Here is a 144,179-nt window from a genome sequence, read left to right on the forward strand (position 1 = left end):
CATTAAACTGTTACATTCTGTGATTTGACTGGAAGGTTAAACTAATTGCTTGCAAAAAGTTGTAGAGTGTTTAATATAACATCCATAATGAATAATGTTTGAATCACCAAATAGCATGTATCAAAGAATTACCATTCACATCATCACTGTTTGATCAATAGATAGTTAAAGTTCAGATGATTCAGTTGTTCAATATACATAGGGATCAGGAAAATTCTTGTACTAAAATGAATTATCTGTGCTGTTTACCAAAGGCAGTAATTCAGCAGTGATCGGTCTATGTATTGCTGTGCAACATGGATGTTAATACTTCTTGTCCTTGTCTTTCTATTTCATTGCTCCTATCTGTTACTGCTGCCGTATGGGCCCCATGGGTACATTAGCAGTCAACCCAGGAAGTGTGTTTAAGTAATGGACATAATGTTCACATTTGCTAGACTAGCCTTGTCCCTAATCATAAATTATTCTTCCCCAAGGCTCAAGCAGAACATTACCTGGAAGCTGAAGATTTAATCCTTTTCAGCTGACTGAAGGAAATGATTACAGCCTTATTTTCTTGAGCACACTGTCTGCTGAAGGTGCCTTTCTGTCCCCAACTTTAATAGACAGTGAATTTTATTTCCTTTGAGGCAATTGATTCTGAATTTCAAATAAGATAAATCTTTAGAATGCGGTTGAGAGCCAGTTGTTGATTGGTCAGGCAATTGTATCTCTAATAAATGTACTGTGTACAGAAATGTCATTGCTTATGTGATCAAGACATTATGAAGTATGTCCAGAGATAACAGTGAAAACAGACAAAATTAGTGTGTAAAGGAAAGAATCTTCAACTGGAGCAGTGGCTTTGTTAACAGCTGGAAAGACACTTTGGAGTAAATTTATACCAGGGTTCACCTCCTTATCTGCTGTAACTTTGGAAAATACATTTTACCCAGGTCTTCTGCTAAAGCTAAAATGGGAAAACATCATAACAAACAATGTAACTAACTGTGCTTGCAAACAAGGTAATGGGCATCAAAGATATCGGCTGCTCAGGGCTATTAAATGGTACTATGTATAAACATATGAGCAAGTTGCAGAAATAGACCATTCAACCCTTTATTGCTGATTTCAGTGTAACCTCAATAACACACTTTCATTTACCTGATAACCTTTCAACAACTTTCTTAAGACAAATCTATCCACCTCTGCTTTAAAAATATTTGAGGACCCTGCACCACCTATTCCAAATTTCCAAAAACTTATGACCCACTGTAAAATAAAAACTTTGCTTCACCTCTGCTTTAAATGGTGACTCTTTAATTTTCAGTAGTGAGCCCTGGTTTTGATTCTCCCATAACAGGAAGCATCCTCTCCACATTCAAACTGTCAAGGCCCCTCAGGATGTCTCAATCAAGTTGTGCATGCCTCATATTCTTCTAAATGCTAGCAGATAGAGCCTGTACTAACTTCCTTCATTAGACAATCTGCCCATTCTGGATTTTTTTTTAAACGCACTTGTGTCTTTTCTTAAATAAACTGATGAATATGTACAGTACTCCACATGTAATCTCACAAATATCCCGTGTAACTGAAGCATAATCTTTGTACTTCTGTATCAATTCTATTCACAATAAATGATAATATTCCATTAACTTTCCTAATTATTTGCTATGCTTACCAACTAGCCTTTTGTCATCCATGCACTCACTCACCCGGATCCCTCTTCATCTTAGAGTTCTTCAATCTCTCACCATTAACAATATATGCTTCTTTATTATTTCTCCTGCCAAAATAAACAATTTTACATTTTTTTTCCATATTATAATTGATTTATCAGATCTTTGTTCACTCACATAAGTTATCTATAATGTCTTGTAGCCTCCTTATAACATCTTCACAATTTACTTTCCTATACCTACAAATGTAAGGGCAGCACGTGGCACAGTGGTTAGCACTGCTGCCGCACAGCGCGAGATACCCAGGATCAATTCCCGCCTCAGGCAACTGTCTGTGTGGAGTTTGCACATTCTCCCAGTGTTTGCATGGGTTTCCTCTGGGGGAGGGGGGCTCCGGTTTCCTCCCACAGTCACAAAGATGTGTACGTTAGGTGAATTGGCCATGCTAAATTGCCTGGAGTGTTAGGTGAAGGGGTAAATGTAGGAGAATAGGTTGGTGTGGATTTGATGAGCCAAATGGTCTGCTTCCACACTGTAGGGATTCGATAATTTAGAACAATATCTAATTGCCTGCTCCAATTGTGCAGACTGATACGGTACCCGCCATCCAGACTATACTAACTTGCATCTAGAGAGTCAGAAGCGATGGCAAGGAACTCACCACTCAATGGACATCATCAGCACCAAGCTCTGTCTGATTGCCAGGTGGAGCCTCCATGTCCTCTTTCACTTCACATGACCCCCAACAGCTCATTTCAATCCAATTCCCATACCCCATATGGCAATCGATCACTGAACTTTGCCTCCAGCTGTTGTTCTTGTCCCCTAAGCCCTGACATTACACCTGAATGATGCCTACTCCGGTTCTCCACACTCCTGCTTTGGATGCCACAGTGGTGGTCATTGCCAGTAATCTATTCCCCGTAGCAAACTGTGCCCTCTGATTCTGCCTTAAACCTTGAGTATCCTCCCATCATTGACCTTACTGCACCTCAATACAAGCCTCTGCATTTGCCCGTAGCTTTGACTCCCTCACCCCTATTTGTAATGATGCCCCCTGACCTACAATGCTACAGAGACCCCTTACTCCCTCATCAAGAACAACAAATGAACCCCACCCCCCCCAGACTATATTAATCCCAGGTCTCTGACCAACTTAAATAGCACTGAGACCTGCCAGCTGAAATTCCTGACCTCTGTTTTTACACCTAATTGACCAATAACACATTTTTTTGACCAATTATGCTGGCCCTATGAGAGTTGCACACTCTCCAGCCTACAGATGGACATATCCCCTGACAGTGACTGACTTGTGGTAAGTAATCATGGCCAAACTTTGTGCTCATGACTGATGGTGCTGGTACTTCCTGACCAACAGCAGCCCTGCCTTGACTGGTTACAGAATTAGCTCCCAGTTAGTTTCTGACATGGCTATTTGATTGAATGAATATGCAATGTATTTCCAAACAAACAGTTGACAAATGCTCTAAGTGTTAGATTGACACCTCAGTGTTCTGTGTAGCAAGATTCCCACCCTCCACACAGATTCCTAATGACAAGTATGACAAGCAACCAATCTGTGTATCTGTCAAAGCAGCAGTAGTGATAGCCTTTAGGCTCTGGCTGAAGTAACAAAGACCAACAGGCAATGCAAGGCAAGGCCTGAATGTTGTGAGTATGCAGATGTGCACGAAGTGAGCGATAAGATAGCAACTAAGTGGCCCCGAGATGCAATGAGGTCCAAAAGGGGAGCTGGGTGCCTCTCCTTTTGTGCAAAGTGTCCTTGCTGCAGGCTATCAATGCTAGTTAGTGCAATATAGGCCTGTATTTCCTACGCATCCTGTAAGTGGATCTGAGAGATATCATGATAATCACAAATTGGTAAATGTCAGATGACAATGTCTGAGGGTGAGGGTTGCTGTGGATGTACCCCTGAGATGCTCTTTCACACTGAGCAACATAAGGGTTCCTAACAGCCAGTGGAAGTCATCAAGTACCTGCTCTGCAGTCCTTGTTGAGAATTCCCGAATATGCAACTTTTAGGTTGATTTGTGAGTTTGGTTAAATTGTAAGCTGCATGTTAATGAAGCAAGATGTGCAGTTCATAAGATGTTTTGCAAATAATAATCTCCATTACTTGGCAACTTGCCACTGACTAGTGAGAAACTTACCTTGGTGTCCAACAGACGCACAAAAGATAAAGTGAGTTGCTCCCCAAGTCAAGATTGGCCTTACCAGACTAATCCTATGATCCAACCACAAATTTCACCACAGCCCATATTGTCAGACCCATGTGAAATTCTACCCAGTAAATGCATTGTAAGTTTTGAAGTAGATATTGCCGCAACATAATTAATTTCTGTGTGTGTATATTGATATGACAAAGGATAAAAATATTCAGGCAGAGTCATATCATTGTATCACAGAGAATGTGGAGTTCTTAAAGGGAAGCTTTCATAAAACTAAGGTAAACTTGCAACATCTCCTTCCATCCCAAAACAAAGTTTAAGTATTTATAGCAACAAGTAAGCCAATGAATCTCTGTTAACTATAGATTTCTTCGAGTGCAGGTGTGGGTTCTTACAAAAACACAGCTGAGGGGTTATAATCAAATTACTGGGGTATTTATGAAGACACTAGACTGGGTGAGTTGTTATAAAATTAATAAGGGTTATATGAAAACTGGAATGGAGGAGTTGTTATAAAATTATTGAAGGTTATATGAACACTGGATTGGGGAATTGTTATAAAAGTATTGAGGGTTATATGAACACTGAACTGGGGAATTGTTACAAAAGTATTGAGGGTTATATGAACACTGGACTAGAAAAAAATGTTATAAAATTATTGAGGGTTATATGAACACTGGACTGGAAGAAATTGTCATAAAATTATTGAGGGTTATATGAACACGGAACTGGGGAATTGTTATAAAAGTGTTGAGGGTTATATGAACACTAGATTGGGAGAAATTGTTATAAAGTTATTGAGGGTTATATGAATACTGGACTGGAAACAATTGTTATAAAATTATTGAGGGTTATACGAACACTAGACTGGGGGAAATTGTTATCAAATTATTGAGGGTTATATGAGCACTAGACTGGGGGAGTTGTTATAAAAGTATTGAGGGTTATATGAACACTGGACTGGAAGAAATTGTTATAAAATTATTGCGGTTTATATGAACACTGAAATGGGGGCAGGGTGGCGCTGTACTTGCAGCAAAAGGAGCTCCATCCAATGGACTGGTGGGTGGGTGGGCAATTGTAGACTGTGTAGCTATAACTTTATAACAACTTTATAACTTTAAAGCCCTAATTATATAACACCCTCCCAGCATGGTGTCTCAGTAGTTAGCCCTGCTGCCTCACAGCATCAGGAATCTGGGTTCAATTCCAGCTTCGGGCAAATGTCTGCATGGAGTTTGCACCCATGTCTGCGTGGGTTTCCTGCCACAATCCAAAGATGTGCAGGTTAGGTGAATTGGCCATGCTAAATTGCCCGTAGTGTTCAGGGGTGTGGACTATAGATGCATTAGTCAGGGGTAAAAATAGGGTAATAGAATTGGTCTGGGTGGGTTATTCTTCATAGGGTCAGTGTGGACTTATTGGGCCGAAGGGCCTGTTTCCACAGTGTAGGGAAGCTAATTCTAATTCAGCCCAGTGTTCATCATTGTTTTGTTCTTTGAAGTCCACTTGCTGCTTCAGTGACTTTTTGCTTTCCTCTATGTGTTGCTTGAATTCATTTACTAATTGCTGGTATTTATTTATGAAAATGTTGCCTCCTGAGTGACTTGGAGCTCCTTGTTGTGTACATCTCCATCTGCAGGTAACTCCCTTTAGCATTGCTTTGAGCTCAAACTGACATTTCTGTATGTGCATGTTCCTCCAGAGATTCTTAAAAAATAGCAATCTTTTAATCAGATCGAGGATAAAGAGCTTGTATTCATCTTTCTTCCTGTAGCAGCTCTTCTTTCACCTTTGTTAGCTGATCAGATGTCTTCTCTAAAGATTTGATTCTTATCTCAAATATGTTATTTGCCTGGGTTAGTGTGAGTTAAAAGCATTGTATTATTTGATCAGCCATGATCGTATTGAATAGTGGCACAGGTACCATGGGTTGAATAGTTTAGTCCTGTTCCTATGTTCCTCTCATGTTATTTTGGGAAAAAGGTTTACTGAACTCAGAGTGATTTTTCTTATATTAGGTTGTGATCGTGTTTCCTCAAAGCTAGTAAGTGCTTTCAATTCTTGACTGACATGCAATCCTTTCTTGGGGTGTTTCTATGAATCCCATTTTGCGTTGGGGTGAGATTGGACCAGAAAGAAAATCAAATAGCACAATGTACTCCTTGCTTTCTCCGTGCAGTTTATTGACTCACGAAATCTTAATTTTTCCAAGTCCTGCAACCAAGTTAGTAAGAATAGCCTATTACAGTCACGGGCACTGCATCCCTTAACTTCTTCGCCTCTGACTTCTTGAAATCTGCCACAGTAAATATCAGGAACCTTTATTAGTCTTCAGTACACTAGTGGTATGCTTGCTAGATTCATCATTTACCTTTTGAACAGCCTTGAAGCAGTAGGACAAAGTTCTGTGGTCATCCTTTTGTAGGATTCTCTCAAGTACAGAGTATTATTCACTGCATTCGTATCTCTCTGCAGTCTTAAGCAACACTGCCACTTCATGAATTTTAAAAGTTCTATTTCATTGTTAAATTTCAATGTTTGTCCAGCAACACATCATATTGATCTGTTACATCTCTCCTGGCATATTCCCAAAGTTTTCATGTTGTCAGTTAACCATTTTCCCAATGATTGCAATGGACTCCTCCTGCTCGCTTGTTTGACATTTAGTTTGACCCTGCTGTCAATACTGATGAGGTCTACAGCTATACCAAGCCGTCCCAACTTGTGTACTCAATGTTCGAACTGATGTAGGCAAGAATGCCAAACGTCATCTTCACCACCTTACCTACTGTGACACCACTTTCAAGCAACTATGGACCTGCACCCCTATGTCTTTCTGTTCCACAACATTCCCCAGGAACCTACCATTAACTGCACAAGTCCTGCCCTAATTTGTCTTAGCAAAATGCAACATCTCTCATTTATCTGCATTAAACTCCATCTGTCATTCCTTAGCCCACTGGCTCAGTTGATCCACAAACCATTGTAATCTTAGAAAACCTTCTTCACTGTCCACAATACCACCAAGTTTGGAGTCATCTGCAAACTTACTAAACATGCTTCTGTATTCTCATTCAAGTAGTTTATAGAAATAACAAATATAAGTGGGCTCAGCACTGATCCTTGCAGCACACCACTGGTCATAGTTCTTCAATCTGAACATCAACCCTCTACCACCACCCTCGGTTTCCGATCATCAAGCCAATTTTGTATCTAATTAGCTAGCTCTCCCGGGATCCTTTGTGATCTAACCTTACTAACCAGGCTACCATGCAAAACCTTGTCGAAGGCCTTCACCCATATAGATTCTGTCTCTTTTAAGCCAAGATTATTTCTTGATATCATATTCATGCCATCCCATACCAATAATATTACCCTACAACCCTTTTCTTCCTGTCATTCTTTCAAAAATACAAATATCTCTAAATATTTAGTTCCCAGCTTTGATCTCTTTTTAATCACATCTTTGTAATGGTGAAAAGATCATACCCAATAATCGCCTATGATGTCATTAATTCATTTACTTTGTTCTGAATACTACATAAATTTAAATAAAGAGCCACTATTTTGCCTTTTTCCATTTTTTTCCTCTTAGACCCTATTTACTGCTGTATTTCTATGTTTGCATACTCTGTCCCAGTCTGTTCCCCCTCTGAGTGTTGTTATCCAAACAGTTGTCCTGTAATGCTGCCATACCCTCTTGCATTGCTGGCTCATATTTTCTGTCTTCAAAACTCCATTCCTCAACTTATTGAGTTTAAAGTCTGTCGACAGCCTTAGTGATTTGACTAGCTAAGACACTAGTCCCAGCACAATTCAAATGAAGCCCATCCCAATGGAATAGCTCCCTTTAACTTCAGTCATAGAGTCTGTGTCCATTCCACTCACACTAATCTGAGCCACACAGATACCTCATTGCTTTTAATTACTTTACGCCAATTTGCCCACAGTTTAGGTAGTAATCCAGAGATTATTACCTTGGATGTTCTTTATTTTAATTATTATTTTTGATTAATTATTTTTAAATTTAGCTCCTAAGTGTTCAAAGTCTTCAAACAAAACATTCTTTCATATCAATGATACCAATGTGAATGATAACTATTGGATCCCTCCTATCCCTCTCAAAATTCTTCTCTATCCTCGAGCAGATGTCCTTAACCCTTGTACCTGACATACAACACTACCTTCGAGACTCCCACTCACAGCTGATCAAGACTCATGAGCCCCCATCGAGATGTAGCTCAAAGAAGAGTACCTGAATACTAAACATCTCATCATATACATGTAACAGTCCTTTCATACTGTTTTGAGAATGCCAATCTCAAATAAGTTTATATTTCCATTCTAATAGATGCGTGAAAAAACTACAAGTAGGCAAATAGACAAGAAATTTAAAATATTACTTTCAACACACTGTAAGGTATTACAAAGATCCTTAGTTTCATGAGAAACTTTGTAAATGTACAGAACATATGGAATCTTGAGATCTTCTTCATATGTGGAACTGTTCATCAAATATCTTTGTGCACGTCCCCTTGTCCATAACATCCCACTGTTATAAAAGAGATCCCATAATGAATCAGTCATCATGATATATGATGAATATTTTACTCAATCTCAGCAGTGACAAGATTGTCAGTGACAATGAGAAAAGGGTGAATTAAATTCACAGCAGCAAGAATATTTTAAAAACAGAGCGAACACAACAGGCCATCAATCTTATCAAGCCTGTGAATTAGCAAAGGTTTGTCCTTTCCCGAAAATGCTTGGGAAAAAAATATTCATTTTTGACAAAGAAATTCTTAACTGAATAGTTTCATGCTCTTTTTTTCATGCTAATAAAGATCTCTGAAGTGAAGGAATGTGAAATTGGTCTTCAAGGAAATTGCAAAATGGCAGAAAGCAAAACAGCAAGCCATTTTATACTATGCTGAATTGTCCTTTTCATTTTCACCCACAAGAAATCTTTATATAGGCCATAAGATTCGAAGGTTGTGCAATTCATGCAGCAAATCACCCTGTGAGGTCAGAGTGGTATTTGCACATTGGAATTTTTTTTCAACAATGCATATTTATTTTCAAGGCAGTTTTATTACAGAAAGAAATTTGACAATGGCAAACAGATATAAAATAATAGTCTACTGTGACAGGTACCACATCCAATTCAAATAAACCATATTACTTTGAATAAATTTAAACTTGTGGATTTTAACATTTGAAGTTGGGCCAATTAAGGTTCTAAAACATAATTTTCATACAGAAGGGCAGCATGGTGGCTCAGTGGTTTGCACTGCTGCCTCACAAGTCCAGGGACCTGGGTTCAATTCCGACCTTGGGAGGCCATCTGCGTGGAGCTTGCACATTCTCCCTATCTCTGCTTGAGTTTCCTCTGGGTTTTCTAGTTTCCTCCCACAGTCCGAAGATGTGCAGGCTCGGTGGATTGACCATGCTAAATTCCTCGTGGTGTTCGGGGATGTGTAAGTTAAGTGGATTAATCATGGCAAATGCAGGATTACAGGGATAGGGTGAGATGCTGTTTGGAGAGTCGGTATGGACTGGTTGGACCGAACAGTTTGTTTCTACACTGTAGGGATTCCATGAAAAGAAACAGAGGATGTGACAAAAACAGTGACTGAGCAACAGGAAGTGTTGTAGAGCACTAGTAGTGTCCTTGCCTGCAGGCTAGTACCTCAAACATCAGAAATTGATAACTATGGAAGGTGTGTCATCTGCCAACCCAGTAGTTTAGCAATTTGTTCATCCTTCCGATACGTCTAAGGCAGGTGGTACAAGTGAGACAGTTTCTTGTTAGAGAGGGCCATGTGATAGCTGCAGTGCAAGAGCATCCCCATGTAGGATGACTCTATGAACAAGGGTCATCCTTGTTCTGAGGGACTGTCACACATTAATGAGTAACATTTGTTTGGCCTCACAAAAGTAGTAAGAAGAAAACAAGAGGGAAGAAGTTCAGTGATAATTATTGGAAGCTTGTGAATTGCCCACTCCCAATAGAATACATCCTAAAAATGATGATGAAAGAAGAAATATAAGAAAAACTCATCGCAATTGCTCATTGGATTCAAGAGTGGTACCAGAAAACTGGAGACTTTTTGATGACTAAGTTAGGGTTGAGGAATAGATTAGGCAACCGCAGACAAAACAGTCTAACTTACCCACACCCCCATCCTTCTCACACTCCAACCCAACCACCTCTGTTATAGAAAGGTGCTGAAGAGTCTGAAAGAATTAATACGGAGGAGCGCTTCAAGCACAACCCCTACAATGATGTCATCGGTGCTTGGTGGAAGAACAGTTTAAGATCTCAAAGGCACTTAACATCCAAGTCCTCCTCAGTCTTTGTAACAATGTCCATAATATCAGGGTAACATCTACACAGAACATGTGATAAAGTACATCTTCTTTAAAACAAGAGCCTCTTCTCATTAGAATAGTAATTGGTTTTCTTCTTCAACTCCAGACTAAGCTGACCTTAGACATCCCCATCTAGGAGAAGATAATGACCCCAGATTGAAAAGTGGTGCAGAGAGCCCCACACAACAAGGTGGCCAATGACGAGGATTCCTCACTGAACACCCCTGACCATCTGACAACCTCTCTGACCTACATACTCATCTGACAATCACTACCATTCACTCAGTCAAAAATTGCACCTTTTAAATTTACCAGACAGAATATGGCAGCTAGTGCCGTATTAAAAAGGGCTGTATCCCATCTTGTGTGACTCTATTCTACTCTGACAGATAACCTGACAAATTCTGGCCTGACAATTCTTCCTTTACTGGGATTATATAATCTCTGAAGAAGTAGACTACAGCATCAGTTTGGAAGAATCCTTATGTACAGGAAGTAGCCCCTCAGCCTTCTTTGGCCATGGGTTGCAGTGGTGACTCGTTTACTGGGCTGTACCTTGCATCTGTTGGTGAGATAACTGCAGAGGTGAAAAGAAAACTCATTCCAGGTGAAGCCTGACCCCTATTGATGGCATTAGCTGAAGACTTTCAGCTCTTTCAGATGTCAATTAATTCAGAGACAGTCATTGAGCAAAAGATAATAGAACCATAGACACTTCGTAAAGTTACAAAGAAAAGCAAAAAAAGAAGCTGTTCCGTCCATTGTATCTGCATTGTCTGAATGAACTAGCACTCCATTCTAATTCCACTTCCCAGTGCCTGGCCCGTAATTTTGCAGTTTCGTGCTTCAGGTACAGAGACAGGTTCTTTTTTTTTAAATTAATTGAGGCTGTCGACCTTCATCACCAAACTGGACAGTAAACTCCAGGCACTCATCAACTTCTGGGAGAAAATCTTTTTACTTATGTCCCCCTCTAATCTTTTTACCCATCATCTTAAATTGTGAACCCCGGTAATTGACTGCTCTGCTCAGGAACTAGGACTTTCTATCCAACTGACTCATTACTTTGTATACCCTAATTGAGTCACCTCTCAGCCTGCTTGTTTAATCAAAAACAGCACTCGTGTATTCCGCTGTAATTTCCAGTCCCTAGCAACATTTCTGTAAATCGCTTCCTTATTCTCTAGACTTTATTCCTGATTGATGCATGCTTTTCCAAGTAACAATTAATCTTCTTTCCCAATATTGATTCCAGAACCTAGATCAGACTGACAAACTTAATTATTTGGCCTATCCCTTGGAATGTTTTTTTAATAATGCATAGACCTCCAAGCCTCTGGTATATAAAGTGAAGATTGGAACATGATCCTCAGATTATTTCTTCCCTGGCTTACAATGGAGTTCATCCAGCTCTGATGATTTATCTATCTTTACAGAGAACAGTTCCTCAAGCACTTCTCCTAATTCTTATTTCAACTAACACTTCACTTTCTTCCTCTTTACCTAGAAAAATCTGCATCACCCCTTTGTGAACACAATGTAATCATTAAGATTCCCGTCCAGATACTCTACATCAGGACAGATGTTTCCATGTACATACTCATAGTTATCCTCTTGCTCTTCATGAACAAATAACATCTTTGGAGTTTCTTGAATTTTACTGGCCAATTTATTTCTGTATTTTGTCTTTGTTTTCGTAATTTCTTTTTTAACTTCACTCCTGCCCTTTCTCCAAAATTCCTCTGAGCTTCCTGAAGTAGTACTTTTGAGTTTGCTATAAACTCTACATTTCTGCTTTATCCTACCGCGTATGCTTCTGGATAACCTGACAGCTCTAGATTTGGCAAATCACCCTTTGTTTTTTGTGGGGGCATGTCTACACTATGTGTAGAATCTCATTCTTAAACAGCTCCCACTGATTTCGCAGATTTTCCTTTCGGTAGCTTTGTCCATCTTTACCAAGTCATTACTTAGTTGAGTAAAGATTGCCCAGTTTTGTAGAGTTTGCCATTCTCTAACTTTTATTCGTGTCTTATGTTTGCCCTATTCCATAATGGTGCTAAATTTGACTGTATTGTGATAATGTTACGACACAGGGTAAACCCTCCTGCTTACTTACTTTAAACCAACAACACAGAAAAGATTTTTCCCCTTGCAGTACTCTGTGAAAAGTTGAGAGGCCAAGAACTAGTTAAAGTAAAAGTAACAACTTTATTTCTTAAAATATAACAGAGAATAATTATTTACAACCCCTTCCTCTGATCTATCTTTTACTTTCCTCTCTATAATACCAGTCTGATAAAACCCCTGACCAAGATTTACCAAAATTCAAATTTCAAAACTAGCCAGCCATCCAATCTTCTCTTTATATCGTCTTCTGTCTTCTTTTCTTCTTCTTCTTCTTAGGGATTTCTGTTTCACAGGTTACTGACCGATAAACATACCTTTAAGAGAGCTATTCTCCGGGCAGTCTGCATGGCTTGGCAGTTCTCCCTCAACAGTTCAATTTTTCCCAGTCTTATACCCCAAAGCATCGGATCGTGTCATTGGCTTTTAATATTGTCAATATATACTAAATTCAAACTTGATTGGAGTTTGGTATTTTTTCTGGGTATAATTTAAACTGATTGGCAAATTTGATTTTGTCTCCAGGCAACCAACTACTCGAGTTGCTGGACCAAAAGTTTACATTATATCTTGATTAGAACACTTAGTGCTGTCAGGTAGTTCTGCTAGCTTTTAACTTTCTTAAAGGTACAGTACACCCGCTTCTTCATAATAATAACTACCTTCAAAATGATCACTGAGTGCTACTTCATTCAATTGCTCAGTTCCATTTCTTAAGACATAAGTATAGAATTGCACCATCTCACTTGTTAGGTACTGGCTAATAGTGCTATTTCAGAATTTTCTGCCTTCTATGCTGTTCATACTATTTGCAACCCAATTGATATTTAGGTTTAATCCTCAACTATTATTGGCCTATTGTCTTTATACTCAGAAATGTGCTGAAAATGTGTTGCTGGAAAAGCGCAGCAGGTCAGGCAGCATCCATGGAACAGGAAATTCGACATTTCGGGCATAAGCCCTTCATCAGGAATGCTTATGCCCGAAACGTTGAATTTCCTGTTCCTTGGATGCTGCCTGACCTGCTGCGCTTTTCCAGCAACACATTTTCAGCTCTGATCTCCAGTATCTGCAGACCTCACTTCCTCCATACTCAGAAATGTGCCTACATAGTTGGTCTGTTAATTCTTTTTTGGTATGGGGGTGGTGTGAAAGTAGAGGGAGGGGTGATTCTACATGGCCAGCATTGTTGTATGTTTTTTGGTTTCTGAGCTCAACCCATTTAAGATTTCATTTAATTTATCATCTCTCTTCACAGCTATAATTGATTCTTAATCAATAATTTTATGTCACCACATTCTGCAAATCCCCAAACCTATCCTGCCTGAAAGCTCTATATCTAGGGATGCTACATTTTTGCCCCTCTTCAAACCAATTTTCTGTTAGCACAATGTCATGTGTCTGCCTGTGCTCAGTTCATCAGCTTTATTTGTTACACTTCTTGCAGTTACATTTCTGTCTTCTAATTTCATCAAATTCCTGTGTTTTACACTTTTTAAACCTTAATTGCTTTCTCTTTCAAAGAAAATCACTAAGTTTCTGTCTCCTGTTTCCTGATCTGAATTTTCATTCATGCTCACATCACCATACATATCTAGTTTCTTCCAGCAGGACGAGCAAATCTTCCTGCAAGGATACTCATGCTAGTTCTGTTCAAATATAATCCACTAGGCAAAAATGAGGACTCCAAATGCTGGAAACCAGAGTTTAGATCAGAGTGGTGCTGGAAAAGCACAGCAGGTCAGGCAGCATCTGAAGGGCAGGAAAATCGATGTTTCAGGCAAAAGCCCTTCATCAGGAATAGAAGCAGGAAGCCTCCAGGGTGGAGAGATAAATGGAGGAGGGGGTGGGCGGGGGGGGGGGGGGTGGGTGGTGCTGGAGAGAAGGTAGCAAACAGTACAATAGGTGAATGGGGGTGGGGATGAAGGTGATAGGTCAGAGGGGAGGGTAGAGTGGACAGGTGGGAAGGGAGATTGGCAGGTAGGACAGGTAGGATTATGAGGACATAATCCATCCAACTTTTATTGGTCACACTTTCCCAAGAACTAGTGGGCGGCACAGTGGCACAGTGGCTAGCACTGCTGCATCACAGCGCCAGAGACCCGGGTTCAATTCCCGCCTCAGGCGATTGACTGTGTGGAGTTTGCACGTTCTCCCTGTGTCTGCGTGGGTTTCCTTCGGGTGCTCCGATTTCCTCCCACAGTCCAAAGATGTGTGGGTCAGGTGAATTGGCTATGTTAAATTGCCCGTAATGTTAGGTAAGGGGCAAATGTAGGGGTATGAGTGGATTGCGCTTCGGTGGGTTGGTGTGGACTTGTTGGGCCGAAGGGCCTGTTTCCACACTGTACGTAATCTAATCTAATCTAATCCAGTTTCATTGCCCCAGAAATCTGACACCCACCCTCATATACTAGCTTTCCAGCCACACATTCAATGACTCAATTCTGTCATTTCTATTGGCATAAGAGGGTGGGACTGAAAGACATCCTGAGGCTATTGTTTTAGAGTTCTGCCTTTTAATTTCTTACCTAGTTCCCTGAAATCTTCCTTCAGAACTTCATCCCTATCCCTGCCTAAGCCATTGATGCTAATAGTAACTACAATCTCTGGATGACTATCATTCCTAATAGAATGACTTGAGGCCATTGTAGAATATTCTTTGCAATGTACCACCCTGGAGTCATGAAATACCTTTCTGACCCCCGATTATGAAGTCCACAATCACCATTGCTCTTCCATTCGTTTTCCTCATTGCAACCCTCCCCCACCATTCCATTTAGTTGAGTCAACAAAAACAGAATACAATTGAGTCAACAAATACAGAATACAAAAGCAAGATAAACTCCGGGATTTCTGTACTGCATGTCTTGTTTCCTCAAGACTGGCTGGCTCATTCCCTTGATACCTATACATTTCTAACCTATGGAATGATCAGCTGAGTTAATATGCTATCCACATGCTGTGTCTTTGCTTTGTGGATGCACAATAGTGACTCCAAAACGCAGAGCTCAAGTAACTTCATGCATACTGCGGGATGTACATTCTACTTTGCCAAGCTGACCTGCCATCCTGAAAGTTTAAAAACTCTTTATTATAATTAAAATAGTGGAAAAGTCAGAGTACTCACCAATTGGTCTATACCCGAAGTAAGAGCCAACTCTTTATGGAGGCTGAAAATATCTAAGATGAAAGGAATACCTCCTCCCTCCCTCCCCCCCCCAGCTATATAAACTCATCAAACTCCTACTTAACTTTAATTCTGCATAAGCAAACAATGCAGCACCGAGTATGGCCTCTATTTATACTTCGCAAAAGGAACAGACTCAAATTTTCAAACACAAGATTAAACCAGCTACTAATTAACTCACTACTGCTTCTCTAAGAGCTTGTATGTCTCCAATTTAAGGCTGTAATAAAACTTACTTCTCTTAACCTAAAGAGTAATGTGTAGTTAATTGATAAATTGAAAGATAAACCAGACTTTAGTTAAAAAATTATCCCTGAAGAGGCTCACACCTCACAGCTCTGAGTGCAGAGATCTGTTGAGAAAGGTAATTCTGAAGTCAGTCTATTTATTTGGGGTATGTATGAACACTTGGATGCAGATTCTCAGAATTGATACACATTGAAGGAAGCTGAAAATGTGTTGCTGGTTAAAGCACAGCAGGTCAGGCAGCATTCAAGGAACAGGAAATTCGACGTTTCGGGCCGGAGCAACACATTTTCAGCTCTGATCTCCAGCATCTGCAGACCTCACTTTTTACACATTGAAGGAAGCCTTTTTGACCATTATGTTTGCATGAGTTCTCCAAGTGAGCAGTGTCCTTTTGCCATTCCCTGCCTTCATATGTTTTTCTTTTCAGAAAATAATGCATTTCTTCTTGAATACCTCTATTGCACCAACATTTTGTGCAGCACATCAGACACCCTAATCATTTGCTGCATGAAAAGTTTCTCATGTCTCCATTGCTGCATTTGCTATTAACCTGAATTCTATGTACTCTCACTCCCAATCCTTTCACCAACAGGAGCAGCTTTTCCTTATCTACCGTACCCACTTTCCTCTTGGTCTTGATACTTTCAATTGTTTACAAACACATTACAAGGTTGGATTGTATCCAAAAGCTTGCAACTCTCTCAAATAAACTGTACAACTATTATCTGTAGCTGTATAAACATTCTTGTTATGGTCATGATGAAAATAGAGCGCCAATAGTTTACTTTCATTCTTTGACTTTAATACCTAAGACTTTTATCAAGTATAAATAGTATTAAAAAGGACACCGTGAGTCTAAAATTACTGCAGTGTTCACTTGACAAGCCAAGGCAACCCCATGGAAAATGTGAAACCAGCTGCTGCAGAAGGAACCATCAAGACACACTGAAACTCAGGGAGAAGTCACATCTTATTTTACTAACACTTGCCTGATGACTGCACGTATGGTGAAGTGAAAGCCTGCAACTATCCAGCCTAAAATGAAACAGTGACGTACACCAGAGCAACAGTATATCAATAACAGCCTTTGAGCAAAGAAAGATAGCAACTTGAACTGATAACAGCAAGGATACTAAATGTTCTTACCTCTCTCCCTCTTTCTAACTCTCTTAATCATCCTTACACTCAATCGCAGAAACCAGTGCAAATCCAAAAGCAACTTAGAGAATATATCATCACTGAGAACTCAAGACCTGCAAACTTCACCGCTGCTAAAGGAGCAGACAACAGCTCAGCGCTAGATTCAGATCTTTTTATCCTTGCAGCCCAAGGACCTTAGCATCTTTAACTGCCTCTGCCTTTAGTATCCTATCTGTACCATATAGCTCTTCCAACCCCATTTTGTGAGCTCATTATCAGCAAGATCGTGTGCCTGCTTGAAGGCATGATTTATAAATTTTCAGGATAATGGGCAATAAAATTCAACTCAGAAAAAAATTGGATTGGCTCTCCATCAGTTTCTTTCTGTGTAACTAAGTTTTAATGATATGTGATAACGATGTGCTAAAATATAAAGGTAAAAACTCTTTTTTTGCAACTGATGAGGGTTGGTTTAAAAAAAGAGCTGTCGTCCCTCTTCACCCGTCCATAACATTATCAAGATTCAAATCATTTATGCCAGTGATTAATGGATTCTTGTGTGCATTCCAGCTTTCTATTTTGTGCATAAAATCTTAGCTAAGTATTTTAGGGTTGCAGGATTTGGGGAACTTGTGGACTTTTGTTTGTGACTGGATAAAGGGGATGTAAGGTGAAATTGATTGTGGGATGAAATATAGGTTGGGTGAGGAGGTGAGTTGTCGAGGGATATGGGATTCATGGGTGAGAAATACACCTAAGTGATACTGACTTTTGTGATACTACTAAAATCTTTAAAATTAACATAAATAGAGTTTGAGGCCTTCAAGATATGACACAACCTTAACAGCACGTGTGTTTGAAAGTCCTTACTAAGGTATTTGTGAATGTGAATAGACAAGAGTGGAGATGGACCTTTTAACCTGCTCTGTCCAGCGAGCTCCTTTCAACTCCTGCCTTAGATCTGTCAAAGTGAAGAGCAAACCTATCTTGAGACCAGTTAAGGCCCCGGGGTTGCCACAGTCATGCTCCCGGCAGCCTTGTAAAAAGCAGGAACCTAACAGTCATGGTAAAATTGGTCAGAAGTCAGATGACACCAGGTTACAGTCCAACAGGTGTATTTGAAAGCACGAGCTTTCAGAGCATTGCCCCGTCATCAGGTGAAGTGAGAGAGAAACACACAGGCAGAATTTATAGGCAGAGATCAATGGGCAGAGAGGTCAAAAGATCATACAAATGATGTGAGTGGAGTGTCGACAGGTCGAATATTAGGTTTCTGCAGTGATCAAAAGTATCAGACAGTGTGAGTAAAGTGTCAACAGCTGAATAATAAGTGAAGAGATGACCGATTAAATAAGGTAGAGTGATAATTACAAAAAAACTAAAAATAAGGTTGTGCTGGAGACAAAACAGGTTTTGACACCATCACCTTGATAAATTGTTCTGATCTCTCTACCTTAATTAATTTGTACAGTTTGGGATTATTTATTACTTTGGTTAGACCCTTGGCAGGCGACTGTTGTACCTTCAGTAGGTTCTGCTATAATCTATGTTTCTTCAATGCAAATTGGCTTTAATGCGATTGAAGAATTTAGACTGTTATTTGTCAACCGCAAACGTTCCTTACCTATAATGCAATTCCAACTCCATCAGTTTAAATGGTACAGCTACTACATGATTTTCTTATAACGCGAGATCGCACAAGAACAAAACTATCAAATCATATGAGAAGTGATTGTATTATGCTATTCCAGTCAGTTGGTTTGTCTCTAGCACCACTTTATTTTTACTTTATTATAATTATCTCTCTGCCTCATTTAAGTGGATTATAGGACATCTCTTTGCTTGTTTTTTAGCTGTTGACTGTTGACTTACAATGTCTAATACCCATGGTCACCTGCAGAGACTTACTTTCCGACACTCCACTCACACCAATTGTATGATTTATTTATCTGTCTGCCCTTGATCTCTCCGCATATAAATTCTGTGTCTTTCTGCTCTTCTCTCACTGCACCTGATGAAGGGGCTGCGCTCCAAAAATCCATGACTTCAAATAAACCTGTTGGACTATAATTGGGTTTCATGTGACTTTTGACTTTGTCCACCCCCAGTCCAACACTGGCACCTCCACATCAAGTGTGTTAGTAACTCAGGTGCATTGTGTTTTTAAGATGTGACTGTGAGGTGGGCTTTGTGTATAGTCTGTGAAATGTGAATATGAAGCTGACAGCCATTCTAAACATGTGAGGATGGGGCTGACAAATGACTGCTAGGCACAGAATGTATAAGATATGTTGGTAGTTGAGTAATGGATGATTTGGGCAATGACGTACTGGTGCATTTGATAGGATATGGACTTTGCAGATGTATTCCCTGACTTTAACAACTGATGTGACATTATTAGACTTATTGCTGGACTGCATCCAAATTCTCAAGTCTTGTTCTCCCAGTAGCATCTCCCAGAGGTTTCAACTTCTGATCCCACTGCCTTTTGTTCAATGTCGCTGTAGACCCTCTTTTCTTCCATAGACAAGTAATCTTCCCGCCTCATTTCCACCTCCTCCATCAAGACCTCCAATTGTTCATAAATTCATTCATGGGATATTGACATCACTGGCTGAACCAGCACTTATTGATTGTCCCTTAATGCCCTTGAACTGAATCACATGTTAGGCCAGGTAAGGATGGTAAATTATCTTCCCTAAAGGACATTTGTGAACCAAGTGCATATTTATAGAAATCGACAATGGGTTGCAACTTCAATGCGATTGAAGAATTTAGACCGCTATTTAAAATGTTGTTAAATTCAAATTTCATCATCTGCCGTGCTGAAATTCAAACACATGGTTTAAGAACATTAATCTAGGACTTGGCATGATTTATCCAGTTACATTAACACCATTTCATTACCTCCTCAATGTGAAACATTTGAAGTCCTTGGAACACACTCTCCCTTGTTTTACCAATATTTACTTTCCACCTGCCACACTCTTTTCAACGGTGGCTCCCAGCTCCTGTTGTTTCCAAAGGGACAAGCTTGCTTTAGGTGATAATTGCCATGCTCGTGTTTATGCCTCTGCTCGTGCATCTGGAAAGTGAGCAGCATGGTTAGCTCTGGCTGGATGTGATGTGTCAATATAAGCAAGTGGCACAAAATTGGCATGTTGCCCACGTTGCAATCATGGGGCACAAGTCAATCATGCATCATAATCCCCACACCTCGGCACAGGTTCTATCGAATGTAGTTCCCAGCATATTTATCTAAACACAATTCATTGCACAATCAGTATACCAATTGACTTTGCAATTTTTACAAGATTCTACTGTCTCAGAGGATCATTTCCTTAGGTCCAGTCCTTGCGAAGTGCAAGTTCTAAATATTGTTGTTAATGCACACAATGCAAAGCAACATTACATAGTTCCTCATATTGTTGCTGTTTGTCTCAGCCTCTATCAGGGTCTACTTCATTATAAAATATTTATGTTAGTTGAAAGTCTTCCCAGGAGCAATCAAAGTGCAATATGAAGTTCTTAAATGGTTCATGATTTTACACAATGCAATACAGCATAGCAACATGTCCTTTGGCCCACCAAACTTGCACTAATTCCTAGTCCTTATTTTGACCCACTATTCATTGCCCATGCACAGTATCTGTCTTATTCGCCTCACGTTTCTGTATCTATCAAGATAGGTCTTAAACGCTGCTAATGTGCCTGCTTCCATCACCTCCACTGGCAGTTCATTCCAAACACCGACCAGTCTCTGCGTGAAACATTTTCCCTGTACTTTTCGCTATTCACCCTGAACTTGTGCCCTGTTACAGGTGACCTTTCCACCCTGGAAAAGCCTCTGACTATCCACACTACTGATGCCTCTCATAATTTTGTAAACTTCCATCAGGTCGCGTCTTTCCAGTGAAAGCAATCCGAGTTTATCCAACCTCTCCTCATAACTAAAACCCTCCAGACTAGACAACGTCCTGGTAAACCTTCTCTGCACCCTCTCCAAAGCACCCACATCCATCTGGCAGTGTATGGCAACCAGAACTGCACACAATATTCCAATTTTGGCTGAACTAAAGTTTTGTACAGCTGTGGCATAACTTGTTAACTTTTATATTTGACGCCCTAGCCAGTAAAGGCAAGCCTGCTGTATGCTTTCTTATCAACCTTATCCACCTGTGTTGCCACTTTCAGGGGTCTATGAACTTCTATACCCAGATCCCTCTGTTTTTCTGGGATCTAGATCCTTATCAGTCTGCAACTTCCATACTGGCTTTCAATTATTCTATTTGGAGACACATACTAAATAAATAAATATATTGGCAAGGATAAGATCAACCTCCCTCCAAATATCAATCAGTATTACACCAACTAGCCTTCTGTACTGTTTATATTGACATTTCAAAGAAGTTGCAGCCAGAAGCTTCTTCAAGCATTGTTGTTCACTTGATATCAAGAAATTATACTCAATAATTTTATCTTATTCCCGTTTTCCCTTTCAGATATATCATAATAATGGGAGTGCAAAGATAAGATGAAGGAAGGAGAATAGCTATTTTGATAGAATCTAAAAATAACATTGATAGTTAAGGTAATTTTGAAAATGAGCACAAGGTTAGACCAAAAAAAATCCTGAAATAAGACAACATTCCTCATTCCACTATCCAAGCTCTCTACAAGTTAGCCCTGTAAGGCTTTCTTGTTTGATTTTATTCACCAACTCAGAAACTTCCACCCGGGCAAAATAAAATAGTGTGAATGGGACACTGGGGGAATCATGGGGCACAAAGGAACTAAAGAAGTAGGAAATTGGTGAAGATGAGCAAGATCACCAGTGAATATGGTGGAAAATGATGTCATTGAGTTTGGAATTTTAAGATCCTGACTTTTTTTGATAGAACATTTAAAGGAAGATTATCAATTAACACTATTTCTATGTACAACTCTGAGATCAGTTGAGAACATCAGTAGAGCATGTGACAACTTTCTGGATATGCTCATTCTGCATAGAACATAGAACATAGAACATAGAACAGTACAGCACAGAACAGGCCCTTCAGCCCATGATGTTGTGCTGACCACTGATCCTCATGTATGCACCCTCAAATTTCTGTGACCATATGCATGTCCAGGAGTCTCTTAAATGTCCCCAATGACCCTGCCTCCACAACTGCTGCTGGCAACGCATTCCATGCTCCCACAACTCTCTGTGTAAAGAACCCACCTCTGATATCCCCTTTATACTTTCCTCCAACCAGCTTAAAACTATGACCCCTCGTGTTAGTCATTTCTGCCCTGGGAAATCGTCTCTGGCTCTCGACTCTATGTATGCCTCTCATTACCTTGTGTACCTCAATTAGGTCCCCTCTTATCCTCCTTTTCTCCAATGAAAAAAGTCCGAGCTCAGTCAACCTCTCTTCATAAGATAAGCCTTCCAGTCCAGGCAGCATCCTGGTAAACCTCCTCTGAACCCTCTCCAAAGCATCCACATCTTTCTTATAATAGGGCGACCAGAACTGGACGCAGTATTTCAAGTGCGGTCTAACCAAAGTTTGATAGAGCTGCAACAAGATCTCACAACTCTTAAACTCAATACCCCTGCTAATGAAAGCCAAAACATCATATGCTTTCTTAACAACCCTGTCTACTTGGGTGGCTATTTTAAGGGATCTATGTACCTGCACACCAAGATCCCTCTGTTCCTTCACACTGCCAAGAATCCTATCTTTAATCCTGTACTCAGCTTTCAAATTCGACCTTCCAAAATGCATCACCTCGCATTTATCCAGCTTGAACTCCATCTGCTACCTCTCAGCCCATCTCTGCATCCTGTCAATGTCCTGCTGCAGCCTACAACTGCCCTCTATACTGTCAACGATGCCTCCAACCTTTGTGTCATCTGCAAAATTGCTGACCCATCCTTCAATCCCCCCATCCAAGTCATTAATAAAAATTACAAACAATAGAGGCCCAAGGACAGAGCCCTGTGGAACACCACTCACCACAGACTTCCAGGCAGAATATTTTCCTTCTACTACCACTCGCTGTCTTCTATTGGCCAGCCAATTCTGTATCCAGACAGCTATGTGCCCCTGAATCCCATTCGTCCTGACCTTCTGAATGAGCCTACCATGGGGAACCTTATCAAATGCCTTACTGAAGTCCATATACACCACATCCACAGCCCGACCCTCATCAACTTTTCTAGTCACATCCTCAAAGAACTCGATAAGGTTTGTGAGGCATGACCTGCCCCTCACAAAGCCGTGTTGACTGCATTTAATCAAGCCATGCTCTTCCAGATGGTCATAAATCCTATCCCTCAGAATCCTTTCTAACACCTTGCAGATGACAGACATGAGATTTACTGGTCTGTAATTGCCAGGGATTTCCCTATTTCCTTTCTTGAAGAGAGGAATTACATTTGCCTCTCTCCAGTCCTCAGGTACGACTCCAGTGGAGAGCAAGGATGAAAAGATCTTCGCAAATGGCGAAGCAATTGCATTTCTCATTTCCCAAAGCAGCCGAGGACAAATCTGGTCCGGGCCTGGCGACTTGTCAATCTTAATGTTTGACAAAATTTTCAGCACATCAGCTTCCTCTATCTCTATCCATTTCAGCATGCACATCTGCTCTTCAAAGGTTTCATTCACGACAAAGTTCATTTCTTTCGTAAAGACAGAAGCAAAAAACTCATTTAGGGCTTCCCCTACCTCCTCAGACTCCACACACAAATTCCCTATGCTATCCCTGATCGGCCCTACTCTTTCTTTGACCATTCTCTTATTCCTCACGTAAGTGTAAAATGCCTTTGTGTTCTCCCTAATCCGTTCTACCAAGCCTTTATCATGCCCCCTCCTGGCTCTCCTCAGACCATTTTTAAGCTCCTTCCTCGCCTGCCTGTAATCCTGTAGAGCTGAGCTTGACCCTAGCTTCCTCTACCTTATGTAAGCTACCTTTTTCCTTTTGACGAGAAGCTCCACTGCTCTCGTCATCCAAGGTTCCTTTATCTTACCACTTCTTGCCTGTCTCAGAGGAACATATTTATTCATCACTTGCAACAACTGTTCCTTAAACAGTTTGAGACAATAAGATACAGGAGCAGAAGTAGGTCATTCAGCTCATCAGGTCTGCCCTGACATTCAATGAATTCACAACTGATCACAATACACTAAGTGTGCCTTCTATGTTATTAGTAAGTTTTAATTATTTTTAGATTCTGTTCCCTTTTGAAATAAAGACCAATATTCCAATTGCATTCCCTTTATCTGCTGAACTTAGAGTCATAAAGCACAGAAACAGCCCCTTCAGTTCAACTCAACCAGACATCCCAATGTATTCTAGTCCCATTTGCCAGCATCTGGCCCATAACACTCTAAATCCTTCCTTTTCATAAGCACATACAGATGCCTTTTAAATGTTGTAATTGCACTTGAATCCAACATTTCTTCTGGCAGCTCGTTCCACACACGTATCACTCTCTGCCTGAAAAAGTTACCTCTCAGATCCTTTTCAAATCTTTCCTCTTTCGCCTTAAACCTATGTTTTCTCGTTTTGGACTTCCCCACCCAAGGAAAATTATCTTGACTATTCACTCTATCCATGTCCTTCATGATGTTACAAACCTCTATAAGATCATTCCTTAGCCTCCGACACTCCACAGAAATAAGTCCCAGCCTATTCAGCCTCTCAAACCTCCTCGTCTGGCAACATCCGTGTAAGTCGTTTCTTTACCCTTTCAAGTTTAACAACGTCCTCCCCATAGAAGAGCAACCAGAATTGTATGCAGTATTCTAGAAGTGACCTCACTAATGTCCTGTACAGCTGCAAGACGACATCCTAAATCCTGATTTGGATTTCAATGTTCTGACCAATGAAGACAAACCTGCCTTCTTCATCTACCTGTGACTCCACTTTCAAGGAACTATGTATCTACACTCCTAGGTCTCTTTGTTCAACGATTCTCCCAGGGCCCTATCATTAATTGTATAAGTCCTGCCCTGGTTTGCCTTACCAAAATGCAACACTTCACATTTATCTAAAGTAATCCCCATCTGCCACTCCTCAGCTCATTGACCATCTGATCAAGGTACTGTCGTACACTGAAGTAATCTTCCACTACAGCACCTAGTTTAGTGTCATCTGCAAACTTATGAACCATGTCTCCTGTATTCTCATCCAAATTATTCATAGAATTGATAAAAAGTGGTGAATCAAGCATTGACCATTGTAGCAACACTGGCCTCCAGTCCAAAGAGCAACCCTTTATCACCACCCTCGATCTCTTATCTTCAAGCCAACCTTTTATCCAACTGGCTAACTCCCACTAGATCCCATGTGATCTAACCTTACTATCCAGTGTACCATGCAAAGCCTTGTTGGACATTTTACTGTGGATGTTAGCTTTTTGTGATTTATGCACGTGGACTCCAAAATCATTCTGTGCTGCAACCTTTCTCCATTTCAATCATATTCAGCTCCTCCTTCCTTCCAGCCAAAATCCATTACCTTGTATTTTCACATTTATTATTTTTTATTACTTTAAATGTTAGAAATTCTAATTCTACTCTCAAATTAACTGCTTTCCACATACTCACATCACATTCTGGTTCACAGGGATGGGTATATGAATAGGAAGGGTTTGGAGGGATATGGGCCGGGTGGTGGCAGGTGGGACTAGATTGGGTTGGAATATCTGGTCAGTATGGACGGGTTGGACCGAAGGGTCTGTTTCCATGTTGTACATCTCTATGACTCTATGACTCTATGACGACATCACTCTACTGATGCCCTCACTGTAGCTGGGTCTCTTGATCGACATTTTGTTCTCAACCACTCTTTTCTTGCTCAAACCTTAGGAATAGAATAAACTTTAATCAACTTCCAGATATTCACCAAATAACCAGCTGCTTCCCCTGTGTCAGAGCAAGAATAAGTTCTTGGAGGCTGAAAAATGTTTGAATAATAGCAGCCAAATACCTGTTTCCCTTTCTGTGGTTGAATCCCTGAAGTACTCAACTCTGGCATTCTCCTGGAATTTGCACTCAGGCACTACATTATACTTAGCTGGCTACTACTAACACAAAAGACCTCTCCAAGACACTTAGTGAGGATTCATATTTAATTAAGTGTCAGTTCATATTTAATTAAGCTGACCTTTCATTATTGAAAAGAAGTGCTTACGACTGGCAATTACCATTTAATTCTAACCACAAACAAAATTAAAGCAAAGAAGTACAGGTTCTGGAGATCTGAAATAAAAACTGAAAGTGCTGGAGAAGCTCAGCAGGTCTGGCAGTGTATGTGGAGAGAAAAACAGAGTTAATGTCCCAAGTCCAGACTGACTCTTATAATACTGCAGACTTTCTGATATCTCCACACAGAGAGAGAGAGAAACAGAGAGCGAGTTTTTTTTCAATGGTTTCTCTTTGCAAGTTGGGTATTTCTGCTGTGCTTGCCAACCCACATGCCATGGTCACCTGGTCAGGAGACAATCAGAACATTGTTTTCAGAACATTGTTCCCCTTAGTTCAGAATCTGTGTGTGTCCTTGAACTCTCAAAGCTCTAGAGCAAAGGCAAAACTATATACAACTCAATGTACTCCAGTTAATATGATTTTTTAAATTGCCGCTGTCTCTATGTCCAGTCTCCTAGCTTGTGTTTAATCTGTAATTCAAGTTTAAAGGAAACAAAACATAGAACATAGACCATAGAACATTACAGCGCAGTACAGGCCCTTCGGCCCTCGATGTTCCACCGACCTGTGGAACCAATCTGAAGCCATCTAACCTATTCCATTCTCAGCCATATTCCTATCCAATGACCATTTAAATGCCCTTAAAGTTAGAAAGTCTATTACTGTTGCAGGCAGTGTGTTCCATGCCCCTACTATTCTCAGTAAAGAAACTTCTTCTGACATCTGTTCTATATCAATCACCCCTCAATTTAAAGCTATGTTGCCTTGTGCTAGCCATCACCATCTGAGGAAAAAGGCTCCCACTGTCCAACCTACCAACCAAGATAACCGTCTGGATATCTTATATGTCTCAACTAAGTCACCTCTCAACTTTCTTCTCTCTAAAGAAAGCAGCTTTAAGTCCCTCAGCCTTACCACATGAGACATTCCTTCCATACCAGGCAACATCACAGTAAATCTCCCTTGAACCCTTTCCAAAGCTTCCACATCCTTCCTATAATGTGGTGACCATAACTGTATGCATTACTCCAAATGTGGCCGCACCAGAGCTTTGTACAGTTACAGCATGATCTCATAGTTCCGAAACTCAATCCATCTCCCAATAAAAGCTAACTCATCGTATGCCTTCTTAATAACCCTATCAACCTGGGTGGCAACTTTCAGGGATTCATGTACCTGGACACCGAGATCTCTCTGCTCATCTGCACTACCAAGAATCTTACCATTAGCCCAGTACTCTGCATTCCTGTTACTCTTTCCAATGTGAATCATCTCACACTTTTCCACATTAAACTCCATTTGCCACCTCTCAGCCCAACTCTGCAGCTTATCTATGTCTCTCTGTAACTTACAACATCCTTTGGTATTATTCACAACTCGACCGACCTTAGTGTCATCTGAAAATTCATTAACCTAACCTTCTATGCCCTCATCCAGGTCATTTATAAAAATGACAAACAACGGTAGACCTAAAACAGATCCTTCAGTACCCCACTAGTAACTGAACTCCAGGATGAATATTTCCCATCATCCCCCACCCTCTGTCATCTTTCAACTAGCCAATTTCTGATCCATACGGCTAATTCACCCTCAATCCCATGCCTCTGTATTTTGTACAATAGCCTACCATGGGGAACAATATCAAATGCCTTACTGAAATTCATATATACCACATCAACTGCTTTACCCTCATCCATCTTTCATCACCTTCTCAAAGAACTCTATAAGGTTTATGAGGTAGAACCTACCCTTCACAGAACAGTGTTGATTATCCCTAATCAACTAATTCCTTTCGCGATGATTATAAATCCTAACTCTTATAACCCTTTCCAACACTTTACCCACAATAGAAGTAAGGCTCACAGATCTATAATTTCCAGGGTTGTCCCTACACCCCTTCTTGAACAAGGGAGCAACATTTGCTACTCTCCAGTTTTCTGGCACTATTCCTGTAGACAATGACAATATAAAGATCAAAGCCAAAGACTCGGCAATCTCCTCCCTGGCATCCCAGAGAATCCTAGGATAAATCCCATCCAGCCTAGGGGATTAATCTATTTTTACAGTTTCCAAATTTGCTAACACCTCCTCCTTGTGACCTCAATCCCATATAGTCTAGTAGCCTGTATCTCAGTATTTTCCTCAACGCATTGTCTTTTTCTAGTGTAAATACTGACAGAAAGTATTCATTTAGTGCTTTGCCTATCTCCTCTGACTCCACGCACAACTTCCCACTACTATGCTTGACTGGCCCTAATCTTACTTTCGTCATTCTTTTATTCCTGATATATCCGTAGAAAGCTTTAGATTTTTCCCTGATCCTATCTGCCAATGACTTCTCATGTCCCCTCCTGGCTCTTCTTAGCTCTCTCTTTGAGTCTTTCCTGGCTAACGTGTAAGCCTCAAGCGCCCTAACATCACATCTCTTCTTCTTCCTCTTCACAAGAGATTCAACTTCCTTCGTAAATCACAGCTCCCTCACTTGACAACTTCCTCCCTGTCTGACAGGTACATATTTATCAAGGGCCCGCAGTAGCTGGTCCTTGAATAAGCTCCACATTTCAATTGTGCCATCCCCTGGAGTTTCCTTCCCCATCCTATGCATCCTAAATCTTGCCTAATTGCATTGTAATTGCCTTTCTCCCAGTTATAACTCTTGTCCTGCAGTATATACCTATCCCTTTCCATCACTAAAGGAAACATAACCGAATTGTGGTCACTATCACCATAGTGCTCACTTACCTCCAAATTTATCAGCTAACCAGGTTCATTACCCAGTACTAAATCTGATGTGGCCTTGCCCCTTGTTAGCCTGTCTACATAGGATTCTGGATCAGTGGTGCTGGAAGAGCACAGTAGTTCAGGCAGCATCCAACAAGCAGCGAAATTTTACCTCTGTCTACATTGGAGCTTGCCAGTTAGATACAATTTAGGTTGCACGGTGGCTCAGTAGTTAGCACTGTTGCCTCACAACTCCAGGAACCCAGGTTTAATTCCAGCTTCAAGCGACTGCCTGTGTGGAGTTTGCACATTCTTCCCGTGTCTGCGTGGGTTTCCCCTAGGTGCTCCAGTTTGCTTCCACCAGCCGAAAGATGTGCAGTTTAGGTGGATTAACAATGCCAAATTGCCCTTAGTATCCAGAGATGTATAGGCTATGTGGATTAACCCTGAAAAATGTAGGGTTACAGGAATAGATCATTGTGCACTTTATGGGCCAAATGGTCTGCGTCCACTCTGTAGGGATTCTATTAAATTGGCTTGACAGTAGGAACCAGAGAGAGTGATGGAGCATTATTTTTCAGATTTGAGATCTGTGACCAACAGTGTTCCATAGAGTTTGGTGCTGGGTCCACAACTATTTGTCATTTATATAAGCAATTTGGATGAGAATTTAGAAGGCACGATTGGTAGGTTTGTGGATGACACCAAAGTTGGTGGTATCGTGAACCGTGAAGAAGATTATCTCAGATTACAGAAGGTTTTGATCTATTGAGCTAATAGGCTAAGGAATAGCAGCTGGAGTTTAAGGCAGCTACATGTGAGTTAAATGTATGATGAACAAGGGAATAATGTATGGAGTTAATGAAGGATTAAAAAGAAGGACTTTGATAGATTGGACAAGGAAAATTATTTTTAATGATTGAATGGCCAGTCACAGTGACATCACTAATTTGAAATAGTAATTAACAGAGTGACGAGAGTGGTTAGAGTATATTTTTTTACATTGAAAATGTTTGGAACATGGAATCCTCTGTCTCGGGATATAGGTCTGAGGCTAAGAACGTGTGTTTAAGGAAAAGTTAAATAAATATGTGAAGCAAGGGAAGATACAAAACCAAAGGGAACAAATGGAGTAAAAGTTGTAGATTTAGATTTCTCTCAACTACGTTGTAAGTGATGACTCATTATGATCTTTTCCTCCATTGCAGATATGTATGGTTTGATGGTCACTCAGCCATTTTCTTGGTGAAGCTCAGAGGTGGCAGACTGTATTCTTGAGGATGAATGCATCATTACTGGAAAAATAGCATTACAGATTGAATCAGGTTGCACACAATCTGAACATCCAGTAAGTATGATCTTTTTCAAAAAAAAAATACAAAATGTTAATGGCAGGATCTCATCATCCAACGTAAGTTCTGACCATTGCATCATGCACTTGAGAAATTCAATCAAATGAGAAAACAATAATTGCAACATACCGCTGTCATGGAATGGGATAAGTGCAATTACACAAACAGTCATCAGCTCTCTGAGGCAAAAACAAGTGCATCCAATATCTTGTCAACCAAATATTTTGTTTTCAAACCTTACTTGGGACATAACTATGACATAAAGTATTGAAAATAGTACAAAAGTATGGCACTTGTTTGAAGTCTTTTGTTTGAACTGATGTGAGATCAATGAAGAAAAGTTTACTTGTTGATGAATAGATATTGGACTAATAACACAATTTTACTGTTGCATGAGAGATTAGCATTATTGGTGTTTGATGCTATTGGTTTCAGCTGTCTTTATTGTAATATAGTACTTGCTATCAGTCGGCTAACTTGGCATTTAATTTCCTTTAAAGATGCAGATGGCAACTAGTGTAATCACTATACCAAACTGGAAGTGTATTAATTTATGTTTTCTCTTCAATATGTACAGAGAAATAGAAAAATTAAAACAAAGGGACCTGATAAGCATTTTTTATCTTACTTGTTCTCAAATATGTCACTCATTTCAATTACAAATTTACAAAGTTCAAGCTTTGGGGCCACATCATATAAACATTTGGGCTGAATGTCTTGAGCAATGGAGCACATCTCTGTTGTGGTGAACAAAAAGGATTTGAGAATTCCAAGTCCCACCTCCCAAACTCTTTGAGACACTTAGCTGTGGAGAAGCGTTATGTGTCATACGTGCAGGAAGTCCTTGGAATAGTGAAACTTGTCAAGAGTTGATGAGAAGTCTCCATAGGTATCAAAATATGCTTTTGATGAATTAGGGTCCTTTTCTTGACAGAGTATAGTCTGCTATATAGAATTGTAAGTAATTGAACTAAATTTATTCTCCTGTGTGCAGCATTACTCATGGATACTCAAGGAGTTGGTATGGTAGCGACTGGGAAAGGATGGTGTGTAGAAATAGCCGCTGAGTTTTTTTAGGGGGCCTGAAGAACATCAGGTGACATCAGGGGCATAAGGAATCTGGAGGATAGATAGAGAGCATTAGTTACAGAGTTTAGGTTGAGTGGATAGATGTGGCATGGAGAGTGACTGAGGTGAGGGGAAGTGAGAGCGTTGAGGGCTGGAGAAAGATTCGATAAATCTCCCTTTTTGAAGAGGTAAGGTATGCACTCAGATCTGATCTGAGGATAACTTTGACAGCTTTAAGGCACACTTTGGGATTGAAAAAGGATAAAAAGTGTACAAACTAGTTGATACTGCTGAGGTATCACTGGATATTTAGAGTTTTTTTTAATCAATGCTAGATATTTCAGAGAACCAGGTCATGTAATGCCGTTACAGGAGTAGGTCAAAATTCACATGACACCAGGTAATAGTCCAAGGGGTTTATTTGAAAACACTAGCTTCTGGAGCACTGCTCCTTCATTATGTGCTAGCCTGATGAAGGAGCAGCACTCCAGAAGCTTGTGTTTCCAAATAAACCCTTTGGACTATAACCTGGTGTCATATGAATTTTGACCTCGTCCAGCCCAGTCTAACACCAGCACCTCCACATCATTATAGGAGTATGCTGCCTCACGATGTATGTCAGAACTATGCTGCAAACTTAAAGATGAAATGAATCTAGTATTAGTGTAGGTTGCCAGTTAAAATTGTGAATTATTGAATTATATTTGTTCTCTTGTGTGTGCAATTATTTGTGGATACTCAATGAATTGGTGGGGGACTCATTACAGAAATCAATCACGGTGTTGTAAAAAGAATATAATACTGTGGACATTTAGTTTATTTAACACCAGAAAACAGTAGTGGATGTTATTTGAACTAATATGGCAAACTTTTTGTTTTAACCTTATGAACTGGCACTCTCAATAAACTCATTAAAATTATGTATGACAAATATCACGAAAGTTACTTCAATGGTTGATTCAATTTTGAGTCAATTTCTCCTCAAATACTGTGATTTACCGCGATGTCCGAGTACTCAGTTGAGCATGGAGTTTTATTTCAGGCAAACTTTCGTTATTACTTAAGTGATTCATGCTGTAAACCAAGTATAACAGTGATGTGTATAACTTAGCACCACATTTTTATTTCTGAGAGTTATTTTTACACTGTTTATGTGAACCTCTTCCCACACAGTCCAGGTCCTTTAGATGCTAGTTCATAAAATGTTTGCTGTTTAAACAGTGATATTCCACAAGAAGGTGTATTGAAACCATTGTTCCTTTCATGACATAGATATCATTTGGATTTGGGAATGGCAATGCATAACAATTTGCGGACAATACTAATAGAGGAATTATAAACAATTTCAAAAGAACATATCAAGGTTATTGGATTAGGCAAAAAACTACATGAAAATTAATATAGAGAAATATGAACTGATATATTTAGAAGAGAAATAAGAAATATTATATGTGAAAACTTTGAAAATGAGAAGGAGTGGAGTGACTTAGAAGCTGTTACAACTTGATGAGAAGGGGTGAATGGGCCACAATAAAGACCTTTTTAGCTTGCAGATGTATTAGTTGTATTAACATTGTATTAATCGAAACTAAGAAGCCAACTGCAATGTTATTTGAGTGAAAGAAAGAGGAATTGTATTAATTACTAACCCTGAGAAAAATAATAAAGTACAATGTCAAACACACACACACACAAACACAAGTATAACGTTTATTAATGGGGGTCTATTTAGTACAATAGCAGGATAAAGAACACGCAGTTTAAGAATTTCTTAGAATCCTCAATTCAGAAATAATTCACTTCAAGTGATAGCAAGGACAAAATGCTTTACTTAGGCAAAGACACTTCAGTAGAGGAATATTTATAAATGATTTGGATGTGAGCACAAGAGGTATAGTTAGTAAGTCTGTGAATGACACCAAAATTGGAGGTGCAGTGGACAGCGAAGAACGTTACCTCAGATTACAATAGGATCTTAGATGGGCCAATGGGCTGAGAAGTGGCAGATGGAGTTTAATTTAGATAAATGTGAGGTGCTGCATTTTGGGTAAGCAAATCTTAGCAGGACTTCTGCACTTAATGCGAAGGTCCTGGGGAGTGTTGCTGAACAAAGAACCTTGGAGTGCAGGTTCATAGTTCCTTGAAAGTGGAGTCACAGGTAAATAGGATAGCGAGAAAGGCGTTTGGTATGCTTTCCTTTATTGGTCAGAGTATTGAATACAGGAGTTGGGACATGATGTTGTGGCTGTACAAGATATTGGTTAGGCCACTTTTGGAATGTTGTGTGCAATTCTGGTCTCATTTCTATTGGAAGGATGTTGTAAAATTTGAAAGAGTTCAGAAAACATTGACAAGGATGTTGCCAGGGTTGAAGGATTTGAGCTCTCGGGAGAGATTCAATATGCTGGAGCTCTTTTACCTAGAGGGTGACCTGACAGAGGTTTCTAAAATCATGAGGGGCATGGAAAGAATAAATAGACAAAGTCTCTTCCCTAGAGTGGGGGAGTCCAGAACTAGAGGGCATAGGTTTAGGATGAGAGAGGAAAGATATGAAAGAGACCTAAGGGTGGCAGAGGGTGGTACATGTATGGAATGAGCTGCCAGAGGAAGTGGTGGAGGTAAGTACGATTTAAAAAGCATCTGGATGGGTATATGAATGGGAAGAGTTTGGAGGGAGATGGGCTGATTGCTGGCAGGTGGAACTAGATTGGGTTGGGATATCTGGCCAGCATGGACGAGTTGGACTGAACGGTCTGTTTCCATGCTGTACATCTCTATGACTCTGTGACTCTAAACAGAGATAGAAAAGCAGTATTAAGAAAGACAAGGCTTTGATCAGGTAGATAAGCAAAAACTATTTCCACTGTTTGGTAATGATTGGCAACATAAATTTAAAAGCATCACCAAAAAAAGGAAAATTTAGGTTTTTTTAGGGTATTAATACATGGTATGCCCCATCAGAAGCTTCAATAGAAAAGGGTTTAACTAATAAATTTTATAACATCTGTAAAATACTGACTAAGATAAGGTAAATGGGACTAAGTGAATATCTTTCGAAGAGCCAACACAATGAACTCAAATGCCATCTGCTGTGTTGTAAAGTTCTTTGACTCTATTTATTGCTTGGCAGAACTATATATGTTCTCTGCTGGGTGCTTCACCAGAAATGGCTGAAAGATAAACCACAGCCTGGAGCGTCCAATATGTCTGCATCAATTTTGCAGATTCTTTGAATCCTGAAATTCTGTGAGGTCCCTCTGGTGAGTTTGTGAGAATTATGGCAGAAAACTGGGAGAGCTCATGTGGAATTCTGGGATTTGTTTGGAAATAAGATTAATTGAGTAGAACTGCCTTGTTTGGCATGAAAAGATAATTGTCCAGTATGATAACAGCGTGACTTGCATCATTGGCAAGTTACAGGAATAATGTTGTGGAAAGAACTTAACTCCCATTGGCAGTAAAAAATCCCTTCAGTTAAAGGTAGCTGCATTTTTCTAAATGATGGCTTAGATTTGAACCAACTCCAAACTGACCAAGAGCCCATGAAGCCAATTCCTGAAGCTTATTTCCAAGGACCTGCAGCAGTGTTTGGAATGCAGAATGTGGACTGCAAACAGGACAAAAGATAACTTCTATTTTTCATGGTGAGTGTTCATTTGGCCTGTGCCATTCTAATGAAACACTGTGGGCTGAATCTTACTTTTTTTTTACTAAGTGCCAGTTATGTTGATTTTTTGGAAGGTTTTTGACTGTGAGGCTTAGCTACATTTCTCATTGTATCTTAACAAACAACCCTATCCCAAAGGTGTTATTAACATCCACTTCCATCCCTATCTTATCTCATACCATCCCTGGAAAGGCTCGCCACACGCTGCCGGCTGCTACACGTTCCCGCTCTTGCTGTTGTTCGTGATGACTGCCAATGATGCCACGTACCTTTCTTGCCACCATGTTGAGTTCGTCCTGCCCACCTGATCTTCTCTGCACTGTACAAACCCACACCTCACGTAAGGTAAATAGATTAAAGTAAGAAAATAAAATAGTGAAAGAAGAAAAGAAAATCAAAAGAAAGGAAGGTAAAAATTAGATTAGATTACTTACAGTGTGGAAACAGGCCCTTCGGCCCAACAAGTCCACACCGACCCGCCGAAGCGCAACCCACGCATACTCCTACATTTACCCCTTACCTAACACTACGGGCAATTTAGCATGGCCAATTCACCTGACCCCACACATCTTTGGACTGTGGGAGGAAACCGGAGCACCCGGAGGAAACCCACGCAGACACGGGGAGAACGTGCAATGGATAGAGCAGACAAGCCTCAAGCAGAGGCATGCATGCTGTGCTGTAAGGTGCATGCTAAAGGGTGCAGGGGACTGAGTGGCAGGGAGCTTTAACTCCCCCTTCACTAGCGCTCTGGAAATTTATAGGTGGGGTACAGCATTGTACTGAGGTTTCAGAGCAATCATTAGCAAGGCTGCTTTATATACTCCCACACCCCAGATACTGACACCTCAGTGTAAACATAAGCCATTGCAAGTCTGGGAGCACAAGCTGGTGAGGCCCTCACTGCAACAGCACTGCAGCTGGGCCCAGGAGAAAATATGGCAGGCCAGTGGTACTTGGTGGATGCCAGAGATTACACACCTGCTCTGGCCCAGGCAGCAGAGGAGCCTGTGCTGTTGGAAATCTGGAACTTTGCTTGAATGCACAGGGAGGAAGAAGAGCAGCAGAGAGGTATGTGAGATGCATGGCCCTCAAATGCTACAGGTGTGCACCTCTCAATTAATATTGCTCACACCTTGACTGGAAGGAGTTCTCCCTCTCACACCCTCACTCAATTTCACCCTATTCTTTTCTAGTTCTGTTCTGGTCCTGCCTGAGGTCACAACTTCTCCTGAAGGAATGCCATGAGTTCTAAGCTTTAAGCAATGGTGGTACATGGATGTTAGTAGGTTCTCCAGCTCTCTCACCACCAAACAACCCCATTGCCCCGTGGTCGACCATTTGAACTCCCCTTCCCTTTCCACCAAGGACATGCAAGTCCTGGGCCTCCTCTACTGCCAAATTAAAGCCACCTGTGCCCAGAAGAAGAACACCTCATCTTCTGCCTTAGGACCCTCCAACCACACGGCATCAACATCAACTTCACCAGTTTCCTCATATCCCCTTGCACACCTCATCCCAGATCCAACCCTCCAACTCAGCACTGCCCTCTTGACCTTCCTACCTGTTCATTTTTCTTCCCACCTATCCGCTCTACCCTCCCCTCCGATCCACCATCACCCCCACATCTCCACCTACTTATCACCTTTCCAGCTACTTACTCCCCACACTGACACCACCCTCCTATTTATCTCTCAACCCCCTTTCCCACCCCCCACATATTCCTGATGAAGGGCTTATGCCTGAAACATCGATTCTCCAGCTCCTCGGATGTTGCCTAACCTGCTGTGCTTTTCCAACACTACACTTTTCTCTCTCTTCACCCCTGTCCAATGTTTGGATTATTCCTATTCAGTCTTATCTCTCCCAATATCTCACTTTAACTGTCCCAATGCAAATTTGTCATCCCTTTTATAATAATCTTCCTCAATTGTTTAAAGTCAGTTTCTCTTTGGAGTATATGCCACTGTGTTGATGATGTCACTCACTGTCTCATTCACCTGGCCACATTAATCATCTCATGTCCAGCTGTTTCTCAAAGAGCTGCAAATGTTTGGAACCCACTCTTCAGTTCAGGATCATCATGGACTTCCCCATATGCTTTCATATGTAACACACCTGCCCACTCAAACCGGTGTCACAATTTCAGGTCATCTTTATCAAAATATCACAAAGGATCTGTCTGGAAAATTTGCCAATCTCCCTCTGTGTGACCATGGTATCTCAGGTAGAGGCCAGACTATCAAATGTGGTTTTCTTTATGGAACTAGTCTGTGTTCTTTATTTCAGATGTCAGACTGGAGTTCTTCGCTTTGAAGTGAAGGAGATGGCGTAGAGAGTGAGTGAAGATACAATATTAGGATAATTGAACCAAAGAGGAACAATTTACAGACTGGGAGACAGCTTTGCAGATCGGAGCAATGCAGCTAGGTGATGGGATGGGCGAGTCAGTGGCTGTCGTGGTGAGGTTGAAGGCCTCTGGCAAAAAAGACCTTTGATATGTCTAGCCTATCCAGGCACAAACATCACTCCACAGCAGCTATCAGTTACACCGTGTCTTATACTAGAGCCCCTTTATTATGGCCTCTGGTCGTATCAACATTTTCCCTGTCAAGCCCCTTAAGAATCCTATATGTTTCAATAAGATCACCTCTTAAGCTTCTAAATTCCAGTGAGTTGAGTCCCAACTGTTTAGCCTTAGCTCATAAGACAGTCCCTCCATACCAGAGATCAACATTGTGAACCGTCTCTGAACTGCCTAAAATGAAAAGAATACCATTTCTTAAATAAGGGGACTAAAAATGCTCACAGTACCCCAGATATAGTCTCACCAGCATCTTATACAGTTGCAGGAAGACTTTCCTACTCTTATACACCAATTCCCTTGAAATAAGAACCAACATTCCCCAAGCCTTCCTGATTACCTGCTGTGTGTAAGCTTTCCATGTTTCATGCACAGGTACCTCAAGTCACTCTGTGTTGTAGCTTTCTAAAGTGTTTTCCAATTCTATAATATTCCATTTGTTGGTTCTTCTTTCTAAAATGTACAATTACACATTTTCCCATATTATACTCCATTTGCCAACTTTATGCCCATTTACTTAACCTTATCAATGTCTATCTGTAAACTGCCTTTCCTCCTATTTTTGTCTCATTGACAAATCTGTACATATTCTTCCTTCCTCCATTTCATTAATATGTATTGTAGACAATTATGTTCCCAACACTGATCCCTGTGGAACACCACTAGTCATGGGTAGCCAACATGGGAAAGAACGCCTTATCCTCATTCGCTGTTTCCTGCCCATGAGCCAATTCTCTATCCATGTTATTATACCATCTCCAACATCACGGGCTCTTCTGGTTTAACCTTCTATAAGTCCAAATACAAACATCTACTGGTTTCTTTCTATTCATTCTGGTTGGTACATCCTTGAAAAACTCTAATAACTTTGACAGACACAATTTCCCCTTAAGGAAGTCATGTTAGCTCTGTTTGGTGACATAATGGTTTTCCAAATATTCTGCTATTATTTACTTAATAATTGATTCCAAGACTTTTCCAACAAAAATGTTAGGCCAATCAGCCTATGTTGATGTTTGTCTATACCCCCACCATATTTTGAATAGAGTGGTCACATTTGCAGTTTTTCAAACCTCAAGTACTTCTCCAGAATGTGGGAGTTTTCTTTTAAAATTACAACCAATGCACCCAGTAACTCTGTAAGTACCTTATTTAGGATCCTAGGATGCAAGCCATTGGGGCCAAGGGTCTTATCTGCCTTTAGTCCCATTAGTTTGACTAACACAATTTTTTTAGTAATGGTAATTCCTCCCCTATATTCTTAAGTATTATTAGAATGTTGAAAGTACCTTCCACTGTAAAGGCTGATACAAGATCTGTTTAACTCCTCTCCCATTTCTTGTTCCCCAACACCATCTTCCCAGGTTCTTCTGATAAGGGGCTATATTCACTTTGCCTTCTCTGTTCCCTTTTATATATTTGAAGAATCACTTTATATACCTTGTTAGTTTGCCCTCACAGTTTATTTTCTCTCTCTTTATTATCATTTAAGTCCTTCCTTGCTGGATTCTGAATTCATCCCAATTTGCAGGGCTATCATTGTCTCCTTGTATGCTTTTTCTTTAAACTTCATATTCTTAATTTCCTTGTATACCTATGGTTGGTTTATCCATCTCTTAGAATCTTTCTTTCTTACTGGGATGTATTTTTGATAAGAGTCATGAATTACCTCCATGAAAGTCTGCCTCAACTGCTTTCTAGACAAGCAGGAGGCTGGAAGAGTACAGGAAAGCAGCAAAAGGAGGTGGAGAAATCTGCGTTTCAGGTATAAACTTCTCCACCTCCTGATGCTGCCTGGCTTGCTGTGCTCTTCCAGCCTCCTGCTTGTCTACTTTGGATTCCAGCATTTGCATTCCTGTTAGTGTATCTGCCTATTTCACTTTAATGAACTATTCTCGTTTCATTATAATGCCTTTATTTAAGGTAAATAGAGTTATTGCCAAGCCCAGTTTCTCATTCTCGAATTGAATATTAAATTCTATCATGTTTTGATCACTACTCCTAGAAATCTTCTATCTGAACATCATTTATTAAACCAGTCTCATAACATTTTCCTAGATCCAAGATAACCTACTCCCTGGTTGGCTCCATGGCATATTACTGGAGGAAATTATCTTTAATACGTGCTATGACTTCATTCTGATAACTACTCTCCCCAATTTGATTAACGCATTCAACATGAAGATTAAAGTTACCCATAATTATTGCTGTATTTTTGTTACATGCAGCTATTATTGTTTTGATTTATAGCCTTTCCTGTGGAGCAGCTGCTATCTGCGAGTCTGTACACTACTCTAACCAATCTCTTCTTTCTTTTGCTGCTTTTTACCTCCACCCAAATGGATTCAAGATCATGAGAGCCTGGGTCACCTCTCACAACTGTCCTCATTTCATTGCTTATTAATAGTGCTACTCCACTAACTCTTCCATTCCTCTTGTGTCTCTGACAAGTCAAATAACCCTGCATGTTAAGTTCTCAGTTTTAATCTTCTTGTGACAATGCTCCCATAATGGCTATGAAATCATATTCTTGACCTTGATTTGTTCCATCAGTTCATCTACCATATTCCAAATGCTTTAGGCAGACAGAATGATTGTCGCACACTCCTTTGGGTGACCTAACTCAACAGCACCACAGAAAACGTACCCAAATCCGGACTAACAAATTTACATCTCCCTGACTGGATTAACCCCATCCCCAGATTGGCCGTCTGGAGCCACAGGACACGTGACACACTTCCTAGACTGCAGAGACACCAGTCACCAGATTGAAAAGACTCCAACAGGATACATGACCACGGTCAATCCCCTGGACTGCTGTCAGTGGGTGGCTTTGAGCTACTGGGCTGGGTAGCACCAAATGACTTTAGCACGAACATAAACCTGACCATATCACAGGTGCCTCCATGAACTTGAGGAGATTAGGTAGAATAGCTATGGAAAATTGCCCATGGTGTTTCAGGACATGCAGGCTTAGGGGATCAACTGTGGAAAATGTTGGTTATGGGGATAGGGTGGGATGATCTTCAATGGATCAGTGTAGACTGAATGGACCAAATGACCTAGGGATTCTATAAATTTCTATAAACAAGGTAACAAAGTGAAAGGAGACCATTCAGTCCATTATGCCTATACAAGTTTATTAAATGTGTCTTATTACTTAAAGCCAATTTGCTCCTTATTTCCTACCCTTGTACATTATTTGTATCTAAATGATTATCCAATGCCCTCCTGAATACTTCATAACACTAATTGTAAATAGTTCATCCAAAAATTGACTCTTTTAAAATGTATTTTACTATTGGCAGTTTTAACTGAAGGGGTGTTAACTACATGTTGGGATGAAATAACACAATTGAATGACTATTAAGAACATAAAATGGATGCATTTTTGGAATAATTTATAGGGAATATGAACAATAGTGGTGCTGTCAGTGTGGTCTTATAATTGACGAGTTCTGATATTAATAAGATTCCAATCATAACATTACACTTGTCTTTACGTAACTGGAAGAATCAATGTAAAACGTAATGTAAATTAAGCTTTTAAGGACCCAATACCAATATTCATTCGTGTTCTGAAAACCTCAAAGACAATCAGGTATAAATTACGTCTCATTGTGGCAATAGATTAAAAGTGAGTCAATATTTGTGATTCACTGCACATACAGTGCAGAATCTTACAGGGGCCTGGGGGATGTGGGCTCTGATGAGATTTATGGCAGAATAGTGTGAGATGTCCGGCCAGCCCAACTGCGATGTCAGGAGTAATTTGCATAATATTTTAATGTATTTGCCCTAAGGGAAGGGGAGTTGCCAATTGTTGGAGATTATAACCTAGCAAATGCCTTAAAAATACTGCAAATCACATCATTAATATTCAATTTCTTATCTTGCCCAATTGGTCAATCAAGGTGTAACAACAAGAATTTTCAACATGGATGTCAGTTTGGGTACCTGGTGGTTTCAGTTTCCATGCTGCTCAGCACTGAACAGCATCTCTGGGCACAATCAATGGGCACCTGCCACACACACTCTTTGTCCATGGACATTGGCATCTGACATTTGCCAAACCCCATGACTGTCGTGGCAGTCAGATCCATATTCAGGTCACTTAGCAAGCACAGACATGTAGTGCAGTGTGTACAGACAACTGGCTGCTTCAAGGACACTGTGTTCAAGGTAAGCCACACAGCTCATGGACTTATTTTATTGATTTACTTTTTGACACATGTACTTGTTACATGTATTTGTGACAAATTTAGACCAGACTGCTCTATTAGCCTTCACTTACTTTGTGCCAGCACGGCGGCACAGTGGTTAGCACTGTTGCTCACAGTGCCAGAGACCGGTTTCATTCTAATCCCTGTGTGAAATTTGCACATTCTCCCCGTGTCTGTGTAGGTTTCCTTCGGGTGCTCCGGTTTCCTCCCACAGTCCAAAAAATGTGCAAATTAGGTGAATTGGTCACGCTAAATTGCCCGTAGTGTTACGTGAAGCAGTAAATATAGAGTACTGAGCCTGGGTGGGTTGCTCTTCGGAGGGTCGGTGTGGACTTGTTGGGCCAAAAGGCCTGTTTCCACACCATAACTAATCTAATCTAATCTGCTGAGATGAATCATAGTGTGCCTACAGTGTGGAAGCAGGCCATTTGACCCATCAAGTTCACACCAACCCTCTGAACAGCATCCCATCCAGACCCAAAGCCCAACTATCCATGTAACCCTGCATTTCCTATGGCCAATCAAGATGACTTGTGCAACTCAGGACACTGAGCATTTTAGCATGGTTGACTCACCTAACCTGCACATCTTTGGACTGTAAGAGGAAAGCCAACCACCTGGAGGAAACCCACACAGACAGTCGCCCAAGGGTGGAATCGAACCTCGATCCCTGGTGCTGCGAGGCAGCACTGCAAAACACTGGGCCACCATGCTATACATGGATTCTCTTAGCATCCATATATTTTCCTGCCTTCCATTGTCTTTCCAGTTAATGTAAATCACCAGACTGGTTAGCTGTCCTCAGTAAACAGGGTGTATACCTCTCTGTATGTCACCGAGCTCTATCAATCACACATTTACTCCTTGTGACAGCAACCGACATGGCACAGACACAACAAGTGTAGCTAGCCAGCGACCGTGTCTCAATGCCTTAGGGAAGAGTAGTCACTTGGTATCCCCTAGTAGGCTCCACCACAAAAAAAGCCATTCCGTAGACATATCACAAATTCCTTCTCTTGTGAACCACTACCAACCCGATTTACCCAGTCCACCAGCATATTGAAGTACCCCATGATGACTAACTTTGTCTTTTCTACATCTTTTCTATTCTTTGTGGTTGAAGTGCTGCTGGAGAAGTAAGCGTAGACCTTGTGTGGAGGGCGAGCAGCAGCGAGATAGGACAGTTGAAGGAGGAGCAAACTACTGCAGCTGCTGAAGACATGACGGTAAAGGAGAAGTAGAAGGAAGCTTAACTGAGAAGTCACAGGTAGCAGGTGAGTGACTGGTGAGTAGTATCTCTTCTCTCATTTTCTCTTCGCATCGCTACTATTGTTAACATACGGGTTATGGCATAGCAGGAGATCCCAGGCTCATATTATATTCTTCCTGTGCAAGGTTGAAATTCAGGGACTGTTCCAGTGTCCCTGATTCCTTCACGTGCAGGAAGTGTGTGCAGCTCCAGCTCCTGCCTGACCACTTGACAGCTCTGGAACTGCAGTTGGACTCATTTTGGAGCGTTCACAAGGTTGGGGGAATCATGGACAGCATGTTCAGTCAGTTGGTCACACCACAGATGAAAATTACTGAGGAAGAAAGGGAATGGGTGACCAACAGTCACAGGATGAGTAGGAAGGCAGTGCAGAGCCCCCTGCAGTCATCTCCCTCCAAAACAGGTTTTGAATACTCTTTGGGGAGATGGCTGACTAGGGGAAGATGGCAGCAAACAGGTTCACAGCACCATGGCTGCCTCTGCTGCACAGCAGGACAGGAACAAGCATGAGAGAGCTACAGTGATAGGGGATTCAATTGTCAGGGGAATAGATATTTGTCTCTGCGGTCACAAACAAGAGTCCAGGATTCTATGTTGCTGTTAAGTTCTTTTTGCCTGAGATTCTTACACATTTGATACAACTGCAACAAACTAACTTTTGGGAACAAGCAAAATTTTTTTAAGTACAGTACGGTACAAACTTTCCAGCAGAATATTAACATACACCTCTCAGGGCTTATGGAGTTGTGTCAAAGCTCTGTCCGAACTAAGGAAAACAGTCCTTTCTTTATATAAAATCTTGACATCACAGTCAGTAATGTCCACAAGACAATCCCCAGTCACTCCCTCACAGTCACATGTCATTCAAGACACATGCAATGATCACATCATCTCCAGAAACAATGTAATGCAAATCATCCCTTAATGACCAGATCTGCTGTGAATTTTTTTTTGACTATAGGGAAGTAGTAAAATTCCAACTGCAATGCTCCTATTGATTTTTGAATAGGGGATGAAAATGTAAATAGTAGGAGATGACAATGTAATGGCCCTGAACTGCCATAGAAGATGATAATGTAAATTTCTTACAATCTATCTGTAAGTCAGCGGCATCCCACCCTAGCCTCAGGATATCCATTTTCCTGCAGGTCAGCAGAGCAAGTTAACTCTTTAATATCACATTGCCTCTCTGGTGCAAGGGTCAAGAATGTTTCGGAGCAGCTGCAGAACATTCTGGGGGGTAGGTGGATGTTGAACAGCCAGCTGCCGTGCATATGGGCACCAATGATTTGGTAAAAAAATACAATGAGGTCCTACAAGCTGAATTTAGAGAGCTAGTAGTTAAACTAAGAAGTAGTAATCTTGGGATTGCTGCCAGTTCCATAAACTAGTTGGAGTTGGAATGGCAGGATAGCTAAGATGAATGCGCGTGGTTTGAAGGATGGTGCAAGAGGTAGGGATCCAAATTGCTGGAGGAGGATTACCTGGAATGCATGAGGGATGGTTTCCTTGACCAATTTGTCAAGGAACTAACTAAAGAGCAAGCCATCCTAGACGATGCATTGTGTATCGAGAGAGGATTAATTATAAACATTCTGGTGTGAAATCCTTTGTGGAAGAGTGACCGTAATATGGTAGAATTCTTCATTTAAATGGAGAGTGGCACAATTAAATCTGAAATGAAGATCCTGATCTTAAAGAAAGCTATCTTTGATGGTATGAGGCCTGCAGTGGCTAGGATAAACTGGCCAAGGATACTTGAGGAGTTGACAGTGGATAGGCAATGGCCAACACATGAATGAACTTCACCAATTATACACCCGTGTCTGGTGTAAGAGTAAAACAGGGAAGATGGTTCAACTATGGCTAAGGAGGGAAATTGGGGACAGTGTTAAAGCCAAAGAGGAGGCAGTTAAGTTGGCTAGAAAAAGCAGGAAACCCGAGGATGGGGAGAAATGTAAAATTCAGCAGAGGAGGATGAAAGGTTTAATTTGGAAAAGGAAAATAGAATATGAAATCTTGCAGAAAACATAAAACTGACTGCAAAAGCTTCTACACATATGTGAAGACAAATACAGGTCCCTTGCAGTTCGAATCAGGTGAATTCATAATGGACAACAAAGAGATGGCAGAACAGTTGAACACATACTTTTGGATCTGTCTTCATTAAGGAGGACACAAATAATCTTCAGGAAATACTGGATGACAGAGGGTCAAGCATGAAGGAGGAACTGAAGGAAGTCCATATTAGTCAGGAAATGGTATTAGGGAAATTGATGGGATTAAAACCCAATAAGTCCCTGGGGTGATGCTCTGCTTCTCAGAGTACTTAAGGAAGTGGCCCTAGAAATAGCAGGAGCATTGGCGATCATTTTCCAGCATTCCATAGACTCTGGAAGTGTTCCAATGGATTGGAGGGTAGTTAATGTAATTCCACTCTTTTAAAAAAGGAGGGACTATGAATCATGTTGATGGGCACTAAATAAGTGAAGGCTAAGGCTAATAGAGTAAGGTTGCAGTCTGGTCTAAATTTGTCACAAATACATGTTACAAAGTACATGTGTCAATAAGTAAATCAATAAAATAAGTCCATGAACTATGTGGCTTTCCTTGAGCACAATGTCCTTGAAGCAGCCTTCCAATGCTAGTTGTCTGTACACACTGCACTACATGCCTGTCCTTGCTAAGTGAGCTGAATATGGATCTGACTGCCACGACAGTCATGAGGGTTTGGCAAATGTCAGATGCCAATGTCCATGGACAAAGAATGTGTGTGGCAGGTGCCCATTGATTGTGCCCAGAGATGCTGTTCAGTGCTGAGCAGCATGGAAACTGAAACCACCAGGTACCCAAACTGACATCCATGTTGAAAATTCTTGTTGTTACACCTTGATTGACCAATTGGGCAAGATAAGAAATTGAATATTAATGATGTGAGTTGCAGTATTTTTAAGGCATTCGCCAAGTTATAATTCCCAACAATTGGCAACTCCCCTTCCCTTAGGGCAAATACATTAAATATTATGCAAATTACTCCTGACATCGCAGTTGGACTGGCCAGACATTTCACACTATTCTGCCATAAATCTCATCAGAGCCCACATCTCCCAGGCCCCTGTAAGAGTCTGCACTGTATGTGCAGTGAATCACAAATATTGACTCACTTTTAATCTCTTGCCCCAACGAGACATAATTTATACCTGATTGTCTTTGAGGTTTTCAGAACACGAATGAATATTGGTATTGGGTCCTTAAAAGCTTAATTTACATTACGTTTTACATTGATTCTTCCAGCTACGTAAAGACAAGTGTAATGTTATGATTGGAATCTTATTAATATCAGAACTCGTCAATTATAAGACCACACTGACAGCACCACTATTGTTCATATTCCCTATAAATTATTCCAAAAATGCATCCATTTTATGTTCTTAATAGTCATTCAATTGTGTTATTTCATCCCAACATGTAGTTAACACCCCTTCAATTAAAACTGCCAATAGTAAAATACATTTGAAAGAGTCAATATTTGGATGAACTACTTGCAATTAGTGTTATGAAGTATTCAGGAGGGCATTGGGTAATAATTTAGATGCAAATAATGTATAAGGGTATAGGAAATATGGAAAAAAAAATTGGCTCTAGGTAATGAGGTGCAATTAATAAACTTGTACAGGCATAATGGACTGAATGGCCTCCTTTCACTGTGTGACCTTGCTGCGATAGGAATTTATAGAATCCCTACACTGCAGGTAGAGGCCATTTGGTCCATTGAGTCTACACAAAGAATATCCCACCCTATCCCCATAGCCCAACATTTATCACAGTTGACCCACCAAGCCTGCATGTCCCGAAACACTAGAGGAAATTAGCATGGCCAATCCATCTAACCTGCACATCTTTAGACTGTGGGAAGAATCTGGATCACCTAGAAGAAACCCACATAGACTCGGAGAGAATGGACAAACTCCACACAGACAATCATCCAGGCTGGAATTGAACCCTGGTATCTGGTGCTGTAAGACAGCAATGCTAACCAGCATGCCACCGTTATGGACAAATCTTATGCCTTCTTTGTGCTTGAAATGATGTAATATGACAAACCCCGAGCCAAGAATTTAGAAGAATGAAATTTTAAGTGTTTTAAAATGTAACTACCAGGAAATAATATGGATGTCTCCAGATGGTAATACCCTGAAGGAGATTGACTGTTTATGTGTGAGCAACAGATGGAGCTCATCCCTACAAGATGCCCAGAAACTGTCAAGGTGCCAATCTAGGATTGAATCACACTTTGTATTTGGCCCCACCTGAAGCTGAATTGCTGCAAAGTCACTGTGGCCATTTGCAAATGAGAGACCAAAGGGCAAGGGCATTTGAACAGTCTTCAGCTCGCCCTCTCTGACAGAAAATGCTAATGAGGTCAGGCAATAGTGAGGAACAGTAGCAAATCTTCAAAAGGGGCATTTAGTAGAGGGTAAAAGGCTCCAATGGGCAACAAAGGAAGCAAAATAGAAGGATGGATCATTGACCCAGTATACAAGTTGAATGATGAAAGAAAGCTAACAAAAAGAAGGAAAAGACATTAAACCAAGACAAGAAGATGACGAGAAGTATTTAAATTGTGATAAATCTGTGGGAAAACAAATGGAGACTAGCGCGGTTTAAAAAGCTGAAAGGCATAAGAAACAGCCTATGACTCCAAGCTGCTATGCAGGGTATTATGGAACTGACCAGTTCAAGAAACAACACCACCATCCCAAACAAAACTGATGACCAGTAAGCAGCTGTTAATGAAGAAGGAAGAGAAGAAAAAGTGGGAAATCCTGAAACAACCCATCCGTGGGTCAAAATTTGAATTCAATGACCTCAGCAATCCTCAGAAGCTGAACATAACCTGGGAGACATTGTCAGATCAGATGTCCAAAGAACTATCAGAGCCTGAAGACCTAGAAGGTACCTGAGATTGATGAGATGGGCAGGACGAGCTGTTGAAACATGGCAAAAATATTGCATTAACAGAACCAACAGATTGTTCAACAAGATTGAGAGTGTGGAAGATGTCCCAGATAACCAACAAGGCGTAATTGTCAAACAAACAAAAAAAGGGACCCACAGCGACTATAATAACTGGAGGAACAAACACAGCCATCAATACCTCACTAGGTGTTCAGCAGAGTGCTCCTGAACAGATTGAAGCAAAAACAGACTTTACGATTGCTGAGGAATAGGCATGTTTTTTGAGCTGGCAGATCTTGTTCCAAGTCGGTCTTTAACAGAGGCACATCGTTGAGCAAAATCTAGAGTATCAGAAGCTATTTGATGTTAACAACATTCAACCTACAACTTCAAAAAGGCTTTCAATTGTGTCCAATGGCAGTTACACTTATACTTCACAAGATAATTCAGCATCCCAAAGCTGTATCTAATGTTTTCAATACCTCAGACTGAGACTCCAGCTGCTGCATCAAGACCAACACAGGATTCACTGAATCCTTCAATGTCTTCACAGGAGTACAGCAAGGCTGCATAGTGTTATGAACTACTGAGGCAGCATGCCATAAATTGAGCCCCACTATTTGCAGAATAATACCAGGTGTCAAAGTTTTTGTAAGGACACAGTACCCCAAACCAAGATCAACAGAACACATGGACCCAGATTTCTGTATTAAACAAAAATTATTATTCACTTGCCAGATTTCTCAGCACCATAATGTTCTCCAGTTGCTGTCTGTTCAAATTATGTATATTGCTGTCTTACTCTTCCTGTCAAAGTGGATAAGATCATATTTCCCCTCCGGCCACACAATGTGTCATTTGCCCATTAACTTAACCTTGCAAGCACTTCAGATGGAATTTTTCCTTCTGGGCTTAATGTCATGGCAGGTAAAGTATTTCAACTGGGGGAGGGGGCGGTTTTGTTGTGTTGTGTGATTACCTTCTTTAGAGCTCAGTGCAAATTCATGCATGGGAATGAACACCCAACTGTATTAAAGACTGAGCATGACTATCAGTTCCCCCCACTCCCACACCATGATTGAGACTTTCTGGGTTCCAATGCCCAGACACCATAACTTAAAAGCACACGGACGGAATTTTGGTTTCTGAACTGCACAATCATCAGTGGGCTTTACATCCCTGACCCTGCCAATGCAGGAGGTGCCAGAGTATCTTAGTGCCAGACCCTAAATTGCTCCTGCAGTGTATGTGTGAGCACAGGGACATCATATCCCTCAGAGATGGGAACAAGAGGCCATTCTGACTGATGATGGCAGTCTCTGCGTGGACTTTAGCAAGGACTACAACAAGGCTCCGCATAGATTGGTTTGTAAGATTAAATCACATAGGATGCAGGGACAGCTAGCTAACTAGATACAAAATTGGCTTGATGGCAGAAGACAGAGGGAGATGGTAGAGGGTTGTTGTTCAGACTGGAGACCTTTGACCACAGCTGTGCTGCAAGGATTGCTGCTAGGTCCACTGTTGTTCATCATTTACATAAACAATTTGGATTGGAATATAGGAGGCATGGTAAGTAAATTTGTGAAGGGCATTAAAATTGGTGGAATCTTGATAAACTGGGCCAATGGGCTGAAGAAAGGCCAATGGAATTTAGTTCAGATAAGTTATTGCACTCTTGTAAGACAGACGAGGGCAAGACATACACAGTCAATGGCAGGGCCCTGGTGGATGTTTTCAAACAGAGATCTAGGGGTGCACCTCCTTGAAAGTGGTGTCACAGGTAGACAGGGCATTGAAGTATGCGTTTGACATGCTAGCCTTCATTGTTGGAGTTCTGTGTATCGGAGTTTGGACTCTATATTACAGCTGTACAAGACATTGATAAGGCCACATTTGGAATACTGCATACAATTCTGTTCACTGTACTGTCAGAAGGATATTATTAAACTGGAAAATGGTCAAAGAATGTTTACAAAGGTGTTACTAAGAGTGGAAGATTTGAGTTATGAGGCAAGGCAAGATCAACTCGACATTTTTCCTTGGAGTGTGGGAAGCTGAGGATGACCTTGTAGAGGTTTATAAAATCAGGACGGGCATAGATAGGGTAAATAACAAAAGTCTTTTCCCCAGGGTAGGGGAGTGTAAAACTAGAGGGCATAGGTTTTGAGAGGGGAAATATTTGAGAGAGACCTGAGGAGCAACTTCTTCACATAGAGGGTTGTGTGCAGATGGAATGTGCTGCCAGAGACTGTGGTAGAGGTGAGTACAATGACAACATTTAAAAGTCATTTGAACAGACACACGGATAGGAAAGGTTTAGAGGGATATGGCCAGGCAACTTGGATTAGTTACAGTTTAGGAAACTGTTTCCATGCTATGTGACTCTATGACTCTATGATATATGCAGAGTGGCTGTGGCAGTCCACATAGAAACAATACGGAAACATGGCAGGTTCAGTGTTGCAAAAGAATGTTCTCTTACGGTCTGCCAGAGTAAATGCCACTGTCCACTATGTCGTTCATTCTCCCATGTGGTATCGTGGTAAGGCTCTCATTGCTGAGGATTGTCATGACTAGCTGAGTTTTAGAGACTCATTGTCTACAGTTGACTCAACAAGGGCCTGTTCTGCAGTAATCTGTGCGTTGGAGACCTAAAACCTTTCGTCCACTGTAGCTGCGGGCCTGTGCCAGTGTTGTGCTTACCAGTCTGACCCTGTGCCTGTATATTTTATTACAACATCACTGGGCTGGTGAAGGAATGGAGTAGATGACTTGATGGTGTTTTCTCTGAGGATCAGTGCAGCTCCCCCTTAGAGGCGTATCGAAGTGGCTGGGAGAGAGAGGGCCTTGAGTGATGGAACACTTCCTCATCTTTGGGGAACTTTTTGATTGAGAGGTTCCTGAATGAGAGGTAGCTTTGAGCATTTGTTTCAGCGATTTCTGTTAAAAACATGAAGATGTATTAATGTTACTGCAAAAAAAGCTCGCATTTAAAGTTTGGAGTTTGATGTTGATGTGAGAAGCTGCTTGAAGATTTTCTCATGATATGACTGGACATATGCAATCTTCTGCACAGACCTGCTCCCCAATCTCTGTGAGAGTTAAACAGCCTGCTCCTCGAATGTGGTGCAGGCTTGGAGTTTCACCCCCATTATGAAATACTGTCTTTTGTTCTGCAAGTTTGTGTGCTACAGATAGGGAGAGGCATTAAGACGCATAGCCATGAGTACTTAAACAATATTCATAGCAATCCATGGGCACATGAACCATATTTAAAGCAATCCAGGTACTAGTGGGAACCAATTAGCCTGAAATTATCCATGTGTGCTCCTAGTAAGAAGAAAATGCTTTGGGGAACTTTTGATTGAGAGGTTCCTGAATGAAAGGTGGCTTTTTCTCTGGTGAAAGAATTGAAGTTGATGAATTTCAGTGAAGCTTCATATGATGATAAATGTCTGAGAATCTGATCCTCAAGCCACTTTTTGTTTATGTGATGTGTCAGTTCTCCTAGTTGTGATGAAAATTGAGTGAGCTGGTGGTGTCTGAGCTCATGAGGGCTGGAGGTCCCTTTTCGATTGAAGTGTGAACCATACGGATATGTAAGATGCACTCCAAATGTTTTACTCTCCATCAACAAGGGTAGGTACAAAGAAGCTATTGATCAGACATCAAGCATGGAATGGTGATGTTGTTACCTACAGTTGCATATGACAGTCCTCAGCAATGAGAACCTTATCACGATAGGACACGGTCATGGGAGAATGAACGACATAGTGGACAGTGGCATTTCCTCTGACAGACCGTAAGAGATCATTTATTCTTTTGCAGCACTGAAACAGCCATGTCTCTGTGTTGATTCCATGCTGACTGCCACAGCCACTCTGCATATACCATGGAGTCGTATAGTCATACAGCACAGAAACAGTTTCTGCAGCGCAACTTGTCCATGCCAACCAGGTTTCCTAAACTGAACAAATCCAAATTGCCTGCCCATATTCCTCTAAATCTTTGCTATCCATGTATTTGTCCAAATGTCTTTTAAATGTTGTCATTGTACTCATCTTTACCACTTTCTCTGGCAGCTCATTTCACATGCACACAATGCTCTGTGTGAAAAAGTTGCCTCTCATGTCCCTTTTAGATCTTACCCCTCTCACGTTAAACCAATGCCTTCTAGTTTCAACTCCCCTTTCCTGTGGAAAACACTTTACTATTTTCCTTATCCATGCCCCGTCATGACTTTATAAACTTCTGTAAAGTCACCCTCAGCCACCTAGCTCGAGGAAAAAATGCCGAGCCTATCCCGCCTCATCTTATAACTTAAATCTTCCAGTCTCAGTGTCATCCTTTTAATCTTTTTTGCACCCTTTCCAGTTTAATAATATCCTTCCTACAGCATTGTGACCAGAATTGTACGCAGTACACTAAATGTGGCCTTACCAATGTCTTGTACAGCTGTAACATGACATTCAATCTCCTGTACTCAATGCTCTGACCAATGAAGGCATGTGTACCAAAAGCTTTCTTCACCACCCTGTCTACCTGTGTGTGACACCACTTTCAAGGAAGTATGTACCTGCATGCCTATATCTCTCTGTTTGAAAACATCCACCAGGGCCCTGCCATTAACTGTGTAGGTCTTATTCTGGTTTGTCTTACCAAAGTGCAACACCTCGCATTTATCTGAATTAAATTCCATCTGCCATTCCTCAGCCCACTGGCTCAGTTGATCAAAGTCCTCTTGTACTCTTAGATAACCTTCTTCACTGTCCACTATACACCAATTTTGGCATCGTCCACAATCTTACTAACCATGCCTCCTATATTCTAATCCAAATTGTTTATATAAATGATGAAAACAGTGGACCCAGCAGCAATCCTTGCAGCACAGCTGTGGTCAAAAATCTCAAGTATGAACAACAACCCTCTACTACCACCCTCTGTTCTTCTGCTATCAATCCAATTTTCTATCTAGTTGGCTAGCTGTCCCTGGATCCCATGTAATTTAATTCTGGATTAGTGGTGCTGGAAGAGCACAGCAGTTCAGGCAGCATCCAAGGAGCAGCGAAATCGACGTTTCGGGCAAAAGCCCTTCATCAGGAATGAAGAGCTTTTGCCCGAAACGTCGATTTCGCTCCACTTTGGATGCTGCCTGAACTGCTGTGCTCTTCCAGCACCACTAATCCAGAATCTGGTTTTCAGCATCTGCAGTCATTGTTTTTACCCCATGTAATTTAACTTTACTAACGAGTCTACCATGCGGAGCCTTGTCGAAAGCCTTGCTAAAGTCCATGTAGAAGCTGCCACCATCAATCAGAATGGTCTCTTGTTACCATCTCTGAGAGTCCCTGTGCTCACACATACCCCACAGGAACAACTTTAAGGTGTTGCACTAAAATTCTCTGGCACCACCAGCATTGGTAGGGTCTGGGATGCAAAGCTCACTGATGGTTGTGCGGTTCAGAAACCAAAGTGCCATCCATTTGCTTTTAAAATATTGTGTCTGGGCAGAAAGTCTCAATTATGATGTTGTGTGGTTGGGAGTTGATAGTCATGCTCAGTCCTTAGTACAGTTGGGTTTTCATTCCTGTGCATGAGTTTGCAGTGAGCTCTAAAGAAGGTAATTACACAACAAAACCCTCCCCTCCCCCAGTTGAAGTACTTTACCTGCCATGGCATTAGCCCCAAAAGGGAAAATTCCACCCAAAGTGTTTGCAAGACTGAATGAGTGAGCAAATGACACATGGTGCGGCTGGTGGGGAAATATGATCTTATCCACTTTGGTAAGAAGAATAAGACAGCAATATATAATCTGAACAGAGAGTGACTGCAGAATCTTATGTACTGAGAAATCTGGCAAGTGATTAGCAAGGCAAATGGCATCCTGTTGCTTGTTGCAAGGAAAAGTGAGTAGAAGTAATTGGAATGTTTTGTTGCACTTGGTCAAGGCATTGATGACCATAGATAATTAAATGCAGAAGCAGAAGCTGGTTATTTTACTCATCAAGTCCACTCTGCCCTTCAATGAGATGATGACTGATCTGATCATTTTCAATTTCACTTATGCCCATAACCCTTGATTCCCTTACCAATTAAAATCTGTCTATCTCAGCTCTGAATTTACTTGATGGCTCAATCTTGAATTTTTTTGTGTTAAAGAATTCCACATAGTCACTTTAAGAAAAAAAAGATCTTTGAGAAAAAGAAATCCTCCCCATCTGTGAAAACTCACAGTTTTCCAATCCTTTGGACCTTCTCCAGAATCTAAGGATAATTGGATGATTACTACTGATCAACTACCTATCAAGAATACTGTGTATAGCATTGATTTCCTTACTTAAGAAAGGATGTTATTTCATTAGAAGCAGTTCAGAGAAGGTTCACTCAGTGGATTCCTGTGATGATGGTATTATCTGAAGAACAAAGATTACCCAGGTTGCAACTATATCTATTGGCATTTAGAAGAATAAGATATGATCTTATTAAAACACACAAGTATCAGAGGGGAATGGAAAGAATAGATGCAGAGAGGATAGTTCCTGCTTCAAGAGAGAGTGGAACTTGAGGACACTGTGTTAAAATAATAAAAATAAGATGTCTGCCCTTTAAGATGGAGATTAGGAGTTTTTATTTCTCTCAAAGTGATGTTTTCTTGTAAAATTCTTTTCCCCAGTGACTAGTGGAAACACCTGACAACTTTTTTTGTCTTCCAATCTCCAAGCTTTCCCGATCTATGACTCTATGCACCAACTTCCCAAACCCCCATTGGTTACTTTCAATCTCCACTTATCCTATTCCAAGCTCTTCATGCTATCATCATTTCTCCCATGACTCTGTTCTCAACCTCCTCAATTTTCTGGTTACGCCTCTCAGTCTTGCTGCTTGTGCCCAAAAAATAGAGAAAAAAAATCACCAGATGCTGTTGTCATGTTTGAAGAAACCTCAATCCAGCCTCTCCTATCCAGTCCATTAACTCAGATATTTAAATATCTGAGACAGATATTTAAATGCTGAATGCTCCCAACATTTTCTTTCTTTTAATCCCTCTCAGAATAAAATTGGATCCAGAGAGGAAACACAATTTATAACTGAATAAATATAGTCAAGAAAGAAATGGACACAAGTGTCAAGCTCATACAGCAATACACAAACTCTCATTGAGCTTAACTTTATTCAGAACAAAAACATGGTACATCTTTGTGTAAAAATAGTTTAATTAAAATGTACTGAGCCTGAATTTGCAGTAAACTCACAGAATGCAATTCATGTTTTAAGAGTGATACACCATTGTCAATGAATAAAACTAGCTAGCCGTAATGGGTGAGTTATGCAACAAATTTTGTTGCACTGTCCCATCATTACCCTTGCCAAATCCAATAAAAGTCCATTTGATCTCTTGACTCTTTCGTTGTCATAGTGATGGTTACAGTGCAGACTCATAGTAATATTTGTGTGCTGCTGGGTACCCTGAAAACTGATGATCTTGGTCACCTGCTACTGATGTGATTTTTGCCCTGGATGATCATTAATGAGACAAGTGAAGCCATAACCCAGCTGTTTGGGAATTATTATAGTTTCTTGTCTTTAAAATTTCTCATTTTTGCTGGTTTACTTATGTGCTGTTAGTTTTCTGGTAGCAATTTCTTTTGAAGTTTAATATTAATTCCAAGCCTTTTAAGGAAGTTGAGAGCAGTATAATGACATATCTACAGGGAAGTAGCTACTCACCCATATGAAAGGCTCCATGAAATCTGAAAGGCACAGTCCACATTCAACATGGTCTTGTCAGTGGCAATGGAAGTGACAATGATACACAATTTCTGCAATACTAATGTCTTCTAGTCAGGCACTGGAGACTGCCAAAACAGTAATAAGGTGCTGTGTGGACCTGAATTCAACAGGTGAAAGGTGTCTTCTTCGTCCTTCATTGAACAGGATATTTCCCTTCTGTTGTGAAAGCCCAGGGTCACCTATTTTCAGTGGATTAATGGTCTCCTCAAGGTGCAGGGGTTTACTGGTGGGATTCAAGTGCTGCTGAAGATGCCACTGAAAGATTCAATTCCTTATTTGAACAGGAAGGGCTATCAGAGTTAAAGTTCTGCAATAACCAACTGAAGATTCCGCAGCAGGATTCAGATTCAATTTTGGAAAGCATTTAGGATGGGAATATAAAGGCAGACAAGATTTACTTTTCACTTTGCAGCTTTTCAAAAATATTTCAATTCTAATTAACTACCCTAAAGTTGTTTTAGGTTAGTTTCAGATGTTGTAATTCACATAACGTTCAGTGCCAAATTTCAATGTGATTTATGGCTGCTCGTCCCAGTGACGTTTAATGGCATGTGGTTGGCCGATGGAGTGTTCCATTGGTTCTGTCATCCATGAAGTGTACAATACACTATTGACCATCGTACTATAGATGGATCTACATTCTAAGAAATGTGATGTAAGTACAGATGAATAAGAAACCAAACATCCAAATAGGCATGTTTACTAATAAATCCTATCAAATTCAGAGGCACTACAAACTTTGCAATGAAAAAGCTATAACTGTTTTTTCTACCTTTAAGTGTTCTATAACTCTGCCCTGAATTAAAAATAGACTTTGAGACCAAATGAATCTTGAATGGGGCCAGGTATTTGCTTGGTAGATTTATGGGGCCATTGCATTCAATGCATGCTTGCATTCTTGCAAACAAAATGTAGCCAACCAGAAAATTATGCTTGAAAGAGTTGGATTTAAAACATGACTGTGGAGTACTTAGATTTTTTTCTGAACCCTTTGCAGCTGTCTGCACTTACATGACTAAGGCAGCTGATTGTGCAGATGAGTTATCCATGTCTCTGTTGTATCTGTTTATACATGTTTGTTCGTAATTTGATGTACAAACAAACAGAAAACCACATGACATCAAAATGACAGCTTTATTACAACTACATGGTAAATGTTCATCTTCAGTGCTCCCAACGCAGAGCTTTGAATGCTAATAGCAAATATTGGAAAATCAGATAGCTGCTGCCAATGATTTCCTGTCCATTAAAATGAATGGACTTAAAAACATGGGCAGCACTTACCCTATTTTTTTAAATGCATGCTTCTGCCAGGTGAAGCTCTGTGCTAGGATTTCTCAAGATTTAAATTTATTGCCAAATAATAGCATTTGCAAAGAGCAAGATATGAGACAAACACTACATTTATTTTATTGAGTGCAGATTTTAAAAAGGCCTGATAATGCTTAGATTCATCGCATTATAGATTTTTAAAAAAACTTATTTATAAAGCTTTCAATCAAAGTTAGTAAATCTTTCACTTCACACAATTCATTATCATACAACTTACTTCGGGAAATGTACACAAATATGTGTTAGGTTTCCTAGGATTTTTTGAGAGTGTTTGGCTTTTTATTTAACAGTGACTCCATATACAGGGAAACATAATACATAACAACATATTTTTATGCAATTGCCACTATTCTCTAATTACCACCAAACATATTGTAATTGCATATGTTTGTCTAGAGAAAGAATGATGATTTAACTCGTGGGATAACAGAAGGCACAGCAACAACTTGCAACTATACTGCACCTTTAATGTAATAAATCATCTGTGATACTGTGCAGAAGTCCTGCAATATAAAATAAAACATTAAGCCACATGAGGAGATATTAGCATTGATGGCCAATAGCCTGGTTAAAGAGGTCAATTTTAAAGAGCATCTTAAAGAAAGAAAGTGAAGTAGTAATTTAAAGAGGTTTTGGAGTGAAATCTAAAACAACATGTTTAAATTATACCATTGCAGAGTTCATGAGGATCTTTGAACGCTGTATGAAACTATCTAAATCAACAATTTATTGAATCATGTATACCTGAGGTTCACATGGATTTCAATCTTTGTGAACCTAGTACTGTAAATTACATTGTAATGTATTTTTGTTGTGTGAGAGAACCCTGAAATGCATATGTCTGAGAGTCAGTGTTTTTCACCTGTTTATTTAGTTTGGATTAAAGAATATAGATACTATTTCATTTCATCTTAATATTGAACTTGCAAGAAAAAAATGATATATAATTTACAGAAACAACACTTAAACAGTAAGTACTCACTGATTGGCAAGTTTGATCTTTTAAAAAAAGACTAGTGTGGTCAAATGAAGCATGGAAAGAGACGAGTGCCATTCTATCACATCCAACTTATCTTTAATGTGAAGCTGACAAAGAGTGTATTAGAAAAGTCAAGTCTATAGGTAACAAAGACAATGTTCAAGGTTTCAACAGTAAATGGATTAAGACAGGGCAGAATCAGATAAAGTTAGGGAGGTGCAAATAACAGATCTTGGTGATGACATCTCAGGTGAGATCTGACTCCAAGATTGTTAACAGTGTGGATCACCTCAGACAAATGCCAGGAAGAGGAATCATCATTGATCAGATCTTGTGGACGGAGGAGAGACAATGGCTTCAGTAATCTGTGCACGAAATGTGAGGGTGGGTAACTTCAGGGGCAATTAATTCTCCACTAACAAATGAGACAGCTTTCTAGATCAAGGACAATTAAGCACTTAAAGTACTGTCTGGCAAGCTTCTCATCCAATCGAGGGCCTCACCACTGAAGTCCTGCTTTATTTACCAATCAGATGCCAGAGCCATTGGGTGCTGGATATAAATTGCTGATGGCCCTCATTGTCCAATCATGAAGGCTGCAATGATGAGCAGGTAAGTTGTATCTTAGGACAAGATCACTGAGTGCAGGGAGAGGAGGGTCAGGGAGCAGAGGCAACAGCAGGAGGATGGCTTTCAGCAGCAATTCTTTGCATCCTATCATTATTCCTGCTAACCCAATTTGGGGTAAACAAAGGCCTCCAAAACTAGTAGGTCGTACACTCTGTTTTTTCTCACCTGCTGAGTAAGCAGGTATCTGGATTGGTGCCAGGTTGAGACCCTTAAGTGGCTGTTAATTGGCCACTTGAAGGCCTTAATTGATTATCAGTCAAGAATGTCACTAATGAATGTTTTGATTAGATTAGATTACCTACAGTGTGAAATCAGACCCTTCGGCTCAACAAATCCATGCTGACCATCTGAAGAGAAACCCATCCCCACTATATTTACCGCTGACTAATCCACCTAACACTATGGGCAATTTAGCATGGCCACTTCACCTAACCTGCACATCTTTGGACTGTGGGAGGAAACCGGAGCATCCGGAGGAAACCCACGCAGACACGGGGAGAATGTGCAAACTCCATGCAGACAGTTGCCCGAGGCAGGAATTGAACCTGGGTCCCTGGTGCTGTGAGGCAGCAGTGCTAACCACTGAGCCACCGTGTCTTAAAACTTAATAACAAAAGTGGTGGGAAGAAGATAAGTATCTCCCTGGGCCAACTCAACGAACTACTTGCCTGCAAATGCTGCAATTCACCCACTTTTCACTACATTTCCAAGGAGTGGAAATTGCACCAGGACTTTCGGTATCCCCAATGTATAACAGGAGGAAATCTCTGTTCATCCAGTACCAGCAGTCAGACAAAACAACAACAGCCAGGGGAGGGGGAGGGAGAGGAGTATTGAGAAAGGTAATGGTGAGCTAGACCTGGACACCATCAGTGTACAGAAGAAAACTAAAACTGTATCACTGAGGACAGCAGCAGGTGTATGAGAAATAAGGAGGGTCTCAGTGCAGATCCTCAGGGAACACCAAAGGGACGCAGGTGAGAAAAGAAATTTAAAATTACAAGCACAGCTTTGTGGTGACCTTCAAGTTGTTTCAGAAAGCACAAAATTAAACTGAGTTTTCCACTGTTAGGAGAAGTTTTGGATTGTAATTATTGTTTCCACATCTGATGCCAAATTGTATGTGCAAATTGAATATTTCAGATCTCAAGAGGATGTAATACTTCAAGCGTGATTGTTAGATAAATTTCTCCAATATCTGTTTTAATTTTTTTCATGTTAATGTTTGCTAGTGTTTCTTTAATTCCCGTAACCCACTATGTTTCCAGCAATAGACAATATGATAAAAAAAGGTCTCTGTCCAGGCTAAGACATTTGATGTGCAGTTCCTTGGTTCTCAACTGTGTGATAACACTCAAGTTAAGTGTTAATTTGAGGTAAAATAATTACAGGAAGAATAATGTACTTTATTTAACCTGTAACATTAAACATGAAGTACTAGAAATTTGCAGCAAGTAAGGCAATAATCTGTGGAGGAAGGAAGAGAGTTAGTCTTTCAAGACAAATGTAAAAGTTACAGGTGTAAGCTACTGAGGCAAGTATAGAGGTGGGAATGGGGGAGGTTGCGTGGATAGAACAAAAGTGAAGGCCAGTAACAGAGGGGATTAAATTATGGAAAGGATGACAAGCATATTATATTTACTGGCAAATCAACAATCATTAAAAGGAGAGCCAAGCAACAAGATTTTCAAATTGCTCTGCTACACTTTTGTGCAATACCAACACTTATACCCAGAATGCAAATATCAGTGAACTTACCCAGCCACCAATTTTGGTACACACAACATTCCTTTTCAAAAACAGAAGAAGAGAATAGATATACATAATGAACAACCAGGTAGAGAACTAACAAACAATGCATTTAGCATTGAGTTCGAGTTAATAATAGTAATAGAAATAGTATCACAAGTACTTGGATACCAGCCAAAGTTTCCAAAATATTGAATGGGACTAAATCATACAAGTTAATTATTGATGTGCCACATTGAAAAGGACTGTAAGTCAGCTGAATGTATGGCTCACCAATCACACACAAAGAGAGCGAGGAAGAATACTCTGATGATGGTGATGATTGTAAGAGCAACCAGCAGCAAGACAACCAAATGTCTCAGATTAGCATGAATGGTCAAACCTCCAAAGCATGACATTGAAATTGGAGATGTATATCTGTGGGGAGTAGTCATTACTTAGGGGTTGAAAGGCCTGGTGAACTTTTGAATGTCAGACTGTCTAAAAGGGATAGATTGAAAAGCAAATAAGGGGTAGAATATGATTCCTTTTCCATACATTTCTAATGGAAATTGGAAATGGGAGTGGTGTTTTCTGATATTACTACTTCACAAGCAAGTGTTCTGAGGTGGTCACCCCAACAGTAAAGAGCAGCAAGCTGAGAGGGACTGGGTGATCACCATGCAAAAGAAAAGAGGCACAACATGCAAAGAGGAGAGCTTCAGATAACCTCTCACTCACTCCTCCAGGCTGGAAAACAATGGCAATGAGAGTTCCATTGGGGAAGGCAGCACTATGCATGACCCAGCAGAATAAGAGGGAAGAAGCAAGAATCAAGAGAAATAGTAGTAGGTGATGCGATAGTGAAGGATGCAGACATGTGTTTATACAGTTCAGGGATGTGATTGAATAGTTGCAGGGCATCCTGAAGAGTGGGGGGGGGTGTTGTAATAAGTCAGAGGTTGTAGTATACTTTGATACCAATGATAAAGATAGAATGAACTTGCAACAAGAATTCAGGGAGATAGGCAGTACATCTAAGATTGTACTACTGGCTGCACACACTAGCATGTACAGAAATAGGAAAATAGGGCAGGAGGAGGGACTCAGAGCATTCATATAATACAGACGCAGCATAAAGAAACCAGGACAGAGAGAGTTCAGTCATGTTGCAATGCAAGGGAGTAAGGAGAAACTGGATCTTCTCTAATGCTAGTGAGTACTGTAGGTAAGGTAGGTGAGTTGAGATCATGGATTGGCATGTAGAATTGCAATATTTTTGCCATCACAGAGACTTGGTTGAAGAGGGGGAGGACTGACAACTCAGTAGTTTGGAGTAAAGGATCTACAGGCAGAACAATTTGGGTGTTCAAAAATGAATGGGAAGAGAACAGGCATAAAATATTCCCTTTAGGATGGCATGAAGGAACAACAAGCACAGAGAACCCTGGGTATTTAGGAATATTCAGGACTTGATAAGCAGAAAAAGAGAGACTTTTCGCAGATTCAAAGGGTCAAATCAGTGGAGACCCTATTGAAGTATAGGAAGTGCGGGGGAGTCTTTAAAAAGCAATTAGGAGAGTAAAAAGGGGACACTGGTGGGTAAAATTAGAGAGAATTCTAAAATATTCTTTAAGGGTATTAAGGGGAAGAGGAAAATGAGGGAAAAGTAGTATCCATTAGTAACCAAGGAGGAAATCTGTGTATGGAAATGGAGAATATTGATAAGGTGTTAGGCCAACAGCAACATCTGTCTTCACTCAGGAGAAAGAGGATCAAGTAAATTTAGGAAGAGGGACTGTGGGGTTCTTGAGCAAACTGGCATATGGAGTGAGGAGATATTGAATTCTTAATTCCAGATATTTATTGAATTCAAATTCCACCACCTACTACAATAGGATTCAAATCCAGCTCCCTAAAACATTTCCTGGGTCTCAGGGTTAATAGTTTAGCGATAAAGTCACCAGGCCATCACCTCCCTAGTACATCCAGACTGATTTAATCTTAACAACTTGAAACTTCCTGTGCTGGATATCCTACCTGAAAGGACCACCTGGGTGCGGAGACGCATCATACAGCGAGTCGGCCAATCTATTGCCACAGCACTGCTATTTGGCCGCAACATACGGAAATTACTGGGCTACGAAACGTCCGACTCGTGAACATTCCATACTTACAAACCAACTTCCGGCTTCTCATTTTTAAAAATTATGTTTAAAAATCTGTGTTACCTTCAATGGTAACACTAATTTGCACATATCTCCTCCAACATACACACAAATTCGGCTTACAAACAGCAGAAAAAACAGAACTCATTCGTAACCTGGAGAGTTCCTGTGCTCGATTTGCATGAAGAATTGGCAGTGATGAGCATGAGTGGACTATGCACTTCCGAGTCCACCTCCCTCATTTGGTTGCAATCTATGAAATCGAGCCCTATGTCTTATTTTTCAATGTATAGTTTAAGGAATTTGTCTTCTAATGTATTGCGACATATAGAATGGAAATACATTCTTACCAAGGGAACTCCCCAAATTTCTTTAGAAACATGGAATCAATTTAAAAACCCTCAAATAATGTACAGCTGAAGAAGGTCACAGTTTGACAGTACAGTATTAGATAATAGGGAGTGATGATTGAAACATATAGTATGATTAGATTATATTGTAAGCTATGAAAGTGAAGGTTGAGTACTTTGTAAATGTCATCATAATTATTAAAGTACCTTACAGCCTTGAAACTAACAGCTTTGTAATTATTATTTTAATATTGTACTGAAGTGGCAGATGCAGTTGCAGTAGTTATTTGAACTGGATTATTTCTGAAACCAGCCCTTTGTCTTTGACGATGTAAAGTTTACTGTTACCATTTGTTAATCTAAATCACACTGTGTTACCATGTTCACCTGCAATACTATTGTCAACAATTTCAATAACAATGCAAAATGGCAGATAAAGGAAATGTTCAGAATTGTCTTCAGCATCTTGCAATCTGAGCCCCATATTGACGAAGCAAGTGCTCCCTGTGTTGCCTAGTTTCAAACTGAGCTTCTCACCATGTCAGTCACTGGATCATTCTGCAGAAATTATATAATGAGTTAGCCAGCAGTTTCTTATTTCCCCACCATAGTGAATTTCTACAACACAAAATTACAACTTTATGGTTATAGTTATGATTTTTAAGATAGTGGAACTAATTAAATCTTGCCTGTTTAAATAAAACCTCCAATGGTGTTTAGAGACGTGTTGAAAAAGAAGGCACAAGCCTCTAGAATCTTTACAATGTAGAAGCAGGCCATATGGCCCATGCTGACCCTCCAAAGAGCATCTTATGCAGACCCACTGCATTTCTCACAGCTAACCAACCTAGCCTGCACATTCCTAGACATTATGGATAGTTTAGCATGGTCTATCCACCTAACCTGCACATCTTTGTAAACTCCCCAAAGACAATTGCCTGAGGGTGGAATTGAACCCAGGTCCCTGACACCATGAGGCAGCAGTGCTAACCACTGAGCCACCATGCCACCTTTCCCCATGTTTCAAGTTTTAGGTTTCTGTATTTTGCATCTATCAAATGTCTGTTTTCTTGGTATAAACCAAGATCTTTCTGACAATCTTTCTCATACTTATATGGATTTTGATAGAGTTACCAGTATTTCTTATGCACTTCAGAAGGTGGTGGTGAGCTGCCATCTTGAACAGGTGCATTGTGTGTGGTGTACGAATACCCTCAGTGCTATTAGAAATTGAATTCCAAGATTTTGACTGGGTTGGCTGTTGTGCAAGACCACTGCTGGGTCTTCAATCAAGTATCATTCAGTTTTGGCATCTCAATGATACAACTGAGCAGCTTGCTAGGCCACTTCAGAGACATTTATGAATCAACTACACATTATGACATATCGGTGCAATAATTTTAAGACCGATTTCCTTCCCTAAAGGTGAATCAGATTTCTTGAACAATAATGATTTCCTGATGACTACTACTAAGATCAGCTTTTAAAATTACTGTTTCATTAATTGAATTTAAGCTGTTGCCATGGTGAGATTTGAACCTGTATCCCCAAAGTATTATCCTGAGCTTCCAACTGGACTACAGCTATGCTCACAGATCCTGTTGTTTTGTCAGGTTGGAGTTCTGGTGACTCCAAGCATGTATCTGGGGTATCCATTCAATCTAGTCTTGTAAAGGATGCATTTGATCGCTATTCTGACTGCATTGTCTCAGGTCCTTCACAGTTAAAGATAAAAAAATTGTTCCTGCAATAAATATTTCCACAAACAATTACACACTTTAGGTATGGTTTGGATTTTAATAAAGGCCTAAAAGGGTGTGTACCAAATCTCAATTTATATTGTCCTTCTGTGGTCTTTCAAGTGCATAAATGGGAGCATGACCTGAAAAGCTCCCCAATATGACCACATCTAATCTGGGACAATGGTTGGTGATGGATTAAATAAATGTCCAGCCCCAATACAGAGATCAGTTAGAATTACGCCATGGCTTAAAATAGAGGTTTGGGCCTAATGTTGATTAACTATCGGTGCTTAGGTTTTGGATATGTTACTTACAGAAGTCATAGAGATGTACAGCATGGAAACAGACACTTCGGTCCAACTCGTACATACTGACCAGATAACCCAACGCAATCTGCCAGCACCCAGCCCATATCCCTGCAAGCCCTACCTATTCATAAACCCATCCAGATGCCTTTTTAAATGTTGCTTCCTTCGCTTCCTCTAGCAGCCCATTCCAAACACGCACCACCCTCTACGTGAAGAAGTTGAAGTGGTCAGCCTGTCAGGTTTTCCTCCATAATCGATAGTATTACCATGTTCTAGGTATAATATTAATGAAAACCAGCCAACCTTTGCTTTCTGTAAGTTGATTAACTCATTGGGAATTAATGGGGAACTGCATTTTTTGTATATTTTACTTTTGTGCCAAATATTGATAAAATATCTGGTGCGAGAATAAGTTTAACTCTGGCCACATTACAGCAGCAAATGTTTATTTCAAATGTATGCAATCCCGCAAGGTAGATATTTATAAAGCAGCTAAACATTCTTGAACATGCTATCAGCATGACATGTATGATGGAACCAACCATCCATTAACATGCTATCAGCATGATGTGTATAATGCAGTCAAACGTCGATTAACATGCTATCAGTATGACATGTATCGTGCAGCCAACTATCCATTAACATGCTATCACCATGACGTGCCTCATGCAGCCAACCATTCATTAACATGCCATCAACGCGACATGACAAATGACAATCGTGTAGCAGCTAATAACCACAGCATATTACAACAGTAATGCAAAGAATTTAAGAAGAGAGGGAATATTAGTGTCTCTTCTCACTCTTCTTCAAATACTTACACCCCTTGGCTTTTGGTCTGTTTCATGAGGCAAAATAAAAACCTTTCAAACCAAAAGTCAGCTGCATTTCATATAAACACCATGTAAAGCACATAAATTGAGAAGGAGAAAACCAACAACATTGGTTCAATGAGTCTTAAAATTGGTGCTACAGCAAGTATGCATTTAGAAACATTTTTCAGATCTTTAAAGATTTTTTAATAAAGACAAATGCACAAAAAGGAGAAATGGACATTAGTCCTGGTGCTGGCCTTCCTTCCCACTGCCACTTCCGGTGTTGACTTTCCTGCTGCCAGTCCTGATACAGGCCTTCCCTACTCCCACTCCCGAAAGCAAAGGCTGTGTACGCCTCCTCTACTTCTATTGCCAGCCTTTAACCCCCACCCACTCAGGGTGCAGCCCTTCTTCCAAAGTCTCTTTATCATGTAGGTCTCCCCAAACTTCTGCTCCCAGTGTAGGCCTCTGCTTGTTGAAATGGCAAGGCTGGCTCTTGTCCCTAGTCTACAGAGAAGAGAAATCCATGTCATTGGGCTCATTCTCCACCCCTTGCTCAGTGGCTCCGATCCACTACTCAGTGACACATGCATAGACATATCCTGTAGCCTCTGCAAAAGTGAGGACTGCAAATGCTAGAGATTACAGTCGAGAGTGTGGTGCTGGAAAAGCACAGCAGATCAGGCAGCATCCGAGGAGCAGGAGAATCAATGTCTCGGGCAAAAGCCTGATGAAGGGCTTTTGCCCGAAACGTCGATTTTCCTTCTCCTCAGATGCTGCCTGACCTGCTGCGCATATCGTGTGGCCTATCCAGTTGACATCATGGCACAGGGGCCATTTAGCATCATAGATAATCATATCTTTCGGAACTAAGCTCCTTCAGGAAAATTTGACTTGTTTGTATAAATGCTCACGGTGCTCGGGGTGAAGTTTCTTCACGTTTATCCATTAATGAGAAGTCTCAATTATATGCAATCAGGTTTGTTGTTGTTCAGCAATGTGAGGCAGCCAGAATGGCTGATGCCAGTGAGACAGGCAAGAGAGGCTGAACTCAAAAGGGCAATTAACTGAAAAGTGTTTTTTGCAATGGTATCCTGATCCCCACAGATATGTACATTCTCCTAGTTTTTAAAACAGGTCAGTGACTTGATGGTCTTTGAACTACTGAGTATTGTGGTGATATTTTAAGGTATCAGCCTGGCTGATGTGTGAGAGGCAGTAATGCTATTATGCTAGTCATACAATATTGGTAGCTGCAATAATGTGATATTGGCATAGATTGCATACGAGGCATCTAATGGAGATCCCTGGCATGCATCTTCCTGTGTGACACAACATTTCAATGCTAATACTCACTCATTGGAAGATATAAAGCATTGTCTACTCAATGGTACATACCCTAGAGGAGCCCAGAAGATAATTCATTGTCTTGTGAAACTGAAAAGAGATTCTTTCGAGCTACCTGTGGCATGGACCTCCACAGCTCCATCTGTCCATGTTGTCTTTTTCAGTCAGAATGGCCTCTTCTTGACATCCTTTGGGAAAATACCTTCCCCTCTGTCCCTCTAGCCTGCATGAGAAACTCTGGGGAGGAAGACTGATACGACTTTTTGCCTGGTCCTTAACATCTCTGGGGTATGTGGGTGTGTTAAAGAATTAACCATAATTTGAAGTATTAATAAAGTTAATAGAAATTACTACGAATAAAACACACAGTATCCACCATTTGAATAGATACTAGAAAGCACTTAACAGAAAACTGTGACACTCTGAGAGGCCTGGGAGAGTAATCAAACACCTATGACATAAATTTGACAAAAGGATTATTTGGAAATATAAGAATTCATGAAGAAATGTAATATTGATAATAATAAATTATTACACAGATACATTAAAATAGACACGTATACAGATGCAGCCGTTTCAGGATTAAGCAAGGTCGGGATTCCCACTAAAACTCTCCCAGGGGAGGCAAAAATGCAAAGGAATTTTACTACGCTGTAAATATAGATTTCTTTAAGTCTATTTTATTGACTATCCCACTGTTTTTAACACCAGATTTAACAGTTAGAGTAGAAAAGTCATGTTATAACTATTTTTGATATTCTACGATACAGTATTTATTATTATAATGTAATTTAGAATTGACTTGTACCATAAATATTCATAAGTATAACAATTGTAATCTCATACTTAAATCCTCACCAGACCAAATTGAGACTATAATATCACGGAGTTCTTAAATTAGGATTCTAAGTGCTGATATGATAAACTTAAGAAAGAGATTGCTGAATCCTACACTATTTTGGCTACATGTCAGTTTTGTCAAGTTTCACAGAGGATTTACCGTCATCAGGAATAATAGAATGTCTCACCATATCATCCCAAACCTGTCTTATAACTACTGCTACACAACTACAGCAGTCCTCTCATCTGATGCTAGCTGATTCCAACATGCCCGAAAAGTCTCATCACTGTCAGGATATCCTGAAACAGACTGGCACCTTTGGCACCTGCACCCAGACAAGCTCAGTCATTCCGACTAATGTTGCGCTTTGTGGACAGGCAGCTGCACGTCCTGGTCAATGGGATGTTGCAAAGCAGCAAAGTTGTTTCCTTGAGGCAGAGCACACCATGCCTTCAGACCTTACCAGCCTGGTTCAAGGTTACCATCCTTGACATTGTACTCTCGATGGTTTGAGGAATGCCCATCAGCATTGGAAGAAGGTCAATAACCCACTCCACAGGATTAGGATAAACGCCCATTACCTTCTCCTTGATACCTCACACTCACTCTTTCTCTGCTACTGCACTCATCTCCCACCACTTCTCTTACTATTACATGCAACATCTTCTTGCATTTGTCATTCACACAGTCGCTCTCTCCAAACCCTGTGCTGCCTAATTAATAACTCAGGCAAACCATCACGTTTCACCCAGCTGTACTATTATTAATAGCTATGTCACCCACTTTTAGCTTGTTCGATCCATCATTTTCTCTCATTCCAGGTGAAAACAACTCCTGATGGGGCAGAAAGATCCAATTCTTTGGTGGGTTATCCAACATCCAGCTCTTCACCCCTGTAAGGATAGCAGCCTGACCTCCACCATCTAGTGTGGCTGAAAGACCATGCCTCAGCCCCTAGACTAATATCAGAGACTGTCCTTGAGTTACCCTTGACTGAAGGCTATCCTCCTTGACTGAAGTTTGCTGATAACCATGACTCAGCTAAGTTTTTTTTGTCTTGTAAAACATATGTCTTAATTTTTTTTGTAAATCTACAATAGCAAATAGGGTAAAGGTTTTTTAAATATATGTTTTACTGAGGTATGGTCTCTTGATTAAAATGTTTAAATCGACTTTTACATGCAGAGGGTGGTGCGTGTATGAGCTGCCAGAGGAAGTGGTGGAAGCTGGTATAACTACAATATTTAAACAGCATCTGGAGTGGTACATGAATAGGAATGGTTTAGAGGGACATGGGCTAAATGCTGGTAAATGCGTCTAGATTAATTTAGGATATCTGGTCAGTATGGACAAGTTGGACCAAGGGAATCTGTTTTTGCACTCGACATCTCTATGACTCTATGATAAGTACCCTGGCTTTATGTCTGCCCTAAATAGCAAAGTAATACAGAAGTAGTTTGGGCTTGGTAGCTCCAATTGAGGGGCAGAGTGCGAAAAGGTAAGGCAAAGTCAGGGATGTCATGGACATCCAGGTGGACTCAAGATGAGTGAGCACCAAGAGAGTATGTGAGCAGCCCTGAGATGTTGCCAGGTTAGTGAGCAGATTGGCACATGGATATCGCTGGCTGGTCAGCATGAATTGCCTGTCCCTAGTTGCTTTTGCTATGAGATTTTGTTCTTGGTGAACTGCTTTCTTGAACTGCTGCAGTCCACATGCTTGTATTATGCTCACCCATAATTTCCTTTAGACTTGATTTGATCTATTATTGTCACATATACCTAGGTACAGTGAAAAGTTTTGTTTTGCATGCAGTACAGGCACATCATAACATACAAGGACATACAGATGACAGAGTATTTTGATAGACCGAAGTATACAAAATTATGGCTGCACAAAAACAAGATCAACATTAGGTTTGAAATTAGAGATGTCCATTCAGCAGTCTAAAGACAGGGTGGAAAAAGCTGTTTTTGAACCCTTTGGGAGGGAACTCCAGGATTTTGACCCAGTGACAGTGAAGTCTGGATGGTGTATGGTTTGGAGGAGAACTTGCAAGGCTGGTGTTCCTATGTATCTAATGCCTTTGTCCTTTTAGATGTGACTTGGAGATGCCAACGTTGGACTTAGGTGTACAAAGTTAAAAATCACACAATGTCAGGTGATAGCCCAACAGGTTTATTTGGAAGCACTAGCTTTCAGAGCACTGCTCCTTCACCAAGTGATTGTGGAGATATACTCTACAACCACCTGATAAGGGAGCAGCACTCTGAAAGCTAGTGCTTCCAAATAAACCTGTTGGACTATAACCTGGTGTTGTGTGATTTTTTTTTTATCCTGCGGGATGGAAATTGTTGCAGGTTGGGAATGTACTATACAGGGATCTTTGGTGAATTTCTGCAGTGCAATTTATAGATGCTGCTGCTACTGAGTGGAGGATTGGATGTTTACAAATGTGGTCCCAATCAAGTGGATTGCTTTGACTTGGATGGTGTCAAGCTTCTTGAGTGTTATTGGAGCTGCCCTCATCCAGACAAATGGGGAGTATTCCATCACACTCCCAACTCATGCATTATAGATGTGTCAGGATGTTGTTACTTGCTGCAGGATTCCTCACCCCTGACCTGCTCTTGTAGCCACTACATTTAAGTGATGAATCCAGTTGCATTTCTGGTCAGGGTAACCCCCCAGAATGTTGATAGTGGGCAATTCAATGATGATAACACTATTCAATGTCATAGGACGGTGATTAGATTGTCTCTTGTGGAGACGATCATTGCCTGGTTTTTGTGTGGCATGAATGTTACTTGAGCTCAAGCCTGGATATTGTCCAGATCTTTTTGCATTTGATCATGGTCTGTTTCAGTATTTGAGGAGTTGCAAATGGTGCTGAATATTGTACAAACAACTGCAAACATCTTCAATTCTGACTTTATGATGCAGGCAAGATCATTGATGATGCAAATGAAGATGGTTGGGCCTGAGGAACTCCTGCAGAGATGGGCGGCACGGTGGCACAGTGGTTAGCACTGCTGCCTCACAGCGCCTGTAGACCCGGGTTCAATTCCCGACTCAGGCGACTGACTGTGTGGAGTTTGCACGTTCTCCCCGTGTCTGCGTGGGTTTCCTCCGGGTGCTCCGGTTTCCTCCCACAGTCACAAAGATGTGCGGGTCAGGTGAATTGGCCAAGCTAAAATTGCCCGTAGTGTTAGGTAAGGGGTAAACGTATGGGTGGGTTGCGCTTCGGCGGGTCGGTGTGGACTTGTTGGGCCGAAGGGCCTGTTTCCACACTGTAAGTCTAATCTAATCTAAGATGTCCTGAAGCTGAAATGACTGACCTCCAACAACCACAACCATTTTTTACAAGTCAAGTATGATTGCAGCCTTTCAACAACCTATCAATGCTAGTTTCCAGTGTGCCATGATATTCAAATTGGGAATTGTCAATGTCTAATTTCCTCATGGTAAAGTTGGAACTTGCATCTTAATGAGGTAAGATTAATTGTTAATGAGGCTGCTAACAAGCAGGGAATTTCTCTGTGTGCTAGTGAGAACCTCATCTTGACAACTGGAACTCTGTTGGAAAATACAACAAGTTGCTCAGACCTCGCCTGACTTCTCTCACGATTCCATCAGGTTTCTCATAAGAGCCCATGTTGTTCAAATCTTTAATGATTTCACCAGTTGTTTCTGCTATAATACGTCTGCAGGTTTATTCTGTCTTGAGATAACTTTCCTGATTTTAAAAACTCCTGAGGGAAAAGGCATTTTATTTGAGGACCCTGTCTATAACTCATGAAGCTGATTTAGTTCCTTTACTGGTCTGAAATTTCTTACAGTTGCAGGTTTGAGCTAACAATAATGTTAGATTGCATAGGTTAACCTTTCCGAGGGTAAAGATAGTAGAACCATTAACAAAATGACGAGAATGGTTTGAGTGACACTGAGTGAAATGATGTCCTCGTGACTTTTTCACATTGAGCCCCAATGTAGGAATCTAATAGATCCTGGCAGTTTTCAGAACTTCCTGCCTGCCCATTTTCTGCAATTTGGCATATTAACTACACCTGAATATTGAATGAGCTGCAAAGAATACAATTACACAAGCTAACTTACCCACTCACAAGTCTCTTCTGCTTTTCCACTTGCCTTAACATTTAGCCTCAGAAATGAAAATTCCATCAATATTTCACAAAGAATCCATTGAATTATATTATAGTTTAAAAGCTATCAAGGCTCTGATATATGTCCAAGATGCAAACTATTCCCGATGTGTTTTACATACAGGTTTTTTAACATCATGGTTTCAAGTATATAATACATTCTCAGTGCAATTACCCAATTAGCCATGGTGTAGTATAATGGGAATAAACAGATCTCCTGAGAAAATGCATCATAAATGTGGCTTGCCATCATTTTTAAATGTTCATTTTCATGAACATTCATGAATAATGATCATCCTCAAACTTTGTTTTGCAGCACTGTGTGGTGTCAATAACATAAAATTTGAGGAATCAAATTGCCATAATAAATGTAAGCATCAACTTTGCAATGCTGTGAATCACCACTGCGGACTTGCACAATTAGTGTATAACAATATTCCATCCATTGATTTCAGCAAGCACAAAGCAAGAGGCAGCTTGACCAAGATTTCCTACTGGCAATATGCATGACGTTTGTTGCAAAGGATGGTGGATTATTCACCATGAAAGTGATGGGAAATAAAAACTGATATAACCCACATGACACGATATCTCTCCTCTATTACAAACCTATCACTGTCCACTCTGACCTATTGAGAAGAATAAATATTCTTGCGAGTGGTATTTGCATCTATTTTGCAGAAGAGTACATGTTTGAAAGACTGCAACACATTTATGGATTAAGATTACATTCCCATTCACATTACTTGACAACATTTCAACTACATAAGATACTTTCAGATATACACTAACCACAAAATATTCTCATAAAGGAGCTGTTCCTATTCTGAATTGTTCTTTGTTCTTTGAAATTATCCCTTTTCTGACATCAAGAATGAAGCGAGCTGTGAATGCTTGATTTCAGGTTCTTCACAGACATAATGTCAAAATCAAATGAGGTAATTTGTGAACTTCAGGGAGAGAACAGAGACTTAGCAGATATGATCAGTGTTGCAAATGTAGTTAAATTGAAACTAGGTCTGAGGTTCTCCCAATTAAAATATAAAATGCTGCAGTGCTTCCAAAGACTGGAGAAAATACCAGAAAAAAAATCAAAGACAAAGAAAAATGGCTCCATCCACCCAGAAAACTGAGCGCACCTAAGAATGTTAGGATTTAACAGGCAATTTCAGGAATTAGATGTGACAAAATAAATTGTTATAGTTATCTCAGATCCATTCTTTCAAGTACCCATTGGGTTGTCTACCAAATTCCATCGTGGAGATCGAGTCATAGAATTGTACAGCACAGAAACAGACACTTCAGTCCAACTTGTCTATGCCGTACAAGTTTCCAAAACTAAACTACTCCCATTTGCCTGTGTGTGACATATATACCTCTAAATCTTTCCTTTTCATATATTTATCCAAATGACCTTTAAATGTTGTAACTGTACCTACATCTGTCGCTTCACCTGGCAGCTCATTCTGCATACAAATCACCCTCTGTGTGAAAACATTGTTCTTCAGGCCCCTTTTAAATCTTTCTCTTCTCACCTTAAAAGTATGCTCTCTAGTTTTGAACATCCCAACCCTAAGGAAAAGACCTTTGCTATTCACCTTATCTATGCCCCTCATGATTTTATAAACCTCTATTATCATGGAATCCTTCCAGTGCAGAGGCAGGCCATTCAGCCCATACCAACGCTTCAAAGAGCATCTCAACTACCCCCACCACCCCCCCACCCCACCCCACCCTGCCCGATAACCCTGCATTTCCCATGGCTAACCCACCTAGCCTGCACACTATAGGCAAATTAGCATGGCCAATCCACCTAACCTCCACATCTTTGGATTATGGGAGGAAATGGAAGCACCAGAGGAAACCTAAGCAGATATGAGGAGAACAATTGGAAACATTTATCAATTTTGCTTCTAATTTCCATCCCGTTCTAACCTTCATCTTCTCCATCTCTGACTCTTCTCTTACCTTCCTCAACATTCCTCTTTCCAGTTCTGGGGATACACTGCCAACCAATATCACTACAAACCCAACTCCCACCATCACCTAGACCCGCACACCCTGCTTCTTGTAATGACTCCATTCTGTACTCCCAGTTTCCTAGTGTCAGTGACATTGGTTCTGCTGATGCCAGCTTCCAAAAGGGAGTCCTCTGAAGTGTCAACTTTCTTCCACAAATGAGAATTCTCCAGCATCGTAGTTGACAGTCCTCTTAGTTGTGTCCGTCTCATCACCCGCTCTTCTGTTCTCACTCCTTCCCTCCCCTCCCACAAAACAAATAGGGTTTCCTTTGTCTTCAATTACCACCCCACCATCCAAAGGATCATTAGCTGCCTTTTCTGGCACATCCAGCAGGACAGATATCACCAGATACATACTCCCCTCCCCTCCCTTGTCAGCCTTCGATAAGGGCTGTTCCCTCCAGGACACTTTGGTCCACTCCTCTGCCTCTCCCACTACCTACCTACAGTTCCACAGCACCTTCCCATGAAATCGAAGAAGATGCAATATTTGTCAGCTTAATTTCTCCCTCCTCATTATCCAAGACTCCACACACACTTCCGCAGTTTGGTAATTTACTGTACTTCACTCAATTTAGTATTCATCACTCACAATGTGGTCTCCTCTACACTGGGGAGATGAAGCATCGACTGGGAGACCACTTTGCAGATCACCTATGTTGTGTCTACAAAAATGACTGTGCTTCCAGTTGTCTGCCACTTCAACACAGCACCATATTCCCTGGCCAACAGCTCTGTCTCAGGCATGCTGCAGTGCTCCAGTGAGGCTCAGCACAAGCTCGAAGAACAGGATCTCGGTTTCATTTGGGGGCTCTGCAGCCTCGACGACTCAACATCGAATTTAATAATCTTGGACCATGATTTTGCCCTTCAATGTTTTTTTACCTAACATCACCCCCCACCCCCACCCCACCCCCTCCCCAAACACTCTGAACCTGTCATGACATGGTTGTTTTCAGAGCAACCAATGGATTCTTATCCACTCTGAGCCATATTATCATATTATATGGGTTGCTTTCAATATAGCTTACCACTCTGAGCCCACAATATCACTAATTCAGCTTCTCTTCTTCACGGATTATTATCAATAATCTCCTTGTCTGCGTATCCTTTTTATATCACTCTCGGGCTCCATTTCTCCTTTTCACCATTTATGTCTTCCGCCACCCCACCTCAATTCGATTTTACCATAAATACCATGTTTTCCAAGATGCTATTATTTCTGATAAAGAGTCACTGGACTCAAAGCTTCAACTCTGCTTTCTCCCCACAGATGCTGCCAGACCCACTGAGTTTCAGCAGCAATTTCTGTTTTTGTTTTAGATCTTCAGCATCCACCATTCTTTGTTTTATTAAATTCCGTCATGCATTTCATTTACAAAACAATGAAGTTGATCAGGAAATAACTACCATGCAAAATGATAATGAGCTGAAAGTCAGATCAAGGCTCATTGATTTTTGGGGATCATAAATGGAAAAATACCCACTCCTGTGATTCTGTGTTCTTAAACTAAAAACTCATTTTAACAACACAACACCCCTCTTTGAAAGAGCATTTTCCCAAATGAGGTCAATCAAATCCAAATATTACACAACCTCACACAGAGACCTACTTAATGGACTCTGTTTGATGAGCACTCTCAAACTTCAATCCAGACTTTAAGGCATTGGCAAATAATACGCAGCCACAGTTATCACACTGAAACATAGTGAGCAAAGGACAAAACAAATAACTATATATCTTGGTTTTAGATGTATATAGTACTAAATTAAATTATTTATTTTATATTTTCTTCTATTAGATTAAGTGAGGTGATGCACTTTGGTCAGAAGAAAATTGGAAGACAGTACAAAATAAGGTAACAAATCGACACGGGTGTATATGTATACAATGATTGACGGTAGCAGATCAGGTAGCAAGAGCAGTTAATAAAGTATACAATGTTCTCAGCTTTAATTAATAGGAGCATAGAGTGAAAGAGCAAGGAATATGATGTTATATTTATACATGACATTTGTTAGACCTCAGTTGAGTGTTGTATGGACACCACATTATAGAAAAGATGTGAAAGCATTGGAAAGACTGCAGAGGTGATTTGCAGGAATTAATCCAGGAATGAGAATTATTTCAGTTATGAGGACAGGTTGAGGAAATTGGAATTGTTCTTGCTGGGAAGAAGAAAACTGAAAGGAACTCTGTTTGAGGTTTTCAAAATCAAGCAGCTGGACAGAATGAATAGAGTGAGCTGTTTCATTTGTTTCTTTTACAAGACTGAGAGGGCATAGATTTAAAGAAATGAAAAAAGTGTGGTGTGAAAAAAAACTTTTTCAGAGTGAGTAGCTAAGCTGTGGGAAGTACTGCTTGGAAATGTGATAGAGGCAGGCTCACTTAAGGCATATGAGAGGGCACTTGATTTTGTTTTTGGATGGTAATCGTATGCAGGGATATGAGAAAAGGATATGAGATTGGGACTAGATAGAGAACTGGACCTGATAACAGATGAGGAGAAAGTGAGCACTGCAGGTGCTAGAGATCAGAGCTGAAAAATGTGTTGCTGGAAAAGCGCAGTAGGTCAGGCAGCATCCAAGGAGGGCTTATGCCCAAAACGTTGATTCTCCTGCTCTTTGGATGCTGCCTAACCTGCTGCGCTTTTCCAGCAACACATTTTTCAGCTCTAGATAACAGATGAGCCACGATGAACTGAAAGGCTTCCTTCTGCACAGTAAAAATTCTGTGATTTTTTTAACAATCCTGTGTTGCACTTAAATTCAAAGAGCGGTCTTGAGCTTTTTAAAATGTTGGAAACCATTGCAATGTTGTATTGCAGTGATTTATTATTATGAAATATTGACAATAATCAAGCCATTAATGCCTTGAATCCTTGCCAGAATATACATTCCCTAGCCACCATGAAAGCATTAGCCATATGATCGTGTGATAACCAAGTAACTATTACCACTAGACTATCAATCATGGGGAATGGTGGGATTTGAATCCAATTTTCAAAAATCTGAAATTTAAAGTCTTATGATGGTCCTCTAATGATCGTCAGTAGATTTCTCAATCATAATTTCCTTTTTGTAAACCTTCTGACAGTATTTGTCACTGTTTTCCAAGTGTTGTACCTTTATGTCTGTCATAATGGAATCTAGCATTTTTCCCAGTACCAAAATCAGGATAATTGGTTTACAATTCCTTGTTTTCTTTTACCTCATTTTAGTGTGATTAGATTAGCTACTGTCCAATCCATAGGATCTATTCAAGAGTCCATAGAACCTTAAAAGATGATCACTGAACACCAAATTTTGGACAACGTCTTTAAGTATTCTGGATGTAGATTATTAGGCCCTGGGAATCTATTGGCTTTTAATTCCATCAAATTCACTCGCACCATTTCTTTACTAATACTGATTTCTTTCAGTTCCTCTTTTTCACTAGATTCTGTCTTTCTCAACATTTCTGGAATGTTATTTATGCTCTCCTTTGTGAAGACAGAACTAAAATATGTATTTAACTGTTCTGCCATCTCTTTATTCCACATTACAACTTCCACTGTTAAATTGCACATTTCTTTCCTGCCTTTTCACCATACCACTTGACTCACTAACTGATTAAAGTCTGTTCATATCAGCTTTGAACACACCTAACAAACCATCTTTGTCATCTCTGTGTGGTAAAGAACTTCACAGATTCACTGCCCTTTAGGAAAATAACTCCCTCCTTATCTCTTTCTAAAGTGGGTAACAAGTATTCTGCCCTCTGGTCCAAGGCCCTTTCACAAGGGAAAGAAAACTCACTATATCTACCCTGTCAAGCTCCCTAAAAATCTAACAGGTTTTAATAAAGTCATTGTACAGTTCTTCTAAACTCCAACAAGTGCAGGTCAAACTCAATCAACATGTCCTCATAAGGACATCCTCCATACCAATGATCAACCTACTGAAGCTTCACTGCACTGTCTCCACTGCCCGTATATCTTCATTTAGATAAAAGGACCAAAACAGTTCTGGCATTCTAGAGAAATTCTAACTAGTACCTTGTATAATTTTAGCAAGACTTTCCCACTTTTATACTCCATTTCCTTTGAAATAAATGCCAACATTCTATTTGTCTTCCTTATTTCCCACTGAACTAGAAAGCCAACTTTTAGTGATTCAAGCATGAAGACTCCCAACTTCCCCTGTGCTGCAGCTTTCTGCAGTTTTTCTTCACTTAAATAACATCTACCTCCTCTATTCCATAACCACATATTTTCCTTCATCATATTCTATCTGCCATGTTTTTGCCAAAACACTTAACCCGTCTATTTCTCGCTGCCCTCACTTCATGTCATCCTCACCGTTTGCCTTCCTATCTATTTTTCTGTCATCTTCCAACTTGGTGATAATGTATTCCCTTCCTTCATCTAATTTGTTAATGTATATTGTAAATAATTGTGGCCTCAGCCCTAATCCCTGTGGTACTCCACTAATTGTCATCCTTAAAATGCCCCCTTTGTCCCTTTCCCTGTCTCAATTAGCAATTCTTTACCCAATGTTAATATACTATCTACAACACTCCGGGCTCTTATTTTATTAAATAGCCAACTATATATCATCGACTGGTTCCCCCTTTATATATCTTGCTTATTAAAGAATTCTCATAAATTTGTCACTTCGCTTCCCCCCACAAATTTCTAAATCTTTCAGAAATCCTTTTTATAACCTGTATAATGGATATTTATAATTTTCTAATGAAAATTAAGCTAACTGTCCAATAATTTCTTTTTGTCCCCCTCAATTTCTGAAGAAGTGTATTATATTTGATAATTTTCAATACTCTGAGCCTTTTCCAGAATCTAAGGTTTCTTGGAAGATTACAAGCAATGTATCCACTATTTCTGTAGCTAGCTCCTTGAGCAGACTAGGATACAACGAATCAGATCCTGGGAACTAATCATTCCACTGAGTGGTTCAGGTAGCAGAATCATAGCTTCATCACCACTATTTACTTTATGCCGTAGGATTCTCATTATTAGTGTTCTGTCCTTTGTGGTTGGATGGCAAAGGGGAATCAATACCAATAGCAAGGTGTAGAGTGGGCATCTCATGTACCCAGTAGCCAGGCATGAGAATTAAAGGTGGTGGGACTAACTGATTGATACATTCTGACTGCTGCCAACATAGCAGGTATTCATGAAAAGGATTACCTTGGCATATTTGCACACCAACTGCAAGCGAATTGAATATCTCCCTGTTAATGTGTAGGACCCACATATTGGGGCGGCATGGTGGCACAGTGGTTAGCACTGCTGCCTCACAGCACCAGGGACCCAGGTGTGATTCCAGCTTCAGGCAACTGTCTGTGTGGAGTTTGCACATTCTCCCCGTGTCTGCGTGGGTTTCCTCCGGGTACTCCCGTTTCCTCCCACTGTCCAAAGATGTGCAGGCTCAGTGAATTGGCCATGCTAAATTGCCCATAGTGCTAGGCATATACATAACTCTTTGGGAAAGTAAAAATGTTTGTAAAATCCCTTCATTATCACAAAATGTTGTACTTCCACTATCTCCAGCAGGAAAAGAAGTCATTGAAAAGCATTTCACTTCAAATTGGTGAAATAACATCAGTGCCGAGCACAGCAAGTGTTAGGGTGAGGCTTGGGCATTGTTAGCTTCATGATAACAAAGAACTGGCATAGGCCTTTTAAACAGACCACCTTAGAGCCCAACTACCTTCACACTGTTTCCGGGATAATGGGCATGATTCCAGCAAGCACATGCCTCAAAATGAAAATCTTGCCTTTGTAGACACTTTTCTGGAGGTGCACAAAATGGACTGGGAATCATCCAACTCTCACTATCCATCTCCAGAATGCAAATCTAGCCCATTGTATCCATATCTGTCAGACAAAGGCAGGATTAACCTCTGCTGTGTCCTTTTTCAAGATTCACCTTGAGTATTTACACAGGATGAATGTCCCATTGGTTGCCAAACGTCTGAAACTGTACCCCAAAATGAGTCAGGACATAAAAAGAGGAGAGAAACAGGCAGGAGGAAAAAAATGTTGTCCGCTCAATCAAGGCGGCCAGTACTAAACATACTTTTATTTGATTTTATGGAAAAGCAGTATCAAAATATCTGTTAATGCATTTTATCCTTAAACACATTTTGATATTGCATGAAGGTTATCAGTTCTAAGGGGATATTTTAAAATGAAAGCTTTAATCATTATTTTGACAGAACCAAGATTCAAGCTAAATCAAAGTGTGGAACATAATTGAAGTCACCATGTTGCGCCTGGTGTGCCCTCAGTCCCCAGGGTAACTCTCGTCATTGGAACAGATCATTTGGAACTAAAATGACAGCTGCTGTGGGGTGTAGGTCCCTCACCAGTTGTCTGCATTCAGCCTAAATTTACCTCAGAACATCAGCTCAATGAAATATGGAGTGAAAATTGTCCATCATAACACAATTTGTGATAATAAGCAACAAAACTTTATAACATCACATACCATGTTATGTGTACATAAATAATGTCATCTAAATTATTTAGATAATTAGATATCTAAATATCTAATGAAACATACTTGTTGGATAACTAATTTACATCTATTAGAATTTCAACTGATGTAAGTCAGACATCTAACCTAAACAAGGTCCACTCTTGTCAGGTTTTTAAGTTGTTACTGGGGCTTAGCCTTTTCTTTAGCTTTTCAGACCAAAATGTACCTGCTGAAAGAAAGTAATCAAATTCTTGACTTATATCATACCAGTTATGTTGAATTGAAGTAAGTAGCTTTTTGTTTTGCTGTGTCTAAAATAGAAAATTCCTTGATTAATGTTACAGTGCTTCTGATCAATTTAACAGAATATTGCTACCAGATTGCAGTTTGTATATGATAGGTTTTTGGCTGATTTGGACAAAAGGTTGTCATTTTTGCATTTGGTAAGAATCCATCTGCAGTTGGCCTTTTGTGCCTTAGTGCTAAGTTCCAGAATCCATGTTATCCCTTCTCCACTGTGTATACTGTTATAGTATTTAAATTAAGTAACAACATAAAGGATATTTCATATTTAATATCTCCACTCACTGTAAATTGTTAATTAGCATCAGGATTTTATTCAGAGTTTACTTGATGCAACAATATGACATAATGCACAACGGAATTTCAGGAGTCCAACTGTTAAACCAGTCAGCATCAGTGGAACTGAAGCTTCAACCAAGGTTGGAAATTCTTTGCATTAAATCTGACCATGCATATTTTGGGACGGTAGATTGATCATTTTGTCTTTGCAGGAATTATGCAAAGACGACCAATAGTGGATGATGTCTGACAGGTTGTTATTATGAATCCCTAGATAATTTATTGGAGTGTAGAATTCCATAATAAATACATAATTCCCTGAGGCAAGCTTGATTAGTTAAATTATACACGTATGTTACTATACTGAAAAGAGGAACATTATGCAAATGAGTGTAAATCTTGAATCAAACATGTCTTGCATTCACTATCTTCAGGACATTTGAAGAGTGTTCTGGCAGCTATCGTAATTGCCAATGGCTCATATTGTGCGCAACAGAACAGACAGAAGACACAAAGCTTTAGTTTTCGCCCTGGGAAGCAGATTAAACAATTGTGTTTTTATTTAGCAATTTGTAGCCCTGTTCCTAATCGCTGCCTGCCTGATTAAGTGAGGCAGTTGGGATTTGGGGGGCAGCTGGTGTGTAAACAAACAGATGAGGAGGATTTGCACTGATGTTTCACAAAAAACAGATGGTGAAATAGGACGGTTTCTGAAAGCAAAGTAAATGCACTGAGCACTCAGTAATAATAATGTTGATTGGTGAGGACGGCCTAATGTGGATATAAAAAAAAACACTCAGGCATAAACTGGATGGATCAGTTCACAGGAGGAGCTCCAATTAGAATTTTAATAGATTCTCGAGATGTTGGAAGGCAATGATTCCACCCTCCTGAACATTTTTTTTGCTTTTTTTTTCTCTTTTTTTGACATTCCTTTTTCCTTTTTTATTTACCACAGCGATGTACAAATAGAATTTACCTTCCATTTCAGCAGAGAATAAATCAGGCACATTGCTTGATAATGGGACTAATTAATTCAGAAAATTAAGATAACAAGTCTTAAGATTAATACTGAAAGGCCTACTGGAGCTAAAAGAATGCTAATGAGAAACAACCCTCCAAATCAAGCTGAAAAACATTAATCTCTCAGAGTCCTGCAAAAAGAGCTGTGCACATGCTTAATTAGCATTTCCCCAGATCAAGGACAATATGAGCAGTGGCAAACAAGCCTGTGATTGAAATAGACTGGTTTGCATCAACTAAATTTGCAGTTTCCTTCCTTTTGTGCTTCGAATTGATTTTGTTCAGTTTTGCATTACTGGGGCACTCAAGAGACTCACTGTTAACTGTTGTAGGTGGTTTCTCAATATGAGAAATGGGATACAGGGTGTGATCCTGACTTGTACAAGTTAGAACCATCCCATATTTGATCCCATTTGTTCTATCTCAATTTCATGCAATATTTTTGAATTAATCACGGCAAATAGATTTGAGAATTATCTGTCCCGCAATCCATCAAACAACAATAAACAGTTTGAGATGAAACAGTTACGATCTGATGAGGTTTTTGATTATTTTGATGAAGTGATAATCCATGTTGATTGTAATGCTGTAATGTTGATTTTTTTTAACATTTGAAAAAAAAATCTTCATATTGAAGGTTGAATGATGCTCAAAGCTAGGGGAATCAGAGGTAAAATTCGAGTCAGGATAAGAACTGTTTAAAGGACAGAAAAACAATGCTAGTTAACAAGATAATATCAGGGTGGGCTGATACCAGGGAATAGTGTTGAAACCATTATGTCTTTGAAACTACCTTAATGACTGGATTCTGAAACTCAGTGCAAATTGTTTAGATTTACAGATGGTTTCAATCTGGACAAGGCAATGAATATAAGGAGGTAAAAACAATGACTGCAGATGCTGGAAACTAGATTCTGGATTAGTGGTGCTGGAAGGGCATAGCAGTTCAGGCAGCATCCGAGGAGCAGTAAAATCAATGTTTCGGGCAAAAGCCCTTCATTGGGTATTCCAGTCAACGTACTGAGTTAGGAAACCCTCCTGAACACACCTTAAAAAAAAGCTCCATTCAAATCTTCTGCTCGAAGGAGGTTCCAATCAATATTGGGAAAGTTAAAGTCACGCATTACAACAACCCTACTATGTCCACACTTTTCCAAAATCTGCCGACCTATGCTATCTTCCATCTCCCTGCTGCTATTGGGGGGCAGAAAATGAGGGGCCCTGAGATGCATTCTGGTCATATTTCACTTGTCCCTTCATGCAATATATTCTGGCAACAATGTTACAACGATAGGTGTTGATGTGCTCCAAAGTACAACACAAAAGTGCAGAACCACATTGCAAATGAATCAAAGCTGTGCCATGAGGTGCAGTGAAGGTTATACATGTACAGTGCCAATGTTTAGACTCAATGGGTGGAGGTTATTGCTGCCCATGGAGCATGCTCAGAGATGCTGGCCATGACCATTTAAGATGGATGTAGGGAGTAGCAATTGCAAGCCAAAGTCAACAGGTAACCATTGTGACTTTCATGTTGGGACTTCACCATCTAGTTTCACATGGATGCCAATGCTTGCAAATAAGCAATTTTTGCAAATATTTCCATGCAAATTCTTCCCCAAAGCCAGGGAATGTTTCCACCACTTACAAGGCATATGTCAGGAATGCTGTCAAATATGCTTGCCTGAACAAGTGCAGCTCCAACAATGAATAAAATCCAATATCCTGCCTTTTTGTTCAAGAAGCAGAGCTAGAAAGAGAAACAGACTCTGGAAAATTACTCATTTTGTGATGGTTTATGACAAGATGAGTACCTATTGATGGCCATTGCTTTTTTCTCAGTTCAGAATAATCAAGAATTGATGTAGTTTTGAAAACCAGAGATTGAATGTTTTTTAGGCAGTTTGGAGGAGGTCTGATTGAGTCAGAAACAAAGTTTAGGTTTCTTTCCTTGGAAGAGTATATGATAGTTCTGGGAAAACAGTCATCTCTGTGCAAAGAAATTACGTGAAATTTACAAACCAGAGGGCTTTAGTTGGGAATTTGCAGTTTATTAGAACTGAAAAAGCTGATGTTGTTAGAGTTGTTGAAGAAAGTGAAAACTGTAGATGCTGGAGATCAGAGTCAAAACGTGCGGCGCTGGAAAAATACAGCCAGTCAGGCAGCATCTGAGGAGCAGGAGAGTCAACATTTCAGGCATAAGCTCTTCATCAGGAATGTGGGGTGGGGGAAGGAAGCTGAGTGATAAATGGGAAGGGGGGGCTGGAGAGAAGGTAGCTTGGAAGGCGATAGGTAGAAGCAGTTGGAGGTAATGGTAATAGGTCAGAGCGGAATGTGGAGCTGATAGGCAGAAAGGAAGATGGAAAGATGGGACAGTTCAAGATGGTGGTGCTGAGTTGGAGAATTGGATGTGGGATGGGGTGGGGAAGGAGAGATAAGGAAACTGGTAAAATTAACATTCATGCCATGTGGTTGGAGGGTTCCAAGGAAGAAGATGAGGCATTCTTCCTCGTGCAGCAGATGACTCAGATTTGGTGGCAGAGGAGGCCCAAGACTTGTATGTCCTTGGCGAAGTGGGAGGGGAAGTTGAAGTAGTCGGTCACAGGGCAGTGCAGTTGTTTGATGCCTTCATCCTGGAGACGTTCTTTGAAATGTTCTGAAAGCTAGCGCCCTATCTTCTCAATGTGGAGGAGACCACATCAAAAGCAACAGACACAGTAGATGAGGTATTTGGAGTTACAGGAAGGATCCTTTGGGGCCTTGGATGGAGGTGAGGGGATCAATGTAGGTACAGGTTTCACACTTCTTGTGGTGACAAGGGAAGGTGCTGGGAATGGAGGGTGGGTTGGTGGGGTGGGGGGGGGCATGGACCTAACGAGGATGCCATGGAGGGAATGGTCGCTACTGAACGCAAATTGGGGTGGGGAGGGAAATATATCTCTGGTGGTGGGGTCTGACTGTAGGTGGCGGAAATGGCAGAAGATGATGCATTGTATCCTGAGAGTGGTGAGGTGGAAAGTGAGGACCGGGAGTTCTATCCTTGTTGCAGTTGGGGTTCAATGGCGGAGGTGTGGGCAGTGAAGGAGATGCGCAGGAGGGGAAAATTGTGGTCCTTGAAATAGAAGGCCATCTGGGATGTTCTGGAGTGGAATTGCTTCTCCTGGGAGCAGATACAGTGGAGGCAGATGAATTGGGAATAAGGGATAGCATTTTTACAGGAGGGGTTGGTGTTGGGTGGGGGGGGGGGGGGGGGAGGGGTGTAGTCCAGGTAGCTGTGGGAGTTGGTGGGTTTGAAGTAGATGTCTGTGGTGAGTCGGTTGCCGGACCTGGAGACAGATAGGTCCAAGAAGGGGAGGGAGGTGTCCAGGATGGTCCAGGTGGACTTCAGATCAGGGTGGAAGGTGTTCATGAAGTTGATGGACTGTCCAACCTCCTCATCTCCAGTCCTCACTTTCTACAACAACTCCTTATTTTGTTGTGCAGTATAATAATTTTCTAAAATGTCTTCTGTAACCATGTAGCTTTATTTGTTTATTTATAGAGTCAGAGAGTCATAGAGATATAGAGCATAGAAACAGACCCTTCAGTCTAACTCATCCATGACGACCAGATATCTTAACCTAATCTAGTCCCATTTGCCAGCACTTGGCCCATATCCCTCTAAACCCTTCCTGTACACAAATAGATGCCTTTTAAATGACACAATTGCACCAGCCTCCACCACTTCCTCTGGAACCACCTTGTAAACCTTTTTTGAACCCTTTCAAGTTTCACAACATCCTTCTGATAGGAAGGAGACCAGAATTGCACACAATATTCCAAAAGTGGCCTAACCAATGTTGTGTACAACTGCAAAATGACCTCCCAACTCCTATACTCAATACTCTCACCAATAAAGGAAAGCATACCAAACGCCTTCTTTACTATCCTATCTACCTGTGACTCCACTTTCAAGGAACTATGAACCTCCACTCCAAGGTCTCTTTGTCCAGTAAAATTCTCTAGGACCTTACCATTAAGTGCATAAGTCCTGCTAAGATTTGTTTTTCCAAAATGCAGAATCTCACATTTATCTAAATTAAAGATCCTAGGTAGTGTTGTTGAACAAAGGATTTGGAGTGCAGATTCAAAGCTCCTTGAAAGTAGAATCAGAAGTGGATGGGATAGTGAAGAAGGCGTTTGGTATGTTTTCTTTTATTGGTCAGAGTATTGAGTAGAGGAGTTGTTCACTACAGATTTTTCAACATTGTTCACTATAGAAATGAAAATGTTGGTGAGGAAGATACAGAGATACTTGAATCTAGACTAGAAGAGATTGAGGTTCACAAACAAGAGGTAGATTAGATTAGACTTTTTTTTTGATTAGATTAGATTAGACTTACAGTGTGGAAACAGGCCCTTCGGCCCAACAAGTCCACACCGACCCGCCGAAGCGCAACCCACCCATACCCCTACATTTACCCCTTACCTAACACTACGGGCAATTTAGCTTGGCCAATTCACCTGACCCGCACATCTTTGGACTGTGGGAGGAAACCGGAGCACCCGGAGGAAACCCACGCAGACACGGGGAGAACGTGCAAACTCCACACAGTCAGTCGCCTGAGTCGGGAATTGAACCCGGGTCTACAGGCGCTGTGAGGCAGCAGTGCTAACCACTGTGCCACCGTATTAGAAAGGTATTAGAAATACTGCAGAGTTTGAAAATAGACAAGCCCCTTGGGCCGGATGTGATCTATCCTAGGATCCTGTGGGAAGCAAGGGAAGAGATTGCCGAGCCTTTGGCATTGATCTTCAAATCATCATTGTCTACAGAAATAGTGCCTGAGGACTGGAGGATAGCAAATGTAGTTCCCTTGTTCAAAAAGGATAGTAGAGACAACCCTGGTAATTACAGACCAGTGAGTCTCACTTCAATTGTTGGTAAAGTGTTGGAAGAGGTTATAAGAGATAAAATTTATAACCATCTAGAAAGAATAATCTGATCAGGGACAGTCATCCTGGTTTTGTGAAGGGTAGGTCGTGCCTAACAAATCTTATTGAGTTTTTTGACAAAGTGACCAAACAGGTCAATGAGTAAACTGGTTGATGTGGTGTATATGGATTTCAGCACGGCGTTTGATAAGGTTCCCCAGAGTAGGCTATTATACAAAATGCGGAGGAATGGGATTGTGGGAGACACAGCAGTTTGGATCAGTAATTGGCTTGCTGAAAGAAAGCAGAGGGTTGAAGTTGGTGGAACATGTTCATCTTGGTGTCTAGTTACTAGCGGCGTACCGCAAGGGTCGGTGTTGGGTCCACTGCTGTTCGTCATTTTTATAAATGACCTGAACGAGGACTTAGGGTGGGTTAGTAAATTTGCGGATGACACTAAAGTCGGTGGAGTTGTGGATAGTGACAAAGGATGTAGTAGATTGCAGAGAGACATAGATAGGATACAGAGCTGGGTTGAGAGGTGGCAAATGGAGTTTAATGTGGACAAGTGTGAGGTGATACACTTTGGCCTAAGTAATCGGAATTCAAAGTACTGGGCTAATGGTAGGATTCTTGGGAGTGCAGATGAGCAGAGAGATCTATGTCCATGTACACGGATCCCTGAAAGTTGTCACCCAGATTGTCAGGGTTGTTAGGAAGGCCTTTAATAGAGGGATTGAGTTCCGGAACCAGGAGGTTATGCTGCAGCTGTACAAAACTCTGGTACGACCACACTTGGAGTATCGTGTACAGTTCTGGTCGCCGCATAATAAGAAGGATGTGGAAGCTTTGGAAAAGATGCAGAGGAGATTTACTCAGATGTTGCTGGCATGGAAGGAATGTCTTACGAGGAAAGGCTGAGGGCCTTGAGGCTGTTCTCATTAGAGAGAAGAAGGTTGAGAGGTGACTTTATAGAGACATACAAGATAATCAGAGGGTTAGATAGGGTGGACAGGGAGAGCCTTTTTCCAAGTATGGGGACGGCAAACATGAGGGGACACAACTTTAAAGTGAGGGGAGATAGGTGTAAGACAGATATCAGAGGTAGTTTCTTTACTCAGAGTAGGAGAAAGTGAGGACTGCAGATGCTGGAGATCAGAGCTGAAAATGTGTTGCTGGAGAAGCGCAGCGGGTCGGGCAGCGTTCGGGGGTGCGGGGGGGGGTCGACGTTTCGGGCGTGAGCCCTTCTTCAGGAATCCTGGGGAGGGGCTTGTGCCCGGGGCGTCGACTCTCCTGGTCCTTGGATGCTGCCTGACCTGCTGCGCTTTTCCAGCAACACATTCCTACTCAGAGTAGTAAGGGTATGGAATGCTTTGCCTGCATCGGTAGTAGATTTGCCAAGTATGACAGGGCGGCGCAACATCGAGGGCCGAAGGGCCCTGTACTGCGCTGTAATATTCTATGTTCTATGTTCTAAATTCCATCTGCCACCCCTCAGCCCATTGGCCCATCTGATCAAGATCCCATTGTACTCTGAGGTAACTTTCTTTGCTGTCCAGTACACCTTCAATTTTGGGGTCATCTGCAAATTTACTAACTACACCTCTTATGCTCACATCCAAATAACTTATTTTCAACTCAGGTATAAATAACTTTTGTTCCATTGCTAAAGGAATTCAGCAGGCTTGCATGACTATATTTCAGTGACAGAACACAACGTTAACAACAAAAACAAAAAGAAAAATTGATTTACAGGCCAAATTTCATCCTGGGATCTGATTTTCCAGAAGCACCATCAGCTGGGGGGGTCATAATAATTGCACAGTCAGACATGCGATGGAATATTTATCTGGACGAATGCATTTCCAAAAACAATCAAGAAACTCAACACCATTCAGGAGAAGTGAATCCCCTTGATTGTCAACCAATCTACCACCTTAAGTATTCATTCCCCCATCATTAGTGAACATAGTTATATTGTGTGCCATGCACAAGATGTACTATAATAACTTGCTAATGTGTCTTTGTCTGCAGCTTCAAGGCCAAAAAACGGTGCCATAGAAGGTCAAGAGCATTAGACACATGGGAACCTCAAAGGTTTCCTTGACTTTCTTACCCCCATCCCATCACATGGAATTCTCTCCATAGAATCCCTATAATGTGGAAACAAGCCATTTGGCCCAACGAGTCTGCACCAACCCTCCGAATAGCATTGCATTCAGACCCATCCCTATACTCTACCACTGTAACCATGTACTTCCATGGCTAATGCACATAACCTGGACTCTGGACACTTCAGAAAAGATGTTGCCTGGGCTGGAGGGTTTGAGCTATAAGGAGAGGCTGAATAGGCTAGGGCTATGTTCCTGGAGCGTCGGAGGCTGAGGGGTGATCTAATAATTTTTTATAAAATCATGAGGAGCACAGATAGGGTAACTAGATAAGGTCTTTTCCCTGGGTTGGCAGAGTCCACAACTAGAGGTCATTGGTTTAGGATGAGAGGGAAAAGATTTAAAAGGGACCTGAGGGTCAGCTTTTTCATGCAGAGGGTGATGCATTTATGGAATGAGCTGCCAGGGGAAGCGGTGGAGGCAAGTACAATAACAGCATTTAAAAGTGTCACAAAGCTAGTCCTTTCTTTTCTAAAAGCTGTTCCTTGGCTCAAGGATACTCTATCCTTGATTTTTTTCATTGGAGAAATAAACCGGGCCATGCTCCAATCAGTCTGGTTTGGTACAGAGATGAAAAGGATTTTGAAAGGCCTTTTATTTATCTGTAAACAGATGAGACTTCAGGCCAAAGTGGTCATGTTTTAGAAGTGACCTGTATAATGGAAGGGGAGTAATCAGCTCTGTAGCTGAGCTGAGCAATTTCAATCAGTCTGGAACTGGTTGGAGGTTCAACAGGAAGCTGTGTGGAAACTCTCTCTCTCTTTTCTGCCCTTCAATTCAACCTGTAAGCATGTGTTCCATTTATACTGGTTTTTAAAGGGAGTTTGCTTATTGGGACTATTGTGTATACTCAGAACAGCATAGTTAAGTCTCGTTGGATAGGTTGAGTTCTATAGGGGTTCTTTATTCTGTTCTTTGTGTTTCATTATATTATTTTATGAATCAATTTTTGTCTGGTTTAAAATCTAGTAGTCAACCTAGCTAATTTACTCTGGGTTTTTTTCACTGTACATTTACCAAAACAAATTGCAAAGTTATAAGACCATAAGACATAGGAGTGGAAGTAAGGTCATTCGGCCCATCGAGTCCACTCCACCATTCAATCATGGTTGATGGGCATTTCAACACTACTTACCAGCACAATCCCTGTTACCCTTAATTCCTTATGAGATTAAGAATTAATCAATCTCTGCCTTGAAGACATTTAACAGCCTGGCCTCCACTGCGCTCTGTGGCAATGAATTCCATACACTCACCTCTCTGGCTGAAGAAATCTCTCCTCATTTCTGTTCTAAATAGACCCCTTCTAGTTCTAAGGTTGTGCCCACAGGTTCTAGTCTCCCCACCGAACGGAAACAAATTCCCAGTACCTACCCTTTCTAAGCCATGCATAATCTTGTACGTTTCAATTAGATCTCCTCTCAACCTTCTAAACTCTAATGAATACAATCCCAGGATCGTCAGCTGTTCATTGTATGTTAGGCCTACCATTCCAGGGATCATCTGTGTGAATCTCCACTGGACATGCTCCAGTGCCAGTTTATCCTTTCTGATGTGGGGGGCCCAAAATTGGACACAGTATTCTAATTGAGGCTGAACTGGAGCTTTATAAAGCCTCAGTAGCACATCACTGCTTTTATATTCCAACCCTCTTGAGATAAATGACAACATTACATTTGCTTTCTTAACCACCATGGACTCAACCTGCAAGTCAACCTTTAGAGAATCCTGGACTAGCACTCCCAAATTCCTTTGTACACCATTTAGAAAATAGTCCATGCCTGTATTTTTTTTTCCAAAGTGGAAGACCTTACATTTGCTCACGTTGAATTTCATCAGCCATTTCCTGGACCACTCCCCTAAACTGTCTAAATCTGCAACCTCCCCGTCTCCTCAGAACTACCTGCCTGTCTGCCTAACTTCGTATCATTGGCGAACTTCATCAGAATGCCCCTAGTCCCTTCATCCAGATCATTAATATATAAAGCGAACATCTGTGGCCCCAACACTGAACCCTGTGAGACACCACTTGTCACTAGCTGCCATTCTGAAAAATAACCTTTTATCCCTACTCTCTGCCTTTTTCAGACAGCCAATCCCCAATCCATGCCAGTAGCTCACCTCGAACATCATGGGCCCTCACCTTACTCAGCAGCCTCCCATGAGGCACCTTATTAAGGGCCTTTGGAAGTCTAGATAGATAACATCCACTGGGTTCCCTGGTCTAACCTACTTGTTACCTTTTCAAAGAATTCTAACAAGTTTGTCAGGCATGACCTCCCCTTACTAAATCCATGTTGACATGTTCTAATCCAACCCTGCATTTCCAAGAATTTAGAAATTTTATCCTTAACAATGGATTTTAGAACTTTTCTGAGGTTAGGCTGATTGGCCTACAATTTACCATCTTTTGTCTTGATCTTTTCTTGAACAAGGGGGTTACAACAGCGATTTTTCAACCATCTGGGACTTTCCCTGACTCCAGTGATTTTTGAAAGATCACAACCAAACCCTCTGCTATTTCCACAGCTACCTCCCTCAGAACTCTAGGATGTAGCCAATCGGGGCCAGGAGATTTATCAATTTTCAGACCTTTTAGCTTTTCTAGTACTTTCTCTTTTGTTATGGCTACCATACTCTACACTACCCCCTGACTCCCCTCCTTTTTTGGGATATTACTCATGTCTTCCACTGTAAGGTCTGACGCAAAGTACTTATTAAGTTCTTCAGCTGTTTCCTTATCTCCCATCACCAGCCTTCCTGCATCAATTTGGAACAGCCCAATTTCTACTTTTGCCTCTCATGTGTTTCCTATGTATTGAAGGAAACTTGCACTATCATTTCTAATATTACTGGCTAGCTTACCTTCTTATTTGATCCTTCCCTTCCTTATTTCTCTCATTGTTATTTTCTGTTTTGTACTCTTCTCAATCTTCTGATTCCCAGTGCTCTTGGCCACTTTATAGGCTCTCTCTCTTTCTTTGAAACATTTCCTGACTTGCATTGTCAGCCATGGCTACTTAATCCCCTTGCCCCCCCCACCTCAGATAATCTTTCTTTCCTTTGGGATGAACCTCTGTACTGTGTCCTCAATTACACCCATAAACTCCTGCCATTTTTGCTCCACTGTCTTCCCCACTAGGCTCTGCTTCCAGTTGATTTTCGTCAGTTCCTCTCTCATGCCCCTGTAATTACCTTTATTTAACTGTAACACCATTACACCCGATTTTGCCTTCTCTTTTTCAAACTGCAGACTGAACTCTACCATATTATAATCACTGCCTCCTAAGCGTTTCCTTACTTTAAGATCTTTTATAAAGTCTGACTCATTATATAACACTAAATCCAGAATAGCCTGCTCCCTTGTGGGCTCCATCTCAAGCTGTTCCATAAAGCCATACTGTAAGCATTCCATGAATTTCCTTTCTTTGGATCCACTGGCAACATTATTCACCCAGGCCATTTGCATATTGAAGTCCCCCATGATCACCGTGACCTTACCTTTCTGACATGCCCTATCTATTTCCTGGTACATCGTGCGCCCCTGGTCCTGACCACTGCTGGGAGGTCTGTGCATAGCTTCCATTACGGTTTTTTTTGCCTTTGTGGTTCCTGGACTCCACATCATCTGACTTTATGTCATTCAGTGCCATAGATTTAATCTCATTCTTAACTAACAAGGCAACCCCACCCACTCTGCCCACTTCACTGTCTTTTCAATAAGTTGTAAATCTTTGAATGTTCAACTGCCAGTCCTGAACCCTCTGCAACCATGTCTCTGTGATGCCTACCACATCATAATCATTCACGATGATTTTTGCTGTTTATTCATCTACTTTGTTACAAATACTATGAGCATTCAGGTAAAGCGCCTTAATGCTAAAGGTATCCTTCCTTTTTGCTTCATTCCTAGTCTGCCTTGAACTTAAACCCTGCAAACATGCTAACCTGCTGCTTATCTTTCTACTTGACTCCATACTCCCTGTTGCTTTCCCTTTCTCCTGTTTGACATGTTTAAAATCCTAGTGATCACCCTATGTATCCTTTTCACTAGAACACTGGTTCCAGATTGGTTCAGGTGGACACCGTCCCATCGGTACAGATCCCCGGTTCCAAAACTGATGCCAATGTCCCATGAAATGAAATCCCTCTTTCCCATCTAATCTTTAGCCACATGTTTACTTCCCTAATTTTCCTATCCCCATGTCAATTAGCACATGGCTTGGGCAGTAATCCAGAGATTATGACCCTCGAGAACCTGTTCTTCAATTTCCTTCCTAGCGCTTGATACATGGTCTGGGCTGCCTGCTTAAGAATGTTTTGAGCGGTTTGGCTTAGTCCATAACAGACTGGGGACTCTTTGTGGGATTTTAAACAGTGAGTGGTAGGTGCTCGTGTCTTTATTTCAGGTGCTGATTTGGTTGGATAGACAAAGCTTGGGATGGGAATGGCTCTTTCAGTCACTAAAAGTTTTCTGGAAGTGGTGACTTTACAAGTTTTGCAAAAGACCAAGTTGTAAAGATTAGCAGAGAAGCTGGAATTGGAATTGTCTGCTTTTATGAGGAAAGGAGAGATAATAACAGCAGTAGCTCAGTATTTATTGGAGAAACCATCAGAATCTATAGAGATGGCAAGAATTCAATTGCAAATGAAGCAGTTTGAGTTAAAGGTGAAAGGTAAGGAAAGGTCAACAGAAATGAAACAGTTTGAATTATGATTAGAAGCAGATGAGAAGGAAAAAGAGTGAACTGAGCAGGAAAAAGAAAGAGCTTTTGAACTTCAAAAACTAATACTTGAAAAGGGAAGGCAGCTTTAAAAGGCTGGAGTTAAAGGCTGAGGGTAGGCTTAGTGAGGAAGAGAGTGAGGATGAGCAAGGCCCTGGTGGTCAGAAGCCCAGTGAGAAACTGTTTAAGTATGTTCAAGCATCGCCTAAATTTGATGAAAAGGATGTGGAAGCCTTTTTCATTAAATTTGAAAAGGTAGCTAAACAAATGCAGTGGCCAGTGGCAATGTGGGTTTTGTTGATCCAAATGAAACTTGTAGGTAGGGCTACTGAGGTATTCATATCACTATCAGAGGAGGTATTTAGGGAGTATGACGAAGTGAAAAAAGCCATTTGAAGTGCATATGAGCTTATACCAGAAGCTTATATACAACATTTCAGGAGTCTAAGGAGGGACCCTGGTCAAACCAAGATTGAGTTTGAAAGGATCAATCAGAGTAATTTTGATAGTTGGGTAAGAGCTTTAAAAATCGAGGAAACCTATGATGCCCAAAGAGAGGTAATTATTTTGGAGGAATTCAAAAATTCACTGCCTGAGGTAATGCAAACTCATGTGGAAGAGCAGAGAGTTAAAACAGCAAGGTTAGCAGCTGAAGTGGCTGATGGTTATGAGCTGGTCCATAAAACACAGTTTAGCTTCCAGAACTAATTTCAGTCCATGAGGGATAGAAACTAGGGCAAAGAGAAATCCTCACATGGAAAGGGAAAGGTAGATCTCAGTGAAGATCATAAGGATAACTTACTACAGGGTAGAAACAAAACCCTTGAAGGGGACAAAGAAGTTAAAAAGCTTTGGTGTTTTCATTGTAATAAAGTGGACCACACGAAATCACAGCGTTGGTGGGCGAGGGGACAGCCAGCTGTAGGAAAACTGGACAAGCCTGGGAGTTTTATTGGACTAGTAACAAAATACACAAGGGAAGTTAGACAACTACCTCAGAGTGTACAAGATAATCAGAGGTTGATTAAGAAGGAAGTGCCAGATCTGCTTAAAAAATATACATGCAAGGGTAAAGCTTATTCACATAGGCCAGGAGTAACACATAAGGAGGTTACAATATTAAGGGACACAGGATCCTCTCAGTCTGTAATGCTGAAGAAGGAGCAGATATGCACTCCTGAGGGACTATTGCCAGAAAAGGTACTGATAACAGGAATTCATGGTGAGACAAAAAGTGTTCAATTATGTAAAGTGAGGTTAGAGAGTCTAGAGAAGAGTGGAGAGTTTGTGGTAGGTCTACTGGACAAACTCTCAGCTCCAGGAATACAATGTGTCCTTGCAAATGATGTAGCTGATTCACTGGTAGGCGTGCTGCCTACTCTAGTTGAAATACCAGTGGAGATGCAGGCAACTGAAGACATGGAGAATGTTTATCCTGGAATTTACCCTGATTGTGTGGTCACAAGATCACAGAGGCACAAGCTGAAGCAGGAGAGATCAAAAGGCACAGATAAGGAAGCTGACATAGTGTTATCTAAAACTTTCTTTGATGGAACAGAAAAGGAACAATTAGGTAAACATGCCAGTATCTTTAGCTCTGGTAAGCTGATTGAATTACAGCAGAAAAATGAGGAGTTAAAACAGTTATATCAAAGGCATTTACAGAGAAAGAAAATCAATACATTCCAGTGTGTTATGACTTAACAAATTATGTCTTAATGAGGAAATGGAGTCCATCACACACTTAAGCAGATGAGAAATAAGCAGAGATTCATCAAATTGTTTTGCCAGAAGGGTATAGAAAGGAGATGCTGCGAGTGGTGCAACAGCTACTACTTGGAAGTCATTTAGGAGTGAGGAAAACACAGGCTAAAATATAAAAACATTTTTACTGGCCTGGACTACAAAAGGATGTAGTTGAATTTTGCCAGACGTGTCATACATGTCAGCTAATCAGAAAACCACAGGCAATAATAAAATCTGCACCTTTAATACCTATTCTAGCATTTGAGCAACCTTTCATAAGAGTCTTGAATGATTGTGTAAGTCCCCTACCTCAAACAAAAAGTGGGAATAAGTATTTATTAACAATCATGAAAGTATCGACTAGATTTCCAGAGACACTACACACCATCACAGCTAAAAGGGTTGTTGAAGAACTACTTAAATTTTTTACTAGAAATGGACTACCAATAGATTAAGGATCAAACTTCACATCCAAACTATTCAAGGTGGTTAAAGATAACTTGGGAATAAAGCAATTCAAATCTACTGCATACCATCCGGAATCACAGGCAGCGCTAGAGAGATGGCATCAAACATTAAAGACCATGTATGGTCAGGATTATCCACATGATTAGGATAAGGGATTTCCATATGTACTTTTTGTGATCAAAGATGCACCAAATGAATTGACCAAATTCAGTCCATTTGAATTAATTTTTGGGCTTGAAGTAAAAGGACGTTTAAATTGACTAAGGAGAAACTAATAAGTCAGAATTCAGAGATCACCCATTTGGACTATGTGCCAAATTTTAGAGATAGATAAAACAGAGCTGGAGAGTTGGCTAGACAGTATTTAAAAGTATCACAGCTTAAAATTGAACAGGAAGCAGATAAGACATCACAAATTCACAATTTTGCAATGGGGGTTACTTCTAGTAATAGGCGAACCTTTAAAAGCAAGGTTTGTACATGAAGGTGGGTTGGGGTTATTTTTTACTTGGAAATATCTTTTTGTACTGTTTTGAATTGTATTGTTTTATACTTGTTGTAATATTAAAAAATCTATTTTTTCAATAAAAATATTTTTTTTTCAAAAAGCAAGGTTTAGTGGACCGTATCAAATTGAAGAGAAATTGAGTGAGGTGAACTACTTGATATGGACTCCAGACAGGACGAAATCTCACCAAGTGTCATGTGAATATGCTCAAAAGGTATTTTGATAGGGAAGGAAAGCAAGAGGAGAAGGAATTAATGACTACAGTACAGAAGGAAGAAGCAAGTCCAGAGGATTCTGAATTGGACTTCCTCAAATCAAATTGGATAATGAGGAAGTTGTCAAAAATTGGGATAAATTATTGAGTTACCTTCCACAAAAAAAAATTGAAATGACCTGAAAGAGTTATTACTATCATATGGGGAGATATGCTGAAATAAACTGGGAAGTACTAACCTAATTGTGCATGATTTAGACTTGGAGATGCTGTTCCGATTAAACAACACCCTTACTGGCATAACTCTCTAAAGTTGGCACAGATTCAGAAGGAGATAAAGCGCATGCTCCAAGATGGCATAATCAAAATATGTTCTAGTGACTGGAGCTCAACCATAGTCATGGTGCCAAAGCCAGATGGTACCCAACAGTTATGCGTGGACTATCACAAAGTCAACGCCGTTACAAAAACTGATGCATATCCAATTCCACAGTTGGAGGATTGTATCAAAAAGTGGGATAAACAACTTGCATTTCAAAGTTGGACTTGCTTAGACGCTACTGGCACATACCTCTGTCAGAGAGAGCAAAGGCAATTTCGGTTTTCATAATGCCAATTGGACTCTAACAGTTCAATCATGCCACTTGATGTGAAAAATGCTCCAGTCACATTTCAGCGACTGACTATTAAGGTCATTGCCAGATTACCCAATTGCATGGTGTATATTAATTATCTGGTGATTTTTAGTCACTCATGGAAGGAACATTTACAGCATTTATTGGACTTGTTCAATCGACTTCGGACGGCAGGCTTGATGGTAAACCTAACTAAAAGTGAATTTATCAAAGCCCAAGTCATCTTCCTGGGCTATGTTATTGTACATGGGATGTGAAAACAAAAGTAATTGGGGAATTTCCCACATCATCAATGAGAAAAGCAGTACTACGGTTGCCGGGGTTGAGTGAATTTTACCGAAAGTTTACGCCAAACCTTAGCAGTGTGGCTGGTTCACTCACCGAATTGTTAAAAACGAGCCAGAAGTTTCAGTGGACAGCGGACTGTCAAACAGCATTTGACAGCCTCAACACTGTGTTCACCACTGCCCCAGTATTAGCCACATCAGATTACATGAAGCCTTTCAAGTTGGCTATCGATGCCAGTGATGTGGGTGTCAGTGCAGTGCTCCTGCAGGAGGATGACGAGGGGATTGAAAGACCAATCGGGTATTTTCCCAGGAAGTTGAACATTCATCAACAGAAATATTCAATGGTGGAGAAAATGACTTTAAGCTTGGTGTTGGCATTACAATGTTTCAGTGTTTATATTACCAGCAATGCATCTGAGACAATCGTATACACTGATCACAACCCATTGACATTTGTGGAAATATTTTAGGGCAAAAATGCCAAACTGTTTAGATGGAGCTTGTTGTGCAGCCGTTTAATTTGACAATTGTGTATGTGGCGGGTCGTGAAAACGTGATTGCCAATGCGTTACCGAGACTCGAATGAAATATGGAGTCATTCGATAGTGGGTGTACCGCGGCCTGAATTTGGCCGTGGTTGTACATGTTTGCATGTTTATAGTTAGTATAGTGTATATGTGTGTTTAGACTACTAACCAGGTTTTGAAAGATTAAACATGATGCCATCTTTTGGTACAGATGGTTCTATTTTTTAAAGGGGGACATGTCACAAAGCTGGTCCTTTTTTATATAAAAGCTGTTCCTTGGCTCAAAGATACGCTGTCCTTGACGTTTCTCAGCATGGTCTGTGCTCCATGCAGTCTGGTTTGGTATAGAAATGAAAAGGATTTTGAGAGGCCTTTTGTTTATCTGTAAACAGATGAGGCTTCAGACCATAGTGGTCATGTTTTAGAAGTGATCTGTATAATGAAAGTGGAGTGGTCAAATTTCTAGCTGACTTGAGCAATTTAATTCAGTCAGGATCTGGTTGGATGTTCAATAGGGAGCAGTGTGGAAACTCTCTCTCTCTTTTCTGCCCTTCAACTTCAACTTGTAAGTATGTGTTCCATTTATACTCTTTTTTTAAAGGGAGTTTGCTTATTGGGACAGTTGTGTATCTTCAGAACAACATAATTAAATTTAGTTGGATAGGTTGAGTTCTGTAGGTGTTCTTTATTCTGTTGCTTGTGTTTCATTGTGTTATTTTGTGAATCAATTCTTGTCTTTTTTTAAAATCTAGTAGTCGACCTAGCTAACTTTATCCAAGTTATTTTCACTGTACACTTACCGAAACAAGTTGCAAAGTTATGGTCTGAGCTGCATGCTTAAGAAGGTTCTGAGTGATCTGGCTTAGTCCATAACAAAAGGCATCTGGATGGGTACATGAATAGGAAGGGTTTAGAGGCAAATGGGATTAGATTAATTGAGCATATCTGGTTGATATGGATGGGTGGGACCGAAGGGTCTGTTTCCATAGAACAAAGAACATTACCGCATAATACAGGCCCCTCAGCCCTAGATGTTGCACGAATTGTCTAGCTATCACCCATTGTTAACAGTTAACCCGAGAATGCAACTTTTTAAAAAAAAGGTTTTGTGATTTACACATGAAAGAAGTGACCTGTATAATCACTGTAATCTAACAGATGAAAGGCTTAACAGAGAATCAATTTTTCAATGTATAATTTCAGTTACATCACACTGTAAATTGTTGCTATAAATTTTGTGTTAGGGTTGAGCCCTCCATTATCACCTGATGAAGGAGCGTCGCTCCGAAAGCTAGTGTGCTTCCAATTAAACTTGTTGGACTATAACCTGGTGTTGCGTGACTTTTAATTTTGCCTGAGTTGAAGCCTTTATAGAGCAGTTCCTTCAATGAAAATTACCATAATTAGCTAGATGAGCTACAGGGTGTGGTCTGTGAATAGGCTACTTGTATGCATGATGACATTTAAAATAGAAAGTGGGACTTGTGTTGTAAAATTTCATCTGGTCACAGGTATACTGAACTCAAAGTTTTTTAATATTACAATATCTAGGCATCAGCTGCTGCACTGCAAAAGGGATTTCCGTTAAAACATGTCGGATATTCTGCAGATGCAATTCGAGCAGAGCTCTTCAGCATTGCTCAGGCACTAGTTAAACGCCTGACAGGCTTAAATTTGGTGGCAAATATCAGACTCAGATGCATGCACAAACGTAATGACTGCGGGGCTTTCAAGTTTCTGGCTGCTGTTCAGAAGCACAGTCAGAAAGTCTCCAGCCTAGCCATTTGATCAGCTGGTCCTGTCAGAGGAAGACACTGGACTCCTCGTAGCAGCCAGACTCCACCCAGATGGGTGCAATATTAACCACATGCCTCTGTATTAACAAAGAACAACAAAGGATGTTTCAGCCTATTTCACCTAATCCACCAAAGATCATATGTAATCAACTTCAGCAAGGATTCTAACCTATCCACCTAATATGAATAAAATATTTATTTAAACCTTCAAAAACCTGAATAACTCCTCACCCTGACAATTATGCAAGGATCATGGCTCTCAAATATCTGATTATCTCAGTCTGCACTTAGAGTTATAGAGTCATAGAGATGTACAGCATGGAAACAGACCTTTCGGTCCAACACGTCCATGCCAACCAGATATCCCAACCTAATCTAGTCTCACCTGCCAGCACCCGGCCCATATCCCTCCAAGCCCTCCTATTCATATATCCATCCAAATGCCTCTTAAATGTTGCAATTGTACCAGCCTCCACCACTTCCTTTGGCAATTCATTCCGTACACGTACCACCCTCTGTGTGAAAACATTGCCCCTTAGGTCACTTTTATATCTTTCCCCTCTCACCCTAAACCTATGTCCTCTGGTTCTGGACTCCCCAATCCCAGGGAAAAGACATTGCCTATTCATCCTATCCATGCCCCTCATAATTTTGTAAACCTCTATAAGGTCACCCCTCAGCCTCCAACACTCCAGGGAAAACAGCCCCAGCCTGTTCAGCCTCTCCCTGTAGCTCAGATCCTCCAACCCTGGCAACATCCTTGTAAATCTTTTCTGAACCCTTTCAGGTTTCACAACTTCTTTCCGATAGGAAGGAGACCAGAAATGCGCGCAATATTCCAACAGTGGCCTAACCAATGTCCTGTACAGCCGCAACATGACCTTCCAACTCCTGTACTCAATACTCTGACCAATAAAGGAAAGCAAACCAAACTTATCCATAAAACATCTAATCCCATTCCTAGCCATATATTCAGGGTGTTGATTCATAAGTTAATTGTGATGGAATTCAAGAGGGCCCAAATGTGACTGCACTCTCCTCAGCCCCACCTCACCATTCCAATTCAACTTGAAAATATTCTTCAACTATCTGAAGAAAACTCAATTGTATTAATCATACACTCCTGCTTTCCTCAACAAAATCCAATTTTTCTTTTGATGGTCCACTTTAATTACTCACCAGTGAACCAAAATAGGCTATAACTCCAATGTAATGCATTTTTTCTGTTTTGAACAATAACACCTGTCCTTGATATGCCAACAAGTGGGTTTCCTCACTAAGGCTGCAAGAATTTCAACATAGTCTGGGCAGCTTGAAATAATTGTTTTAAATAACAATGAATTGATATTCATTATGTAATAAACTAACACACCAGCAATATTTACGTTTTTCTTATATTACCTATAGTTTTTGACAATACATTATATAAATACTCAAGGAGATGCTTAAAGTCACACAAGATTATTCAGTTAGCATTTTAACTTTGGCTCTCCAGTCATATGTATAGGTCAGTAATGTAAATTGATTAATAACTTGTTCAAATGTCAGTTAGATTGCTTAATGTATCAGTCATGGTAAAATATGAACAGTAGATCTAAATGTGGAGCTATAATACTAAACAACTCCATAGCAATTGCTCAATACTAAGGAATTTGCCTATCTACCAGTTTGCATCAATGTATAATTTTAAGCTGATTTTGTATTTTGTGTGTTAAGTGGAGGAAGATGTGGTTCAGTTTCATGTTTAAATTTTCCTGTGAGTTGCATTTGAGATGTCAGGTGGTCTGTTTTGTTTATATGTATTTTAATTAGATTTGAAATTTTTGCAGCGTGCATCGTGGTACATTTTTAAAAAGTAGGGCAAAAAACGGTGCTCTTAATTAGTGACAGGAAGTGAAATGTTCCAAAGGGATTGTTAAAAGGCTGTTGAAGTGGCTGCTGAGGCTAGGGTGTCTTCTGTGATTTCTGCCCAGACTGAGAAGTATCTCAAGGCTGTATAAAGGTCCTAAGTGAATGAATATTGGTGCAGTGCATTCCTTGAATGGATGTACCAGGACAAAGCTATTTGTGAAATTCATACCAAAAGTCAAAATCTATAGACTTCTTATTGTCTCAGAGTTCAAAGAGAGTTTTAGAGAAGTTTGATAAAGAGAGTTTTAGGTGTGATGGCCACCATCCATTCCCAAATCAGTCTGGGTGGAGAGGTACTGTTCAGGTAGTTAGCTGACCAAAACTGATCACAGGTAGCAACTGTCATTACCCCAAGTAATATGAAATGAACCCTCAGTCTACAAACAATCCAGCGTGAAAAACCAAGAGCAGCCAATACATGTGGCTTAAAGTTGGAGAGTGCAACACTATAAAATCTCTAAGATTGCCATTTAAAGTCCACTACCACCAACTTTCTAGTTATAGGATTGTAAGAATTAAATTTGCAACCTGTTAAAAATTCTTCTTCTCCAAATAACTCTTGAACTTTTACAATGCAACTTTGAATTCAGCTAGTTACATTTAATGAATGGAAAGTAAGCCTTTCTTCTCCAGGCCTGCACTGGTTGGGCTAATCATATGACTTAGGAACGGTTATATTATTTGTAAGTTGTAAAAGTGCACTATCCTCATTAACCATAACTGTTTTCTGTATGTGGTTTGTAAATGGTGAGTGAGTGATGTAATATTAGACTTTCAGGGTGAACGAGTGAAATCATATCCTCTTTATTTAAACACGTGAGAAAGCTGTCGGTATTCAGGTTGACCCCACTGAGGGGTTAAGAAACACACATCTCTCCCCTTAAGAAAAACACAGTAATTACAAGCAGCATTGAAAGGAAGCAGGATTTTCAAATGTTGCCTATTCCTATCCATAACAATCTGCAAGTCCAAACATAGAACACTTCTTTCAACTAAATAATAGTTCAGTCAAACAAAGGAATTAAATATTGACCATAAAATCCTCAAATGTTGAATTAGGAAGACGCTATTCTGATTTTCTGGATATATAATTTCAGTGAATTCTAGCAACAGACATATATTTCTCCAGTTACATTATTATCTACATTATTATTTTATTTCACTGCAATAATAAAGATAAGATCAGCAACTTGCTGATCTATGAACCTTGACCTTGAGTCTCCATCCTCTTCCTTTAAGCTACATACACTGGAGTGTAGGTATTTTTATCTCTCCACGCTTCAGACTCACTGCCTTTATTTCTGATGAAGGGCTTTTGCCCGAAACGTTGATTTCGCTGCACTTTGGATGCTGCCTGAACTGCTGTGCTCTTCCAGCACTACTGATCCAGAATCTGGTTTCCAGCATCTACAGTCATTGTTTTTACCTCATGTAGGAATTTTACCCAATTCATGTTTCTTAAGTAAATTTTCTAATCTGTTTACTTACAATTAGATTAGATTACTTACAGTGTGGAAACAGGCCCTTTGGCCCAACAAGTCCACACCAACCCGCCGAAGCGAAACCCACCCATACCCCTACATTTACACCTTACCTAACACTACGGGCAATTTAGCATGGCCAATTCACCTGACCCGCACATCTTTGGACTGTGGGAGGAAACCGGAGCACCCGGAGGAAACCCACTCAGACACGGGGAGAATGTGCAAATTCCACACAGTCAGTCGCCAGAGGCGGGAATTGAACCCGGGTCTCTGGCGCTGTGAGGCAACAGTGCTAACCACTGTGCCACCGTGCCGCCCTAATTTTAACGTACTAAAATTAGGCCTCATATTTATAACTTGAACATCCATGTCATTTTCTGGCAGTTGTACTCCTTGACCAATAACTTTTCTACTCATTCAGATGAGAAGTATCTTCATTTATTACACAAAAACTGAAATTGCCGGTGAAAACCAGCAGTCTGGCAGCATCTGTGTAGAGAAAGCTGAGTTACTATTTTGAGTCCGGTGACTCTTCATCTCCATTTTCTGTATTTGTTCATGCAGCATGGGTATCTCTGCCTAAGCCAGCGTTTATTGCCCATCCCTAACTGCAATCAACCATGTTGCTATGGATCTGGAGTCACTTGGAGGCCAGACCAGGAAAATGTTCTGCCCCAAAGGACATTACTAAATCAGATGAGTTGTTTCAACATTGGTTTCATAGTCCCCATTACTGAGACCACCTTCCAACTCAATTTGTAAATTGAATTTAAATTCTACCAAGGCCCCTGTTGAAATTTGAACCAATATCCCCAGAGCAATAGATCAACCCCCCAGATTGCCAACCAGTGAAATTCCTACTATATTCCCTCTCTTGGAACGTTGGCTCAGTCAGTTTCTGGTCAATGGTAAGCCCCCGTATGTTGATAGCAGAGAATTCACTGATGGTAATATCTTTGAAAGTCAATACTTCACTATTGTCTGACACTTGAATGGTGTGAATGTTACTTGCTACTTATCATTGCTTTCCATTCTGTCTGCTTTGTAGGCACTTGGTTCTATGCCGAATACTCTGTCACTTTCAACATTTATATATTGTTTACTTGATTGTGGCTTACCATGACATCTTGCCACAGCTTCTGAATAGGTTTCTTATGTTGATATGCCCAATGCCTTTTAATATTACATGTCTTACAGTGATCTGGATACATTGGCAGGTTTTCAGTGGATGAAGAATTCCATATCTTGCAAAGAGCTGCCCAATTTCAACATCTTACCTATTGTCCCAGTCGTTGAAGCCGGATCAAGTGCTTGCAAGCTCTGACATACTGCAATTTTATATTTAGCCCATCATTTATAAAGTTTCAATTTCAAGAGTTTTTACATTTTTAGGAAATTGTATTGAAAATTTTCAAAGAATGTTGATGCAATTAGCAGCTCGGTCATTTTTCCAGACAGCTTAGATTCAGAAAAGAGCAGTCCCCTTCTTTGTTCCTGAAACTACTGATAGATTGACTCTTCTTGGTGTTGCTCATATAATGTAAATTCTTTAAACTGATTTTCATAATCAGTTGGACATCCAGTAAATTTGGTCCACATTTACTCAGGGTGTTCTTAATCATCTTCAGATATGTCTGAAACATTCAACCTACAATATCTGTTTGTTTCTAATAGTTATCTTAACTTTGACTGCTTGTTAACATGGTTCTGTTAAGTTATATTGTCTCTTGGTTGACTCTAACTAAAAGCAGTGAAGGATTGAAACATTATCAGATCAAGTAAAGTAGGGGACCAGCTGGGCCTGAACAGTTTGCACCATTTACAATTATCTCTCCGATAAGAAAATAAAGCACTGCAAATGTTCACAATGCTTCCACAGGGAGTAGCATAGAGCCTGTTACACCTCCAGCTTTTAATGGGAGTTTTCTTCACATGTCAATCAGCTTTCTAATATCGCATGGAATCCAGTTGTGCACATATAATGAGGTACACGTTGATGCCTGAATATCACTGCATGCTTTAATAAACAAAACTAATTATCACTTTTTGTATTCTTGCTCAAGTAGAAGATAACCCCTCCTACCAGAGAGAAAAGTCCATCAAGTGTCAATCAATAAAACTTTTGCATTCACACTCATTGTGGAGCACTTCCTCTCCCTAAAAAGGGAAATGAAGCAATAGAAAATATCACTTCTTGCTGTTTTTGAAGCCTTGTTGTGCATTAATTGGTTACTGTATTCTTACATCACAACAGTGACTAAATAATAGAAATACTCCACTGAGCACAAAGTTCTTTTAGACATCCTAACATTATGAAAGGCACTTCTGACAAGATAATATTTCTTGCTGAATATCATTTTAGAGACAATAATCTGAGATGGGAATAATTAATATTTGGAAGAATATGGGCTAATATATGAAAAAAAAGCACAGATTTGTTGAAGATAAATTATGTTAAACAAACCTGATCAGGACTTTGATGAGAGTAGTCTGGTTGATATAGTGTAAATGAACTTTGAAAAGGGCATTTGATAAGTGGGCTCATGATGACATTTAGTAAAATTAAAGCTCATGGTAGTGTACAAATTAAATTCAATAAGGGATGGGAAGTTGTGAGTAGTAGTGAACATTTGTTTTTCATACAGAAGGAATGATGAAATGATGGTTCATGTGGGACAGCATTAGGATTATTGATCTTTTCCATTCATATCAATGACCAGACCGGAGTAAACAGAGCAAAACGTTATAGTTTGCAGATGACAAGAAGGTCAGATCTATAGTGAACAATGAAAAAATTAAATAGGAGAAGAGTGAAATGATTAATCTTGACAAAATGAATATGATGTGGCAATAACAATAAAATTGGAAGTTTTTAAATGGGATACAGGAACAAAGAAACTTGAGGTATAAATATATAATTCCCTGAAACTATTGAAAATGAAGCCTGAAGGAAGAAAGGACCACAACCCTATGAGACCACCACAATGTACTGGACAGGCTCACTTTGAGGCAGAGGTCTCTCCAGTACTAGTGGGCTCATAAAATGCAGTTCACAGGTCATCTAACAGGATTTGTCAACTGCCCAACTGAGTGGTCACTGTTATTCCACCCAGAGAAATATCCCAACGTAACTAGAAATCATCGGCTTTCCTTCCTAACCCTCCTGCTACCAGTTTGCCAATTTTTTCAGCTGCTAACCCTCTCCAGAGGCTGACAAAAACATGGTCAGTGTTTCTTGTCAATGATCCTTTAGCAAAGTGGAAGATTTATGGAAAGGTAAAATGCAAGAGCTTAAATGATAGAGTTGTACAGAAGTAATATGAATGGGGAAATTGGGCAAGTTAACGAATATAGAGTGCATCACAAGAGTAGTGAACAGCAGAATGATAAACAGCTGCCAACCAGAAGTAAAAACAAGAGAAAAACATGAGAGTAAAACTGAAATCTGTAAAGGCAAAGGAAACAAAGGCTGCAGACAAAGAGGAAAGCATTCAGGCAAATTGAAGGATTAAAATGACAGGTGGCTCGAAGCTCAGTTCATACTTCTGACTGAAAAGAAGTGTTCCCCAAAGTGGACCATCAAATTAGCATTTGGTGTCCTCGGTGGGCAGCTACCTGCTGTTGCTCTAGCCTGACACAGCAAGCAGCAGCTGGTGACCTGAATGTCTTCACATACCTTTCCACACTCCTCTGACTCGGTCCTCCAAATACATGACAATTTTCTGAGGCATGCAGGCACATCGCCCATGGTCCACTTGGTCCATGTCCAGGGTTAAAATCTATCTCATAGTTTTGACAATTAGCATAATTTCTCATTGCGCAATAATGTAGCCAGAGAGTAATAGTAATATGACAAATGTTCAACCTATTTGTGTGGACTCACGTGCATTATTGTACGAGACTCTTATGGTTTCACATGATATACCTAAGTCTTATGAGTTTTATTGCTTTGCATCATGGAATTCATTTCCTCAGAAGAGAAACTGCCAACCTATCTACCTGATCCTTAGGAAAAGCAAATACACCACTTAGAGTCATAGACTTACACAGCATGGAAATGGACCATTTGACCCAACTCATTTGTGCTGACCAGATATCCTAAACTGACCTAATCCTATTTGCCAGCATTTGGCTGTAACCCTCTAAACCCTTGCTATTCATGTGCCCATTCCAGATGCCTGTTTAAATGTTGTATCAGCCTCCACCACCTTCTCTGGCAGCTCGATCCATACACACACCACCTCCTGTCTGAAAAAAATTGCCCCTCAGGTCCCTTTTAAATCTTTCCCTTCTCACCTTAAATGTATGCACTCTTTGGACTTCACTACCATGGGGAAAACACTTTGGTTATTCACCCAATCCATGCTCCTCATGATTTTATAAACCTCATCGCTCATCCGCCAAGCTCCAAAGCAAAAAGCCCCAGCCAATTCAACCTGTCTCTGTAGCTCAAGCCCTGCAACCTTGGCAACATCCTTGTAAATCTTTTCTGAACCCTTTCAAGTTTAAAACATCTTTTCTGTAGCCAGAGACTAAAATGGTAAGTATTATTCTATAAGTGGCCTCATCAATGTCCTACACAGCCACAACATGACCTTCCAACTCCTTGCACTGACCAATGAAGGCAAGTGTACCACTTTCTTCACCATCCTGTCTACCTCTAACTCCACTTTCAAGGGACTGTGCACCCGCACCCTGAGGGCAACACACTCCTGGACTCTCCCATTAACTCCATAACTCCAACCCTGGTTTGCCCTACCAAAACTCTGATAACTGCAGGGTGGAAGCTGTTAAAATCTGTTAGTATGTGTTTTCAAATGTTTATATCTTCTGCCTGAAAGAAGAGATGGAAGAGAGTATAAACGGGGCAGGAGGGATCTTTGATTATGTTGGCTGCTTTCCCAAGGCAGCAAGAAGTGTTGACAGAGTTAATGGAAGGAAGGCTGGTTTTCATGATGGGCTTATCCTGGTAATGATGGTGGCAATCACTGTTATAGTCTTTGGGTTGTAGGGACAGCCATAGTGCTGCATGATAGAGTCCCAGGCTTTTGACCCAGTGACAATTGAGGGAATGGAAATATAGTTCCTAGTCAGGGCAGTGAGAGATTTGGAGGGGAACTTACTTGACTGCTTAATGATAAGGAAAGGTTGAGAGCTGACATAGCTTTCAATGTTCTGAGTGACAGGAGATATTTTTAGTCAGCGAGGTCATTGTCCTGGAGCATGTTTCATTGAAATGGCAACAGAATAATTTTCAGAAACAAGCCCAAAGGACTCCAGGATTGTCTAAAGTCTGCCAAGATGATACCTTACTGCAACAACATCTTATAGCGTTACTTTTAGTGAGATTTTGAGCCACAGTTATCTGCTGATTTACAGGAGACACTTCCACTTGTATAAATATGGAATGTTTTGTGTGTCACTGAAAATTATTATTATAATATTGTGTGGTGCTGCAAACTCAATGGCATGGAAAATGTAACCCTACTCTTCACTGAGCTACTCTTTCAAGCAATATTGTGTGCCTAGTTCTTAGAATATACCAATAAGGTCAATGAAGATAACTTTTATTTTAAAATTGACAATCATAATCATGACATCTAAGTATTGTGATAGTAATTGAATAAAAGAATGTTAAAATTAGTTTCAATAGCCAAATCTTACCCTGTCTAGCTCCATATGATTTCAAACCCTCAATAATGTGGTTTTCTCCAAAATGCCCTCTGAAATGGCATTGCAAGCCATTCAGTTGTATTAAACTGCTACAAAGTCTAAAGAATGAAACACCAAAAGGAACATTCAGTATTGAATTAGACACCAGAAATAATAACTATAAATCCAGCCTTGTTTACCTGGCAGAATACTCCTTTCTGACCTCTAGAGGTTTGTGTCAAAGTTGGGATAGTTTTCTCATGGGCTCGGCAAAACATATGTTATTTTCACAGTATCATACACTATTGGCTATATCCCAGACAAAACCATCACCATCCCTGGACATGTCCTGTCAGACTGGAGGACAGGTGTGCCAGAGGTGGAGACCCAATTTTATATAGTCAGGAAGGAATTAACCCCTGGAAGTCTACAACATTGAGTCCACAAACCATGAAATCTCATGTCAATAGCTCAAACATGGACAAGGAAACTTCCTGCTGATAACCATCTACCCCATCCCATCTCCAGTTGGTAACCAGTCATAGATGCTTCCATGAAATTAATGACCACTATTGTGGAGACAAAAGTTCTACTTTTAATTTGAGGATACCTTCCATCATCTTGTGTGGCATTGTGTTGAATTGGACAGAATTCCAATGGACCTAGCACTCTAACCTAGATGTCCGAGAGGCACCAAAGACCATCAGTAGCACCTGAATTTTATTCAACAACAATCCATAACATCATGTTCTAGCATATCACCTGCTCTGCCACAACTGTCAGGAGTTTCCTCTGCCAGAACACATACTAACAGATTTAGAAACAGCTTCTTCCCCTGTTACCAGACTTATACATGGATTTCTCATATATTAGAGTTGATCTTTCTCTGCAACTTCTCTGTAACCGTAACACTATATTCTGCATTCTGTTCTATTACCCTAATGTACTTATGTAAGCTATGATTGGTCTGGTTAGCGTGCAAACATTACTTTTCACTATATCTTAGTACATGTGACAATGATAAAGCAACTCAAACCAAAAGGAGTTTGTTGTCGGGAAGGTCCTAATGATTGCAATAAAGGAATTCATTTGTTACCATTCACATTAGGGATGTCTTTAATGAATTCACAGGATTCAGTCCTTTTCAACTGATATATGGACATCAGGCTAAAGACACTCTGAAGTAGATTAACAGAAAATTTACAAGTCAATGCCTAAGTGATATATTTCTGACAGAGGCATCACATTCCGGAGAAAATCTATGCAAAGCATTTGAGTTGTTCAAGAAGCACCTGAAAAGTTCTCAGAAGAAAAATTAGAGAAGACTAAGAAAAAGCTCAAAGTTTTGTTGCTGGAGACAAGGTATTAGTATTGTTACTTGCCTCTGAGGAAGCTTGAGAAGTGAGACCCCCACTGGTTTTATGAAATAGAAAAACAACTGTAAAATGAATGATAAAGTGAATACTTCAGATAAGAGAAAAATCAGAGTGTGTTACTTTACTATGTTCAAATTGTGCTATGACAAGCAGGCTATTTGGGGAGTCCGTTTTTATGGTAAAGAAAGAAACAAGAAGTGATTTTTGTTAAAAAAACAGATTTTTTTAAACAAAGAACAATTTGAGAATTAAACAGAACTTGAATATTCAAAAATTGAAATTTAATAATCAGTTTGGATAAAAGAGAAACAAAAACAGAAGTTGCTGTAAAAGCTCTGCAAGTCTGGCAGTGTCTGTGAAGACAAATCAGAGTTAACATTTCAGGTCATGTGACCCTCCCTCAGACCTGAAACATTAACTCTGATTTCTCCACTGATGCTGCCAGATTGGCTGTGCTTTTACAACAAATTTTATTTCTGTGCCTGAGGAGGTGGAGAGGCTGCAGAAAGATTTAGACAGTTTATGAAAGTGGTCCAGGAAATTCAATGTGACTAAATGCGAGGTTTTGCACTTTGGAAAAAAGAATACAGGCATAGACTATTCTCTACACAGTGAGAAAATTCATAAAGCCAAAGTACAAAGAGATGTGGGAGTGCTCGTCCAGGATTCTCAAAGGATTGACTTGCAGTTTGAGTCCATGGTTAAGAAAGCAAAATGTAATGTTGTCATTTATCTCGAGAGGATTGGAATATAAAAGCAGTGATGTGCTACTGAGACTTTTTAAGCTCAAGTTAGGCCCCATTTAGAATAATGTGTCCAATTTTGGGCCCCACACTTCAGGAAGGACATACTGGTACTAGAGCGTGTCCAGCGGAGATTCACATGGATGATCTCTGGAATGGTAGGCCTAACATATAATGAACAGCTGAGGATCCTGGGATTGTATTCATTAGTCTCCGTTCAGTGGGGAGACTAGGACCCGTGGGCACAGACTTAGAATTAGAGGGGTTCAATTTAGAATGGAAATGAGGAGACATTTCTTCAGCCAGAGAGGGGTGGGCCTGTGGGATTTATTGCCATGGAGCACAGTGGAGGCCAGGGCGCTGAATGTCTTCAAGGCAGAGATTGATAAATTCTTGATCTCGCAAGGAAATAAGGGCTATGGGGAGAGTGCTGGTGAGTGGCGTTGAAATGCCCATCAACCATGACTGAATGGGAGAATGGACTTGATGTGCCAAATAGCCTTACTTCCACTCCTATGTCTTATGGTTTTATAAGATAAAGCATCAGAAATTAGGCCATTCAGCCCATCGAGTCTGCTCCACCATTCAGCCATGGCTGATAAGTTTCTCAACACTATTGTCCCGCTTTCTCTCCGTAACCCTTGATCACATTGACAATTAAGAACCTATCTATCTCTGTCTTAAATATATTCAATGACCTGACCTCTACACCTGTCTGTGGCAGTGAATTCCATAGCTTCAACACTCCCTGGTTAAAGAACTTTCTCTTTATATCTGTTCTAAAAGGTATTCCATTTACTCCAAGACTGTGCCCTCAGGTCTCTCCTACCAATGAAAACACCTTTCCAACATCCACTCTGTCCAGGCTGTTCAGTATTCTTTATATTACAATTAGATCCGTTCTCATCCTTCTAAACGCCATCAAGTGTAGACCCAGAATCCTCAAACATTCCTCATATGTTAAGAATTTCATTCCTGGGACCATTCTCGTGAACCTCCTCTGAATATGCTCCAGGGCCAGTACATCCTTCCTGAGATATGGGACCCAAAACTGTACTCAATACCCCAAATGTGGTCTGACCAGAGCCACATAGAGCCTCAAAAGTTCATCACTGGTTTTATATTAATCGTCTCAAAATTAATGCCATCATTACATTTGCGTTCATAACTATTAACTCAACCTGCAAGTTTACCTTAACAGAAACCTGGACTTTAACACCCAAATCTCTTTGCACTTCAGACTTCTGAATTTTCTCTCCATTTAGAGAGAAATGCTTCTCTCCATGCTTCTATTCCTCTTACTAAAGTTCATGACCTCATACTTTACCATGTTGTACTCTGTCATTTCTTTGCCCATTCTCTTAACCTGTCCAACTCTTTCCACAGCCTCTCTGACTCCTCATTACTACCTGCCCTCTACCTACCATTGTATCATCTGCAAACTTAGCCAGAATGCCCTCGGTTCCTTCATTGAGATCATTAATATATAAAGTGAAAAGTTGTGATCCCAACACTGAGCCTTGCAGATCAACACTTGAAGTGGAGCTCATTTGAGGTAAACATCACTTATACCAAATGAATCACAAATATTATGTGGTATTTAATACAAAGTCAACATGCTAACAAATTCATATCTAATCCATGATTGGTGGATTGCATTCAGAGGATAGGACAAGCATGATTTGTAACAAAAATTCTCTTATCACAAGGATATTGGAAAGTTCCATTTACTGATACAGCCAAATGGATATTAAATCCAATCCAGTGTTTCTAAAGTTATCATAAAATGACAATATTCTATTCAGCAAAATCTGGGAAGAACAAAATATTTAAAGGGATAGGTACATTAGATACAGGTAAAATAATTCACTTGATGATAGATAGGGTAGATTCAGGTAAGATGCTTCCCTTGTTTGTCCTAGAATTGGGGGCACAATTTAAAAATTAGGATTGTGATAATTAGAAATGCTTTACCTAGGTTGTGAATCTTTGGAATACTCTTTCCCAGAAGGCCATGGAAGCTCAGAATATGTTAAGGTGGAGAAAGATTGATTTCTAGTTGTCAACTGCATCAGTTGGTGTGATATGAGTAAAAGGCATTGAAGTATTCAGCCAGCTATGATTATATTATATGGTGGAGCAGGCATGACAGATTCAATGTGCTACTTCTGTTGCTACATTTGCATATCTAAATTCTTTAGGAAATTGTTATTTATATGAAATTTATCATTTTAGTTACTTGGAGGGGGGGGTTGAGATATGTGACAGGATCTAATACTGTTTCATTGGGGTTTCACTTAAAAATAGTTAATGTTTCATAGAGTTTCATACAGCACAGAAACAGATCCGGCAGTCCAACTGGACCATGCCAACCAGGTTTTACAAACAAACTAGTCCCATTTTCTTGTGTTTTTCCCATAGCCTTTTAAACCCTTCCTATTTATCTACATATCCAAATGTCTTTTAAACATTGGAACTGTATCTGCATATAGCACTTCCCCTGGCAGTTCATTCCACATATGATCAATTCCACCAAGGACAATCATATGGGGATGTTTTGACAAGAGCAAATAGCATTTGACTATGTCCAATAACTAACTACCATGGTAACCAATTTTAAAAATAAAACATTTGATCTATCAAGCCAGCTTTTATACTTGGATCTGATTTGTTCTGCATTCCCATCATCAGGTATTATAACAGATGCTATAAAAATTTTTAAGCCTTACCTTTGTGCACTTACTTAGGAATTAGAAGCTTTTTCTACAAACTTATGTCATGACTTTGTTCACATTACGTCTGCAGTTGCCATGTCCATTAAATGTTTCGAAATATGCCTTTTCTCCTTGTATACTTGCAGGTCATCATCCTCAACCTAAAAGACACTTAAATTCATCATGCACAAAGACTTAAGAGTGCCTTGCTAGTAACATGATATCTTCTCACTGAATGCTGAAACATTATTTATTCCTATTCAGCATGGTCCAGCTGGATAAATGACTCTTCGAGCATTCATACTGGCTAAATGGTTTATTAGCTACCTGAGAAGTGCTAAGGAATCATTATTACAGACATATTATTACATGCTGATCATTTTTGATACTTTGATGTGCAAGTGCATTCTCAAGAAATTATTTAATCAATTATGTACGTTCCTGGAACTTCATTTGAGCCCCATTAATTTCGATGAATTATAATTATGCAACGCATTTTAGTGGAAATGTGATTTTCAATACTGAGAGGTCAAGGGAAGTGTTACAAATTTTTCAATTTCTAATGCTCTGGTATAAATGCTATGATACAAACCAATAGCACGTGTGTAGAAAATTCAAGGTATTTTTCCATGTGGTTTGTTTGATATGTTTCCCACACCAGATCAGCTTCAAGATGGGTGCTTAATAGATTAGAAAAAAACAACAAAAACATTGAACTCCCATGCATAACAGGCTTTAAAAAATGGCAACAGCTAAATACTCTTTATCAGTGTTGTAACAAATAACACTCCTGTGCTTTAAATATCTGCTGTGAACGTCCTGGAATAATGCAGTTAGGAAATGCCAGAAGCTGATTAGCTGCCTGTTGGCATGATGGGAATATTCATATCACAGACTTCCAGAAACAAACAGTATAAATTCCTCAAGGTGCTATGTTAAGATAATTCACACTTAGCAGCCGTAATTCACTAATTAGACATCTCGTGAGTATGAAGCTTAAGATCGACTTATCTTTGACCACAATTAGCAAAATAGACTACCAGAAACAGTTTAAAAATAATTTACAACTTGTAACATGGCTTCAGGTCAACAGAGATCCCTGCTGGTGCGAACATGAACTATATTTGACTTTGAATCCAAAGCAGAAAGAGGGAGAGGGTACACAAACTCACTGTATCAGGTATTCACTAGTTGCTTAGCAACCGACATAAGCTGCCTCAGGGAGTCAAAGACTGCAGGTTAAAATGTTTTTTTCTTTTATGTTTAATATCTAGGCTAGTGATAGGGATGATAGTTAAATATGTAAGCAGTGGGGAGAGACAGAGCACACAAATTTATTGAAGCATTTGTTTATAACCTTACAAGGACTGGCAGTTTGATGGATCTAGAATCCATACAGCATGAAGAAATGTAAAGGCTGCAAAGATCAGATGTCTCTCAGTAAATATTATAAATTATGATTTGGAGGTGCCAGTGTTGGACTGGGGTCTACAAAGTTAAAAATTGCACAACACCAGATTATAGTCCGACCGCTTTATTTGGAATCACGAGTTTTCAGAGCGCTGCTCCTTCATCAGGTAGTTGTGAAGTATAAGATCATAAGGTATAGAATTTATAGCAAAAATTTACAGTGTGATGTAACTGAAATTATATATTGAAAAAGACCTGGATTGTTTGTTAAATCTCTCATCTCTTCGAATGACCATGTTGGTTTCAGTCCCTTTCTTAAAAGTTAGTTTCTCAAGTAAACTTTAACAATAGGTGCCATGCCGTCTCAGATAATGCATTGAATATGTGAGGTGTCCTGTGTGAGACTATCTGTGCCCCAATGTTCAGACTGATTCCATTTTTTAAAAATGATCTACAGAATCTGACATGGATTCATGTAGTTTTTGTGCAAAATAAAATTCGCTCATACACAGTCCCACACCCACACACGCATCCTCTCACAGACTTATACCTCTTTGCACTCACACTCACACACATATGCACACTCTCTCACAGACGCTCATACCTCCCCATATATACATACATACATACACACATGTGCACGTGTACGCACACATGTGTATACGTTTGTGGAGTGAATTTGTACTTGCAGAACTACATTTTATTTTGCTCAAAAGCGATTACTCCCTCTTGAACAAAACAATCTTTTAATGAAAGGTCAACCTGAAATGGTAATTATGCAAAGTGTTTTCCTAGGCAGAGACCAGCTTGTGTGCCCACAAGGCAGTAGATCCTCTAGAAACTGCATTGTCATCAAATTCTGATATCATCCCATACACTTCTAGGTACCAGGCACATTTGAAGTAGAGTTGAGAACCTTCTTGAGAGAGAAAGGTACTTATATTTGCAAACAAGCAAGTAAACCCTGTTTTATCCACCGGTGGGACTTCTTTCTAAGTTGTCAGCAACTCACAATGGTCTCCAAGGTGACGGTACAACAGGGAGCTTTCTTCACTGAAACTGACAGTCTAGGAAGACTGGTTGGTGAAACTGAAGAGCTGCAGCCATGGCCAGTTGAGAGGTTGCTGATCATGGCACTCCTACTCAGAGACTGTTCAAAAATGTACATTCAGATTAAGTTCTAAGTAGTCTACTGGGGCTTCAGGATTTCCTGCAACAAATCTGTTCCTGATTAAGCAGCATTTCAGGTGAACTTGCTTCTTCCTGTGTGGTATTTAGCTTTCAATTAACTCATTTGTTTAATATACGCAGGTGGCTTAATATAGTTTGACAATGCACAATATTGCCACTTTTGAATCCACTTTGGAAATCCACTGTGACCAACAACAATTGACAAAAAAATTGGCCTGCCATCAGCATATCTCCAGGGGAAAAATATTTAGATTGGATTTTTTTTGTACTCCTGACATCAAAGGTGAAATTGACAAAAATTAGTTTTATCACAGCAAACTTAAATTTCCTGTATAACCCTGACTCAAGCTATCCTACACAGGCAGGAAAAGGTTTGGTCTAAGTTTGAATCACGACTTGACATGAACATCCGCTGTCATCTGGATCACCATTGACAGCCCTTGGCGAATTTATATTTAATATATCATAACATCTTTGTTGGGTCTGGTCAAATCTGCAAGTCTTTTTAAATCCCCTCTTATCTGAGAGTTCAGGAGCAATGGGGGAAGCCTGTAAGGAACATTCCTAACAGCATATTAAAAATGTTTTGTCTTAAAACTTGAATATTTTATTTTGCATTTCAAGGCAAATGTATATTTACTGCAGTGATTAATCAAAGGGCTTTCTTTTGCAAAGTTGATGATTGATCAGCATTTCCCATTGGAAAAATTGACATGGTATAATCAGATTAGCCTGTTTCCACACTATAGGAATTTTACAACTCTGTGAAAACTGGAGAAAAATATGTTCTTGCCAAGATCTAGAAAAGATTTGGATAAGGATGTCAATGTCAAATGTAAGTAAGTACTTAAAACTTTTTTCAATGGCTCTGTTGTATAAACTTAGAATAAATCCAACCACCTTTTGCACTTCTTTAATTGACAGGCCATCTGGTTTGAAATTAAAAGAAGCACATCTTGTATTTCAGTTTCCAAGGTTCCATTGTCAAGAGTTGCAAGGGAGTGTTTTGACAGCTGAGACTATTATGAATGCATGGTTGAGATTCAAAAATGTGCCTCAATGAAGTATTGCCCTGAGATTTGTATTCAATTCCATTGACTAAACGATGAGAGAGATTTGGAGAAAGTATAGGGATGAGCCATAAAACTAACCTCCAGAATTAGAGGACTAAAGTATGGGGAGATAATAGAAAGATTTGACCCATTTCCTTTAAAAATAGATGACTAAGGTATAAATACATAGAATGATAAATGGTTCTGGAATAGAAAATGCTGTATTGTTTACAGACTCAGAGGAAAGAATTTTACCATTGAGGCAAAGTTAATATTCGTAATTATAACAGACTATTTGTTCCAACAGAAGGGATTAATTCATTCCCTAGCAAGGATTGTATCCTCATCTGGCATGTGCTACTGTGCTGCAATCTCCACAAATATGGGTAGTTCAGAAAAGATAAAAGAAACATACTTCAGAATTGATTCATTCGACCAATTTTACATCCAACTGATACAGGAATAGTAAAATTGGAATAGAGAAAACTGATCTCAGGTGTATATAAGAAAATGGGTCAAATTACTATTCTCCTGTTATAGACCACTTATATTTGAATAAAAATTAAAAGATCAGTGATTAACTAGGTGAATTATACCACAGGCTTTCATCTGGGAACTACATAAACAAATCAAATATTTTATTTTGAAAAAAAGGTACACTTTCTGTCTGCATTACAAGTTTAAATATTGGACATTCATTGTAATGTTTTCATTCACAGTTAACTGGTTATGTAAGTTAACTTCCTGTAAAGAGCTTGTCTTTGCATTAGAGTTTCAGTTTCTTAACCAGGTTTTTCCATTTACAACTTTAATTCCCAAGCTAAACATTGCTTGAAAAATACATATATAAATGATAAAACCTCATGATTCTGATACTGATGCCAGGAAAAATTCAAAAATACTTCAGTAATATGATTTGGTTTCATTTATATAACTAAACAAATTACATTTAAATAAATTATTGCTGAAAAAATATTTTTTTCCTCTTTTCACCTTGTATTCATCAGGACAAATGCAGGAATGCCAAATTTCAAAAGAAGCAACAATTTATACGGAATGAAAGAAAGGGCCAACAAAGCAAGTTGACATATTGCCATAAACAATACACCATTGAATTATTACATCACACACTTTTGTTTAATTCAAACAAGGTATCATGCCTGATTATAGCCGTTTTGCCTGCAAAGCATAGATCCTTGCATATGAATAAATGTACTTTCTAGCATGTATAAGGTAGCCACATTGTAAATTCACCTGATAATCTTAAATGAGCTGTTAGTGTAGCAGACACAGTAGTAGAGAGGAAGAATATCCTTTACAGGCTAAGGATGTAAAAGACCTACAAAGAAAAAGTGGACGTACCATTACATAAATCAGTGTATTCTCCAGTCCACCCTTCGGCACCCTTCAGGCTCTCTGCTTTTGCCTGAAACGTTGATTTTACTGCTCCTAGGATGCTGCCTGAACTTCTGTGCTTTTTCAGCACCACTCTAATCTAGTATCTGGTTTCCAGCATCTGCAGTCCTTGTTTTTATCCAGTCCAGTTGCCTGCCATTTTAACACATCGCCATGTTCCCTGCCTCGGGCTTGCCGCCGTGCTCCAGCAAGCCTCAGTGCAAGCTGGGAAAACAGGAGCTCATTTTCAATTTGGGAACTCTACAGCCTTCAGGATTTACTATTGAGTTCAATCATTTTAGAGCCTGAACACCTTCTTCTGTGTCCTTAACCCACCCCCACACCCCAGGTCCTGTCATGACATGGTTTTTTTTCAGCACAGCCTACCCATTTTAACCACTCATAGTCCCCCTCTCTAGCTTATCTTCTTCCCTCGTTTATTATCAACCATCAGCTCTGTCTCCATCTATCCATCCACTCCCCCCTCTTCCTCCTTTCCCGTTACCTCCTCCCTGCCTTCAGCATAAATACTGGATGCTATCAGCACTGAAGATGAGTCACTGGATTCAAGCCGTCAATTGTGTTTTCTCTCCACAGGTGTTACAAGAACTGTTGAGTTTCTCCAGCAATATCTGCATTTCTGTACTCAGATTCCAGCATATATGGTTATCTGTTTTATTTTATGCAACAATTTCCACAGTGCGATCAAGAAAAGTTTGCACATCAGTAATTCCTAGGGAAGTAGACTCTGCTGGACCTGGTTTGAGGAATGAGGTGAGTTAAGTTAATGAACATATATTTAGGGAATAATGGTCATAGCATCATAAGTTTAGGTTAGACATAGAAAGCCACAAGGAGCAATTCAGTGTTAAATATATAAAAAGACTGGAGGAGGGCTAACTTCAGTGGGGTGAAAACAGATCTGGCCACGGTAAGTTGGAATCAGAGATGATCAGGCAACACTGTCTCAGAACAATGGGCTGCCTTTAAAGAAGAAATGGTTCTGGTACAGTCCATGTATATTCCCTTGAAGAGGTACAGTAGAGCGATCAAATTGAGAACTCCCTTGATGACAAAAGAGGTGGAGGGAAAATGAAGCAGAAAAAGGATGCATTTGATAGATGTCGAGCTGATAGTACAACTAAAATTAGGCCGAGTATAGACAGTTCAGAGAAGAATGAAGAAAAATGCAAATAAGAGAATTTGATAAGAGACCAATAGCTAAAAATAAAAAGTAATCTTGAAGTCTTCTAAAGACATATAATTAACAAAATGTGAGTAAAAGGAGAAATAGGCCTGATTAGGGATCTAAAAAGAGGATTTACATATGTAAGTAGAGGGGAATGCTGAGGCACTAGATGAATTCTTGTCATCTCTCTTTACTAAGGAAGAAGATGTTGCCTTAGTCTTTGTGAAAGAGGAGAATGTTGAGATTTTGGACAGAATAAATAGGGAGAAATTGATTCCACTGGTGATCAAGAACCAGAGGACATCAATTTAAGGACTAAAAAATCAATGGTGATATGAGGAAAATCCTTTTTTTAACAGCAAATGGTGTAGATCTGAAATGCACTGTCTCAGAGATTGTTTAAAACAGATCAACTGCAGCCTTCAAAGAGAATTGGATCAGAAGCTGATAAGAAATACACATAGATAAGAGGCAGGGGAGTGGGACTGGATGAATTGCTTTTGCAGACAGCACAGGTACGACATGCTGAATGCCTTTCTTCTGTCCTATAATAATTGCGTGATTCAATGACTATTGCAAAAACCCAACTTAATTGCTCAATCCTTCAAGGCCTTCAAGGAACTGGTCATCCTTACCTGGTCTAACATACAAAGTACCAGTTCCCTACTGTGTGGTTGGCTCTTAAAGGTCTTAGCACAACTGTGTAACCGAAGGGAGCAAATATTAGTTTGCCAGATCATGATAATACTTGAAACCAATGTTGAAATACTTTCTCTTAGCTATGGAATGCTCTTTATTTGTGGAAAATGGGCCAGTGACAGGGCTAGTCCAAGCTACGAAGGCACTGGTCACACTAAAACCTACCAGACATTTGGTAGGACATTCAGCAATGTAAATAAAACACCAAGGAGAAGAATTAAAGGATAGCCTAATCTCCAGACCTAGCTAGAGTTCCAGAGAATTTAGATCATTTAGCAAGGAGCTTGTTGGCAAGGTGCGGACATTGTTTTAGACGAGAAATGCCATGTATGTGTAGTCTCGTGGGAATGCAGAAGATGTTAAAGATATGTGCAAGAAAAAGCTATCCTCTTGCACCTAATTTTTTGACAAATGTAGAAGATCCCACTCATCCTGATCTAAACATAAAAGTATTAGATCACCTTGAACTAGATATCAGTCGAGGTGTACATTCTGCAAGAGACTTTGTTGTTAATCCTGAAGTCAAACACAATGAGAATTGAGCAGCAGTGATGCTGACTGATGAAGAACAGAGATACAAGGCAAGGCAAAGACACAATATGCTGCAAGCTTTCCTGATTTGCCTGGGGTTAGATGGCTTGCTTTCATATGGAGATTGGTACAGTGCCAAATTAATTAACCAGCCACTTGATTTTATGAACACAACATTATGAAGTGACTTGGGTGATGTGGAGGAGGTCAGTATCAATCAATGCAATGTCACAGAATCTCATGAATGAGATCCAAACTGCAAGGTTCTGTTATGTTTACAGCAAACAAGAAGATATTTCAGAAACTCAAAGATATCCACAGTCGATATGTCAACAAATTATTACATCTTTTGAGCAGATATATAAAAGAGTGGCATGCATGAGGTAACACAGAAACAACTTGGCGATTCAGCCAGCAGCAATTTTGTGGCATCACAGAGATCTGGGTAAATGAAAGGTGATGCTAGTTTTGAAGGAACTTCCTCTCAAGCAGTTCACTGTTGCTAATGCAAGTGTAAAAGTGACTTGCATTTTTATTTCACACACACAGACAGGCAAAGACCCACACGCACACATATATTTTGTGGGGTGAATTTGTACTTTCAGGGTTACATTGTACTTTGCTCAAAAACTGCATGCATTCATGGAGAACTCTGAGCTCAAATACTGCACATGAATTCATGTAAAACTCCGTTATCTCACTTTTTAGATTAGAATCAATCTAAACATCATGGCATAGACAGAGAACACAGGGAGCCAACACCTTCAACATATTGTCTAGCTATCACCATTGTTAACAGCTAACCCAAGAATGTAACTTTTTAAAAAATGGTTTGTGATTTACACATGAAAGAAGTGAAACTATCACAGTATTCTAACAGATGAAAGGCTTAACAGACAATCAATTTTTCAATGTGTAGTTTCAGTTACATCACACTGTAAATTTTTTGCTATAAATTCTGTGTGTTAGGATTGAACCCTCCACTATCACCTGATGAAGGAGCGTCGCTCCGAAAGCTAGTGTGCTTCCAATTAAACCTGTTGGACTATAACCTGGTGTTGTGTGATTTTTAACTTTGTATTTTTAATGGCAGCTTTCGTGACCACTAGGTTTTTCAAAGATTTTACACCCTTTATAAACAAATGTAAGCACGGTTATAATGTAAGAATGGAGAGGCAAGTTTGTGCATAAAACAAATTGGTAATAAACAAAGTTTAGGCGAGGCCGGTTCTTGTGTTTGTCGCAAAGTCGAGAGCTCTGGGGAGAGATGTTCTTTTGTGGACGGAACTCTGAAGATTCACATTTTCAACTTGTTTGTCGAGGTTTCATTAGTAGTGGTTTAAATAACAACAGCAAGCATGTTCCTGGGTCTGTTCTGCTTACAAGGCTGAATCTAGGAGTTGAAGGGATCAACATAACTTTACTCAGAGCTGGAGAGTTGAGAGCCAACCGATAGAAATTCTGAATTTTAAGATTTGTTTTCTCTCTTTTGCATGCTTAAAAACTGTATGCAAGGAAAGGGTGGGTTTTTTTTAATGTTTGGATTTACAGTTTCTTCTTTTAGACCTTATATTATAGAATGTAGGTTTTACATTCTCCCAGTATAGTGTCACAGCAACAATCAGTCTATAAACACTGGACTGAGGAAAGTGTGGGTCTTATTAGACAAGTCAACATTAGCAAATTTTTAAAGAGTGATTATGGCAGTCAATGGAGTGGGATGATCCTCCTGTTGTGTGTGGAAGATTAGGGAACAGTTGACTGTCCCTGGAGACTAGAGTCAAAAGGTGTGGTGCTGGAAAAACACAGGCAGTCAGGCAGCATCTGAAGAGCAGGAGAGTCAACATTTCAAGCATAAGCTCTTCATCACACACTCCTGATGAAGAGCTTATGCTCGAAAGGTCAACTCTCCTGCTCCTTGGATGCTAACTGATCGACTGTTTTTCCAGCACGGCATCTTTTGACTCCAGTCTCCAGCCTCTGCAGTCCTCACTTTTTCCCCATCTCATATCAAACTGTTTGGATTGACTTGCAGAGGCAGAGTTACTGAGAAGAATACGGGAGGCAGAGTGTGTTATGGTTAGTAGATTTGGAGAAGTGGTCTCACCGGACAGTCCATCGGATAAATGGGTGACTGTCAGGAGAGATAGGTAGGTTAGCGAGTTTTGGGAAGGGAGACAGTGCAGGAATATTCTGTGGCTATTCCCCTCTCAAACAGCTGTAGCATTTGGGGTACTACTCGGTGGGGGGTCTGGTGGCATGGAGTGATGTGAGCAAATTTCTCAGAGAAAAAGACAATGGCAGCCAGATCTTGGACACCAAGAATGAATATTATGTAAAAGGAGTTTGTCAAGATTCAAAGAGTAATTGTTATAGGGGAGTCTCCTGTCAGATAGGAGAATCTGCAGCTGTGAGGTTGACTTCAGGAAGGTATGTTGCCTCACTGGTGCCAGGGTCAAGGATGTCTCAAAACGATTGCAGCTTATTGCCAAAGAGGAGAGTGAGAAGTCAGACGTTGTACACATTGGTAAGAACGAGATAGTTAGGATTGAGGCTATACAGAATGAAAATAGGAAGTTAGGTAGGAAGTTATAAAGCAGAACCTCAAAGGTAGTAATCTTTGGATTACTCCTAATACCACAGGCTAGTGAGAGGAAGAATGAAAAATAGGATAGAGAAACCAATGACTGAGGAGATGGTGCAGTGGGCGCAATGGGTTCAGATTTCTGGATCATTGGGATCTCTTCTGGGGCAAAAGAGACCTGTTTGAAAGGTATGAATTTCACTGAAACTTGAAAGGGACTAATATCCTGGTATGGAGATTTTCTAGTTCTATTTGGAAGTCTTTAAACTAGTAAGGAGGGAGTAGGGGAGATCCTAAGTAGTAGATAGAATAGAAATTCAGATGAGGATGGTTCTGAAGTTAAAGAGAACAAGTTAATAAGACAAAATAGGCAAAGGAAAGTCAGAGAATGCTGTAACTGAAGAATTAAACTGCATTATTCCAATGTAAGGGGTCCTACAGCTAAGGCTGATGATCTCAGACTATATAAGGGAACATGGGACTGGGACATCACAGCTACTACAGAAACTTGACTGAGGGAGGGACTAGCAGCTCAATGTCCCAGGTGACGATATAGGAAGGATAGAAAAGGAGGCAAGAAAGGAAAGGGAGTGACATTTTTGATTAGGGATAACATTATTGCTGTGCTTAGGACATTTCTGAGGGATTATCCTGTGAAGCTGTATCGGTGGAACTCAGAAATAAGTAAGGGGAAGATCCCTTTGATTGGATTGTACTCTAGGCTGCCTAATAGTCAAACAGCCAAGGAGGAAATATGTAGAGAGATCTCAGATATATGTAACCATAATGAGATTGAAATAGTAGGGGATTTTTAACTTTCCAAACATAGACCAGGACTGCCATCATATTTAAGGTCTTACATGGTGAGCAATTTGTTAAATTCATTCAAGAATCTTTTTTAAATTAATATATAGATGTACCTACTAGAAATGGAGAAAATCTTGACCTTCTCTTGGGAAATAAGGTACAGCAAGTGACTGAAGGGTTAGTGGAGAGCGCATTAGGACCAGTGATCATAGTTATGAAAAGGATAGACCTTTTATAAAAGTTAATGGTCTTAATTTGTCCAATGTGTGCAGGAGGGTTTCCTGACACAATATGTAGACAGGCCAACAAGAGGTGAGGCCATACTGGATTTGGTTCTGGGTAACGAACCAGGCCAGGTGTTAGAATTGGAGGTAGGTGAGCACTTTGGGGACAGTGACCACAATTCGGTGATTTTTACTCTAGTGATGGAGAGGGATAAGTGTGCACTGCAGGGCAAGAGTTATAGCTGGGGGCAGGGAAATTATGATGCGGTGAGGCACGACTTAGGATGCGTGGCTTGGAAAAGTAGGCTTCAAGGGAAAGGTGCAATTGATATGTGGAGCTTGTTCAAGGAGCAACTATTGAGTGTCCTTGATAAGTGTGTACCTGTCGGGCAGGGAGGAAAGGGTCGTGTGAGGGAGCCGTGATTTAATAAGGAATTGGAATCCCTTGTTAAAGAGAAGAGGGCGGCCTATGTAAAGATGAGGCGTGAAGGAGACTAAGGAGGTGGACAAGGGTAAAGCGGTAGATGTGGTGTATATGGATTTTAGTAAGGCATTTGATAAGGTTCCCCATGGTAGGCTACTGCAAAAAATACGGAGGTATGGCATTGAGGGTGAGTTGGAGGTTTGGATTAGGAATTGGCTGGCTGGAAGAAGACAGAGGGTAGTAGTTGATGGTAAAGATTCATCTTGGAGTGCAGTTACTAGCGGTGTTCCGCAAGGATCTGTTTTGGGACCATTGCTGTTTGTCATTTTTATAAATGACCTGGAGGAGGGGCTAGAAGTTTGGGTGAGCAAGTTTGCAGATGATACGAAAGTCGGTGGAGTTGTTGACAGTGAGGAAGGATGTGGCAGGTTACAGCGGGATATAGATAAGCTGCAGAGCTGGGCAGAAAGGTGGCAAATGGAGTTCAATGTAGGTAAGTGTGAAGTGATTCACTTTGGTAAGAGTAACAAGAAGATGGAGTACTGGGCTAATGGTCGGATACTTGGTAGTGTGGATGAGCAGAGGGATCTTGGTGTCCATGTACACAGATCTCTGAAAGTTGCCACCCAGGTAAATAGTGCTGTGAAGAAGGCATATGGCGTACGGGCTTTTTTTGGTAGAGGAATTGAGTTCCGGAGTCCTGAGGTCATGTTGCAGTTGTATAAGACTCTGGTGCGGCCACATCTGGAGTATTGTGTGCAGTTTTGGTCGCCATACTATAGGAAGGATGTGGAGGCACTGGAACGGGTGCAAAGGAGGTTTACCAGGATGTTGCCTGGTATGGTAGGAAGATCGTATGAGGAAAGGCTGAGGCACTTGGGGCTGTTTTCATTGGAGAAAAGAAGGTTTAGGGGTGACTTGATAGAGGTGTACAAGATGATTAGGGGTTTAGATAGGGTTGACCATGAGAACCTTTTTCCACGTATGGAGTCAGATATTACGAGGGGGCATAGCTTTAAATTAAGGGGTGGTAGGTATAGGACTGATGTTAGGGGTAGATTCTTTACTCAGTGAGTCGTGAGTTCATGGAATGCCCTGCCAGTAACAGTGGTGGACTCTCCCTCTTTCTGGGCATTTAAATGGGCATTGGATAGGCATATGGAGGAAAGTGGGCTAGTGTAGGTTAGGTGGGCTTGGATCGGCACAACATCGAAGGCCGAAGGGCCTGTACTGCGCTGTATTTTTCTATGTTCTATGTTCTATAATTGGAGTAAGGCAAGTCTTGATTGCATGAGACAGGAACTTGCAAAAATTGATTGGGGTAATCTGCTCATAGGTAAAGGGACTGGCAAGTGGAAGGCTTTTAAAAGTGGGATTAGAAGAGTACAGAGGCATTATGTTCCTGTTAGAGTGCAGGGTAAAACTGGTACGAGTAGGGAACAATGAATGAATAAAGTATTGAGGATCTGGTCAAGAATAAGAAGGAAGCATTTGTTAGGCATAGACAATTGGAATCAAATGAATGTCTTGAAGAGTATAGGGGTTATAGGAGCATTCTTAAGAGAGAAATTGGAGAGCAAAAAGGGGATATGATATAACCTTGGCAGATAAGATTAAGGGTAATCCAAAGAGAATCTGCTGGTATTTTAAGAGGAAAAGAGCAACTAGGGAGAGAATAGGACCTTTTAAAGATCAATGAGGGCATCTATGTGTGGAACCACAGGAGATGGGAGAGATAATAAATTAATATTTTGTGTCAGTTTTTACTGTGGAGTAAAAGTGGAGGATAGGGAACTTGGGGAAATAAATACTAATGTCTTGACAATAGTCTATGTTACAGAAGTGGAGGTGTTAGAGGTTGGACAAAATGTAAAGGAGGATTAATCTCTGGGATCTGATCAAGTGTATCCCAGGACATTGTGGGAAATTAGGGAAGAAATATCATCTACAGTAATAGGTGAGGTGTTTGTGCCTTTATTTAAGAAAGGTTATAAGGAGAACCCTCGGTACTATAGATCTGTGAGTCTGCCATCAGTGATGGATAAGTTGTTGGAGGGGATTTTGAGAGATAGGATTTACATGCATTTGGAAAGACACGGACTAATTAGGGATAGTCAGCATGGTTTGTGTATGGTAAATAACCAAAAATATTGCTGAGGGCAGAGCGGTAGACATTGTCAACATGGACTTAAGTAAAGCCTTTGACAAAGTTCTGTATGGTAGACTGATTAGAAAAGTTAGATTACATGTGATTCAGGGCCAGCTTACCAATTGGATATAAAATTGGCTTGACAGTAGGAGATAGAGGATAGTGGTGGTGGTTGTTTCTCGGGCTGAAGGCTCGCAGGTCATTTATATAAACTATTTGGATGAGAATTTAAGAGGCACGGTTAGTGACTTTGTGGACGACACCAAAATTGCTGGTAGAATTGACAGTGAAGAATGGTATCTAAGATTACAAAGGGATCTTGACCAATTGGGCCAATGGGCTTAGGAGTGGCAGATAGAGTTTAATTTGGATAAGTATTTGCATTTTGTCAAAATGAACAAGGGAATGAAAGAAACCTGGGTAGTGTTGTCAAACAGACCCACCTAGGGCTTCAGGTAGATAATTCTTTGTAAGTTGCATTGCAGGTAGAGACAGGGTGTTAAGAGGTCATTTTTCATACTTGCCTTCATTGCTCAGACCATTGAGTATAGGAGTTGGGATGTCATGTTGAGGTACAAGATGTTGGTGAGGCCACATTTGTGTGCAGTTTTAGTCACCCTGCTATAGGAAGGGTATTACTAAATTAGACAGGGTTCAGAAAAGATTTACTAGGATACTGCAGGGAATGGAGAACTTGAGTTACAACGATATGCTGGGACTTTTTTCTCCATGGCATAGGAAGTTGAGAGGTGACCATACAGAGGTTTATAAAATCAAAAAGGGTATAGCTAAGGTAAATGGCAGGTGTCTTTTCCTTCGGGTGGGTGAGTTCAAAACTAGGAGGCATATTTTTAAGGTGACAGGAGAAAGATTTAAAAGGGACCTGAGGGGCAACCGTTTCACACAGAGAGTAGTATGTATGGGGAATGTCAGAGGAAGTGGTAGATGCAGGTACAGTTACAACATCTAAAAGATATTTGGAAAAGTACATGAATAGGAAAAGTTCTGAGCGATATGGTCCAAACACTGGCCTATGGTGACTAGTTTAGTTTAAGAGACTTGGTTGGCATGGATGAGTTGAACCAAAGGGTCTGCTTCCATGTTATACAACTCTATGGCTCTATAACAAGAATGTAATTATGACCAATTAATGTGTGCTTTTTGGTATTGACTAAGAGATTAATATTGATCAAGACATCAGGGATTTCTACAAAACACTACCATGAAAATTGTTTTTACCTCTAACAATGCAGCCCTTTCTGAAAAGTAAACTGATGTGTCAGCCTGGATTTTTGTGCTTAGTACCTGAATCACAATATTCTGAGAGAGAGACAAGAACACAGTAAAGACACAGCAAACATATGAACACACTCCAGTATCAGTCACAAGACTCTTTCAGCTTGCTGTCTGGTATATGAATCCAGTATTACTCTTTTAACTGGGGTAATCACTGAACAAACTCATGCACAATAACTAAGGTCGGTTCATGTCATGCAAGAGATGAAGGAAATTGGCAAACACATTAAAGGCATAACCACCAGAGACATTGATAAATTAGTTCATTTTTTTTTAAATCCTGCAATTACCCTTTGATTCTAATTAAAAACAAACTTATGCAACATATGTAGGTGCCTTCAAAAAGATAAACAGACAAAACAAGCAATAAGTCTGTAATTGTAAACATGCCCAATCATACCTCATCTTTGAGTTTCTTGGAAGAAGTGAGCGATCTCAAGCATCTGTCCTCCTGCCTAAAGGAGCTGATTGGGAGCTGATGACAGATTCATTTCATTATCCTCCTCTGGCTTGGTTCTCAGTTGATCCACGGTGAGGCGTCTGCACAGATCAGGAGAGAGAGGCACGAAGAACTGTATAATGGCTCATCTATTAAAGAAGTTCACCATATTTTCTCTCCACATGTTTTAGAAGTGTAAAGTATAGTTTAGTATTCCAAAGTAAATTGAAACAAGGGCTTGGTTTTCCTGAAATAAAAGCAACATATGACGAATATTGAAGAACTGAAATAAAAATAGGAAAGGCTAGATACATACAACTGGCCTGGCAGCATCTGTGGAAAAAGAAATAGAGTTAAGGTTTGAGATCCAAAAAAAAAGTCATAGTGGGGTCAAGACATTAACGCTGTTTCTCCCTCCACAGGTTCTGCTAGACCTACTGAGTTTCTCCATCATTTTGTTTTTTTTTAATTTCTGGTTCTCCTATGGGCTTTGTCATATGAGATCTCTATGAAAATTGTGCAATGGTGTCATCATCCATGACGCCTCAGTGTAGTCTAGTCTCCCAGGACCCAAAGATCCATCTTTCTTTCACTATTCAACAACGCTGTTACATTTGATTACCTCAAAACAAAAGCATCATGTCCCACCCCAGCCTCTGCAACTGGGATACATTACTGCCTGGAGAATTGCAAAGCATTCAAATTTTGAGGACCAAACTAGAATCAGGTGCTGTATTTTCTGTTGTTAAATTATATTTCTGCATTGAGCTTATATAGTAATGAGGTCCTAATTGGATATCGCATGAATTCATAAATTGGATTTTCTCTCAATTTACTTTGTGAAATATACATTAAATCAATACTTGAAAGAACAGAACACTGAAACGTTGATATGCAGTCTGTTAACAAATGTGCAGGTTAGTTGAATTGGCCATGCTAACTTGTCCATCATGTCCAGAGATATTCAGGCTAGGTGGATTGACCATGGGAACTGCAGGGTTACAGGGATAAGGTGTGGGGGATTAGTGTGGGTGGATGCTGTTCAGTGGGTTGGTGTAGGCTCAATGGGCCGAATGACCTGTTTCCACACTGTAGGGATTCTATGATTTTCTACTGACTCATTATAACTGCTTATAAACATTTACTTCAGACAGATATGAATTAACAGGGAAAAATATATAGACAAAGGCACATGAAGAAATATTAGAGCTATGATGAAAAGCTTGGTTAGGTTTTAAAGATTGTCTAAAATGAGAAATGAGAAGGAAAGCAGAGAGATTTAGAGAGGGAAATTCCAGACCTTTAGCTCTTAGAAGCTAAAGACCAGGTTGCCAATGGTGCAGGGATGGTTAGGAAGCCAGGATTGAAGAAGTGCAGATAGGATAGAAGAGATTACAAGGTTACAGGTGACAAGGTCATCTAGAGAGTTGAAAACAAGGAAGAAACTTTTAATATCCAGTTGATACTCGACAAGTTCTCAATGTTGGTCATTGGAGTTGGAGTAATTGACTGAACAGGATTTGGTATCAGCAAGAACAGAGAGCTTTGAATGTTCTCTTTTGCCCAAAACGTCGATTTTCCTGCTCCTCGGATGCTGCCTGACCTGCTGTGCTTTTCCAACACCCCACTCTTGGCTTTAATCTCCAGCATTTGCAGTACTGAATTTCACCTCATTGGACTAGTCATGTCTGAAGTTAAAAAAAAGCACGAATGAGGATTTCAACAGCAGATATGCTGTGCCAAAGGTGGAGAAATATAAAAATGCATGCATATAATGTAACTACTTAACATATAAAACAGTTAGAACAATTTTAACCTTACATAATTAAGCCGTTTTTTTTCTCATGGCAATCACCATTATCCCTTTGGACACAATCATCCTTGCCTTTATATGTTTGCTCACAAGGCACAGAGCAGCTGAACCTTAGAACACCTGAATTTATTGAGCGGAGTAAGTTTTCTTCACAACTAAGGCATGGGTCCATCACGTAGCATGACTTTGCAACAATAATTAGAATTAGGAATACAAACACTGTTACAAACTTGAGCCACATGCTGCTCAGGATCAGGTGTCCATGTTGTGTTTTTCAGAAAATAACCATACTGTTTCCATAAAGTTAAAAATCACACGTCATCAGGTTATAGTCCAGCAGGTTAAATTGGAAGCACACTAGCTTTCGGAGCGCTGCTCCTTCATCAGGTGGTTTCCTAGTGCAGAGTCCAGAATATTGGTTGAAAGATATGATCATTTACTTTTGTGACTATGCCAGGCACTTATTTGAATAGTCTGCAGTACAGCTCTACCAGGTTCAAGTCCCTCATGCTAGTGAGGAGCATGTTGCAAAGTTGACTGTGCCGGTTGTGTTTTATCATATCTAAGTCATGATATATAAGACATTCATTCTGGGATAATCCAATGTAACTGATGTGTATGAAGGAGAAAGTTGTATGAAAGACTAACTTAAACAAGACTAAAGTCATGATGTGTAACTTCAACTAGAGAATCACCATACTCAACTAAAGCAAAGATATATAGTTATTAGGTTTTAGAGTGCTGAAATACAGCTTCTGATACTCAGACTGCTCAAATGAGGATCTTGCAATGTTCCTTGCTGGAAAAATCGTTTGGGTGTAGCTTCTGGTGTACAATACACTGCTGTAGATCTTGAATTACATGCAAAATAAACCAGATAAAGACAGTAGAATTTCTTCCCTAATTGACAGTAATGAACCAGATGAATTAAATATGGTTTGCTTTTAATTCCAGGAATTACTGAATTCAAATTTCACCACCCGCCTTAATGAGATTCAAACCCATGTCCACAGTGCATTAGCCTGGAACTCTATTATTAGTCCAGTAACATTGCCACTTCACTACCACCTCCTGAGCAGTGGTGGTCACATTACAGAACAAAGTTTTTTTTTTCCTTTGCATTTCATGTTAATGAGTTAACTGGAAGGAAAATATAGCAAAAAAAATGGCTTGGAAATTTTACAAACTAAACCGTTCGGCTGAGGCAAATTATTCCCTGAACTGTCCTGAACTCCTTTTAGGGAGAGAAAGTAAACTTGCTTCTGAATTCAACCTTAGTTTCTTCAGAACTGGAAACAGAAGCTAATGGGTTTTCATGATTTGCCTATTTTTATGGTTGGCATGGTGGCTCAATGGTTAGCACTGCTACCTCACAGCACCATGCACCCGGATTCGAATTCCTGCTTCGGGCGACTGTGTGGAATTTGCACATTTGCAGGCCAGGTGAGTTGGCCATGCTAAATTGCCCATCATGATAGGTGCATTAGTCAGGGGTATATGTAGGGGAATGGGTCTGGGTGAGTTATTCTTTGGAGGGTTGGTGTGGACTCGTTGGGCTGAGGGACCTATTTCCACACTGTAGGGAATCTAATCATAAACTCGACAATGTAACTATCTTCCCATTAATATTGCAGGGATGTGGAGTTACCTGCTTTATTACAAATGCAGTATTTAATCACTGTTTTGGCAGGACTTTCAGACCTTGTTTTCTTCTTTAAAAGCAAACTCTTCAAGGAAATAATGAACAGACATCAGCTTCTGTTTTGAAATCTAAACTCCAAATCTGATATATATAAACTATTCATGCTTTTAAACACCTTTCTTCCATACAGGCTGTATAATGGGCAGGTAAAAACAATGACTGCAGATGATGGAAATCAGATTCTGGATCAGTGGTGCTGGAAGAGCACAGCAGTTCAGGCAGCATCCAACGAGCAGCAAAATCGACATTTCGGGCAAAAGCCCTTCATCAGGAATAAAGGCAGTGAGCCTGAAGCATGGAGAGATAAGCTAGAGGGGGGTGGGAGTGGGGAGAGAGTAGCATAGAGTACAATGGGTTGTCCGACCTGCCTAGCTCCTTTTCCATCTATCGACTCCACCCTCTCCTCCCTGACCTATCACCTTCATCCCCTCCCTCACTCACCCATTGTACTCTATGCTACTGTCTCCCCACCCCCACCCTCCTCTAGCTTATCTCTCCATGCTTCAGGCTCACTGCCTTTATTCCTGATGAAGGGCTTTTGCCCGAAATGCCAATTTCGCTGCTCGTTGGACGCTGCCTGAATTGCTGTGCTCTTCCAGCACCACTGATCCCATATAATGGGCCGGACTGCCAAGGGAAGAGGACAATTTGCATTAACCAAGTTTGACACCTTGTCTCGAGGACAATGAGAGGAGAGAGGAAGTTAGGAAAAGATGCGGTACACAGAGGTTGAAGGAAGAGCGATGCAAATGTAAATTGCATTTTGCACTTTGCCTGCCTTCCTTGGAAGTTTCTGCTGCAGCAAGGATTGAGAAAAAAAAGTTGATGGAGACAAATTACAAGTCTGTTATTGCTATCTCCACTCCAGGGGTGTTTGAATTCTTCCCAAAAATGTTTCAAAACATTAACGTGTTTGAAATCATGAGCCAAGCAGGGCAGAGAGTAAAATCAATGTTCTCCGGTATATTGTGCAATCACATTGCCATTACTGCTTAATTCTGAAAATCTTTTCGAACTTATCTTTAACATATATTTTGATTCATTTAACAGCATACATTAGAAATTTAATTTTGAGATAAAGACTAGTTTTACTCGACTGCACCAATAGCTGTAGCAGAATGGTGTCAGACTCAAGAGAGTTTCTGAGAGGCTGCAGATACAATTTCCTGCACACTGAGGCAATTTCCCACCAATCTTCTTTGGTACCTAATAGCCTGTGACAAGAGATAGTGCAAAGGAACAGATATGGCAAGCAGCAGGCAGTCGTCGAAAAGAAAAATTAGTTGTCTGCCACCTGAGTGGGTAAATGTGTAGATAGCATTTATAGTCTCACAGGCCACTGCCACCTTATACCTATGGCACATCAGTCACTAATTCAGCACATCCATTCCAAATTTCTTGAAAAACTTTCCTCTTCAATTGTTAACACTGAATCACTTTACCAGACACGTGAAAACCAGCAGCTGTGACATACATAATACTAATCTACTCATCCATTGGGAGCACTGTACAATTACAGAGAAGTATCACACATTAGAGGGAAATGCAGGACATGTAAAACATATATCTTTGTCTACTTAAATGTTAATTCCATGTTTTCATTCCACGAGTCCACTGCCGAAACCCAGGCCCTTGGCTTGTTGGCTGCTGACGCTTCATCCTGAGGCATCTCAAAGCAATGAGGGTTTGCCATTGCCTTCTTTTCTTAGAGGCTAGTCACAAGTCTAACTCAGTCACAGGAGCTAAACCTGCACTATATACTTTATTCTGAAGTATATACTGGCTATTTAGCTGACATAACTAAACCACCTTAATTTTATTTTGGTAAAGTATACAATGTGAATTGAAAGAAATGTTATATTGTTTCATCCAGACTTCCATGATGAAGATGTAACCTGTCAATACTCAAATATCAGCACTAATCTCTTTCATATTTTTCTAGTCTGGTCTCTTGTAGATAAGGGTCTAGATTAGAGTGGTGCTAGAGAAGCAAGTCAGGCAGCATCCAAAGAGCAGGAAAATCGATGTTTCAGGCAAAATAGAACTATTCCTGATGAAGGGCTTTTGCCTGAAACGTCAATTTTCCTGCTCCTCGGATGCTGCCTGACCTGCTGTGCTTTTCCAGCACCACTCTAATCTAGACTCTGGTTTCCAGCATCTGCAGTCCTTGTTTTTACCTTTTTATCTAGTAGATAAGGGACAGTGGCCAGTGGTGTACTGATAAATAGCATGTAATGGGATGTGGTCAACCACATCCTACAGCATGGTACCCACGATCATCTCAGCCCAACCCCAGCCTGGCAATGTGGTTGTAAAAGTCATCTGACAATTGAGAAACAAGTAGATTACAGTGAAAATGGAATCCTCTCAGAAATACTGAAATACAGTGGCTGGTACTCTCAGCATGAATACATGAGCTTGTCTCCTTCATCCAGAATGAAGGGCACATGCAAGTAAATCTCCAAATGTCATAATTGTGACCATTGTCAAGAAAGAAGATAAGACAGATTGAGCTAATTACAGAGAGTTCTTCTTGGTATGTTCTACAGGGAGGGTAATTGCAAAACTCCTCCTCAACCATCTTCTTCAAATGGCCGAAGAGCTCCTTCCAAGTCACTATGCAGATTCTGTCCATCAAATGGATATAACCTTCACGAGTCCAAGACAAGTTCAGACAGCAGCAACAATCTTTATACATGGCTCTCTTTAACCTCATAAAGGACTTTGACTCTATTGACTGTGAGGGATTATTGAGCATCCTCCTCAAATTTGCTTGCCTTCAGAAATTTGATACCATCTCCGCTTGTTGCACACCATTATGCAATCTGGGATCCTCACCAATAGAATTGCCGCAGACCATATATGTGTGTAAACTGGGATCAGACAAGGTTACGTCCTCACGCCTTCTCTACGTTTCTCAGCATAACCCACCACCCCAACTCCATCAAGTTTCCTGTTGAAGCATCTCGACAGGACGAGCAGCAATTTTTTTCAATCTGTGTTACCATCAATCCAGAATCAAAACCTGCCTGATCTCAATCATTGAGCTGCAGTATAAAAGTGTCATTTGTGTGTGTGAACACTTAGAGGCCAGATTCCAAACTACTCCTAACACATTCATGAAAGCTTATGAAAGAATGGGTCTTAGGCTAAATATTTGCAAGACAGAAGTCTTTCACCAGTCTCTTGTTACCATGAAATATTGTCACTCAACTATCGAAGTCCACAATGAGCCACTGAACAATGTGGATAAGTTCCCATATCTTAAGGGCCTCTTTTCAATATCACCTTCCAGTTATTGTCAGTATTCATGGCTATCTGAGGAGCGGAATGTTGATTGACAAAGCCATCAAACCTAGCACCTAACTCTGCAGTAGTAATGTTGCCAGCTTTCTGCATGTGTCAGAGAATTGGAGAATGTACATCGTGCACCTCAAATGCCTAGAGAACAGTCACCAGTGAAGCCTCTGCAAATTGTTGCAAAAACACTGGCAGGAGAGGTACTGCAATACTTGTGTTCTCTCTCAGGCTCACACCCCCAATTAAAGGCATCATTATGGTTAATAAGCTATGTTGGCTGTATCATATACTCTGTATACCTCAGATAAACTTTCAAAATCAAGCTGTCTATTGCAAGCTTCACCATGGCAAGCTTTTAGCAGGAGGTCAGTGTAAACACAGGATGTTTTCACACCCTCCTCAAAAATATGCAACACCCCACTTGTCCAAGACTACCCAAAAATGGAGAGCAAGTTTCTGTGATGGAGCCAAGCATCTGGAACATTCCCAACAAGCTAAGGGGGAGGTCAACAACAAACAGCAAAAGGGGCAGATGGAAACCTGAAGATCACACTCATATTCTTCTTCAACACTACCTGCTACACTGTTACAAGGTGTGTAGATCCTGATCCACAACCTCAGAATGGAAATAAGTTATTCTCAGTCTCAAGGGAGTGTCTAAGAGAAAAAGGACTGAAAAAGCCAGGTGCTGGTCATGTTGCAACTGTGTTGGACATTGCGAAAGTGAGTACTGCAGATGCTGGAGATTACAGTCGAGAGCATGGTGCTGGAAAAGCACAGCAGGTCAGGCAGCATGTGAGAAGCAGGAAAATCAATGTCTCAGGCAAAAGCCTTCCATCAGGACAGACATTGTGTTGGACATTGGTTAGGCTACCACTGGAATATCTTTGTGCAATTCTGGTCTCCCTTCTACAGGAGGCATGTTGTGAAACTTGAAATGGTTCAGAAAAGACTTATAAGGAGGTTTCCAGGGTTGGAATGTTTGAGCTATAGGGAGAAGCCAAACAAATTGAGGCTGTTTTTCCCTGGTGCATTGGAGGCTGAGGAGTGACCTTCTAGGGGTTTATAAAATTATGAAGGGTAAGAATAGGGTAAATAGACAAGGTATTTTCCCTGGGATGGGGCAATCTAAAACTAGAGGGCATAGGTTTAAGGTGAGCAGGGAAAGATTTAAAAGGGATCTTTGGGACAATATTTTCACAAAGAGAGTGGTGCATGTATAGAAAGACCTGCCAGTAGAAGTGGTGGAAGCTGGTACAATTACAACATTTAAAAGGCATCTGGATGGGTGTATGAATAGAAAGGGTTTAGAGTGATAAAGACCAAATTCTGGCAAATTGGACTAGATTAATTTAGAATATCTGGTTGATATGGATGAATTGGATTGAAGGGTCCGTTTCCATGCCGTACAGCTCTAAGATGCTAATCTTGGTGGCGCAATTGGTCAGCATGTTTGGCTGTTAACCAAATGTTTGGTGGTTCGAGACCACCCGGGGTGGAGTGATAGCTGTTCTCACTGTTTTCCAAGGGCAGCATGGTGGCTCAGTGGTTAGCACTGCTACCTCACAGCACCAGGAACCGAGGTTCAATTCTGTTTGTGTGGAATTTGCACATTCTCCCCGTGTCTGCGTGGGTTTCCTCCGGGTGCTCCGACTTCCTTCCACAGTTCAAAAATATGCAGGTTAGGTGAATTAAGAACACTAAATTGCCCATTATGTTCAGGGATGTGTAAGCTAGGTGCATTGGTTAGGGGATATGTAGAGTAATTGGGTAAGGGAATGGATCTGGGTGAGATACTTCTCGGCGTGCGGGTGTGGACTTGTTGAACCAAAGTGGCCTGTTTCCACACTGCAGGCATTCAATGACTCCATCACTGTATCAGTACTCACTGCAGTTTAACAGTAACACGCGAACAAAATAACCCAGCAATAAAAAAGTACTGGTGAAAGTCCCACACAAAAGGATGTCCAAACAATTTTGGGGCTGAGACAAGAGGAAAAAAATGGCATGTGAACTGTAATCAAAATATGTTGCTTTGCGGGTTCGATTCAACAGCAAATTGCTGGACATAAAATTTAAATAATGTCTAATTTATAAAAGGTAAATCTTGATTCTTATGTAAATAAGTCCTTTCAGCTTGCATGGGAAAAATTGGTCCTGTAAACCTACACAATTTTATTTTTGACCCATATTCGGTTTTGTGTCTGTAAAAACCACAAAACTGTTTTTGAGGACTTACAAAAATGATTGTGATATTATTAAATTACTATTACTAAACAGGTTGTTTCAAAATAAACTAAGTTCTGTTTCTTTCAAAAAAGGACGTGTACTTAGAGGATGCATTCATAATAACCAACTTACTTCCTAATTTTGCTTTGAGGCCAGTGTATGATTGACATCAACTCGTAATAATGTGATGCAAGTGTCTAGCTAGAAGGAAATATCTTTGGGAGCTTCCAATTACTGGATGCTGTTGTTATCATATTTATTATTGAAGGCCTGGTCCAAACATTCTAAATCTGGTGCATATGTAATCCATTACAGCAGAATTCAATGTGCAATATATGTAGTAACCTAGTTAAGTCTAGTAACTAGTTCATCTGAAGCAGGTTTGGATGCATAATATACATGGACTATGTAACACTACCAGCCAAAAAAAAACCAGAAAGATAATTAACCTTTTCCTATAGATATGACAACATGAAAATGTAATCCTAAAATCTGCATTGTAATTTGTTTGTCCCCTTGTGCATGACTGAATGAACTTAAGATACGATATCAGATTTCGATCAACTTAACTTAAATGACAGTAAAAGGACCATGGAGATTTCAAATTCCTTGAGCTAGGAAGAAGAGATCCTGAGCTCCTTCTTTCTGCCACTGATCAATGTCTTCTTATGGGTGAATGTATCTGCAGATATTGAACAGGGTTTTCCTCTTTAGGAAAGTGAAGACAATTTCTCTTGATTAAGGCATCTCAGACCTGCAATTCTTGGCTGCTATCATCAACTTCATAAGATGACCACAGCAAACAGCAATAGGTGAGCCAGGTGAACATGAAAACCTTGTAAATGTCTTGAGTGGGCATGCAAGGACATCAACAGCACTCACAAGGGAAAGAGAATTCTATTTAGAGCAACAGGGTCTTGGTATGTCTTGCTGTTTTATTAGTCTGGCCTCAATCTCTGCCATTGGGCTATTGGGTTCATATATGAAGAGAGGTCATTGTTGTGATACTTGCAAATGCTGCATACTACATTCCAGTAATTCTTTCAGGATTAGTGAAAATACATTGGGATTTATACAGCTTTCAAAAAGAAAAACACTTTAACGTTGGTTAAATTTTTTCCACTGAATGGTGACTGGGCAAATCTACATTTATGTAAAGAGTTATTTAACTACAAGGACATGAAAGATCATTTCACTGCTCAAAGTCCAGGATGTAATAATTCGGTTCAGTGAAATTAAAAATGATAATTCACTACAGTTCACTGCACTACAATTATTAGTAGATAGATTATCCTGGAAGAGACATTGGAGCATTAACGTACAGCAAAAGCTCACATTCCTAGAATGAGCTCAACTGCCATAGTTTAGCGGTCATGACACAATTAATTGCATCTGTCTACTAACGATTGGAACGGATGCTAAAGCCAGACAAAGCAGGATCTCCAGCAAATTAAAGCTCTTGGCTGAGCCTTATGCTTCAATTATCTCTCTACCCCAATTTCTAGCATAAAACACACTTCAACTTTCATTATTAACAGAATGGTCTGATTCAAGATCGTGGGGAAAAGCTAAAAGGAAGAATAAATATAATGCTATTTCCTCGACAGCCTGCAGCTCTTCAGAGTACATAATTTATATTCATGTAGTATCAAAGGAGAATGGTATTATCTGTTACCTATTTAACATGTATTACTTTCTTGGAATATTACATTCAATAAAACTATCTTATTAACAGGTGAGCTTCTGATGTAGCTACAATGTTCTTTCATTTTCAATTAAGTAACTAAATGAAACTTCCTCAGAATTTTCCAGTGATCAAGATGTGGTCAAATGGTAAACCCAGCACCATGAAATGAGCTGGTAGTGAATCCAAGACTGCAGGGATCTATTTTAACTGAAGGTTAATCCCTGTTATGCACCATGCCTGATGTTATAAATCAGGTTCAGAAATAGGCTATTCAGCCCCTCATGTTCACTATGCCATTCAATACAATCATGGAAAATAAGTTTGTAATTTTAAATCCACATTCATGCTCAGCCTGAAAACTTTCACTCCCTTCCTGACCACTTCTACCTCTATTTTAAAACTAACCAAAGAGAGACATTCCAACTGTAATTACAGTGATGAACATGAAGCAGCCAAGAGTCCTTCTAGCCCCATAAGTCTGCTCCACTATTCAATAAGATTGTGTTTGATCTAGTTGCAACCTCAAATTCCCACTTCCCCCAATGACCTTTCAACCCCTTGTTTCACAAGAATCTACTCAACTCTGGCTCACTGCATAATCAAAGAAAAGATGTGAGAGAAAGCATGTTAAGAAAAAAGAACCTCAGCTCAATGAAAAATAGAGAGAAGAATGTTAGTGGAGTTTCAGGTATACAGGGCCAAAGATTGGCTGGGAGATGGAGAGGATGTGGGTGAGGGAAAGGTCAAACATACAACAGCTTGGGAACGTGGAGTTCTTGCCAAAGCTAACAGCAGGGCCTCATTATAACTTTTCCATTTATTTCCTACCTGGATACTGGCCACATTGATAGGCAAACTAGCTACCAGGACTGAAAACCAAAGTCTGGAATCCATATCCACTTGAGAGAGTTCCAGGCAACCAGGAGGGAAATTGACCTCAGATTGATGCCCGGGTAGTTGGAGTTAGCAGTCAAGGTAAGGTCACTAAAGAAAACATGAGAAGTCATGATTGAGAGTAGAAAAGGCTCAAGTACTCCTTGAAGGTTCAGGTCAAGAACTTCTCTTCCTCTTCGTCCACATTAAATTCAACAAAAAATGATTCAATTTAAGGAACTGGCAGTTCCTGCATCATTCCACACTTCAGCTTTCATGAATGGTTAACTTTATATAAAGTTTAAAACAGGTTGAAGCCTGAATTAATTACATCAATAAAATGTTCCATTTCTCCAAGAGGTAGAACTCAGGTGGCAAATTACTACCATTAAAAAAAAACGGTAGATACACGTACATATTGGTTTTACATGTTTAACCCCAGCCATTGTTACCCATCAAATAGGAGATGGTGATAGAAGACATTAATGTCAAGATGCAAAATAGCATGAATAACGTGAATTTTCCAACAACCTGGGATCATTTTTCACCCATTATCCATGCTCCTCTAATTCTGTCAATGAGAATATCCCTGATATTAATTGCTTCACCACTAATGACCATGTCTTCAGCTGTCTATGTCCTAAGCTCTGGAACTGCCTCCCTAAACATCTCCATCTCTCTTTCTTATTTCAATGTACTCCTTAACACTCAGCATTTTATCCAAGCTTTTCATTATCTGCCCTATTCTCATAAATCATTCTTGAATCTTCTGCTGTGCCATCATAAAGTGTAGCGCCTCAAATTAGGCAATTATTTTATACAGATTCACTATAATTGTATTCTACTGCATTTATAAAGTCGAGGATCCTGTGTGTCTTATTAAAAAGGAAACATGTCCAGTGTGGGAAAGCAATGTTCTCATTGCAAGAAGCCAAGTCATTTTCCTGTCAGAGCACAGACCTTTGACCTACTCTGTGTCTTCTGGAGCCGAAAGTCAATACACCCACATGCTGAGTGGTGTGCATGGCTGTGTGGCTGTGCTGCTTAGAGGAAACATTGCATGAAGGAAACACAATAAGCAAGTGCAGATGGCCACTGCAGAGATATCAGGGAGAAAGTGAGGTCTGCAGATGCTGGAGATCAGAGCTGAAAATGTGTTGCTGGAAAAGAGCAGCAGGTCAGGCAGCATCCAAGGAACAGGAAATTCGATGTTTCGGGCATAAGCCCTTCCTGATGAAGGGCTTATGCCTGAAACGTCGAATTTCCTGTTCCTTGGATGCTGCCTGACCTGCTGCGCTTTTCCAGCAACACATTTTCAGCACTGCAGAGATATCAGCAAAGTACTCTGATGAATCACTGCAAATCGCTGAATAGATTGGTTCTGTCAGGTTGATGGTTAATAAATGGTATGTGACTTTTGAACATTTAACTGCAGAGGAGAACATCAAGTCAACACAAAGTGTCAGATAGACATCAGTGCATCATACAATATCATGACCTTCACAGAGCTGTGCAAAGTGGTTCAACATGGGGTTGGAGAAATGCAGAGTAATGGTGCCATTATATAGCCTCAATCTTGAAAGTAAGGTTGAGGCTATGTAATGGCACCATTACTCTGACAACCCAATACATTGGCAAGAATGAAGACACAGACTTCCAGATCTATCAGCCACAGAAATTCATCTCATCTAGAGCAATACAACTATAGGATGGTATCCCTCAAGTGCCAAAAGAGATTTCTAAATAATGCAGAACACTAATTGTTTGTCGCAGAACAGACCCTAGAAGTGTGCAACAACATGCTTACATGCTTAGGATGTCTACCTAGGCAAAATCATTTTAAAATAGTTGAAAGTGGAATTCCAATTCAACAGCAGCCAACAGACGGTCCAGCTGCCTTTAGGGCCAGCCTGAAAAATAAGATGGGAAATATACCACCTACTGCAAGCATACACATGGCAGCTGTTTCTTCACTGCTGCTGGTTAACTAGGAAGGTGTGCATTCATCGATACAGACCACAGAACAACCATCAATCCCAGAGGTTCACTGCACCTTAAGAATAGATACAGAAAAAAACAAATACTTTCACAACACATGAGACTACAATGGTTCTCTCTGGAGAAGGTACATCACCCAGAGAAGCCGAAGACTAAATGCACACATACTATTAAGAGACCAGCACGATTTATGGATTGCATGTGCAATACATGTGCACAGACAGATGAAAATAACATGCTGCTAACTCATGAGAACTGTTGTGTACATAATGGATAACTCAAGATAATTCACAGTCTATTATTGTATGCAAGGGGAATGTTTGGGATAGAAATGCAATACTATATTATTGTGCCTCTTGGCCTATCTTAGTCATGTGATCTCTACCATAATGCACTAACTGCAGGCATCCATCATACAATCAGTTCAATAAGTAAATGGTACAAGATAGACTGTTGTCCTGTGAGCTCATAACAACAATGATCACTGTTACCTAAATGTTCGCTGACTGACAGTTGATCCACTTGTGCTCAATTGTTTAGAATCAGGTCCAGCAATGTCTCCTTCTTCATTTGACTGGAAACATCTGTTTATGGAAAATTCTCCTGAATACAGTTTATAAACTCTTTTCTGCTTTTGCCAAAAATACTATCCCAGTCTACATTGGGACAATTAAAAGTTCCCACTATATCTACTTGATAGCTTTTGCACTATTGTAATTTCTTTGAAAATAAATTCCTGTAAATCTTTCAATCTTTGCCAGGCCTACAGAATAGACCCAACAACAAAATCATGGTTTTATTATTTCTTACTGCAACCAAATAGATTCTGTCATCAGTCCTTCTCTCTTACTCCCTCACTCTCAGTACTGTAACGTAACTTAATCAACATGATTACACTTCCTCTTTTCTTTCCCAAACACCTTGAATTCAAGAATACATAGTACCCAGTCCTGCTCTATTTTTGAGCTGAGTCTTTACTATCTCCACAATTAAACTACTCAGTGGATACTAGCACCTGCAACTTGCTAACTATATTTCTCACAC

This window comes from Hemiscyllium ocellatum, chromosome 2, assembly GCF_020745735.1.
Source record: "Hemiscyllium ocellatum isolate sHemOce1 chromosome 2, sHemOce1.pat.X.cur, whole genome shotgun sequence".
Lineage (NCBI taxonomy): Eukaryota > Metazoa > Chordata > Chondrichthyes > Orectolobiformes > Hemiscylliidae > Hemiscyllium > Hemiscyllium ocellatum.